The following is a 138408-nucleotide window of genomic DNA, read 5'->3' on the forward strand; positions in this document are numbered from 1 at the left end:
AGTCGCTAAGCTGCCCTCCATGCAGGCTGGCTTGGTGTTAGTGCTGCCACATAACCCGGGGGGAAACTGAGGCATAATGAGCTGACGTGACTTGCCCACGGTCACCCAGGGCATTGGAAAGAAGTCAGGAGTTCTTCCTCAAAATTCCGTCACTAGGCCCGACTCCCATGCCAGAGGTGGGAATAGAACCCAGGAGTCCTGACTCCCGGCCCCTCCTTCTCTATCCACTAGACCCCACTTCCATCCCAGAGCTGGGAATAAAACCCAGGAGTCCTGACTCTCAGTGTCCCTGCTGTAAGTACTGGACTAACACTTCCACGCCACCAAGCTGAAACTAGCCCCCACCCCAGGAAACATAAGCCCCCAGATCGTGCCCATTAGACCACAAGTCTCTGATCTCTGGGCTCCGTTCCCACTAGGGACCCCAGATTTCTCCCACTAACCAGTGGGATGTGGGAATTCCCAGATTCCCCTCCCCTCCGTCAAGCACTGGGATTCGGCTTCCCGGCTGCCCACTCCTTGTTGCTGAGTTATCCAGGGGCAGAGCCCAGGGGGCCAGCAATGGGAGGTTGCGCGATTCCCATATGGGGTAACATTTCTGGCTCCTGATGGGCCATGAAGAATGTAATTTGTCCAGCCTCAAAGACCTCCTTGGGAATCGCAGTGTTTGTACTTCGGAGTCAGTGGTAATGGCCAATTACCGTAACTGAAATACTTGTCACCCGGCCAGCTGTAGGCCGCCACAGTTGCCTCCAGCATTCTGGGTGCAAATTCAAGAGACCTCAGAGGCTTTCTCTGAGCCCGTCTGGACAAACCCCATGGGCTCTGCAGGGAGCAGGGGCTGACTCCCTGGATTGACTCCAAAACCGTCCCCTACCCCAGGATCACCCTCATACCAAACGAGCATCGTTAGATTCAAGGCAGCTATTTCTCTGGGCCCATCCATCCCAGAGAAGAATGAACTCCTCTCTGGTTCTCACTCTCAGTGCTGCTGCTGGCCCCTCTGCTCCAAACCCTTCATAACTCATGCCCCTCACACACATCTTGCAACAGGAGGTGGTGCCAAGTCTCTGGGCTTCTATCTCTTCTAGCACTGGAAGGACGGCTCATCCCAACCGCCCCTACATGCTGCTCTAGGCAAAGACAGGGATTGGCACCCCTTGACCCAGCTGGCTTGCTGCTTCCATCTCCCACCCAATCCTGGGGGGAGGGATAGCTCAGTGGTTTGAGCATTGGCCTGCTAAACCCAGGGTTGTGAGTTCAATCCTTGAGGGGGCCATTTAGGGATCTGGGGCAAAAATTAGGGATTGGTCCTGCTATAGGCAGGTGGTTGGACTAGATACCTCCTGAGGTCCCTTCCAACCCTGATATTCTATGAATCCTGCCTTGTCTGTGTCATTCCCCCAGCTTGGAGGGGATACCTGGTTTCTGCTCATATGTCTGTGGCTGGTGCTTCGAGATTTCAAAACGAGCCCCCAGAATTCTTTACACCTCCTGCAGAGTTAGCAGTTCAGAAGTACTGAGGCAGCTGCCACAAAGGACTCTGGGACACTGAAGTGCCCACTACTGCAAAGGATTCTGGGGTACTGAGGCATCTCTGCAGCAAAAGTCTTACACCGAATCAATGCTGTCATGTTTCTGAACACCCTCTAGTGGTTGTTCTCATTACAGTACTTCTTAGTACAGGAAATGTCTGTTGTGCTACCCTACCTGGAGCCCCCCCCAATCTGAGGTAACATGCACAGCTCCCCAGCACACATGCAATATTGCCAACCCCAACCGTTCAAGCTCCAGGAGACATTTGAGTTCTTCTCCTTTGCCTTTTTGAGCTGTACAAGGGTCATGTTTCCAGACTTTCCTCTGCTGTGCCGGGCTAGAATAGGACGGCTTTTAAAAAAGAAAAGCCGAGAGTCTCACGTAATAACATGACTCCAAGAACTGGAGCTTTAAGAAAACCACCAAATATCACAAGACTAGGCAAGGCTGCACATGGGGGGCACCAGACAGGCCACTTCACCTTTCTGTACCTCTGTTTCCCCATCTGTGATGTGAGGAGGATGATACCTCGTTTAAAGCTGCTTTGATGAAATGCGCTACCTGAGAGCGAAGTATCAGACTTGTACCATTTCGACCCAACCCCTCGCATGTTTCAGCCTCAATTCTTTCATTCCTTGCAAACTGAAATCCAAGGAGGATGCTAGAATGTGCTCCAGCCACTGCCAAAATCAAATTAAGAAGCCTTAGCTGTGTTTTAAGAAACCCCAAGCTCTCCTTTCGAAGTCACACACTTCCTATAATTACAGACACCCCAGACCAGGCCAGGTCACTGGAAAGCACTGAAGCTGTTAAAGCCATGGGGCCAGATTTCCAATACCACCATGAAGTACAACAGAGAACCCCACCATCCTTAAAGCAAAACTGAGGAGTACCCAAATTCCTTATAAGGTCAGAGTCATCCTTGGCTCCTAATTGGCAAAGCCCAATTTCTTTAAATCTAATTTACTTTCCTGCCATTCATATAACTTTGCAATTTGCTCCTCAAGGGGCTTACGTCGTTTCTCTGTAGAGGACAGGAAGGAACTACGGATTTGCTATATCCAATCTGACCATCCGTCCCGCTAGGCTTCTGTCTGTCCAGTTTCTTAGAGTACCGGTTCAGAGCACTGCCCCATGTAATTTAGTACACCTGCTTCCCCAGTGCATTGGATCAACATCCACCTACTCTAATCTCTCAGCTCCTGCTTCACAGGTTTGGTTAAAAGGTTAAGTGACTTCACTGGCAAAAGTTCTGCTGCCGACAAAATTATTTTGGCAGAGCACACTCCCGCATGGGTGCTGGCACCTTGAGGCCACACACAGCATGAGGGTGTATGGGCAAAAAGGCGTTGCATTATGGGTAAGCATCCCAGCATCCTATGTGTCCCACCTGCAAGTGTGCTGCCTTGTGGGGAATTTTTAGGATGCGTGGTGGGATATCCGTACTTCTCTCAGGGAACAGTGGGAATTTGGGGTCAAAGGCCCACAACTCCCTCTGTCCTTTCCCATAATCTACTGCCCTGGCGCATCATCTTCGAACGCGCTGTTGCAAACCCAGATAGACTTTTGAAAATGGAATTTAGCTTCCTTAGGCACTATAAAAATTTGACCCCTGAACCAAAACATGATTTAGTCCCATATCCCTGACTCCTGCTGCACTGGATCAGACCAGTCGCACTGGTCCACTAGCCTCCTCTCACCACTGGGACTTTACAGATGTCACTGTTACATATAATGAACGAGGAGAGATCTCAGACTCTCTGCTCCAAAATCACCATCGCCAACTTGAACTATAGGAGACTCTCCATTAGCCAGGAACAATATAGAGCCTATGACCCACAACTGAGCAGTTTCACATTGATATCCCATGGCCACTTCTTTGTAGGAATACAGGTGGTGGTGTTTTTTTTTTAAAATAAAACCTTCCTGAGCCCTGCAGCAATCAGATGATGCCTTGAAGCATGACAGTGGATTAACACTTATCTTGCCTTACATCACTAACAATGCTATGATAGTAGCAAGATTCCCAAGCCCCTGTTTTAAAAGTATTCCTGGTATTTGACTGGCCGACCCTTGGAAGCTAGTTTTAAAGGCCTATTTATAGGCCCAGGCTCCAGCCTGGCTTGGCTGGCTCAAGGCCAGGATAGAACTGTAAACATATTTTTCTGGCTTTTCTTTTCCAAATCCCACATTCTGACCATTTGCCAGTGTATTAAGAGTCCTGCCAGCTTCTGAGTCAGACAGAGAATAGAGCCATGACTCTGTCTCTGTCCTGCAGAGAGCCTGTGATCAGGCCCCAACTGTTTCAACATGAGAATCATAGAATCATAGAATATCAGGGTTGGAAGGGATCTCAGGAGGTCATCTAGTCCAACCCCCTGCTCAAAGCAGGACCAATCCCCAATTAAATCATCCCAGCCAGGGCTTTGTCAAGCCTGACCTTAAAAACTTCTAAGGAAGGAGATTCCACCACCTCCCTAGGTAACACATTCCAGTGTTTCACCACCCTCCTAGTGAAAAAGGTTTTCCTAATATCCAACCTAAATCTCCCCCACTGCAACTTGAGACCATTACTCCTTGTTCTGTCATCTGCTACCCCTGACAACAGTCTACAGCCATCCTCTTTGGAACCCCCTTTCAGGGAGTTGAAAGCAGCTATCAAATCCCCCCTCATTCTTCTCTTCCGTAGACTAAACATCCCCAGTTCCCTCAGCCTCTCCTCATAACTCATGTGTTCCAGTCCCCTAATCATTTTTGTTGCCCTCTGCTGGACTCTTTCCAATTTTTCCACATCCTTCTTGTAGTGTGGGGCCCAAAACTGGACACAGTACTCCAGATGAGGCCTCACCAGTGTTGAATAGAGGGGAACGATCACGTCCCTCGATCTGCTGGCAATGCCCCTACTTATACATCCCAAAATGCCATTGGCCTTCTTGGCAACAAGGGCACACTGTTGACTCATATCCAGCTTCTCGTCCACTGTAACCCCTAGGTCCTTTTCTGCAGAACTGCTGCTGAGCCATTTGGTCCCTAGTCTGTAGCGGTGCATTGGATTCTTCCGTCCTAAGTGCAGGACTCTGCACTTGTCCTTGTTGAATCTCATCAGATTTCTTTTGGCCCCATCCTCCAATTTGTCTAGGTCCCTCTGTATCCTATCTCTACCCTCCAGCGTATCTACCACTCCTCCCAGTTTAGTGTCATCTGCAATTTTGCTGAGGGTGCAATCCACACCATCTTCCAGATCATTTATGAAGATATTGAACAAAACCGGCCCCAGGACCGACCCTTGGGCACTCCACTTGATACCGGCTACCAACTAGACATGGAGCCATTGATCACTACCTGTTGAGCCCGACAATCTAGCCAGCTTTCTATCCATCTTATAGTCCATTCATCCAGCCCATACTTCTTTAACTTGCTGGCAAGAATACTGTGGGAGAGAGGTCAAAAGCTTTGCTAAAGTCAAGGAACAACACGTCCACTGCTTCCCTTCATCCACAGAACCAATTATCTCGTCATAGAAGGCAATTAGATTAGTCAGGCATGACTTGCCCTTGGTTAATCCATGCTGACTGTTCCTGATCACTTTCCTCTCCTCTAAGTGCTTCAAAATTGATTCCTTGAGGACCTGCTCCATGATTTTTCCAGGGACTGAGGTGAGGCTGACTGGCCTGTAGTTCCCAGGATCCTCCTTCTTCCCTTTTTTAAAGATGGGCACTACATTAGCCTTTTTCCAGTTGTCTGGGACTTCCCCCGATCGCCATGAGTTTTCAAAGATAATGGCCAATGGCTCTGCAATCACATCCGCCAACTCCTTTAGCACTCTCGGATGCAACGCATCCGGCCCCATGGACTTGTGCACGTCCAGCTTTTCTAAATAGTCCCGAACCACTTCTTTCTCCACAGAGGGCTGGTCACCTCCTCCCCTGCTGTGCTGCCCAGTGCAGTAGTCTGGGAGCTGATCTTGTTTGTGAAGACAGAGGCAAAAAAAGCATTGAGTACATTAGCTTTTTCCACATCCTCTGTCATTAGGTTGCCTCCCTCATTCAGTAAGGGGCCCACACTTTCCTTGACTTTCTTCTTGTTGCTAACATACCTGAAGAAACCCTTCTTGTTACTCTTAACATCTCTTGCTAGCTGCAACTCCAGGTGTGATTTGGCCTTCCTGATTTCACTCCTGCATGCCCGAGCAATATTTTTATACTCATCCCTGGTCATTTGTCCAATCTTCCACTTCTTGTAAGCTTCTTTTTTGTATTTAAGATCAGCAAGGATTTCACTGTTAAGCCAAGCTGGTCGCCTGCCATATTTACTATTCTTTCTACACATTGGGATGGTTTGTCCCTGTAACCTCAATAAGGATTCTTAAAAATACAGCCAGCTCTCCTGGACTCCCTTCCCCCTCATGTTATTCTCCCAGGGGATCCTGCCCATCAGTTCCCTGAGGGAGTCAAAGTCTGCTTTTCTGAAGTCCAGGGTCCGTATTCTGCTGCTTTCCTTTCTTCCTTGTGTCAGGATCCTGAACTCGACCATCTCATGGTCACTGCCTCCCAGGTTCCCATCCACTTTAGCTTCCCCTACTAGTTCTTCCCGGTTTGTGAGCAGCAGGTCAAGAACAGCTCTGCCCCTAGCTGGTTCCTCCAGCACTTGCACCAGGAAATTGTCCCCTACATTTTCCAAAACTTCCTGGATTGTCTGTGCACCGCTGTATTGCTCTCCCAGCAGATATCAGGGTGATTGAATTCTCTCATGAGAACCAGGGCGTGCGATCTAATAACTTCTGCGAGTTGCCGGAAGAAAGCCTCGTCCACCTCATCCCCCTGGTCCGGTGGTCTATATTAGACTCCCACCCCGACATCACCCTTGTTGCTCACACTTCTAAACTTAATCCAGAGACTCTCAGGTTTTTCTGCAGTTTCATACTTGAGCTCTGAGCAGTCATACTGAAAGCTTCTGGGCTAGCCGCGGATCTGGGGAACAGGGTATTTCCCCCCTCACTGATCCTCTGCTCTCCTGGCAGGTGAATTTCAATGCCAAGGCTGAGCCAAGATACGGCGTACGCAGGTGAAATGCCTCCTTATGCCAAGTGAGATTAATTTGGTCCTAAGGATCTATAGTGATAAAGATGTCTCGTGGCAAAAGGCCAGAACTTGGAGTCAGGACTCCTGGGTTCTATTCCTGGCTCTGAGAGGAGAGTGTGCTAGTGGTAAGATCAAGGGTCTGGAAGCCAAGACATCTGGGTAGAAGGCAGGAGTAAGCATCAGGACTCTTTGGTGCTACTTCTGGCTATGGGAGAAGCCTAATGGTGAGAGCACCGGGAGTTCGTCTCTATCGCCGGCGCTGGAAGGCAGTGTGGCCTAGCGGTTAGTCCGAATCACTGCGCTACATCTCAGGCCCTGTGACCCTGGCCAATTCACTTTCCTTCTTTGTGTCGCAGTTTCCCCTCCCTGAGATAAAAGGGGTTAATCATACTGATCTACCTCCCAGGAGTATTGCGAAGCTCAAGCCATTCATGTTGGCAAAGTGCTTGAACGCGTTGGATGGAAGACGCAGGATATGGTCAGAGTATTATTAAAACCCCAACACTGATGAGAAGGAGGAAGCTCTCAGCTTGTTTTCTGACTGATTCCTTCAATGTGCCTCATAAATAAGTCACTGATCATTTACTTAAGTCATGCATAAATGAGGATGGTGGATGCTGCGTACCACAAGCCTTCTAGGATTCTACAAGGGATGGGTGACCCATCCTTTATGTCCATGGCTTCAGACCTCATTTTCATGCCACATGCAGATGATTTCACATGACGTTCAGCTGTGACAAGATGACACTGGGCTGCATCAGTGACATTTCCAGGCAGTTAGATGATGTTTCCTCATGATCTTTCTGGTGGTGCTCACCACCCGACTGAGCACATCACAGAGCTGAAGGGATTTATCGTCAGAACTCCCCTGGGACATAAATCAAGTCTGGATGTCTTTCTAAAGGAGATGCTCAAACTCAGAAGTTTGGGGCTTGCTTCAGGAATCACTGGGTAGGAGTCTCTGGTCTGTTTTCTGCCAGAAGACAGATCAGCTGATCAAAATGGTCTCTTTTGGCCACAACGTCCGCGAATCTCCCTCCTTTACAGAGGGGGGAATGTTTTAGCGCAGTCTGATGACGTTTCAGTGCAGGGCGATGACACAATTTGGTTGGGATGTAATGACAGTTTAAAGCATCTTGCCATTGGGCACAGTGTTGTTTGGTTGGCATTGAGCTGCACCATGGCTGGGCATGATGCCATTTAGCTGTTCCTACCACTGGGCAGCACCACCATAGATCACGACATGGTTTGGTTGTCAGCCCAATTGAGCAAGGTGGTACCATTTGGCTGCCCATCATTGTGGACCATGCCACTGGGTTGCTGCCCCATTGGGTCCTAGGCCGTTTGGCTGTCATTGTCTTTGGGCTACACCGTCATTGGGCACAATGCCATTGAGTTGTCATCCTGTTGCGCGCCTTGCCTTTTCCCTGTGTCATGTCTGGGCTTTGGTTGTTGGGACACACCACGCCCTGTTGGGGGCCACGCTGTCGGCTGTCGCCCCGTTGGGCGCCGTGCTGTCGGCTCTCGGCTGTCGCCCCATTGGGCGCCGTGCTGTCGGCTGTCGTGCTGTCGGCTGTCGCCCCGTTGGGCGCCGTGCTGTCGGCTCTCGGCTGTCGCCCCGTTGGGCACCTTGCTGTTGGCTGTCGTGCTGTCGGCTTTCGGCTGTCGCCCCGTTGGGCGCCTTGCTGTCGGCTGTCGTGCTGTCGGCTGTTGCCCCGTTGGGCGCCGTGCTGTCGGCTCTCGGCTGTCGCCCCATTGGGCGCCGTGCTGCCGGCTCTCGGCTGTCGCCCCGTTGGGCGCCGTGCTGTCGGCTGTCGTGCTGTTGGCTGTCGGCTGTCGCCCCGTTGGGCGCCTTGCTGTTGGCTGTCGTGCTGTCGGCTCTCGGCTGTCGCCCCGTTGGGCGCCGTGCTGTCGGCTCTCGGCTGTCGCCCCATTGGGCGCCGTGCTGTCGGCTGTCGTGCTGTCGGCTGTCGCTCCGTTGGGCGCTGTTCTGTGCTGTTGGCTGTCGCCCCATTGGGTGCTGTGCTGTCGGCTCTCGGCTGTCGCCCCATTGGGCTCCATGCTGTCAGCTGTCGCCCCGTTGGGCGCCGTGCTGTCGGCTGTCGCCCCGTTGGGCGCCGTGCTGTCGGCTGTCGCCCCGTTGGGCGCCGTGCTGTCGGCTCTTGGCTGTCGCCCCATTGGGCGCCGTGCTGTTGGCTGTCATGCTGTCGGCTGTCACCCCGTTGGGCGCCGTGCTGTCGGCTCTTGGCTGTCGCCCCGTTGGGCTCCATGCTGTTGGCTGTCGGCTGTCGCCCTGTTGGGCGCCGTGCTGTCGGCTTTTGGCTGTCGCCCCGTTGGGCGCCGTGCTGTCAGCTCTCGGCTGTCGCCCCGTTGGGCTCCATGCTGTCGGCTCTCGGCTGTCGCCCCGTTGGGCGCCGTGCTGTCGGCTCTCGGCTGTCGCCCCGTTGGGCGCCGTGCTGTCGGCTCTCGGCTGTCGCCCTGTTGGGCGCCGTGCTGTCGGCTGTCGTGCTGTCGGCTGTCGCCCCATTGGGCGCTGTTCTGTGCTGTTGGCTGTCGCCCCATTGGGTGCTGTGCTGTCGGCTCTCGGCTGTCGCCCCGTTGGGCTCCATGCTGTCAGCTGTCGCCCCGTTGGGCACCGTGCTGTTGGCTGTTGCCCCGTTGGGCGCCGTGCTCTCGGCTCTTGGCTGTCGCCCCATTGGGCGCCGTGCTGTCGGCTGTCATGCTGTCGGCTGTCACCCCGTTGGGCGCCGTGCTGTCAGCTCTTGGCTGTCGCCCCGTTGGGCTCCATGCTGTCGGCTGTCGCCCTGTTGGGCGCCGTGCTGTCGGCTCTTGGCTGTCGCCCCGTTGGGCGCCATGCTCTCGGCTGTCGTGCTGTCGCCCCGTTGGGCTCCATGCTGTCGGCTGTCGCCCTGTTGGGCGCCGTGCTGTCGGCTCTTGGCTGTCGCCCCGTTGGGCGCCATGCTCTCGGCTGTCGTGCTGTCGCCCCGTTGGGCTCCATGCTGTCGGCTGTCGGCTGTCGCCCCGTTGGGCGCCATGCTCTCGGCTGTCGTGCTGTCGCCCCATTGGGCGCCGTGCTGTCGGCTGTTGGCTGTCGCCCCGTTGGGCTCCATGCTGTCGGCTGTCGCCCCGTTGGGCGCCATGCTCTCGGCTGTCGTGCTGTCGCCCCGTTGGGCTCCATGCTGTTGGCTGTCGGCTTCGCCCCGTTGGGCTCTACACCATCTCTAGTGCCAGGGCTGGGCTGTCACCGGGGGATGCCTGGGCCTCTTGCCTCTGAGGACACAGGGCCCCTGTCTCCATGACGACGGCCCAGCACCCTGTATTTCTCAGGCACCGCTTAGACGCCCCGAAATCCCGCTCTGGAGGCCCCCCCCGCGCCCAAGGGCCCTTAGTCTCGCCCCCAGTCAGCCCGGGAGGCGGGGCCTAGCCGATAGCTCTTCTCCATAGCAACCAAACGAGATAGAGACTGACAGGAGTTAGCCACCAATCGGACAAGGCGCGCTGACGGGGCGGGGCGAGGAGACGCTTTCTGGTTGGCGCGCGTGCCCTGCAGGGGCGGGATGTTTAAGATTGACAGTCCATCTGGCGAATGGGAATCGCGAAGAGATCTTAAATCCCGGCGGGCGCCGGGGCTGGCCCATGGAAAAGCAGCGTGGGCGGGCCGGGCCGCTCCGGAAGCTGAGGGGGCCGGGGGGAAAATGGCGCCCAGCTCGAAATCGGAGCGGGGCGGCCCGGGGGGGAAGCGGGGCCCGGCTGGGGCGGGGGGCGGATCCTCCTCCGGGGGGGTCCGGGGCCGCCGGGAGCACGTGGTGCGGCAGCTCGACCGGGTCAAGGTGAGGGAGGGGCCTCTGGGGGGGGGGCAAGCGGGGCGGGGCGCCTCATTGGCGGGGGGCTCTGTGGGGAGGAACCTGGGGGGCAGGGCGGAGTGCTCTGTGGGCGGGCGGCTCGTTGGCGGGGGGCTCTGTGGGGAGGAATCTGGGGGCAGGGCGGAGTGCTCTGTGGGGGGGCGGCTCATTGGCGGGGGGCTCTGTGGGGAGGAATCTGGGGGGCAGGGCAGAGTGCTCTGTGGCAGGGCGGCTCATTGGCGGGGCCTCTGTGGGGGGCAGGGCGGGGGGTCATTGGGGGCGGGGCGGCTCATTGGCGGGGGGCTCTGTGGGGAGGAACCTGGGGGGCAGGGCGGAGTGCTCTGTGGGCGGGCGGCTCGTTGGCGGGGGGCTCTGTGGGGAGGAACCTGGGGGCAGGGCAGAGTGCTCTGTGGCGGGGCGGCTCATTGGCGGGGGGGCTCTGTGGGGGGCAGGGCGGAGGGGTTGGGGGTGGGGGTCATTGGGGCAGGGCGGCTCATTGGCAGGGGGCTCTGTGAGCTGGACGTGGGGGTTAGGGGCGGGGTGGCTCATTGGTGGGGGGCTCTGTGGGGAGGAATCTGGGGGGCAGGGCGGAGTGCTCTGTGGGCGGGCGGCTCGTTGGCGGGGGGGCTCTGTGGGGGGCAGGGCGGAGGGGTTGGGGGTGGGGGTCATTGGGGCAGGGCGGCTCATTGGCAGGGGGCTCTGTGAGCTGGACGTGGGGGTTAGGGGCGGGGTGGCTCATTGGTGGGGGGCTCTGTGGGGAGGAATCTGGGGGGCAGGGCGGAGTGCTCTGTGGGCGGGCGGCTCGTTGGCAGGGGGGCTCTGTGGGGGGCAGGGCGGAGGGGTCGGGGGTGGGCGTCATTGGGGCGGCTCATTGGCGGGGGGCTCTGTGAGCTGGACGTGGGGGTTAGGGGCGGGGTGGCTCATTGGCGGGGGGCTCTGTGGGGAGGAACCTGGGGGGCAGGGCGGAGTGCTCTGTGGGGGGGGCGGCTCGTTGGCGGGGGGGCTCTGTGGGGGGCAGGGCGGAGGGGTTGGGGGTGGGGGTCATTGGGGCGGGGCGGCTCATTGGCAGGGGGCTCTGTGAGCTGGACGTGGGGGTTAGGGGCGGGGTGGCTCATTGGCGGGGGTTCTGTGGGGAGGAACCTGGGGGGCAGGGCGGAGTGCTCTGTGGGCGGGCGGCTCGTTGGCGGGGGGGCTCTGTGGGGGGCAGGGCGGAGGGGTTGGGGGTGGGGGTCATTGGGGCGGGGCGGCTCATTGGCAGGGGGCTCTGTGAGCTGGACGTGGGGGTTAGGGGCAGGGTGGCTCATTGGCGGGGGTTCTGTGGGGAGGAACCTGGGGGGCAGGGCGGAGTGCTCTGTGGGCGGGCGGCTTGTTGGCGGGGGCTCTGTGGGGGGCAGGGCGGAGGGGTCGGGGTGGGCGTCATTGGGGCGGCTCATTGGCGGGGGGCTCTGTGAGCTGGACATGGGGGTTAGGGGCGGGGCGGCTCATTGGCGGGGGGCACTGAGGGGCGGGGAGCTCTGGGGGGGGATGTGGGGGCAGGGTGGGGATGAGGGACTAATTGAGGCCTGTGGGCGGTCCTGTGAGGAAAGGTTGGGGGGGCTTATTGACCGGGGAGCGCTGAAAGGGACACTGAGGGAGGCTCCTGAGAGGCTGGATGGGTGGAGGGGGGTGAGGAGCTCACGGGGAGGGGGCGGGGGGCTCTGTGAGGGGCAGTTGCACGGGGAAGGGGGGCTGACTGATTGGGACTGTGGTGTGATTGTGGGAGAGGGGAAGGTCTCTCGGGGGAGGACAGTAAGAGGCTCTGTGCAGGAAGAGGGGGCGGTTTCTACAGAAGTGGGTGAAATTACTTGAGCAGAGAGCTGGGGATAGAACCCCAGACTACTGATTCCCAACATTTCCCCACCCAGCCCAGTTCATTAGATCCCTCTGACCCAGGAGTCTTGGCACCTAGTTTTCTATGTCAGCCTCTGTTCTGCTGCCCTGACCCTGCGGTGAGGTTGCTCCATGCAGCCATTGCCCCAAAAGTCCCAGCCCTGGGGGCTGCAATGGTGAGTTGTCAGGAGAGCCCAAGGGCAGCAACTAATGTGGTCACCGTTACCAGAAATAAACGCCCATGACTCTGATATCTGCTCATATAGCCCTTGCTCACACTGGAGTTACAAGCAGAAGGCATCCACAGGCAGCAATTCAGGACATATTTTGGGTACCCCCACATTAGTAGATATCTTGAGCCTGCTTCTTGTTGGATGTACCCCCGAGCCTCTGACACTTCCCTTCTTTCCAGATCAGCGGGCAGCTTTCTCCACGCCTCTTCCGCAAGCTGCCCCCAAGGGTGTGTGTTTCCCTGAAGAATATTGTTGACGAAGATTTCTTGTGTGCAGGGTAAGATCTGGCATTTCTCCCTTAAGCAGGATGGCAGGGCCAGCCATCATTGTCAGCTTGACTTCCATGAGGGCGGGGGCAGACAAACTCATGGGGAGCTTCCATGCCCAGCAAGTTTGGTGAGATGGGGATGTGAATGCATGTGAGTGCTCTGGGCTGAGCTACACTCCTGTGCTCATCTTCCAGACACATCTTTCTCGGCTTCTCCAAGTGCGGGAGGTACGTCTTGTCATATACCAGCAACAGCGGTGATGACGACTTCTCCTTCTACATATACCACCTCTATTGGTGGGAATTCAATGTTCACAGCAAGCTGAAGCTGGTATGTATGATGGCCCCCCATCTGGCGCTGGGGGAGGGAAGGCTCCTGAAGGAACTGTGTGTGGTGAATGAGTTCACAAGGAGTAAAGACCCACTTCCTGCAGATATTCCCCCTCTGGGCTGTGATCCAGAGGTATCTACTGTTAATCAGGGTTAGGTGTGGCCAGTGCTTGGAAGGGAGACTTCAAAGGAAAACCCAGAAAGGGCACTGGGGATTCAATAGGGGACACTCTTTCCTTTGGGTCATTGCCCCTGTATGAGACTAGAGGGTGCTGTGCGGAGCACTGTTGCCCAGTCCAGTTGTAGGAGGTACTATGGTGCAAGAAGCATCACCTTTTAAACAAGGCATAAAACTGACGCCTCAATTGCATGCGTTTTGCTAGAGCTGAGGAGCTGCTATCCTCAGATCCCCAATCAGCTCATCACAATTTGCCTCCCGAAATTTCCCCCCTGGTTTCAGTTCTTCCTATGCTAAATGCTAGTGCAGTGTTGCTGTGCACTGTCAAACTACTGTTGCGCTCCACCCCAGAGGCAGCTGTATGCAGTGATTCTTGTCTGTAATCTGTTTGTAACACTAAAGCATTTTGAGACCCTCCTGAGAGAAAGGGGCATCTGAAATGTAAAATCACGTATCTTCTCTTTGCTAAACCAAACATCTTTCAGAGAATGCCTGATCTCAGCTAAGCCTCTTAAAAGACATTCCCAAGTAACTTTGGCTCTACAGTTGTCTGGTGGGGGGTTGAATTCCAGATCCCACTCCTTGGATTCAATCTGATTTGCTCTGTTGTTCCCACAGGTACGACAGGTTCGCTTGTTTCAGGATGAAGAAATCTACAGTGACCTTTACCTGACTGTGTGTGAATGGCCCAGTGACTCCTCCAAGGTCATCGTCTTTGGCTTCAAGTGAGTTCCATTGAATGAATGGGGGGTGAGGGAGTGATTTGGACAGAGTTTGTGTTCCCTCCTGCACTCCCAACTTCACATCCCGCTTAAAGGAGGCTGAGAGACCCACAGCAAATTCTTCACTGCTGCCATCCGCCTCCTCCCTGAGGGTTTTCTGGGTGATAGTCCTGCCTCTTTAAAATAGTTACAAATACTTTACTTAACACACAAGTGCAGGACTGACAGCCTTGGAAACTGACGTCTTCGTCCTATCCACAGATTGAGTGCAGCCTGGTGAGCACAGGCCAAGCCTTCCCTTCAGCCTCTCCCTGCGCACGTACACACTGTCACCTCACCCCAGCCCTAGAAGATGGAGTGCCTAAGGCTGTCAGGAGGGGGGAAGCGGTGCTTTGGGATATTAAGGGGAGAACCGTGGCTTGGTTACTCTCCCACCTCCTCCTGAGCTGAATCTGAGGTTGGAAGAGCCCGATGCCCTGACCTGGCAAATAAGAGAGACAAGTGGGGTGCATCTGCTGTGGTTGGCTAGCAGAATACAAACTCCAGTCAAGAGGGGCTGCAGTAGGGTTCCAGTTTAGGGAAAGGCCCCTTATCAGTTGAAATGGTTTGACTTCCCTTGTTTCTTCACTTTTTGAAAAAACCTGCTTTGTTCTCCATCTGTTTTTAATAACTGTAAATACTTAGTTTTGTGTTGTTAGACTGGCAAAGATATGTGTGTTTTTGCTTTTTCCTCTACATTGTATTTATTTGTGATACAATAGCACCTTGAACCCCTAGTTGTGGGCCAGGGCCCCATTGTGCTGGGCGCTGCACAAACTCAACCAAAAGACTGTCCCTGCCCCAGAAAGCTTGCAATCAAAGTAAATGTTGATGTTTTAATCACCCAAACTGGGAATGGGGGTGGGAGCTCTGTGTAACTTCACTGCATGTGAAACGTGTTCCTAAAGATCTGAGAGCATTTCAGTCCTGCCTCTTAGCCCCAAGGCTCCTATAAAAGAGAAATAATAGTTTAATTTAGTAGCGACTCCAGTTTTGATTAAATCCTTTGAAGAGAGAACCCATTTGCCTCCTCTCCCATGTATTGACTGGCTAATAGGCCTGATTTGGAAGCTAGGACAGAGATCAGGGATGGAATATGTGGGTTTAAATGTGGGAGACGAGGGTTTGAATCCCTGAACTTCTCTGAAAGTGACCAGAGGTGTCTCCTGTCTCCCTGGCAGCACACGCTCCGCAAACGGCCTGCTGATGAACATGATGATGATGAGTGATGAAAACCATCGGGATATTTACATCAGCACGGTGGCCATGCCCCCACTCATGTACTGTCCCGGCTGCAGGGATATGGCCCTTGCGCATCCAGGTGAGCCAGGAGGATGGTTCCGTAGCTGCAGAGAATATGCTCAGCAGGAAAGCTGATGTACATCTTCCTAAGGCAGTCAGATGAGGCAATCTGTGACACTTGAAGCTTTGGTGAAGGTGGGGTGATAGACTTGGTGATGGGACAGAGAGAGGTCTCCTGATTGGTTTAGGGGACTGTTGGGACTCCTGGGTCCTCTTGCCAGCTCTTCCACTGACTTGCTGCATGATCTTTGGGCAAGCGTTCATCCTCTGCCTCAGTTTTCCCATAGGTCCACACCATGAGGATAATGTAATCTGATTCCCAGTGGGGTTCATTTAGTGTTAGTAATGGAAATGTTCTTAACCTGCCAGGCGCTAGGCACGTTCGATGTGGGTGGCTCTGGGACTGACTGCTTGTCTCCCACGTGCTGTCTGACCCCCCCAGCTGTTCTTGTCTTGTGGGCAGGGATGGTCTCACTTGTCCCTCTCCTTGTGTGTTCTCAGGGGACCCAAATGCCCACTGTCTGCAGCACGGCTTCATGCTGCACACCAAGTACCAGGTGGTTTATCCTTTCCCCACATTCCAGCCAGCCTTCCAGCTCAAGAAGGACCAGGTGGTGCTGCTGAACACCAGCTACTCCCTCGTAGCATGTGCTGTTTCTGTACACACCGCAGGTAAGAGCCTTGCCTCTCTGGGGGCAGCTGGGATTGGAGAGCGTTAACGTGCGTGGACTTCTTCCTTGGAAGATACTGTGTTCGGAATTCCAGGCCTCGCTGGGTGTTTCAGCAAGGTCAGCTGCGAGGTTATGGATGTGTTGGAACAGCTGCTTAGTCTAGTCTGTCTAGCCAGGGTATCTTCTCTCCCTCATCTTAGATTTGGAGGGACCATTAGCTCATCGAGTCTGACCTCCCGTATACCGCAGGCCAGAGAACTTCACCACCATCCTTCTCTTCCAACCGGCTCGAGCATCGCAAGTGCTAAGTGTGGCGCTTTCAGCAACCCACGGGCCTGTGGCTTGGCCAGGGGTTGGAAACCCCGTGGATTCAGAATGAGTGCAGCCTACCGTCAGTGCTGTGAAAGCGCTGCTCAGAGAGGGGAACCCAGGGGTCAGTGGAAGGTCTGGTATCTTGCAGGTCTCTGGGCCTGGAGATGAGTAAGTGATGCATGGGAGAGCTGGCAGTCCCAGCTTCCCAGGGTAATGTAGGGCATTCTTTGTAGCCTTAGGTGTTGCAAGATGCATCAGACCCTCAGGTTCTCGTTCCCCACTTAACAGCTGCTGAACCACCTGAGAACAAAGCAACCGCCTCGGCCTTGTGAGGGTTTGGATTTCCAGCTTCCAACGGTCTCAAGCACTAACCACAAGGGAGGGAAGGATGGTCTTGTGGTAGGGCCCAGTGGCCTGTTGCGCCAGGTGCTGTACAATCAGATGTTCCTGCCCCAAAGAGCTTGCAATGTAAGAAAACCAGCAGAGGAAGTGTGGGGGCAGGGGGAGTGAGCCTCTCAGTTTATATATAGTAGACAGTGTGGTCTAGTGGATAGAGTATTGAACTGGGACCCAGGAGACCTGGGTTCTATTCCTGGATCTACCATTGACCTGCTGGTTGACCTTGGGCAAGTCACTTCCTTGTCCCGTGCCACAATTTCCCCATCTGTAAAATGGGAAGAATGATACCAACCTCCTTTGTAAGGAACGTACATCTGAGAAATATGTACCTAATATGAAAATAATACATACCCCTAGTGCAGAACAGGAAATTGACATATTTAGAAAGCTTGAGTTGACCTCAAAAGATAGTTGGTTTTCCCCTGATTCTGTATATCAAAGGTTTTCAACCTGTGGTCCACGGACCCCTGAGGGTTCACAGACTGTCTAAGATTTCCAAAGGGATCTGCACCTCCATTTGAAATTTTTTAGCAGTCCACAAATGTGAAAGGTTGAAAACCACTGCTGTATATAATCCAGCTCATTAAAATCTGAGGAGAGCTCACAGTATATTTTAATTTATTTAAATGATTTGAGTAGAGTATAGTGAGATTAGGTTTTAACATGGGTTGTTGTCATTTCACATTTAATCTTAGGTGTATCTTTTAAAAGAAAATGTATTTAATTTAAATAAGCTGTTTTCAATAAATGCAATTTTAAAAAAGAATCACTTTTTATCACTGATTTAAAGGATTGAGAAGTGCTTTGAGATCTGCTGATGAAAAATTAGAGCTAGTGATTATCCACTCTGTCCACCCCCTGGGGGCTGCATGGGTTAATATGTGATTGTAAAGTGCTTTGAGATCCTTGATTGCAAGTTGCTGTAGCAATGTACAGGTATGTTGTCCAGATCTTGCAGCCGGGCACAATGGGAGCGTGTATTGTTCCTGGGTGCCATAAGGTTGCTCCAGTTCCTGAGGCCTGAACGACTTGGTCCAGGGTGGGTGTCCCATACCTAAGGGCAGAGTGGAAGGATGTTCTGAGGTGTGGAATCTCCATCATTGGAGGTTTTTAAGAGCAGGTTAGCCAAACACCTGTCAGGGATGGTCTAATACTTAGTCCAGCCATGAGTGTAGCGGACTGGACTAGATGCCCTCTTGAGGTCCCTTCCAGTCCTACAAGTCTAGGATTCTATGTTTGCGTGAGAGAAGTTGATAATGGAGCAGAGATTTGGTGGGTGAGGTGGGAAGCATGTAAGGGACACATAGGGGAAGGGCCTCAAAGGTGAGAATCTGATGCAGTGATATTGAGTCTCTTTCTAACTCTCCTACGAGAAGTTGGAAGCACATGGCGTGCTGGTTTCCCAGTGTTTTAGACATTGGGAGAGGTAAACTTGACCCATGTTAGCTAGCACTGTAAAGCTGTGGTGGCTTCCTCCAGGAGACCAGCCCAATGTGTGTAATCTCTCATTTTAGAGAGAAACTTGCTGCTAAAATGATGACACAGGGAAATGTACAAGGGGTGAAACCCACAGCCCACTGGCGCGATGGGGAGTTGTGTCTGGGGTATGTTAGAGATGGTTATGTTGTATTCCAGGGAAATCCTGGTGTATCTACAAGCAGGTTTGAGAGTCCAGAGCAGGAGGCTGGGAGTTGAGACTCCTGGATTCTGTTCCCAACTGTGCTCCTGCCTCTGCCACTGGCTCACTGTGTGACCTGGGGCAAGTCACTCCACCTTTGTGCGCGCATATTTGCGGCCGGGACCTGCCTCCTTTGCACAGGAGCTTTGGAGACTCAATCCTTTAACGTCTGCAAAGCACCTTCAGATCCCAGAGAGCCAGCCTCAGGGAGGGGGTGGCTGTTCTGTGAATTAAGGCTTTGCATTCATTTCTCCTTAAAACCCGTGGGAAATGGGCATCCAATCCCCTTCGATAGCTCTCCGAAGCTCAGCCGAACTCTGAAATGATGTGCCCAGCCACTGCATTCCGTTATGGAGCCCTGATGAGAGGAAGCATGGTCCAGTCAGGACCGGCACCAGCAAAGCAAGCACATGCTTGGGGTGGCACAAATTCCAGGGGGGCATTCCAGCCCCCCCCCCTTTTTTTTCTTTTTTTTCACTTGGGCAGTTGAGCTCTTGGGGCGGCAAAAAACCTAGAGCCGGCCCTGGGAGACCTGAGTTCAGACTCCGTGTGTGACCCCTTTGCCTTGGTTCCCCCCAGCCCTACCTCCCAGGGAGTTATTAGGGGAAATGCATTAAAGCTTGTGAAGCCCTTTCAGGTGCACAGATGGGAAAGCATTGCACAGGAGCCAGGCGGTACTGCTGACCCCAGAATCCTGCCCGTCTAAACGGAGGCAGAGTTCTAGCACGCTCCCAGCGTCTGACAGAAGAGGGCACGTGTCATGTGCCCCCATGTTACAGGTGAGGATCTGGGACCTGAGGCGCAGAGAGGCTGAGTTGCAGAGCCCGGGGAATGGTTTGTATGCCGAGCCCATCACCCTGGTATCAGGGCACTCGGTGCTCTATCCACTAGACCTTTCTGCTCCCACTTGTGCAGTGGAAAATGCTGAGGGATGTCTCCATGGAAACTGTTCTCTGTGTAGCTGTGGCCTCTTTAACCCCTTCCTCACCTCTCTCTGGTTTAGAGGACAGCAACTTCTGCCAAATCCTCTATGACAGAAGGAACCAGCCCCAGTCGCCCCACGCGGGGGCTTGTGATGCTGCAGGTGCCATGCAGTGCCCAGTGGGTGCGGAGGATCGGATGGAAAGAGATGGCTGCCCTTGCCGAATGGCTGCCGCACCATCGTCCGCCAGCAGAGCTTCCCAGGGCCTGGAAAGCCCCATCAAACCTATGGAGCTGTCGCCAGCCGTGGCCAAGGCGAAAGAGTTTGTGGCCGATATCTTCCGACGGGCCAAAGAGGCTAAAGGCCCAGCCCCAGCGGAAGAGGAGGAGGTGGGTGGCGGCCGGTTTGAGTGCCGTCCTGCCCAGGAAGCCAGCCCACACAGATCCCTGTCCCAGGGCACCCCTGCTGATGCACCATGGGAGGCAAGGCTGTGCTCAGGGCCCTCCGGGAGTTACTGCCGCCTGCATCATGGCCTCTCGTCTCCCAGGGGAGACCGAACTCCAGAAGGGGATCAACCCCCAAAAGATTCTCCCCTTGCCGGACCGGAGATGGAGAGCCAGCCGGCTGAGCCCGGCTACGTGAACTACACCAAGCTACGCTATGTCTTGGAGCCCAGCGACCTGTCAGAGCCGGAGGACGGTAAGCAGAGCTTAGGGAGGCCAGTCCACTTCTCGGTGCAGGGACTGACTCGCTTAGGGGCTGGGATTATGTGTACGGCTGAGCTGACTGGTAACTCGAGGGGTTTTCAGCTGGACCCCGGGTCCTTTCATCCCCAGTCTGCTTGGAATTGGACTTATGTGCGTTGTAACCGAGAGCTGTTAACGGTCTAGTGCCGGCTTGTGCAGTGAGTTTGGGTCTCCCTCTGGTTCCCAGCAGTCAGGCCTCCATGCTGCTAACCCCCCATCCACCCTAGTGCTACGAGGCCCCCCCTGCTAGTTACTGGTTCTGTAGTTCTCAGAAGGGGCCTCTGGCCAATGGGGCCCTGTCCCCTCCCTTGGGGAGATCTCTCCATAGCAGCCCTGCTGCCCAAGCCCTTGGGGCACGTCTCAGGCTCTGAAGCCTGGGCTGGAGCGGGAGAGCCAGAGCTCCAGCTTCAGCCATAACATCTGCACAGCTGTTTTCGGAGCATCAGCGCGAGCCCCACTACCCTAAATCTGGGGACCTGGGCTGGGAGGCTCCCTGCCAGCTGCAGCGTAGGTGTGCCCTGAGCGGCCAGTCTCTGCACAGGTGCTGAAAGGTACCCGCCTCCTCCCCCTCCTTGGCACAGCACACGCCTGGCCCCAGGCTGCCCAAGCAGTTCTGATCCTGTCATGGTCGTCACTGCTGTCCCTCCCTTACCAGATGGCACAGGTGTGCTCTTGCGCTTTCTCTCTTCCTTGCCGCAGTGAGCAGAAAGCTGGTTAATGAGGCTCTGAGAGACACCAGAGCACTTGCCTGCCCCAGAGTCCCGCCCGAGCCTCCCAAACAAGGACTCAGCACATCTGAATTGCCAGAATCTTCCCTGACTTTCCTAAATGTTCCTGTCCCAACTAATGTTGACTGGGGGATGGACCCCTTAGTTAATTGTCCTTATCCCTCTTGGGAAGGTGCCAGTTCACTTCAGCAGGTCCAGCTTTTTGTAATTAGGTTCTTTCACTGCCCCGTCTCTGTCCCCACCAACCACTGGCCCAGTCTGGTGCCTTCGGTTGTATTGCCCAGGTGTAACTGAAGGCATGGTTTTATTTGTACCACGGTAGCACCTAGGAGCCCTAGGCATGGACCAGAACCCCAAACCAAAAGCCAGTCCCGGCCCCACAGAGCCTACAATCTAAGTATTGGAGCTTGGGGAACGATTCTACTTGCAGTACAGGAGTCCTAGCATCTGGCTCGTTCTCCCAGAGCTGTATTTACTCGGTAGGGCTGATGGCAGTAAGAGCTCTGGTCACCGAAGCTGGCTCGGAAATACACATGGAGCAGGTCTGAGCAGGAAGAGCCATTTGTAGCTAGCCACTCTTTGGAATATATTGCACTAAACCAGGGGGACTGAAACCAGTGTTTAATTCCTGCTCAAGACTCTTCCACGGGGGTGGGGGGGCGACTTTGCAGACCGCTTTCCGGTTCCTTGGATTGCAGGCCCAGCCACTTCGCCAGCCATGTGGCCTCTGCCTCATGCTGCCTTCCCTTTCAGAGTACGAGGATGACAAGATCTCACTGCCGTTTGTCGTAACTGACCTGAGAGGGCGAAACCTCAAGCCGCTGAAGGAGAGAGCCATATTCCAGGTCAGGTGTGGCCTCTGGCCCTGGTCCTGTCATGTGGGGGCGGGGGTGGACTTAAAGGGACACTGTCCGCTTGAAATCTAGTCTGTTTCAAATAGTGAGCTAACACTCCCCCAGCTGCCGGTTTCTGGGGTTTGACAGCCATGTTCTCTTACCACTGAATGCATTTGATCTTGCCTCATCGCTGGAAATGGAGGGTTTGACCATATGCAAAGGCCCGTGTGATGTACGAGGCAAAGGGAGAAGTGTCTGACCCAGTGCTGTCCACTTAGGTGTCTGCCGTAACAGTGGTGTGTGAGAGACTTGCAGATAGATGTGGGGGTCCTTTTCAACGCTTTCATCAGCCGCTGCTGCTCCATAGAGATGTAGTCTCCATGGAGACTACAAGTCCCAATGTGCAGTGCTTTGTCCAGAGCCGAGTGTTGCGTTTTAAGGGGTCCATTCCGAGCCTGGCAGCTGAGAGTAACGCCCTGGGGCGAAGACTGACCATGCTGCCATGTCTCCAGTCCACCTTCTCCAGAGGGGCAGCCGAACTGCACGGATTTCACAAACGCTTTCTACGTTCACAAAAATTCTGATTTTTCACCTTATAAGTGGGAGGCCGATTCCTCCCTAACAGAGGGGAGGTTAGCTGTGATCCGCAAGAGGCATGAGGGCTGGGGGCGGGAAGTGTGAATGAGGCAGTGTGCTCTAGTGCAGGGGTTCGCAACCTTGTTCTTTCCGAGGCCCCTCTACAGCCCACCCGTGCTACGACAGCTGCTTTTCTGCCTATAAAAGCCAGGGCCAGTGTTGGGGGGTAGCAAACAGGGCAGCTGCCTGGAGCCCCATGCCACAGGGAGCCCCAGGAAGCGAAGCTGCTCAGGCTCTGGCTTCAGCCCCAGGTGGTGGGGCTCAGGGCCTTGGGCTTCGGCTTTCTGCCCTGGGCCCCAGTGAATCTGATGCTGGCCCTTCTTCACAGGCCCCTGAAACTGCTCGCGGCTCCCCGGAGGGCCCCGGCCCCCTGGTTGAGAACCACTGCTGTAGTGGGCAGAGCACTGGACTGAGACTCAGGAGACCTAGCTTCCATTCTTGACTCTGCTGCTGGGCGAGCCACATCCCCCCATGCCTAAGTTTCCCATCTGTAGCATGGGAGTAATGATACCGATCACCTCTGTACAGCGATGAACAGCACTCGGTGGGGGGGATTACTAATGAGCAGGTCTGTTCTGAGGGGGGCTTCGTGTCCGAGCCGTACCGTGTTTTTTGTCCACTGTTGGTCATAAAAGAATCTGCCAGCCAGAGAGGTGCCCCCGTCCTATCCGTCTCGGCGCTGATGGAATTGGTATGGGGTCTACAGGCTTCAGCTGAGATGGGGCCCTAGAGCACCAAGCACTGCACAAACACCCAGTGAGAACTCCTGCCTCACAAGCTTACAGCCAAGATAAAGGGCAGAAGAGGTGAAGCCTCTTACAGATGGACACGCGTACTGCCCAGTGCCCAAGGTCACACAGCGAGTCTGGCAATCAAACCCAGCTCTCTGGAGTCCCAGCGAGCATCACAAGCGGCTCCTCCCTCTAACCTGACTGCCAGCCCAGTAGGAGGTAATGGGCTTGTTCATGAGGGCAGAGCTGGAGCCCGCAGTTCAAACTTTGGTCATAGTTCTGGTGATGGGTGAGCTGAGTCGACTCTAGCTTGTGCCCTCGGAGCAGGGCTGGACGTACGTAGCTAGAAGCTTGGAGCAGCCTGTGTCTGTCTGTCTCAGCACAGAGCTGTGGGGTGGGAAAAGGAGCCCTTTCTGCGGAGTCCCATCACGGGGTGGAACTGTACTTTGAGGAGTAAGTTCCCTGGATCAGACATCTTGTGCCTCAAACACAAAGCTTTCTACCTAGCCAGGGCCCACCTAGCATGGCTGGGCTGAGGGCGGGAACTCAAGTGACAAGCCCTTAGGACTACGGAGAAACAGCTGCTGAGGGTTCTGGGTTCTCTCCCCCCATTGCAGGGCCAGTACCTGACTGTGGAGCAGCTGACTCTGGATTTTGAGTACGTCATTAATGAGGTGATCCGGAACGACGCCTCCTGGTCCAGGCAGTTCTGCTCTTTCAGCGACTACGACATCGTCATCCTAGAGGTGAGTGTGCGTGAGCATCCCTTCCCCCACGGAGCCAGGCGAGCCTCATGCTGCCTCACGAAGCCATCAGGCAGCGTTGGAACAGGACCACCTCCGGCTGGGTGACTTGAGAGCCGCAGCGCCCTGTCTGGGCTGGGAGCCAGCACAGAGGTGTAACCCCCAGCGGCTCTGCCGGCTGCTCCTCCAGCAGGATCAACGAACGTTTGTTGGCTGCCACATACTGGAGCAAGGAACCGGCCAGACGCGTTAGTGCTGCCTCTGAAATGAAACCGATTGGAGTAGCCCTCCTCTGTAACAGGGTGTGGCCAGGGGGTTCCAGATCCCGGCGCGCAATGTGGGGCGGCCAGCATTGCATGCCTGGGAGCTGTATCCTTCTTGGGTCCTATCTGTAGGTGGCAGAGTTGAAGGGGTCCTTGGGGAACCTGGTGGGGAGGGAGAGACGGTCTGGCCAAGAACCTAGAGAAGGGGCAGGTGTCAGCCTCTGCATTTCCCCCTGGCTGCTGTGCTGGGATCAGGGGGGTGTCAGAGGGGAGTTGATTGGCACCTGCTCCCTCTTTGGGGGTGGGGATCTCACTTTCTGCTGCAGCACCTGGCTGCTGATCTCTCTGGGGGACAGCTGTTGGAGCTTCTGACTAACCTAATCTGAGGGGGGAGGAGGGGTCAGGCCCCCTCCCTTTGGTGTTGCTGTTTCAAATCTCGCTCACATTTCTACTGTCTTGACTCTGCAGTGCCCGGTGCGTGGTGGGGAATCCCAGTGGACAGGTGTCTCTTGTGCAGATCAGCTGCCCAGGGAAGGGGGAAGGTGGGCTGAAGAGGTGGCTTGTGGGGCTGCTGTACTCTGTGTGTGGCTTAACGGAGAGCCCTGGTCTCTGGAGGTACCGTCCAGGGCTAAACACAACCAGGCCACCCTTCCTTCTGCCTGATCTGCCCTGCCCAGCGTGATCCATGTCCAGCACTGCTCTGCAGTGATCTCTGCCAGGCTCTGTTACCCCCTTGCCAGCTCTGAGTAACCTCCCCGAGTCAACTGTCCAATCTCCTCCCCCTAGGTGTGTCCAGAAACCAACCAAGTCATCATCAATATCGGATTATTGCTCTTGGCCTTTCCATCTCCTGACGAAGAGGGCCAGCTTAGGTGAGTACAGCCGCTGCCAAACTCCCCCTGTGACGTCTCTCCATCCCCTCAGCGTGTGCTTTTAGGGGACCCAGTCCCCACAGAAGGGGCAAGAACTGGGGTGAGGGGAGGTCACAGGGAGCAGATGCCTGGGGGGGGGCGGGGGGGGGGGAACTTGGAGGAATTCCAGTAGCAGCAGGGCAACTCCCTTGCTAGAACCCCTTCACCCAGCCTCAGTCCCTAGCAGGCTCCAGGGGTCCTGGTAACTGCCCAGATTGTACGTGGGGCTTGTGTGCCGTGGGGTTTGGGGAGGAAATGGTTAATTTCTAGCCCACTCCCTATTCTAACCTGACCAGGCCGGTGTGTGTCCTGTGCCTCCCCTCCAGACCAAAGACCTATCACACCAGCTTGAAAGTGGCCTGGAATCTGAACACTGGCACCTTCATCACCGTCAGCGTGGGAGACCTCACAGAAGTCAAGGGGCAGACCAGGTGCGTGGCAGTGGCCGGTGCCTGCTCAGGTGTCCCTCCCCAGATGGCTGCGCTGAGCTGGGAAAAGAGACCCATTCCAGAGAGCTGGGCTTGGGTGTGGAGTCCCAGGTCCTGGCTCCCTCAGACCTTTGCTGGTTAGAATCAAGAGCCCTTCACTGAGCCGGTTGCCACCCCAGTTCAAACCTCCCTTTTCCGAATCAAAATGGCCCTGCCTTCCAGCGTTCTCCTCTGGGAACACAACTCCCTTCCACCGCATCTAAGCTGGGCCTGGGGTGTCCGGAGGGCCTGCCGCTGCTTGCCTCCAAGGCTGCGGCTGTGGGGATCTGATCAGCCGGGTACCAGCTGCGTAAGCTCAGCCCCAGAACTGCCTGGCGCTTGCGTTTGACAGCGCTAATACAAACCGCTCCGGGCGTTGCCTCAGGGAAAACCACAGGCTGGGGGCCTCGCCCAGCGGCCCCTGCCCTGCTTGCTCGCTCACAGTGCTGTTCCCCTGTCCGCAGCGGCAGCGTTTGGAGCTCCTACCGGAAGAGCTGCGTGGACATGGTGATGAAGTGGCTGGTGCCAGAGAGCAGCGGGCGATACGTCAACAGAATGACAAACGAGGCACTTCATAAAGGTAAACGCCCCTTCCCTAGCCGGGCGCTGAGCCCTGGAGGAAGGGGCTGCCCGGCTTCCCCTCTGGCGTGCAGCCAAGCCCTGCTGAAGGCTAAGGATCTCCTAGCAAGGCCTGAGTGAGTGGGACGGGCCCCGGGCAGTGTGACGCAGCATGGCTGGCTGCCTGCTTCAGCTGGAAGATCACCTTCAGCACGCAGCTTCCCTGCTGCGTTCTGCTGCTCAGTGTGCTGACACGCAATGCCCTGCTACGCCCCCAGCCTTGTGAGCCTGCCTGGGAGGGCCATAGAGCCCTGGATCCACTCGCTTGGCTCCAGACCTGTGCTCTGCGCCCCTGCCAGCAGGAACGTGGCACTGCAGCCGGCTGGGGCCTGTGCAAGCCATGTGCTGTGCGGCTGGATCTCGGGGAAGCTACTCTCAGCTCCAGCTTAAAGGTGGTGAAGTGTCTGGGCTGTGCTGCCAAGGGCACGGTTCCCTCCAGAGCCCAGCACGGGGGGGCCGCTAAGCTCCCTGGCGTGTTGCGGGACAGTTACTTTCTGCGCTGTTGCATCCTGCCCCAGACTCCATGTGTGGGGGTGACCCTCTCTGCCCTCTAATCTCAGCCTCCCCTGTTCAGACCTCCTGGGGTAGATCATCTGCCCAGTCATGGCTCTTCGCTGCATGGCCCCCGGTTAAACCCCCCACCTGCCTCTTTTCTGCACCGGAAATAATTGCGCACTCCTAGATCCCTGTGTATCGGTGAAGGCCAGAAGGGGCTGCTGGGATCACGCAGCCGAGACCCTTGCCCCAGGGATTCCTGCAGGCGGCCCATGGCTAAGTTTGGGTAGATGGGTTAGACACAGAAGCCAACCCCCCAGCAGTCCTGGTGCAGATGGTGTCTGACCAAACCCCTCCCAGCCTGGACCCAGCTGATCCCTTAGCTGGAGCGCTGGGTCATGCCTGGAAGCCCTAATGGGAACGGGGGGAAACAGGTGCAGCTGCCTGGGCTGTTCCAGGGGCAGCTGGTCCCCGCTCTCTGGGTGCAGGATTCTGTCCCATCTCTTCCCCACGGCTGCCATCTCTCCAGGGCCTGCTGTTCCCTCTCCCTCCACCCCGTGTGTCTCCTGACTCCGCATCTGAGCACAGGAAGGCCAGAAGGCTCCAGACCCACTGACGGAATTCTGCGCTTGGCTGGCAGCTGAGCCAGGCAGAGCTGTCCCCGTGTCAGTAGGCAGGGGAGGGCAGAGCCGTGCCTGGGGATGTGGGGTGGGTGTGGCAGGCATGCCGTGCTGGGCTTTAATCACGTCCCCCAGCAGGACCACCTCCTGCACTGCTGTGAGGGAAGACCCACACACTGCACTGCACGCGCCCCTGGCTTGACCCCTTGCTGCACGGTGGCTTAGCCACGCTGACTCCTGGCCTAGGACCCGCCTTCCTCAGCGGATCCTGCCACGTTCTTTGCCATCAGTGAAGTGGAGAGACTTGGATCTCCCCCCCAGCCCCAGCCCAGCTAGCCGTGGAGCCGAAGGAGCGACCCCCTGCCCTCATCCGCCCAGCCTGGGGAGTGGGGAAATGGCCACCACGTCCGCTCCTTAAACCCATCTGCTCTTTGATCTCTCTAGGCTGCTCCTTGAAGGTCCTAGCAGACAATGATCGCTACACGTGGATCGTCTTGTGACGCGGAGGCGAGACTGGTTTGGTTCCTGCCGTACTGTACGTCGGATTTAACTACCTCCTCCTGTTTGAGTTTCGTTGGGTTTTAATTTCTCTTCATCCTTTTTTTTAATTAGAGTAACTCGTGCTTTTGCTGAAAGTGGATGTAAGTAGGAGTATCCCTAGGGGAGGGGGAATGCCTGTCGTCCGAGGGCCCAGCCCAGGGTCTGCTCTGGGCTTGGACCTTGAGTCTCTTGCCTCTGCCAGCGCCTACGGGCGGCTCTGCCGGCCGGCGGCGTTGCCTGCGGTGCACGTGCTCAGCTGGGGCTAGAGCCGGTGCAGTCAGGCTAGCGGGATGCTGTGGCAGGGGACCTGACCCTCGTCACCGTCATCTGCGGTGACTTAGCAGTAACATGCCCTCGCTCAGCATGAGCAGCAGGGCTCGTCCGTGGCACTTGCTGCTAGGGCCGGGGTCCACCCTCTCTGGCGACGGAGCAGCGTCTTCCTCCGGCTCAGGACACCACTTGAACCATCTCCCTTCTCTTTGGAGACGGTGAATTCTTCTTTTAATACTGCTCGGGCCACGTGCTGCCAAAGCCGCCAGCAGCACGCCTGGCCCCTGAGGAGAACGACCCGCGCGGCCCCTCTCCTGGTACCGCTCCGTTGTCATTGAGTCGTTAGCTGCTGAGGGGGCGAGAGGGCAGCATTCCAGCTTCCCCCAGGTGTAGTGCGATCCTGTGGCAGAACAAATCTCCCGCCCTCCTGGGGGCCAGACTTCCCGGTTCTGTTCAATGTATATTTAAGTGTCATTCTCTGTTTGGTGTTTAAGGCACTTTTTCCAGTGGAGGAGGTTTTTCCTTTGAGTCCAGATAACACACCTCTCCCCCGCCTGCACACTTTGTGGATCATTCCACAGTCCCCAGCCCCACTGTTAATCATTTAGTTTCTCCTCAAATGGGCTTTTGTTTCCCTGTAATAAACGTTTTAATTTCCAAGCCACCGGCTCGCGTCGCTTTCTGCTGCGGGCGCAGGGGAGGGTGCCTGGCCCTGGAGTGCACCTGTCGCGCAGCTCTGGGGTCACTTCCCAGCTCCACCACAGACCTGAGTGGAGCCATGTCAGCTGAGCTTTTCAGAGTAGTCCAAGGATTTAAACCCCCTGCCACTAATTCCAGTGGTCAGGTGGTTTGGGTGCTAGCCTGGGACTTAATACCTTGTGTGGCCGTGGGCCAGTCACTTGGTCTCCGTGCCTCAGTTTCCCTCTGTACAATGGAGAGAATAGCCCTGCCCTGCATGCAGAGGTGCTGAGAGGATAAATACCTTAGAGATACTGCAGTGATGGGGGCTATACGAGTACCTCAGATGTGTATTGAAAAGTACCACACTCATCTAGCAGGTGTGTCTGTACATGGAGGACGGTGTGGAGCGACCTTCCAGGTGTGCTGAGCACCATGGGACTAGGCCGTGCTCTCCCGGATGAGCGAGATGCATTCACCCGCAGCACAGCTGGAAGCTTCCTGAGCGCGGTCCAGGCAAACGGCTCCTGCTGCCAATAACCAAGTGGCACCGGAGGCAAAGAACACGGCTGAATTTATTTCTCTTAAGAAAGAACTACAAAAGGTAGAAAACAGCGTTTGCACTCTAGACTACACACGTCTACATCATCCGATCACAGGCACTGCCCATCTCCTGGGCCGGGACACCTACAAAAGCTCTTCACACTCCACGTGAAGGCTGCAGCGCAGTCCACGGCTGCGGCTGCTGCACAGAAGATTGACACAAAATATATATTTTATACAATATGTAGATTTTTGCAATAAACATCTATCTCACAGGTTTAAACCACTGGAAAAAGTGAACAAATAAGGCCATGATGGTTGGAAAAAACCCAAAAATATCAAGTAATTTATAGCTTCACCAATCTCACAATATTTAAGTGGTTTATAGAGTAAGGATTAGTCATTACATACAAAAGCACAGATTTCTTTTCCTCTTTAAAACTAGAATATCTAATATTCAATTACAACCCGGTAGAGTAGAGCTTGGTTTCTGGAGAGGAGCCGAGACTGACTGACTGACTGATGGGCTCTTGGTTACTAGCGTAGAGGAGGGACGCCAAGGAGAATTTTGATCTGTTCTCTCAGAGCAAAGCCAGGGGATAAGCAAGATCACAGACCTGCCCACTGACTGACCTTGGGCTCAATTGTCTCCCAGCCAGCCCGGAAGCTACCTGTGGGAGAGGGTATTTTTATAAGGCAGCAACTCAAAAGAAAGGCAAGATCGTATCTCTGGCCGTCCTGCTCTGTGGGGGTGCAGCGCAGGAGGGGGAGGGCAGGTAGCTTTTAGCAGAGGGCTCATGCCACAAGTCTGAATTGCAACATGACTGGACAGGACTCGAGTGTTCCTAAAGCCAAAGCCAGGTGGGAACTAAACTGCGAAGGGGGTGGGGCACAGCTGCCCTCGTATTGTCCTACGCTTTGGCTGGAAGCAAACAAAAGTCAAACTACCTATTTCTTGACGTTTTTGCAGCTGCTGGACCAGGGCCGCCAGCGCTGGTGGATGTTTCTCCCGCGGTGGCTATGATGCTCTAGCCCCTGCGGGGGTGTGAAATATGTCTTCGCTTGCCCCGGGCTGCTCTAAAGCTCGCAGTGGCTCTGAGCTCTGGCAGGTGGCAGTCAGCGTCCCAGGTGGGCATGAGAACTCTGTGTTGACGTTAGCCGTTTTCTCAGCGGGAGGGGCGAGTCCCCTCTTGCAGGGTTTGCATTGGGAAACGTGAGGACATTTTGCTAGCTGAGGGGGAAGCTGTAGAAGACCCAGACAAGCGGCAAGGACCCTTTGCTGTGAGACGCGCCGGCGGTGGCCTGGCATCATGGAAAGTGGTTGGGATCTAAGTGAGGCTGGGCTGGTGGCCAGAAGAAGGGGTGTTGAGCTCAGTTATCCTCATTCTCTCCACGTCCCCTGCCCTAGCCCTGCAGGACTGGGAGCTACAGCCTGGGTCAGTTCTCAGCAAATCACCTGCGGGGGTTTCAACACTATTCTGTGAAGGGGGGGGATTTGGCATCTGGGTAGGGCCCCGCCTTGGAGACACTGAGCATGCTCAGTAACCAGCAACTCCTGCAGGCGGGGAAGGTGCTGGGCACTGTGTCTGCTTGGGCCCCGGTGCAGGTCCTTTCGAGGTGGAGACTCTCCTATGGAAGAGCCCTTGTCGAAAGCAGTGCAGCACCCAGCTGGAATTGCACTTGGACAACGAGTGGGTTCCTGTTACCCAGGCAAAAGGAGCCATCCTGCCTTGCCATGCCAATTAAAACAGCAACACAGGGGAACACAAAGCCAGGTACCTGGAAAAGGGCAGAGAACCGGCTGCAATCGGAGTCCAGGGAAATTCAAAGCCGGCTGCATTCAGCTAGCTAACTAGGCAAGATGGGACAGCAGGGGGCACTCTGCTCTGTGCACTCACAGGAGACGGCTTGGAGGGTTGGACTCCTGACGAGCCATGAGGGAGCAGGGTGAGAAGAGCGGAGGGTGGTGGTGGTGGAGGGAAACTTCCCTTATTCCAATCCCCAAAACCCCAGCACGAACACGACCCCTCGCTCTGACTGGCTGGGGGAAAGCAAGGGACATAGTGTAGCCTCCCCAGGCTGCTGAAGCCCCCCACCCCCGGGAGAACTGCCAAGGGGAAAATGCTGCTTCCCCACCCACCATCCCGGGCCAGCCGATTGCTAGGGCGCTGCCCCCTGCCATAGCCTCGCTCCACCCTAACCGGCTGAGACCTTGCTGATGCCTTGTCTGGATTCACTCCCCCTCTTTGCCCTGTCTGCCCTGGCATTGCTGGGGTGGTGGCTGGCGGGGAGGGTCCCTGCCAGGGGCTGTGGGTCACTGCGGGAGGCCCCAGCCTTCCACAGCTCTCCTGGACCTCCAAGTAGAAATGCCCTGCCCTTGAGGGAGGTTAGCGGAGACCCAATTTCTTACCCCATGTGGGAATGAACAAGGGGAGCACCAGGGGCTCACTGGTGCACCTGCTGCTTGAGACGCTCGCTCTCCCTGCGGCTCCTGCGAACCTGACACGTTGCCAGGATGAGCCCTGCCCACGGGGGCTGGCTCTGCGGGAATCCATGGCCCCAGCTGATTCAGAAATGCCAGAGAGCAGCAGAGCTGGCCAGCTGTCTGCCTGATGAGCTCTGAACCCACAGTATGTCTCAAGGGCAGGGACCAGTCTCTTATTCAGACCCTCCAGCCACCTGAGTCTTTTCTATGGAGACGAGGTCAGAGGTCACCTTACGATCTTGGGGGGAGATTTCAGGGGGTAGGTCAAGATCTGGGGATGAATACGATTGCCAGGAAGCCCCCAGTGTGGGGATTCAGGCATTTTAAACTGCCCCCGGGTCCTGCAATGCTGCTGCTCAGAACCCCTCCCTTTACAGCCCGGCTCATGCCTAAGCCCCTTATCCTACATCCAGAGCAGAGATCGATGCTCCAGCTGCCCCTGTGGCTTGCTGTCAGCAGGGTAGGCTGCCCCAGTGGGAGCAGTTTGCTTGGCCTGGTATCCTAGGTCTGTCCCTGGGACTTCGCGGGCCGCAGCAGAAAGGGGAATAGGAAAGGCCGGGTCGGCTGCCTGACCGAAGATCAGAGCGTCCGTCCAGGACGGTGCGCAAGGGGGTGCTGTGGAGGAGGCTAAGAGGCCCCCAGTATGTAAGAGGCTCCCAGTATAACCAAGTACACTGGCCAAGTGTACGGAGCTGCGATGCTGCCAGCCCAGCAGCGCCAAGCAGGGGTGCAGCTGGTAAGGCAGTGCCAGGTGCAAAGAACACTAGCAGTAGGGGCAACATGGCCCACAACACAGACTGGCATACAGGGCAGAGCCGGGAGGCTGCGTGCCATGTGGCCGAGCAGCCACTCCCTGGAGCCAGCCATCGCGCGGCCCTGCCTGTCACATGCAGGCCCGGAGGGAGAGCTGGAGCTTTGGCAGCAGCTGGACTTGCCAGGGGATTCCTGGGGGAGAAGGTCTCCAGGTCTCGTGACCACTGGCCACTTCGTGGGGTGAAGAGCTAGGACTGTGGGCAGAGAGCAGGCAGGGCACAAGCTCTAGGGCTACACTGCAGACGAAGCTGCAGTGTAACCATCGCAAGTAGCCAGAGGTGCTGTGAGTGAAGAACTGCCCGTGAAACAGCTCTGCTCTCGGGAGACTCATATTCCTCCAGGTCCTGCCTACCGGCTGGGAAGACAAAGAGCAGGAGCCCCAGACGGGGCTGCTGGTTGCAAAGACACTGGATCTTGGACACCCCTTAGCACGAGCAGCCAGAGCTCACTGGGTCGACCAGGGAGGATTTAAGCAGGGACGCTGGGAAAACAGCTTCTGTGTAAGGATGGGAATGTTGAGGGCTGAGATCCCAAGAGGGGAGAAAATACACGAGAGAGAGAAGAGATCCAAGACCAGAAATGAATTAAATAGGCCGGGGGAAAGGACGTTGTCCCCCCTCCCACCCACCCGGTTCCTGGAACCTGCAGGACCAACCGGCAGCGTGATGTGCGGGAGGGGGAAGGAGATTCCAAGCGACTGTACCAAACTGTTTAGCGGAGAGGAAAACGAAGCTGGGAGGGATTGTGCAGATGGGGGGCGGGGGTATGTAACCCCCCAGAGCCAACTCCCCAGGAGGCAGTGACAGACTCAGTGACCCCGACATGATCGCTGCCAGGGCAGCTTTGCCATGGCTCATGCTCTCGCCCAGCTCAGCCAGGTTGGGGCCCACTAAGGGGCCCGCTGGTCTTCTGGCCATGGCTTTGCCAGTTCCGCTGGTTCTGTGATGTAATCCCCCACTGCGGCCAAGAGGAGAAATATCCACTTAGCCCCCGTCCATCTCCCCTGCCCCAGCCTGTTCTCTAAGGAGCCTCCTGGCCGGGGCTTCTCCGGCAGCCTGAGGATGCTCCGGCAGCTGATGCGAATGGCACAAATGCATGTTCCCTAAGGCACGTGGGTTCTGCTGCGTGTCCCCTGCATGGCGAGCGACCCCTGAGGCCACACAGAGCAGGCTGGAGCTGACCCGGACTCCTGATTTCAGCCCTGTGCAGGCAGGCCGACAGGTGAGAGAGGGCAGCGCTGAGCAGTGCAGGTAGCAAAGGGGCTGGGCCCTGGAGCTGGAGCTGAGCACTCTGATGACACAGAGCTGGCCATGCTGCCTTTGCCAATGGGAGTCATTTATAAATGACCTCTGCTGTCAGCCAGGGGCTAGCGTGGCCAGCCCCACAAGCCCTGCTGGGGGCTCCCCTGCACTAGTCCCTTAGCCACTAAAAAACGAGGGGACACGTCCTTTTGATTGTGCAGCTCTCGTCCCTGCTGGGCCCAGGAAAAGCCTTTAAAGGACACTACCCCTGCTCTCGCTGAGCCATACCTAGCCGCACCCAGTCCACTGACACTGGCTTTCCCTATTTTCCCTGGCCGGGGGAAGCCGTGACTGGACCGGTTGGGAGCCAGACTGGCTATGCAAGGGGTTTGCTGGTGGGAGGACTCTGTGCTTGGCTTGGTGCCTTCCCACGGGGATGGTTCAAAAGGGACTGGCCCACGCGGACAGCCTGGACCCATGCAGACAGGGGGGCTGGTCCAATCACTGCCTGGGTGAGAATCCAAGTGAACTGGCCCGCTGGAACACGGCTCTGACAGCTAATAGGGGCTGGCAGGTGAGGGGCGCCTGCGGCTGGATGGGTTAAGAAGTTCCAGGATGCTCTCTGCCAGATCTGGGAAAGTAAAAAGCAGCGAAGCTGGAGCCTAGCAGCCGTGTGCCTGGCTGGGGAGGGAGCTGCTGCCCCACATGGCAGGAGAGCAGCCCTGCAGGAGCCAACCGGCCTGTGGGGTCAGAGCAGGGGCGAGGGGCGGAAGTGGTGTTAAATGGCATCTTACTTCGCCTCCCTCCTAATGGGTGCCCTCACTGCACAAGCCTTCTGCAGCCCACAAAGCACCCGTGACAGGGAGCGGGGCCTAGCCCGGAGCTCGGCTGGGGGCAGGGGTTGGAAATGAAAGCGCTTTGCATACCACTTGGAGACAAGAAATAGCTCATCTTTATCGCTAGGCAGCAGCCAGGAGGAACTGGGACACAGGACTCGGCTCTGGCTGGGTGGTTCTGACTCCAGGCCCACGCAGGCGTCTCTCTGGCCTCTAGCTGGAAGGCAGGGCTTGCACAAAGATCCCCCTGGAGTCCGTCCGTGAGAGCTTGGAGGGAGGTTCCAGGGGCTCGGCTGTCAGGCTGGTGGAGTCATTGGAGTTGAGGGAAATCTCCTGCTGCATCTCGTCGTCGCTCTCCTCCTCTTCCTCCTCCTCCTCGTCTGAGTCAAAGAGATCAGGAACGAGAGAGGGTGCTGAGTATCTGGGCACTGGACCGTCTGTGCCCTAAACCCTGGATTTCTGTGGTCCTGGCCTTACCCCTCATGGCCACACCCCCTCTCCCGGTCCTGACCAATCAGGACAGTTCCTCCTAACTATTCCATCGTCCCATGGCTGTGGCAGCTCTCCACATGGACCATGCATTAGTGTGATGGGGAGCTGGGCTCCTGGCTCCAAGAAGGAGCCCGCGTCTCCTCTGAAGCCCCTCTGCGGCAGGGCTGGAGGGGACTTGATATGGGGGGGTTGAATTTTTTGGTTCAGGGCCCTGGTGGCGTCTGCTGCTGGACCGAGCGAGCTGGACCGCCGGGAACTGTGGCTCTTGGCAGCTTAAAGGCAATGGCCCCATTCACAGAGAGACGGGGCAGGTGGGCAGTTACCTTTGTCTGGGTCCAGCGAATTCAAGGAGCTCGTCAGGTTAGCAAACTGGAAAAGACAAACAAGGATGAGCACTCAGAGCCCCCCGCCCCACACCTCCCCACCACAGAGCAAGACAATAGCACATGGGTTGGGGGGACCAGCATCCCCTCCCTCTCCCCTCCATTGCAATGGACACCTCCACCTTCCCCTCTGACAAGGGGGCACCAGGACTTCAGAGAAACACATTTCCTGTACAAGATAGTCTAGTCCAGGGCATCAGCCCTACCCGCTGCACTGGATCAGAGCTAGGGCCCCTCTCGCCTGGTAACCCCGCCTCCCCGCTGCACTGGATCGGAGCAACGACCCATCTCGCCTGGTAACCCCGCCTCCCCGCTGCACTGGATCGGAGCAACGACCCATCTCGCCTGGTAACCCCGCCTCCCCGCTGCACTGGATCGGAGCAACGACCCATCTCGCCTGGTAACCCCGCCTCCCCGCTGCACTGGATCAGAGCTAGGGCCTCTCTCGCCTGGTAACCCCACCTCCCCGCTGCACTGGATCGGAGCAACGACCCATCTCGCCTGGTAACCCCGTCTCCCCGCTGCACTGGATCGGAGCAACGACCCATCTCGCCTGGTAACCCCGCCTCCCCGCTGCACTGGATCGGAGCAACGACCCATCTCGCCTGGTAACCCCGCCTCCCCGCTGCACTGGATCGGAGCAACGAGCCATCTCGCCTGGTAACCCCACCTCCCCGCTGCACTGCATCAGAGCCATCTCGCCTGGTAACCCCGCCTCCCCGCTGCACTGGATCGGAGCCATCTCGCCTGGTAACCCCGCCTCCCCGCTGCACTGGATCGGAGCAACGACCCATCTCGCCTGGTAACCCCACCTCCCCGCTGCACTGGATCGGAGCAACGACCCATCTCGCCTGGTAACCCCGCCTCCCCACTGCACTGCATCAGAGCCATCTCGCCTGGTAACCCCGCCTCCCCGCTGCACTGCATCAGAGCCATCTCGCCTGGTAACCCCGCCTCCCCGCTGCACTGGATCAGAGCCATCTCGCCTGGTAACCCCGCCTCCCCGCTGCACTGGATCGGAGCCATCTCGCCTGGTAACCCCGCCTCCCCGCTGCACTGGATCAGAGCCATCTCGCCTGGTAACCCCGCCTCCCCGCTGCACTGGATCGGAGCCATCTCGCCTGGTAACCCCGCCTCCCCGCTGCACTGGATCGGAGCAACGACCCATCTCGCCTGGTAACCCCGCCTCCCCGCTGCACTGGATCGGAGCAACGACCCATCTCGCCTGGTAACCCCGCCTCCCCGCTGCACTGCATCAGAGCCATCTCGCCTGGTAACCCCGCCTCCCCGCTGCACTGCATCAGAGCCATCTCGCCTGGTAACCCCGCCTCCCCGCTGCACTGGATCAGAGCCATCTCGCCTGGTAACCCCGCCTCCCCGCTGCACTGCATCAGAGCCATCTCGCCTGGTAACCCCGCCTCCCCGCTGCACTGGATCAGAGCCATCTCGCCTGGTAACCCCGCCTCCCCGCTGCACTGGATCGGAGCCATCTCGCCTGGTAACCCCGCCTCCCCGCTGCACTGGATCGGAGCAACGACCCATCTCGCCTGGTAACCCCGCCTCCCCGCTGCACTGGATCAGAGCCATCTCGCCTGGTAACCCCGCCTCCCCGCTGCACTGGATCAGAGCCATCTCGCCTGGTAACCCCGCCTCCCCGCTGCACTGGATCAGAGCCATCTCGCCTGGTAACCCCGCCTCCCCGCTGCACTGGATCGGAGCCATCTCGCCTGGTAACCCCGCCTCCCCGCTGCACTGCATCAGAGCCATCTCGCCTGGTAACCCCGCCTCCCCGCTGCACTGGATCGAAGCAACGACCCATCTCACCTGGTAACCCCGCCTCCCCGCTGCACTGGATCGGAGCCATCTCGCCTGGTAACCCCACCTCCCCGCTGCACTGGATCGGAGCCACGACCCAACTCGCCTGGTAACCCCGCCTCCCCGCTGCACTGGATCGGAGCAACGACCCATCTCGCCTGGTGTCCCCATCTCAGCTTCACTTGATTTGGCCCATCTAGTTCTTAGCGTGGAAAGGCAGGGTATACTAGTGCCTCAGAGGAAGGCCCCCGCCACCCCACAGAGCAGCTGACCTAATGCTCTACGGGGTGGAATTCCTTCCTGAACCCAGATGTTTCCAGTCGCCTTAGCCCTCTCTGCACCTGCACTGCCAGCAGCATTCCCAGCCAGGATGAAGTTCTCCAGCCCTTTCTCATGTCAAGTTTGACCTGATCCGGCCCCATAAATCCTGGCGCAGGAACCCAGCACTGAGACATGGCAGTTTCCCTTTATTAAGCGGGTGCTGCCCAGCGCCCTTGGGTTCTGGGGGGATGGGATGAATAGATCTGACAGCCAGAAAGGACCATTCTGACCTCCGGTACCACAGCCCTGCCCTGGGATCCTGCTGAGCTAAGCTACAGTGATGTTTCCAAAAGACAGCCCGTGCCGACTGAAAGAGGGCAAGTGATGGACACTCCACCGGGTGCCAGGGCAGCTGGTCCAATGGTTAATTCCCCTCCCGGTTAAAAATTTGCCCCTTCTTTCCAGTCTGAATTTGTCCATCTTTGGCTCCCAGCCATGGGGGTCTGGTTCTGCCTTGTCTGCTGGATTACAGAGCCCCCTGCTCGGAGATCTCCCCGTGAAGCATTGACGGAGCAGCACCCACCTCTCCCATGACAGCGATGGGGGTCTCTCCCTTGGCCTGGGCCACTCGGTGCTCTATCAGGTAGTACATGTACTCGTCATAGAGGAGCCGGATGAGATGGAAGGAGCCGAAGCTGGCAGCGCTCCTCAGGGTCAGATCCCGGATTACCATGGAGCTGTGGAAAGAGAGCCCGGCTCTGGGGTTACCCCTCCCTCTCGATCAATCATCCAGTCCCAGACTGGGAGCGGGAGAGGGCAGGAACGTACCTGTAGAAGGACCACTTGAGGAGGAAAAGCTTGGCAGCCTTGGGGAAGCTGGAGCTGCCCTGGTGGGGCTTGAGGACCTGGGTGACCACCCCGTCCAGCCACACCGCCCACTGCTCCAGGGAATTCTGCTGCTGCAGGGTCAGCTTGAAATCCTGCTCCAGGCGCTGCACCACGCGGTCCTCACAGCGGCACACCCACGAGGCCTGCTCCTGTGGGCGGGGGGGAACGACAGGGACATCAGCACCTTCAGAGAGGGGAGCAACGCGGCCGAGGGATAGGGCCAGGGCTGGGCACTGGAGAAGTCACATCCCAAATGTGGCTCCAGCCCCGTGAGCTCAGCCCCGTCCACACTGTGACCTCCAGGAAGTTATCGCTGCTTGCGAGGCCCTGAGGGGCCAGGTCCATTTGCCTGGAACGCCGGGAGTTCGGAGTCCCCAGGAATGTTCCACTGCCAATGGGCAGAACCCTTGGGAGCTGGGGGGAACTGGAAGAGGGACACAGGGAGTCCCTGGCCTCAGCTTAGCAGACCCAATGGGAGGATGGTGCACAGGGAGGAATGGAAGGAGCCCCTGGGGCGTGCGATAAGCCAGCCTCTGTCAGGGGTGCCCTGGGCACCTGCGGCCCCCCCACACCAATGAGAATGGCTGGCGTGTGGCACCTCTAACCAGCAGACCAGAGGTGACTCAAATTTGGCATCCAGCAGCAGAGGCAGCTTCAGAGAATTTGGGTCTAGATCATTAGGATTCACAACCTGTTGCTTAGGCAGCAAAGTGTCCTTATCCGCATTTTCCAGAGGGCGCAGAGAGGTGACAGGCCCAGGGCCCCGGGATGGAGCTGGGCCTAGAATTCAGAGGACCTAAACCCCCGTCCCCCGCTCTAACCACTAGACCATGCTGCCCCGTTACCATGGCATTGGGATAAGAGGCTGGTGCCAAAGGGTTCTGGAGACAGTGTGTTCTGGGTCGGCTGCTGTGTTACTGGTCAGTCCCCCAGGGCACTCAGCATGACTCCAGGCTTCATGGGCACAGAGAGTCTGGGCCAGTCTCCTGGGGATCACCTACCAGCTGTACCCTCTGCAGGGGATGAGAGAAGCCGAAGGCCCAGCTCACCTCACTCAGCTCCCTCTGTGCTATGCTGGCAGGTGGGTCGGCAGCTCTTCCCAGCCCAGGGGGTTCCTGCCTGCACAGTGCTGGGGGCAGACAGGCAAGCACCAAAAAATGGCTCCTAGTGCAACTGGCCAGGGGAGGAGGGATTCTGTTACCTGGACGTTTGCAAAGTCCACCCGATTGAGGTCGCTCAGCATCTGGTTGATCTGGGCCGTATTCTGTAATACGGCCCGGGCGGCCTGGGCGAGGTGGTTCAGGGAGGTGTATCGACGCAGAGTCTGGGCAAAGGCACTTGCTGCTGCCACCTGGGGGACAGACAGGGTTCAAACCCCCAGAGCATGGGCAGGTTCCACACACACGGCCTAGCTACAGAACAGACAGCATGCCCACGGTTGGGCACTGCCTTAGGGTAGCTGGGGCTGAGAGCTGGATCTGATACCGACCAAGAGCCAGAAATCACTGCCCAGCATTGTCCAAGGGGCACAGAGCCACAGACCACGCTACAATGCAGTCCAAGGATCACAGAGACTAGAGACCAGAGCCTGGCGCTGCCAGAGATCAGAGCCTGGCATGGCTCAGGAGTCACACTGCTGAGGTCTGGGTCCCAGCCAACTCCCCCACACGCCCCTCCCACATCTCACCTTCACTCGGACCATCTCTTCAGGAATATTCATCATTGCGTTGGTTAACCAGCTTTCCAAACTCTTTGCGAAATTTCGGATCGCTTGCGTCAAGGCACCTGGGATAGAGAGGGGCAGTGAGACGCTCACACAGCCGCTGACTGGTCAGCTGCTCAGAGCTAAGAGGAGGAGCCCTTTCCCTGGCGTGGCACTGGGAAGATCCCAGCATCCACCCGGCCCACTGTGGCTTCGAAATCTAACCCTAGGGGACAGCAGCTGGGCCTGGAGCACGAAACCTGACCAGGTGAGGCAGTGTGCCTTAGAAGATAGAGTACAGGCCTAGGCCTAGGCCTCGGCCTCAGGAGACCTGGGTTCAATTCCTGGCTCTGTTACTGGCCTACGGGTGACCCTGGGCAAGTGGCCACCCCACTCGGTGCCTCAGTTTCCCCATCTGTTAAATGAAGATGATGACACTAACTTCCTTTGTACAGTGCTTTGAGATCTACGGATGGGAAGACGTCCTACATAGGAGGGGGCAGGATCAGCTGTGTTGTGCAGGTGCCATCACAACTCTAGTGTGGTGACCCTGGGACCAGTGTCCAAGCCCACAGCCCTGCGGGCTCAGCGCAAGGAGCCAGGCCAGGCCGCTCTGACGCAGCCCTGCGGGCTCAGCGCAAGGAGCCAGGCCAGGCCGCTCTGACGCAGCCCTGCGGGCTCAGCGCAAGGAACCAGGCCAGGCCGCTCTGACGCAGCCCTGCGGGCTCAGCGCAAGGAGCCAGGCCAGGCCGCTCTGACGCAGCCCTGCGGGCTCAGCGCAAGGAGCCAGGCCAGGCCGCTCTGACGCAGCCCTGTGGTGCTGCTGCACTTACTGGGAATGGGCCGGAGAACGTCGGGGATGAGGATCTCCACCAGCCCCTGGTACAGCATGTTGTCACAGTCCTTTGTCCATTTCAGGACAGGTTCGTATTTGGACAGTATCACCAGGCAGTTCTTTGGGAGACGCTTCTCTGCTTCATCGTGACTAGACAAACACGTTTGCCCCAGTTAGTGCATATAAGAGCCACGTACCAGTTCACCCCAGAAACATGACAGCCGAGGCCCCGTGTGCTTTGTACCACGCTAGAACTAGGTCCTACAGTCAGGCCTTCTAGGTTGGGCAGCAGTCTAGAAACTCTACGGAGCAGCTCTGTCGGCCTAGTGGTTAGTGCACTGGACTGGGGTTCAGGGTTCTATTCCTAGCTCTACCATTGGCCTGCTAAATGCTCTTGGGCAAGTCACTGCCCCCCTTGCGCCTCAGCTTCCCCATCTGTAACATGGGGCGAATGATACCGCCCTCCCTTGAAAAGAGCTTTGAGGTCTACCAATTAAAGGTTCTGCGCACAAGCTAGGAATTATTCTGGACAACGCTCAGCTGCACTCAGGGAAGCAGGAGTATTTAGCGGTTGGAAGTAGAGAGATTGGGGAGGGGGTTTTGGGTGATGGAGAGGGTCTGACTGGCCTCTTTCTTCTTTCCCACCCCAGCATCTCTTGACTGCAAAGAGCTGCCCCTAATTCCACAGCACCGGCTCAACCGCATTAGCTAGCTGGTTTTGCCGAAATGCTCAGCAGGGAAGGAGTTAACGCGATGATGATAAGCAGTCATCCAGGGGTTCAGCTATCTCCAGGGGTGCTGAATGGAGTGGTTCACACCTCTCCCAGGTGCTAGCTGCAGACTCATGCAGTCTCCCTCCCCCCAGCCCCTGCCACATACACCATTAAAGGGGTAGAAACCAACTTTTTCCTGAACTGAATCTTTAATTCCGCAAAGACCAAGGGCCAACCACTGCAGAGGGGCTGGGACAGTGCCCCAGCGAGGGCCAGCTCACCCCAGCCCCTGCTGCCATGGCAGGGAAGAGAGGCACGGTTCGCGGGTACTCACACTGCTATGGGGGTGGCTTCACTGGGCTGATTCAAGTTGTACCTCCAGAAGGTCTTCCATAAGGTCTCCACCAGAGTGAACTGCAGGTTTATCATCACGTCCACGATGGCCTGAGGAGAAGGAGCTGGAGGGTCAGCGCTGGTGTAGGCCATGGGTCAGTAGCTATGAGGTGAGTGATCCCTTGTCCCCAGTCTTCTGCCCTGGTCCTCCTAAGATGTTCCCTTCAGGGCGCACCCCAGGAGGAGCAGCTGCATGTCAGGGCCTGAGATGAAGAAGACCAGCGGGAACCTCACACAATGGGGCCAATCATCCATCTGTATTAACACTGCCCTGGCCCTTTAAAATCCCCCGTGCTACTGGACAGGAGCAGCTAGACTTGTATAGGAGCTCAGTGGAAGTCACCCCGCAGGGCTGGAGGAATTTTAAAGGGGCAGAACGGTACCACTATCTCCCTGAAGGAGGATGGTCATGGGGTGGCTCGCCCGTTAAGGGGAAATGGAGCCTCAGCCCCACTTGTGACAGATCAGCTCACGGGTTCCCAGGTGGGAGAATGATTTTGGTCATGTGACTGGAAGATCATGTGACTAACTCAGGCCAGGCCTAGGGATGTAAGGTCTGAGGGAGATCTTAGAACTCCAGCTAGGCAGAAGAATCAATGGATTTCAAGACCTAAAGGGACCACTGGGATCATCTGGTCTGACCACCGGTGTAACTCAGGCCAGAGAACTTCCCTGAAGAAAATTCCCAGAGCAGATCTGTTAGATAAACACCCCTGCTTGGTTTAAAACTTGTCAGCAACAGAGAATCCACCACAGCCCTGGGTAAGTCGTTCCAACTGTTAAGTGTGCACCTTATTCCCACTCTGCATTTGTCTAGCTTCAACCTCCAGCCATTGGATTGTAATCGACCTTGGGCTGACGAGCCCTCTATTATCCAACCTCTGCTCCCCAGGGAGGTACTTACAGACTGTGATCAGGTCACCCCTTCCCCGTCTCTTTGTTAAGCTATACAGTCTAAGCTTCTTGAGAAGCTGGGGAAACTGCAGCTTGTCTGAGGAAACAGTTGCAGGTGAGTGTGACAGGGATCGAGACTGGTTCCTGCAGGGAATTAAGGGACTGTTTGACCAGAACACAGCTCTGGGAAGGAGGGCGGGGGACTCCTGATTCAAGGAGAGAAACTCTGATCTGGGGTTGGGCCTGGAAGACCAATGTCTGTATGGCCTAAATAAACTGGATCCTGCTCCAGAAGGGGAATGTTTCTAAAGGACGTGGACTGGGTGAGCTATTCAGGGATCCAGGAGGGGAAACTGAGGCAAGAAGCACTGATGAAAGCAAAAAAAAAAAGTCTACATTTTTAGTGGAAAATTTTGATTTTTTTTTTCCTCACCCGAAAATTAAAATATTTTGACCAAAAACCTGGAAGTTTTGATATGGAAATACTGCTGAAGGGCCTTGTGGGAGCTGTAGTTCAGCACCTTCACGTTCCCGTTGTCCTCTATAGGCCGGGCTCTCGTGTCGGGCTACATCTCCCACGGTGTATTACAGACTCACCTTTTGGAGGAGGTGGTGCATCATGGAAAATACTGGTGAGTCCAGCCCATAGAGGAGAACAGTTGCCTTATGTCCCGTATGAGCCAGGCTCCCCAACGTAGACAACATGTCCCATGATGCACCATGGCCAGGGAAACTCAATATGCACAATCATCTCTCTGGAAAGGAGAGACAAAGGTGCATCATGGGAAATGTAGTACAACATGGAAGCACAGCCCACAGAGGAGAAAGGGAACATGAGGGACTGCAGTGGCAAAGGGATGTGTAGCAGGGTGGCCACCCGCTGCTGCCCTGAAGGGCTTGAAATCAGCCCTGGGAGAGGGCTGAGGCAGTGAGAGGGCTGCTGCTAGGAAAAGCAGCAAGCCGCAGCTGATTGGGGAACCAGCCACAGATACAGCCACGCACCAATCAGGGCCCAGCTGGCCCTTATAAGAGGGCAGTGGGCCAGGAGCAAACATACTCTCCCTCTCATGCTGTGGAGGGAGATGGGCCTGGCTGCTAGGAGCTAAGCAGGGTACTAAGACTGGAGTAGGGCTGGGAGAAGGCCAGAGGAGCTGGGGAGCTTTGGCCTGGAAACCCCCGAGGCTGCAGGCCTTGTTAAAGGCAAAAGAAAGGTATTGGGGTTGCAGAGGGCAACCCAAGGGTAGGCAGAAGCAGCAGGTCCAAATCCCCCTTGCTGGTCATGAGTGGCACTTACACTGCAGTCTGCCCTAGGGAACGGGGGCTAGTTGATGACTGGCAGTGACTAAAGACTGAGGTGAGGTGGGGATAGAGGGTGGGGGCTCCCTGGGAAGGGAAGACCCAGATCTGTGGGGGTACTGCCAGGGGGCAGCACCCCGGCCTGACAGGGGTACTGGGGTCCAGGAGGGACTCTGGCCCAGCGGCAAGCAGGACACCAGCCTGTAGCGGGTGCTCTGGAGGCTGGAAATGCTAATTCCCTGGATGACCAGCAGGAGGTGCCGCAGGGGTGTGTCCTGCCCTGCTACAGGATGTAAGGTTGGTTTTTTGGGTGCTTAGTTTCCTACACAAAGTAGACACTCCCCCTCCAATTTTCCATTGAAAAACAAGTTTGATGGAAAAATTTCATGCAGGCCACCCAATGGGAACAAGGTCTGTCCCTACCAGCCTGTGCTGGATTTAAACCAGTCGCCATGAGGCGAGAAGGTCCATGCCCTGTTGCCAGTGCTTCCCAGGGGAGATTGCCCCATTCTGCAGGTGGCCCCATACCTCACAATGCTCTCGATAGAGCTGCTGGAAGGCCTTCACATCCTCTGCCCCAATGCCATCGGGCAGAGGTTTCCCTTGTAGGTCTATCTCAGAGAACTCGGAGAGGGTCCGTGACGCATCTATGGGGAGGAAGATGACATCAAGCCAATGTGAGGACAGAACAATAACGTGACTGCCTTTGAGGGCCTTATTAAGCTTAACGTCCGTTGGTTTCAATGGGTCTTTGCCTAGGTACGGCCACCAGGGTTTAGCTCAGTATCTCCAGCTTTCCTGGTCTGAGAGAGGAGTTTGGACTCTGGGGCCCATTCAGTCCCTGGCCTCTTTGCTGATGCTGCCAACCACACGTCATCCGTGAAAGCGGCGGTGGTGATCTCTGTGATGGAGACGCACATGAATGGGCCATTTCATGCCCTCACGGGATAGCAATGATTTGACCATTACTGGCCGGTCCCAGATGTGATTTCGCGAGCTAGAGGCAAACGGCCCCTTTGCTGATCCTCATGCCCTGGAACTCCGTGTTCCCCTCAGTCCCCTGGGTTGAAATTTAGGATGTGAACAGAACTGATCTCTAATTCATCAGGGTGCGCTGATAAGTGCCCTGCTGGCAATGCAGCCGCTCCATTGTGAGGACCCCACCGAGTCTGATACAACTGTCTCATGAGCATCAGCCTCTAAGCGCTGACCGGTCCCAGCTCCCTCCCCGGCAGAGAGAGCAGGATAGGAAACTACGCTCTCTTGCCTTCCATCAACCGAATGAATTTCTGTCCCAGCCCCCTCCCCGTACTCTACCGCCAGTTCTCACCCAGGAACTGCTGATACTGCTGCACTTGAGCACTGATGTCAGACAGCCCAGAGCCCGGCTGCTGGCCCACCGCTGCCCCGTTGGTCATCCCCTCCATCTTCTGAATGGGCTTGAGTCTGAAAAGCGGAGGAGCCAAAGGTCAGGTGCTGACAGAGCTGCGGGCCTGCGGATGAGGCCGGGAAACGTGGCACCTGGGAAGGGGGTTGTATGAGTGCTTGTGCCATGAGATCCCATGGGCACGGAAAGGTGTCACAGGGGATTTCCCATCCAGGCACTTCAGACAGAGCAGCCGCCCTCTGTGTCTGTAGTCACCAGTGACTGATGGTGGATCCAGACAGGACTGCTCCAGCTGGGTGCACAGGAGCATACATGGGTACCTGAGGGGCTCTACACCATATTGCCTCCTACCTTTGCTTCTGGGAGAAGGGCTGCTGCCTCATGGCCAGGTGCTGCTGATCCTCCATCAGGCGTAGCAGTGGCGAGTTGGCTTTGATGCGGAGGCCGTAGTAGTGGTACTTGGAGTTCCCTCTGAAAGGAAATCAGGATATATAAGAGCTCCGGGGAAACACAAACCCACCATCGAGTGTCTGGTATCGAGGAGGAAACACTATTCTGCATCAAATCCTTGGGCCAGATTCTGCTTTCCCTTACCCCAGCCCAATCCCATCAACTCCAGTGGAGTTTACTCAGGATTCATGCCAGCATTGCAGAGATCAGAATCCGGCCCTTCCGCTCTGTGTGGGATGCTGGGAGAATGGGAATCGGGCGTCTGTGTTTCCAGTTCACAGGCAAAGCAGTTTTCTGCAGCTCTCTCAGGGAATGAGGAGGCCACCAGCACCTTGCAGGAACGGAGCCTGAAGTTCCCTTCTTGCTACCGGTGACTGTTAACCAGGGCATAGTGGGTTGTAAAGGGTTAATGCTCCCAGCAGCTGCCTTTACCGTGTGCCAAGCCTGCGGGTGCGGAGTCCCATGAAGACGGATCGGATCAGTTTGCCGAAAGACGCTGCGTTTACTGGCTCCAGTTTCTGCTCCTGGCAGTGCAGCAGGTAATGGCAGTAGAGGGTGCTGCGCGGCAGGCTCACGCCCTCAGCCGTCTCGTAGTTCTCCAGCAGCCACTGAACCTTCAAAGAAACAGCAGTGGTTACAGGGCTTCTTCGGGGCCAGCCACTGTGTCCACCAGATGCCCGCTGGCACAGACCTCGCCCCTCGGATCTCCCACACTGACCCCACCGTCTCCTGCACTGCTGCCATACAGGTGTCACCATCACCCTCATCAGCATTACCAGCACTGGCCTAGTTGTCAGCCACGGGGCACTGCCAGGCCAGCCCTTGTGGGCTTGAGCTGACCGTGGGAACATAAATGGCCATTTTAGGTGCCTACACATGGGTTTAAAGGGGCACAAGTCAAATGTACTATTAAAGCAACCAATCCCCCTGTCTGGGGGCCATGTCCTGCACACACTTGCTACCAGGAGACATTCCACTGTCTTAAAGCACAGTCCTAAGCATTATGGCCGGCAGTCAGTGTTTGTAGGACTGGGTCATATGGTACTAACAGGCCCCAACAAAGGCAATGTGGCCGAGGGGATAGAGTACTAGACTGGGACTCAGGAGACCAGGGTTCTCCCCTTTAGCTGGGCGTACACATTTGCCACTGGCCTGCTGGGTGATCTTGGGCAAGTCCCTGATGCTCCGTGCCTCAGTTTCCCCATCTGTAAAAAAAAAATTATACTGACTTTCTTTTATAAAGCGCCTTGAGCTCTATGGCACCAATTGCTAGGTAAGAACTGGGTGTTAGTTGTGAGAATTATTGTACGCTTCTCCAGCCCCTTCCATCCAGGAATTCCAAAGTACTTTGCAGGCCCAAAGTTTAACAATCCAGCCCTCTGCTCCCCGACCTGTGTCACAGGTTGCTGTTGTGTCCAAAGTCACACACAGCATGTCAGGGCACAGCTGGGACTAGAACCTCAGAGTCTTGACTCCCAACGAGGCATCTTAATGACAGACTGTCCTCCAGTTCTAGAAGGGTTAAAACTCACCCTTTTTTGACCCCCCTTTGAAAGGATTAAACCTGACGAAGTATTTTAAAAATCTAATTCACTTTTCCCTGTCTGCACTAGTTCAGGGTTCTGAACTGATGTGGGCTTGGATAGTGAAAACAGACTGGTCAGTTTCATGGTTGTTTCTAGTCCCTTTCACTTTCTGGCTCTCCTATGCTAGCACAAGGCTGCAATATTTGAGTGGTAAATGCTGTGGTTTATTTGTTTTGTTGCTTTAAATGTTTCCATTGGATTTCTGCTGGTCCTGGGTTCGGTCAGAATTGATTTATACAAAGTATTTGTTGCCAAATTTAACATGACAGTGTCCAAACTAAAAGCCCAAATGTGGATGTCCTGTTACTATGCGCAGCTGACTGCAAATATTTGGAATAATGGAAGTATAGTAACAAAACAAGCCGAGTTCTGCTATAAGCTATACCACAGCAATTCCATTGGAGTCAGGAGTGCAGGTTTGACCCATAACTATGTAAAGAAGACACTGTGGTTTGGATTCTCTGTTAAACCAGTGTGACCTCATTCTTATACCAAAGGACCTACTCTGGTTTTACACTAGTACCCAAGATCCGCCTCTGTCCCAGTGGCGTTATTCTGGTTTACACTTGTGTGACTGCATCAAAGTCTGTCTCTGTTGCTTTAAACATGCAAACAGGATTTTAAAAAAATCGAAGTGCTTTGATTCAATATGTCAGCTGCTCCAAATAACTGAGGTAAGGAGCATGTACAACCTGTCCTTCCCAGAGCTCTTAGACTGGAAAATCTTTGGGTAGGGGTCATCTTTTTGTTCTGCTTATATAGTGCCCGACACAATGGGATCCTGGAGCCTGACTGGGGCCCCTATATGCTACCATAATATACCTAATAAATATTAATGATAGATCTCAAACTCCAGAGCTGTCACGGATAAACAATTCCCAGCCAGCAATAACCCTACCTACACTTTGCCCAGCAACAGCATGTCTCATTCGAAGACCTCAAAGCTACTTACAGACAACAGTTCATTAAACTTCCCGATCCCTTGCCAGGCAGGTCAGCACCATTACACCTACCTTAAACATGTATTGTTACTTGTTACCATAGTAACGCCAAAAGGGCTCCACTCAGCTTGGATCCTGGTTTACAGTGTCTCGGGTAAGGCTAAACTCTTCAGCGCAGGGAATCTCTTACCATCTAAACAGACTGTGGGGGGGGGGGGGAGGAGGAGGGAGGGGAAACTGAGGCAGAACAGAGGTCCCCTGGTTCCCTTATCCATTGGATTTCCTTCCACAGGGGCAACAGACTCCCAGTCCCAATTCTAACCAGTGGCCCTGCCCTCCCTCTGTCACAGCCCTCTAGGCGTATAGGTAAGTCCTGGTTTAGTTTTATGCTTTTACAAAGTTTTATTTATAAAATGCAAATATTTTTTTTAAAAAATCTTTGCAAAACTGTGCCATGATGGAACTAAACAGCCCCGTCGCCCGCCCCACCTGTGGGGCAGGGCTGTGCGGTGGAGGCGCAGCCCCTAGCAGAAGTGCATTCTGGGACATAGCACAGAGCTAGTGAGTTGGGATGGATCTGAGCTAAGCCCAGCAGAAAGAAAGGCCAGGGCCGTTCTCTAGCCCATGCATGTTGACCCCCCCCACTCCCATGCAGCCAGGCCCTGCCTCCCGATTCTTCAGGCCTGGTTCCGCATTTGCAAACAGCAGAGAAGGATAAACGTATCCCAAAGGGGGGTTTCCAGTTACGTGGCCTGAAAAGGAGAAGCAGCCCCACGGGTGCCTTGGCGACTTACAGTTGCTGGAGAGGCACGTGTGGTGTGGGAGTAAGACTGACTAGAGCTTCCTAACATGTATCCTCCCTGAATCACGTAGGTTCCTGTTCCGCCGCCGCCGCCGCCTCCTCCTCCTCCTCCTCCACCGCCTCCGCCGCTCGGATTGGCTATGATCTGCCCTCCAGAGACGTACATAGGGACGGCTCCAGTGCTGGCCACGGTCTGGGAGGTTGCAGGAGTGGTGACCTGCGCCGGGGTGGCTTGCGATTCGTAATAACTAGCTCCCGTGTTCTGCGTATAGAGAGGGGTCTCTGTGTATGGGTAAGTGCTGGAACGTCTGAAACGAGAGGGAGGGTTAGCAGAGCTGTAGAGCTGATGCCGGGGCCGCTGTGCAAATGGACATTTCACGTTTATAGAGCACCTTTCACCCGCCACTGAAATGCAGCCACCGCTGGGGTGGAACCCAGCACCTGATTAATACCACAACAGTCTACGGCAGGAAATCTTGTATCCAACAAAGTGCAGGGTGAATTTAGCGAGGCAGAACAGAGTTATCCAGGCTGGACTTTGGCTGGGGTGATAGGGTTAATGTGCACAGGGCCTCAGTTCTTCATTTCACCAGAAAGATGACGATGATAATAATATAGTGGTTTCCATACACGGATCTCAAAGTGCTTTACAAAGGAGGGCAGTATAGTTAACCCCATTTCTCAGACGGGGAAACTGAGACACAGAGCTCACTCAGCAAAGCAGTGGAGAAGCGCCTGTTAGTGCCACACTGACACCACTTCCTGCAGCACTATAGCTGCCAAGTTCGAGTCTCTGATTCATTCTCTCTCCACCCCACAGCCCTTTAAGGAGCGGAAAAAGATGGGGAGGTACAAGCTGATCCCTCCTCCCCTTAGATCAGTGGGAGTAAGAGTGAGTGGAAAGAGGAGCGGGGAGTCTGTTGCCCAGAAGCAGGTAGCGGGAGAGCCCACTTGGCAGGTAGGTGGTGACAGAGGTTCCTGGATAGCTCTGGGGAAGAGGAGGTGTATGTGTTGGGGGAAGTGAGTGATGGAGAGAGTGAGGGTTGCCTGGGCCGTTGGAGTGGCTGGTGAAAGGATTGTTTGGTGAACGCCTGGCAGCTGGGGGGCAGAGGAATGCCAGTGGCAGTTGGCTGGATGTGGAGGGAGAACCACAGCCAGTCGGCTGCAGGGAGGGAGGTAGCCTGGAGCCAAGAATGGGCCCCTCAATTGTGTGCCCCCAACTGCCGCCTCTTCCACAGTTCCTGGCTCAGATTCAGCAGGGGGATCAGCGTGAGCAGGAGCAGAGCGGCTGCTTTCAGTGCATGTGCCCCAGGGGGCAGGACAAGTCATGGCAGGGCAATGCCTGCTGCCTGCCTACCGCCCCGCTGGGTGCAGGAGAGCCAAGGTGGGCAGGCACAGCAATTGCAGGGCCTAGCTGTTCCTTGGAGGTCTCCCATCCAAGTCTGGCTCTGAGAGAGCCGGAGCTTTGCCTGGAAAGAACAAAGCGGGGAGGCCATCACCCTTTAACTGCCCCTGCTGACATTGTGGGAGGCCAGCTGAACAGCACCGAAAATCCCCGGGAAAAGGGGGCAGTGAACAGAGGGCTCGCCTCTCTCGAGCCATGAGCCAGGCGTAAGGGCAGCAGTGGCTTGGCGTGGGTCACTTACATGGTGCTCGCTGTGTAACTGGCGTCGCCCCCTTCCACATACTGCACCTGGTTGGGATAGACATGCTGGACGGGCACCTGCTGCAGCTGCTGCACCTGAACGAAGCAGGGGAGAGAAATTCATAACAGCCCGAGTCCTTCGGCATGGCTGTCCCCCTTCCCGGCTCTCCATGCTTCCTCTGAGGGTCTCAACGCCATCTGGACCCACTGAGCATCACAACCCCATCAAAAGTGGGTCACTATTACCTCCCCACCTTGCCCCCTAGGGAAACTGAGGCACAGAGGGGTGATGGTGATTAAATACTGACTTGAGAGGGGAAAATGACACTTAGACTGGAAACTCTTTAGGGCAGGGACTGTCTCTCTTTTTTTTTTTTTTTGGTCTGTGTTTGTACAGTGCCCAGCACACTGGGGGGCCTGGTCCATGACTGAGGCTTCAGGGCATTACCGTAATACACCTAATAAATACTGCACAGTGCTCCGAAGAGTGGGGACCTGACCCTCGGTGCTATGGTAATATGAACAATAAATACAAATTATTACACTGCAAGTCAGTGATCGAACCCAGGAATCCTGTCACCCAGGTCCCTGATCTAACCAGTAGCCCTCACAGTCTCTCTAAAGGGCAATGAACTTTTCCTCCAGGAACCTGGGGCTCCTGCTAAATAACGAGCTGAGTCAACTGTTCGAAGCTAGCTCCTATTTTTGGAAGCTACAGCTTGTATCTTGACACTGTTCTCCCCCCGCCCCCACTTGCAGGTTTCCAGCAACTCTGAACAACGCAATCTCCTTCCTTTATAAACCCTGTGAGGTTCCTATCCAAGCTATTACAATATCTGAAACTGGTCCAACCCCGTCCATCACAAAGGGATCTCCAGGCATTACACCACTAAAGGGCCCCACCCCCTGGGGCGGGGTGCAGCAGCTGTTTGACAGCTGCCTAGCCGCACTGCACGAGAGTTTACGGTAGGAAGTGAAAAGGAATGCTGCATCCAACTGAAATTACAAGTCAGATTTCAGGGAAGCAGAATGTAAATGGCCCGTCTGGACACTTAGCCAGGACATTGGGGTGAATGAAATGGAAGCTGCAATGGCCAGAAGTAGCCCTGCCCGTGGGTTTCTGAAGGAAGAGCTCAGTATTCTAACTCGCGTGTATCTTACAGTGAAATCTGCTGCATTGAATCAGAATTGTTTGTTCTCCCATGTTCCAGCCTTGTCTCCCAGGCATCTCCCTCCCCCAAAACTCGGCTCCTGGGCTCCTATTTCACTCAAATCCAAGACACAAACCAAATATCTGCTTTCAAGAGGTCCAAGAATTTCGGTGCCCGTGGCAGGGACTGGCCTAGGTGGGTAAGGAATGAAGGCAAAACGGGGATCCCTGGTGTAATGTTACTTGCTTCAGCAGAAGGAAGTGGTCCGTGGTGTCCTAATGCAACGGGATGGGGATGCTGGGTGGTTCCAGCTCTGCTCTCTGGAAGGAGCAGGGAGGGCAGAGGCAACCATTCTTGGATCTCCCTGGGGAACCTCTCCATGACCTACTTTAAGAGCTGTGGCTGCTGTCCCAAACACTAGCACCTGAGGGACTCTCTGAATCTTGACTCTCTGGTCGGGACTGGCGTGATGAGAGGAGAGGAACGGCAGCTGCTCAATCACCACCTTTTGCTGCGGGAGGAGGAGGTGCTGAGGAAGCATTCGGACCAGTTCCACCCACTGCTCCGAAGTGGATTCTAGCGAGTGGAGGTAGTGGAGCCTGTGCTCTTGGCTGGCTAGACAGCAGCTGGCCAGCGGATGCGTCCCGCTACTACGCTCTAAGGAGAGAGGATGCTGCACTGCCTGCGGCTGCTGCTGCTCACCGTTCCTAGCCGGACCAGGGAACTCACTGCCTGCGCTCTAAACGATAAACAGAAACACTGAGGAAATCGGAGGTTGCGTTGCGACCACGAGCTGTTCGACTGCTTCCCTGCTCATGGGGGAAGCTCCTGCTCAGAGTTAAACCCAGTTGCTACTTAATGCAGCACCTTGTACCACAACAGTACTCTGCATTATGTGGCATCTTCCATCTGAGGACCTGACTGTGCTGAATAACGGCAGGTATGGAAAATTATTCCCATTATACAGATGGGAAAAGGGAGGCACTAGAGGTGAAGTGACTTGGGCCTGTATACTCAAAGGTATTTAGGCGCCTAATTCTCATAGATTTTGATGGAAGTTAGGAACCTCAATACCTGTGAGGATCAGGGTCTTGGTTAAATTTACCCAGTGGAGGATCTGGGAACAGAACCCAGGCGTCCTGACTCCCCAGCTCTAACCACTAGATCACATACTGGTTACTTGGCGGAGGGTGGGGTGAGGAGAGGAGGGAGACGCCCACAAGGTGACTGCTAGCCAGAGATGGGTTTGAGGAGCTTGCCACCTTATGACCCTGTAGTTTGAAGATTAGACTGTTCGCTTTTGCAGCACTGGTTCTGTGCAGCATTGCTAGCAGGTTCCCCCAGCGGGGGGGCTAATGAGATCAGTTAGACCATGCTGGCTATGCAGAGGCAGGAGCTGGATTTAGTCCTAGAGCATCTTAAAACCAAACATCTAGCACCAAAGCCTGGGTGGGGGATTTCAGCTTTTCCAGAGCTTCCTTTGTCCCAGCGCTAGGTGTATCCGGTGGGGACAAACAAGGGGGGGGCAGAGCAACTCTTTAGGGGATGTGAAAGGTAATGGGAACACAAGACTGGTAGAAACCACCTGGCTCATCATGTCCAGGCCACTCTGTCACCTCATGCCATTCACACGCTGAGCAAACACCACCTTCAGAGGAGTTAGGTTGTTGTCCCCACTGCTCCTATTGGAGGCTGTCCCAGACCCTGCCTCCTGTGAGGGGCAGAAACCTGCTTCTCATAGCCAGCCTCAATCTATTCCTGGTCAGTTTGTCCCCACTGGTTCTTATGCCAACTCTGTCCCTTACCACCCTCCCTGGGTCTACCCCCAATACAAGTAATGGGAAGAAAAGCACAGGCTGGAAGCTCCCTTGCTCAGAGAATGGAAAATGGCCTGGATGAACAGGGACCAATGGGGCATGGACCGCCAAGGGAATGGGTTGGACGGGACCTATCAGGTCTCTTCCCTCTCTGAAAGTGTGGCCAGCAAACCAGGAAGTGTGCTCAGTACAGGAGAAACTGGCTGAAATTCCATGGCCTGTGTTATTTCTATGACCTCATCCAATCGGATCTCCTGTACATCACAGGCCATTACATCATGCAGACACAGACACACCTCCCCCCGCCCCCCCCCATTCAGCCCAGTGACTTTTGTCAGACCAGGTGGTTCAGCCATCAGAAACTGGGTGCCAGAGGCAGAGAATAGGAGGGAGCGAGACACGCCTGCAGTGGCCAGGGATTGATTTGGTGAGAGATGCTCCTCCAGGGGAGGTCAGCCCAGATAACCTAATGGTCCCTTCTAACCTTGAACTCTCTGCCCATGCTGGGATCAGCTACTCTGCAAAGAGACGACTGTCGGTCTAGCTCAGGAGCACCACGGCTGAGGGCAGAGGATGTCTGCCTCAGAACTAGCCGAAGGGCACAGCCCCCAGGCAGCTCGCTATGTGACTGGAAAGCTCTACCTCTTGAGCGACGTGAACCTGCTGGAGTCCTTGCACTGTCAGCTGTTGTACTGTGCCCGCTTTCGGGGTCTGGGGGGTGGTCTGCACGACCGAGCGCTGTGGAGGCAAACACACAGGCCATCAACAACCTCCTGGAGTGAAATCCGTGCTGGTGAAAGGTGCCACCTGACAGCCCAAGAGAGTCCAAGGCTGTTTATCGGAGATCACAATCAGGCAGGGCATGTGCCCTGGTGCATACACACCGCCCTGCATCAGAGCAATCGCTGGGGTGAGAGGGGAGCTCCATTTCTCTGGCCTCAGTGCTAAGGCTGCCAACAAAGGGGTCTGTTAGTGCAAGGCAATGAACAGAGAGACCCAGAAAGGCCGTCTTTGCTTTGATGGCACTCGCTACCTGGGTCACTTATAGCCCAGCCCAAGCTTGTAGTAACCAACAGCTGCTCCTACCTGATGGCTCCTGGGTGGAATGAGTTAGGAATATAGGAATGGCCAGGCTGGAGCCGAGCAGCCCAGCATCCTGCCTCAGAGAGAGGCCAGCACCAGATGTGTCCGAGGGAGGCGTAAGAACCCTCCAGAAGCAGATGTTGGACAATCTGCTCCACGTTCTCTCTCAGTCTGGTCTCAAGAGTCTGTCTACACTGCAGTCGGGAGGTGTGGGTTGGAGCGTGTGTAGATGTGCCCAGGCTAGCTCAAGTGCCAACAACAGCAAAGTTGTGGCAGGATGGGCAGTGGCATGGGCTGGTTCTGCCTCCCCAGGACCCTGGCTACACGTTCAAATGGCCATTGCCAGCCGTGCTGTGGCTTCGCTGCTCCTGTTGTTTTGATCTCACTCGCTCGGGTTTGTCTATGCATGCTGCAATCACACCTCCCCTCTGCAGTGTAGACAGACCATAACAGGCAGAGATTGGCTTAAACCCTGAGGCAGGAAATGTAACATCTCTTCCAATCCTGGATATTCTTGTTATCCATAGGAGTGGCCAGTCCCTTTTTGAATCTTGCTAAGTTCTTAGCCTCAATGACTTCCTATGGCAGGGAGTTCCACAGTCTGATTCTGTGTTGTGGGAGAAAGTATTTGCTTTGATCAGTTTTCAAGTCACCACCATTTATACCCCCGAGTGTCCTCATCTAACTCAAACAGGCACTGCTGGAAATGCTAAGAGCCCTCCTGGAGGGCAGCTTCACCACCAAGGATGGAATAGACCCCGGAGACTGAATTCCCCCTCTCGCCCCACAGGGCAGGGCTGGGGCCAGTGAGTGGCCACATAACTCTGATGAAGTGAGCTGTAGCTCACGAAAGCTCATGCTCAAATAAATTGGTTAGTCTCTAAGGTGCCACAAGGACTCCTTTTCTTTTTACATAACTCTGATGTTGCCTGGACTGTATCTGCATGCCAATAACAAAACTTTGCAAGGTTCATGTTTGTTTCTAGGTAGCAGAGATGGTCTGAGCTGCCGCCTCTTTGAAACCTCAACAGCTGTGAGTTGCTACTGGGGGGAAAAGATGCTAAAATTGTATTGGGCAGCTGTTGCAATGGGGACACTGTTGCAATGGGGAATCTAGATCTCAGATCTGGGATCCACGCTCACACCAATGGAGCTCCAAAGCCAAGCTCTTGAGAGCATTTACTACCATCACCCCGCAGTGGCTTTTCTTTCCCCGCCAGACAGGGCTCGGGTGAACCCCCAGGAGGGGGTTACTTTGGGATCTGCAACCATACAGCACCTCTTGTGAGACGGGCACTTGCTGGACTCCATGCACCTGAAGCTGCTGCACTTGTCCTGGTTTGGCAGTGGAGTTGTTGCTCTGGACAGGGGAGTGCTGGAAAAACAAGGAGGTGGTGTTTTATCGGCTGCTTAGTGGGAAGGAGTAACACAGATTGTGTTCCCGTAACACATACCCCCTCCTTCCTGTTTCAGATCCCTCCTGGGAGCTCCTGGCTCTGCCAACCCCACCACCCACAGCCGTGTGCTGTTCTGAGGGTTGACTTTGCTAGCTGCCAGATCTGGATGGTGCTTTGTGGAACAGATGAAAATCATGCAGGTTAAGACAGGAACAACAGGAAGTGACATCAACCCAGGAAGTGGGTAGATAAGAGCACCGATACTGTGATGCCACCCTTCCCCCCTCCCCCTGGGGAGACAATGTGAAGAATATAGGAAGTGCTAGACTGGATCCACTACCCCATCTTCCATAGCAAGCAGTCACAGCTGCTTCAAAGGGGATGTTTCTTCCTACCACCTCTCAGGCAGGGTTTGCGCCTATTCGTTATTCAATCTAATGTAATTGTTCCTATTATTCATGTAAATGCCCCACCCTTTTGTGAATCCAGTTATGCTCTTGGTCCCAATAACATCCAGTGGCAGAGAGTTCCACAAGTTAATTCAGAATGTGTAACCAAAAGAGCGTTTCCTTTCTATATTGCTGTCATCCCCTGCATCACCAAGAGCATTCTTGCCTGATCTTTGCCTAGCTTTAAAATGTGATGATAATAATAATTCCTAGCTCTTATCCAGCGCTTTACATCAGTAGATCTCAAAGCACTTTATAAAGGAGGTCAGTAGCATAACCCTATTTTACTGGTGGGGGAAACTGAGGCACAGAGCAATGAACTGACTTGCTAAAGGTCACCCAGCAGGCCAGCAACAGAGCTGGGAACGGACCCCATGTCTCTTGAGTCCAGTCCAAAGCTCTAACCACTAGGCAACACTCCTTGGGGCTGGGGCTGCGTTAGCTATTCTAGTGTCCTGCAGTGGTGAGCACTCAGTTCACGCTTGATAATTTGCTCCCAACTGTGGTTTCTAAAGTATCTCTTTGCCTCCTTTAGCACAACTGTACTGCAGCCTCCCTGCTCCTGGCCTGAACTCCTGCTCCCTTCATATGTCCCAGGCCAACAGGACTGGGTCTGAGTCACGTGCTTCCATCATGTGACCCCATCCAATCACTCCCTTCATGGCGGGGAAGGGAAGGGAAGCTCACCCCTTGCCAGTTCTGCTAGCAAGCTCTTCCTTACAAATTTGCTGCACATCTATGGTGTGTAAAAACCAGGATGGACAAAAGAGACATTGCCACGCTAAGAGATCACACGCTGCCAAAGGTCCTTCTCTGAGTTGTTAATACTGGGAAGAATTTCGTAACATTTTGTCTCTTCCTACAAAGATTCCTTTCATTGGCTGGGCCCCTGAGAGTCCTTGGCACAGTGGGGACCTTCCAGAGAGCCCCAGGTTTGGTCCTGATGGAAGCTATGTCACTTTACTCACACACAAGGTCAGTAAATTGCAAAAAACACTTACCGGTCTCAGCTCCTGCAAGGTGCTCAGATGCCTAATGCCCACTGAAATCAATGGGAGTTAGGCACCTAAAGACCTGGGAGGATCTGGACCAAAGTCCCTGATTAATTAATCACTTTAGAACAGGAGCAGAAGCAGAACAAGAAACATCTTGGTCCGTCCCTACCCCCTCCCCAAAAAATTAAGGGCAAACCTCTGATTTCACTGGACTCTGCATTAGCGGGAGGGGAACAGTGCTAGTTAGAGCTGCTAGGAAGCAGGGCCAGATCCTCAAATGTCCTTCAGCTCCTAACCACCCTTGGGGACCAGCCCCTTAAGGGAGTGAATGGGGTGAAAGGGGCCGTCAGAGCTGCTGGGGAGCAGTCAATGAGAACGCAGAGGGCTGAGAGCTGTTAGGTTACAGCTGTTGTAGGAACTGCCCGCTCTGCTACACTCCCTTTCCCTCCAGGGCTGAGACCAGAACCCAGGAGTCCTGGCTCTCAGCCCCCTGCTCTGATCACTACACCCTGCTACGCTCCAGGGCTGATACCAGAAACCAGGAGTCTTGGCTCCCAGCCCCCTGCTCTGCTACACCCTACTCCCTTCCAGGGCTGAGAACAGAAACCAGGAGTCCTACTTTACTTTCATTATTTCGCTCAGCACAGCAAGTGAAAGCAGACTCTGTTTTGCCAGCTGCCCTTTCCGGCCACAAACCCCCACAAGGCTGGGGGTGCGAGGGAAGTTGTGCAAATATAGCGGGGGAAGTTACTTACATTTATTAACAAACAGCTTTACGGTGAATCATTTATACACATCATTAGGACATTCTGGCCTGCACTAAAATGTGCCAAAAGCAGATCCTGAGGGTCTGACCCTGCAGCCCTCACTCCCCACAAGGGTCCTGCTGAGTTCAACAGGACAGCCCCACAGAGCGCAGGGTCAGGTGCGGAGCATGACAAAGGCCCAGACCCTCAAAGGTGCGTAAGAGCCTCACTCTGACTGATTTCAATGGGGTGAAGTGCCTACATTGTATGGAGGATCTGGGCCAATGTCCCTTTAGGTCATGAGGATTGTGTATACCCCACGCTGGCAGTGACAGGGTTACAGGAAGACTGACAGCCCAATTAGCCCCTTCTGGGGCATCTGGAGGGCAATGAAGGATTAGCCCCAGCTGGGGAGAAACCGGCTGGGCGGGCCCTATAAAGGAAGGACTGCAGGGCCAATAGGAGAGACCCAGGAGACAGGAAGAAGGGATTTTCTGCTCTCTGAGAATGGAACTACAAAGGGATCTGCAGGGAGCGGCTTGTACTCTGGGACCATCCCTGAAGGGAGAGGGCAGCCAGAGATACATAAAGCAGGCCTGAGGGAAGAAGAAGTCTGAGGCTTAGTGGCTGGGCAGGAGACAGGCCTCCAGGGAGAAGGCCCAGGGGGCAGTACTCTGTCACAGAGCGCAGAAGAACTCTGCAGAGCGGCAAAGACTCTGAAGGGTGGGACCTGGGAAGGGGGGAAGTTTTCATTCTTTGAGCTGGGCCTTGGTTACCCCAGAAGGGCTGGGGCACTCAGTGTGAGCTGGCTGGAGGGCCAAGTCACTGCACAGACCCCTGAACTCCAGAGGAGCTGCAATGCCAGATCTTGCCACGAGGAGGTGCTCCAGAATGGTGAGTCTATGCCAAGGACACACAAAATATGGTGGCTTGATTCCCCACTCCGTGCCTCATGCATCCCCCACCAATCCCCTTCCTGTGTCAAAACCAAGATCAGCCTAGATCTCTAGTTGCCGTTAGCTCATCTAGCCAGACCTGTCGAACGCAGGCCGGTTCTCCCTGCACTGAGCCCCGTCACTTGTAAACGAACACTTCAGCCCGAATGCTCAATGCCGCGTGATTGTGAGTGACCAAGAGCAGCTTTCCAGACCTGCCAGTTACTCAAGACGTAATGGGGATCATTAAACCATCAAACAAATATCCCTTGAACATGCCCCTGCCCTGGCTTGAGGTCTGGACAGGATCTGGGGCCAAACTGTCAAACTCTGGGCCAGAGCTGGGGCCAAAACATAAACCCAGAGCTAAACACTTGCAAGTGGGGTGGCTGAATCATTCCCCAGGAAGAGGCTGATGTCTAGCTGTGAATGTGAAATGCTGCAGCGATGAGACAAGGATGCTGGTGGTGAACTGAAAGGGGGGTAAATAATGAGCGACAAAGAGCAATGCAAACAAATCTTCCCACTTTGTGGCTGTCTAGGCACCTGGTCATGCTTTTCCCCAGGTTAGGGAGGAACGAACATCCCGCCACCCACCTCAGGTGGAGAATGGACCTGCTGCTGAACACTGTGCACAGCCAACGAGACTTGGCTTCCTTTGCTAGCCTGGGAAGTACTCGGCACCACCAGCCGCTGCAAAGGGATGATACAAAAGAAGTCCTGGTTAATGACCACCTCGCAGTCAGAGCAATGCCAAGTTCTGCTGGCCGCTGGGGAGCAGGGCTGGTCCTGGCCGGCGCTGGTCCAGAGGACTGCCCGAGTCGGGCAGCCGGCGCTAGTCCAGAGCGTAAGTGAAGCTGCATTGGCTTTGGGTAACAATACTCACCAGCACAGCCCAAGCCAGAGTGTCATTAGGAACAGTACTCGCAGGTACAGTCAATTTCCATTCAGCATGTTCAGTATTTATCTGGATTTGCCAACAGAACCGAGCCTAAACCAAAATGACTTCTTTGGTTCCCTGGGGAGCAGAAACCTTCATCTGCTTGTGTCTGGCCAATATCAAACAGGCTGTCCACTTGTGTCCCAAGGATGGGGGGGTGCCATTACTTGGGGATTTTAAACACTAGACAAGCAAAGCGAGAAATACACTGGCTGGGAAACAGGGTAGACTAAGGATCTAAGGGCTCTTCCATCTCTACCTTCTTTGAGTCAGTGAAAATAAAATGCAATGGGGCAAATTCTGTTGCGTTTCCTTTTTGTAGCTCTGAGGAATGGCTGCCTTCCATCATGCACGCTGGCCAAGGATTTTTTTATTTCCCTTTCCAAATGCAACTGCAACCCGCCAAAACCTGGAGGCATGATGCAGCATTTGGGTCCCATTCTCTTCTCCTTGATCCACCTTCAGGAGATGCCAGCATGCAGAAAATCTTTGCAGCCAGTTGATAGGTGGTTTCTTCACCAGCCCGGCATGCAGACAACTGAGACGTGGTTTTAGGTTATCTGCAGTTCCTTTAGCACTGCACTGTCAAGGCAACTTCATTACCCAGGAAAAGGCTTTTCAGGTCATTCCTAAGTAGAATGTTAGCCGAAACAGACAAAGGTTAACCCAGGGTACTGTGAAGCAGGCGTGAAAGCTGGGCCAACTAGGAATAATGGGAAACTGTCTGGGACAGCATCTTGGCTTGGAGACCTGGCTGTGGAAGAGCCTCTCCAAAGGGAGGGGTGGGAGCCCCAACACTTGGGACTTTAAAATCTGACTGGATAAAACATTAGTGAATATACAAAGTTAAGCTCTAATAGAAGGGCTTGTGTCTCAGGCTCTCTTCCTGCTATAGTGTTCATCATGCTAGTCCAAACAGATGGACCTCAACTGGCATGTCTGAAGAGCCCATCACTGAGGTTTTAGGCACTACACACCGATTTCAAATTCCAGTAAGATCTGTCCAGATCAGACAGCCAAGACTCTGTCCAAATCTTTGCATGCGCGATTGGCTGTAGGGTTCTGATCTGTCTGGCGTCGTGGTGAGCGCTGACTCACCCTGACATCTCGCTATGGAGAAGGCTTTGTGATGGAGGAGGTCTGACCCATTAGGGTCACTGTAAATCAACATCAGAACCTTGTCATAGATCTAATAGGGAATAGAACCCAGCAGAAGCTGGGAAGCACAGATCTCCTCTGTAGCGTGTTCTGCTTAGGAGATGATTTCAGGCAGGCTTTTGACAGTCCCAAGTAACATTCTCATAAGAAAGCTAGGAAAATGTGGTCTAGATGAAATTACTGTAAAATGGGTACAAAACAGGTTTAAAGACCATCCTCAGTAGTTATCAACAGTTTGCTGTCAAACTGGGGGAACGTATCTACTAGGGTCTTGCAGGGGTCTGTCCTGAAACTGGTGCCATTCGGTGTTTTCATTAATGACTTGAATAATGGAATGGAGAGTATACTTATAAAATCTGAACATGACACCAAGTTGGGAGGGGTTGCAAACACTTTGGAGGACAGGGTTAGAATTCAAAACCACTTTGAAAAATTGGAGAACAGGTCTGAAATCAACAAAGTGAAATTCAGTAAAGACAAGACCAGGCTTAAGAAGGAAAAGTCAAATGCACAACTACAAAATGGGCAATAACTGGCCAGAGGGTAGCACTGCTGAAAAGGAGCTGAGAGTTGTAATGGATCACAAATGAAATATTTAATAGGAGCCAACAATGTGATGGAGTTGTGAAAAAGGGTAATATCATTCTGGGCTGTATTTGCAGGAGTGTGGCATTTAAGACATTGGAGGTAATTGTCCGGCTCTGCTCAGCATGGGTTAGGCCATAGCTGGAGTCCTGGCTACAGGGTGCCACACTTTAAGAAAGATGTGAACAAACTGGAGAGAGTCCACAGGAGAGCAACAAAAATGATGGAAGGTTTAGAAAACCTGACCTAAGAGGAAAGATTAAAAACCCTGGGCATGTTTAGTCTGGAGAAAAGCAGACTGGCGGGGAAACCTGAGGCAAGTCTTCAAATATGCTAAGGGCTGTTACAAAGAGGACAATGATAAGCTGTTCTCCACATCCACTGAAGTAGGACAAGAAGGCATCATCTTAATCTGCAGCAAGGATTTATGTTAGATATTAGGAAAAACTTTCTAGCAAGGATAGTCAAGCTCTGGAACAGGCTTCCAAAGGAGGCTGGGGAACCCCCTCATTGGAGGTTTTTAAGAACAGGTTGGACAAACCACTGTCAGGGATGGTCTGGGTTAATTTGGTCCTGCCTCAGTGCTGGGGGCTGGACTAGACGACCTCTCGAGGTCCCTTCCAGCTGCACATTTCCATGACTCTGAGTCTCCATGCGATGTGCTAGCTGCAACTTCCTTTTCCTCCTGTAAAGCACTGTAGCCATGCCCAGCAATGTCCACCATTGCTGCAAATGCTCCCACCATTAACCTGGCAGGTTCGGTATGAAGAATCATCACACAGGAGTCGCTCTCCTCGATATCAGCAGAGGCGACAGATTTGGGGTCTGAACATCAGACTAGAAATATCTCAGCAACCCAAATCCAGGGGTTATTTAAATGTTAATCCTTCAGGGGCTTTTAGACGACATCTTTTAAACAGAGGTGCTGGGATAAGAAAGATCTCATGATGTGCTTCTTTTCTAAGGGAGATCGTTTAACTCTGTCCTTGGCCAAAGTTTCCCACTGTACCATCTGGTTGTGAGCTATCTCCCAGAGGCAGCTGCATTTCAGTGCTGCTGCGTGTAGTCTGTGAACTGCTTTAGGATATATTTTATTCATTTCATAAGGAGGAAGGAAGCTGCCAAACCAACCACGGACTGGAAACATGGGAATGTTGCTTCCTCTCCCTAATCTTGCCTAGTTCAGTGTCTGCAACCCCACTGCTTGTGCGTAGCTGTCAAATCCACATGAGTTTCAATCACTGATAAATTCAAGGCAAGACAACTTCTTGCCTGGCATTTTTTTTTTTTTTTAAACGTGAAAAGGAAAAGCCAGAGGCAGAGGGGACCAGAGTTTGCACAGAACTGAGTCTCCCTTGTGCTGGGCATGCTCCAGTCTGTCCCAGACATGGATTAAATCATTGTTTAGATCATGATTAGTGCGTGATTAGTGCCCCGTCAGCTGTGCTAGATGATAGAAACTCACAAACCTTCTTGCAGTCTCCAGATGCCTGTCCATATGACTACAGCTGCATCTTCATTACAAATGTAATGCTTTATAAAGATAGCACCTTCTGTCAGAGGGCATCCCCCATACTATTCTGACTCATACTGCCTGCCCCAGGAGAAGTTGGTAAGAATTACCCCGGATTTGCAGATTGGGAAACTAAGTGGTAGAGAGAGTATGTGATTGGTTCAAAGTCACAGAGACAGTTTGGATGAGAATCCAGGAGTCCTGACTCCCAGCCCCCTGCTCTGACCACTCACCACTCCTTTCCCAGAGCTGGGAATAGAATTGAGGAGTCTTGCATGCCCTCAAAGTCCACCAGACAGACAGTCAGTGGGTGAACCGGGAATAGAACCCAGATCTTCTGACATCTGGGTGTTGATTCTGTGCTTTAATCACATGACCACCCTCCTTTCTTAAGAAATGGTCACTGTTTTTAGAAGGTCCCTTCCACAGGCCAAACAGCCCTGCTCCCCCTTTGCCGGCACTGCAGGAGGAGCCTCTGCGTCTTCTGATGCCTGAGCCATCTTTGCTGCTGTGCATTCCAGTGAGAACAATGCTGGGAGCAAGTAACCCAAGCACTCCATAAAGGGTCTGATTAAATTCCCATTAAAGTAGGTGAAAAGGCTCCTATTGATGTCAATGAGAGTTGGATCTGGCCCTATATGACCAGGGATTAATTGAGCCCAATGGGTCCAGTTACCACTTAAATCCTAGGGCTACATTCAGACCTGGAATAAGATAGGGCAGTAAGGCCTCTGATCCAGAATCAGAGAGGGCCATAAATAATGGCGTCAGTTACGTGGGGTGCAAAGTGAGTGGAGAATCCGCTATAGATGCTATAAACCCCTCTGGCATTCAGTGGGCATGCAAAACATATGTCAATTACACACATCAGTGGCTGAGTCAGATTAGTACAAAGGAGGCAGAACTCACCCAGCAGCTGTGAGGCCCTGTGACATGTAGGAACAACAGAGGGTGCTGTGCAAAACGCATGACAATTACACAGCAGGGAGTTGCAAAATGCATGACAATTACACATCAAGGGGGTGGAAGGCCTGGGGAAGTAGCCGGAAAAGCAAATAACAGACAGGGAAGATAAATGAGTTGGCAGAGCTTCTTTTATTGTCCATCCTCCTGTGATTTGCTTTTCCTGTTTCATGCCCCCTGACACCAGCTAAGTAAAATCCTGCTCCCATGTAAGACAATCCACCGTTTAGCCACTAACACAGAGATGCTGGTGCTGGGGGGGCTCCCTCCCCCCCAGCTTTCAGCCATTTCCATCATATACAGGGTTTACAGTTTGGTTCAATGGCTCTCAGCACCCCCACTATACAAATTGTTCCAGCTCCCCTGCACTGATGTCAATGAGGCCTGGATCCAACCCACTTCCATCCAGTCTTCTGACCAGCATTACACCCAACACGCAACCCCATTTAAGGCACCACTAAATCTGGACCCCAATCTCACTCAACAATAAGCTTCCCCTGCACAAGTTGGATTAATTGATCTGAATGATTCTTGCCCATCTCTAACTTCTAATCTCCTAGCCGCTAACATGGCGTGTCGCAGAAGCCCTGTTATTTCCCTGGGTCAGCACGATCAGGTGCCCCTCATGCAGCCAGATTTTCCTCGGGCTTTTACAGCGGCGGAACTCCATCGTTCCCGAGGAGTTACTCCTGCTCTGCGCTGGTTGAAGGGAAAGGAGGGTCAGACCCTCAGGCTGCTAATTCTCGGTGTGCGAATGAACTCAGCGAGCAGTGAGGGAGCTGGGCCTACAGCTATGTTTGGGGGGCAGTTTAACACTGGGACGCTGTGAGTTGCAAGAGTGCCAAGCACAGGGAGTTGCGGGGGGGAAGCGTGGAAAAGCACAGGGCCTGGGGCTTTCTGAAACATCACTTACCTGCTGGGGCACTTGCACACCTGTTAGCTGGAGGGGGGATACCGACGGTGGCTTAGCCTGCACGCTGGCTTGAACCAACAGCCTCTGTCAAACAAAACACCCAGAGTTCAAGGTGAATGGAGGAAGCAGGAGTGATTACAGCAACAGCACCCAGGCATTCGCCGGTTATCCTCAGGCCCCAGCATTTAACAAAGAACCTGGAAGGAGAGGGCATCAACACACTTCACAAAGGGGATGAAGTATCATCAGCCCTGTTTGGTCCTAGGGCACAGAGCGGGGAGCGACCTGCCCAAATTCATACAGTAACTTAGTGACAGAGCTGGGAACAGAACCCAGGAGTCCTGATTTCTGGTCCTCCCAACCCTGTAACTTCGAGACACACTCCCCTTCTAGAGCTGGGAATAGAAACTAGGAGTCCTGACTCCCAGCCCCCTGCTCTAACCACTAGCTCCCACTTCCCGTCCCCAAGCTCGGAACAGAATTCAGACATACAGCCCCCCAGCCTGCCCTAGACCACTAGAGCTGAAATGATTTCATGTTCACCAGGCCCAGAAGCAACAAACAAATCCAAGGAGCCCAATTCTAGCCTGACTTATTTCCCCTGCAACAAGTCTAACAGCACCCAGCTGCCCCCAGGAAGATCGCCTGCTTGTCCACCTACCTGCTGTGTGGCCTGGACTTGCTGCACCACCTGGGTTGGCACCCCAGACTGTGTGGCCGACGAGCCTGGACTGGACTCAGAGACGGAGTCACTGGGCCTCATGGCACCTTCTGGATTTCGGAAGAGGAGAAGAAAAGGTCACATGAAAAGTCTGAGGAAGGCAATTCGGAAAAGGTGTCCAAATCCCTCCTGTATATTTCAAGGGAGTTGCAAAGTGGACTGAGCACAGGACTGGTGTTGGGACCTATGGGGGGTTCTAGTCACAGTGCTGGGACGGGAATACAGCTCCCAGACTTGGGAATGGAACCCAGGAGTCCTGACTCCCAACCCCGTGGCTCAGTAGCTTCATGCCCACATGCAGAATGGAGCTCTCTGCCATCAGGCATAACTCCTCTGATTACTGTTCAGCACCCGGTGTGAATTTCAGTCTCTGCTTCTAACCGAAAGAAAAACCCAGCAACCGCCTCTACCAAAAACTAGTGAGAAAACAGGTGACTGAGGCCTCTGATACAGTCTGCTTGTTCGATGGATCCTTACCGCAAAGACATTCCCTGCAAAGCAAGCCAGGTACTTACGATCACAAGGAGTTGTACAGAGACAATCGTAAGACATGGTGCAGTGGGCACAGGGGTGTGCGTTTGTATTTGCTCCCCTTCCTTGCGAGACAGGTAATAAAAGACCCAAGGCTTTTATAACCAGGAACCTTGGCCACCTAATCCCTGCCAGTTCTCACCAAAGCTCTAGTGAGGCTGGTTTAGAATAAACATCCCCATACTATTAGGTGCAATCCCAACCCTCTGATCCTTCCAGGGAGGAGTAGGGGGAGCTCATCTGGGGCTGATTCTAATCGAGAAGCAGGAGATCACGTTTCATGGGCGTCTCGTTTGACATTATCAACAGAAGAGTAGGAAAAAAACAGCTCAGCGACCTTCCAGGATGGTGAATTAGTCTGTTTCCTTCAGGCGCTTGAACAAATCAAGGGTAACGATGGGTTTACCAGCTTGGGAACTCCGGGAGGCAGGAGTGGCTAAGCGGGAAGCCCTTTTCCCACGTTAACAGCTATGATTCCATGGACCAGTGGAGATGGATTTTGAGGAAGCTTTTGCACGATGGGTCATATGGTGTCTGGTGCTCTGGCATTTATTGAACAATTGAGCGGGGCCCTAGCATTGGTAATGTGCAGAGCATCTGGCACTTGATAGTAACCATATTTGTGCTGGTTACTTTGCACACCACAGAATCGGAGACATTAACGATGGAAAAAACGTCGTAGTGCAGCCAGGCCTGATTCCTGCAATCTACTTTTCACATAGGCAGCTGCACTGCTACCCCCAATGATTCTGATGCAGCTTCCAAAGCCGGAGGACCTCCTTCGACTGATCTGCCTGAACTCCCACGGACTTCAGTGAGCAGCCCTGGCCCCTTCTTTCCTAATCCAGACGTCGGGAGTTTGGACAGTGATCGGTTAGGTGAAACTTTGTCAAAAGCCTTCGGAAAATCCAATGCCACTGGCTCCCCCATGCCATCCAGCAGCACAGTGCCCCCTGTCATCACACTAGTTTGTTAAAAAGGAGGTGCCGTGGCCTACTGGACAGAGCACAGGACTGGGACATTTCCTAGCTCTGATACTGCTCTACAGAGCAACCTTGGGTGACTCACTTTGCCTCAGTCTCCCCATCTGTAAAATAGGGATGATGACAGTGAGCTACTTTGTAAAATGCTATGCGATCTACTGGTGAAAAGCGCTAGATAAAAACAAGGGACGGTTCTTTTTATTTTGTGGAAGATGCTCTGTAAAGCATTTTGACCAAAATTCCTGCCCTTGCCACTCATCAATAAGTGGCTGCAACCCTCTGCCCCAGAGGTAGGTGCATTTCAGTGAGTCTGTGTGTGTGCACGTAGGTCGTGATCAAAGACCTGAGAGAAACGTTACATTATTATCATATTCCTTCCCTTTAAATTCCAGCTCCTCCAATTGAGATGAGTATTTCTAATGTGCCTAAAACTGCAACAGCCATTGATCCGACCGCACTGTAAGTTTACAAAGCATGTTGGGACCTGAGTTAAGCCCCACAGCTACCCTGCAAGGTAGGCAACTATAAGTATTATTACCTCTGCTGTTCAGATGGGGAAATGAACGTCAAAGGTATTAAGACGCCTAACTCCCATTCAGATCCAGGTGCCTACATAACTTTTGCAAAGGAAAACCAGCTCTTTGCGCTGTCTGCAAACATATTGATGCCCATTTCAATTAGATTAAGTGGGAGATGAATGCAGAAAGAAATCAGCCCCTACACAAGTTTCTAGGTGGTGAGATCTTTGCTCAGCTGTGCATCAAGCCACCCCCACCCCTCCTCCTTCACCTAAAGGCCAGATGGTAGGTAAACCTTTCATTATTATTGCTTTCCTTCTCTCTCTCTCTCGCTCCCTTTTTAAAGGCAGCAGAGCGTGGGTTCCTGGGATTACAAGGCATTTTGTGTTATTAGAACTGTTTCCACTGCTACACTGGTGGGGAGAGAGAGACGCTTGTCTGATTGCACCAGGGTCAGTGTTATTGACTATGGACCAGATCTCGCCAGGTGCTAGAGGGCAGCAGTCAGTGGCCGCTGCAGAGGCTCAGCACCTCTTGGCAACTTCTCTCCCGATGGAGTTGAGCACCTCCCAGGTAGGGTCCCCCTCTGGGTACGGCGCTGTTCACTTTGCTTATAGGCGCTGGAGAAAGCTGCGCCTGGAGTGCCCTAATGGCGTCCCAGGAGAAAGAAGTGATGCCCGAGAGAGGCATGCTCACTTCCTTCACAGTGCAGCAAAGCAGGGAACTGGATGATTGCTCTCCCAAGACCAGCTTCAGGGGCTTTCATCGCCACAGCTCTGAGCTGGCCCAGTAGGAAATGATTTCTGGAAGAGTGAAGGAGACTGATGTCTTCTAACTAACTACACCTCTACCCCGATATAACGCTGTCCTGGGGAGCCAAAAAATTTTACCGCGTTATAGGTGAAACCGCGTTATATTGAACATGCTTTGATCCACTGGAGCGTGCAGCCCCGCCCCCCCGGAGTGCTGCTTTACCGTGTTGTACCCGAATTCGTGTTATATCGGGTCGTGTTATATCAGGGTAGAGGTGTAGGTGGCTATGCACCACCCCTCACACACCCCCTCTAGCCAGCCAGGTACTCGATATTGGGGCCTGATTTTCAGAGGTGCTGACACCCACAGTTCCAGCTGAAGTCAATGGAGCTGCATCAATCTACACTTGGTGAGGATCTTAGCCTTTATGCCAGGGAACTAGAAGGAATAAGACTTGTGGCAGATCTCTGGCCTGCATCACTCCAGGATGCAAACAGAAGGGTCAATCTATTATGACAGGGTCTGCACGGTGGAAAATCTGCCTTAGCTCACACTCCCCCTTGAGATTTACAACGAATTTTCTCTGAATAAAATCCGAGCCAGATTTAAAACCTAGCGTCTGCAGATAGCCCTTAATGGAACTGAACTGGAGGGGAGGGAAGTGTTGGGGGAAGTCTGCCAAAAAGATAAACTCCAGCTTTGGTTGTAGATGGATGTCTTAAGACCTTACAGGGAGTGGCTTGGTAGCTAGAAACCCAGCACCTTCTCCAATTAAACTTTCCACTGCTAGGAAAACACAATCTTGTTAAAACTCCCAACCGGAACATGAATCAAAAGGCTCAAGAGATTTCTCAACAGCTTAGGTGGAGCCTGATTATTATCTCAGGATGTCCAGTTTCTTTGGATGATATTTCATGCAACTCTGCAACACACGATTGAAGTCAGCGAGAATATTATCCGGCTGTTTTCCTTGCCTGCCCTCAGCTATTTAGTAACAATCTTCCTTTCTATAGGAAACTGACTGCTCCTGATCTGGGGATGTTTAGATCTAGAAGGGATGGTTGGTTGGTTCTGATTCAGAGTTAACTGGAAATGTTCCGCCTATTAACCCATCTCTTTCTACTGCTTATGCAGACCCTGGCCTGAATCACAAGAACGTGCTACTGTAAGGGTTTCTTAGCATGATCTCACGGGACAAAGGGCCTTCACACACCTGCCTTCTGAGACAGAAACTAGAATATAGCCCAGTACAAATTGTGGTATTTATGGATGGAGTTCAGTTCTTAATGAATCTTAACAAACTTGCAAGCACTCAAGCGGCTCTACTTACTCACCATTCATCTACTCCAGTGATGACTTAAAGGATTGGGAAACCTGCCTTACAGTGATAGACTCAAGGAGCTCAATCTAACCAAGAAAAGGCTAAGGGGTGACTTGATCACAGCCTGCAAGTACCTGCATGGGAAACAAAACTTTGATAATGGGCTCTTCAATCTGGCAGCCATAGGTCTAAGAAGCTCGGATGGCTGGAAGCTAGACAGATTCAGCCTAGACGTAAGGCGTACATTTTTAACAGTTAGGGTAATTAACCACTGGAAAAATTTAACAAGAGCTGTGCTGGATTCTCCATCACTAGCAATTTTTAAATCAAGACTAGATGTTTTTCTAAAAGATCTGCTCTCGTACACACAGGAATTAATTCAGGGAAGTCCTATGGCCTGTGTTATACAGGAGGTCAAACTAGAGGATCACAACAGTCTCTACTGGCTTTATAATCTATGAAACCTGGATAGATTGGCTCTAGACCAATAAATAATGTGGCTACAACAGTAAACAGCCATCGTAATAGATAGGTTCTACAGTGACTAACCTACGTTTTTATGACTTCTTGTTTCTGTTAGACCTGCAGAGGAAACCCTGTCCTGGGAGAATGAGCTGGATTCTATTCTAACTTGTGCATCACCAACAGAATACACTAAATTCCAAATTCAAATCTGAATTGATGATGCGTAAGCTGGAAAGAACCTGGCTTGACTCCCTGACCTCAGGGGGAGTTTGCAGTCTGGTAGCATTACATTATTATCTTTTCACTTGAAAAGCGAGTACATCTGTATCCGGAGTTGTCGAGAGATGATAAAGGAGGAGCCTCGCGTAGACATTCTCAATAGGAGCAGTACATTGGAATAAGTCCATCTCTTGCTGAAAGTCTCTTGATGTATGGTTAGTTCTCAGTGGAGAGTCAGCTCTCCAGATCACTGTATAAAGGTGCCTCTGTTTACCTGAGCCTGTTCCACAGCTTGGATTTATTTTAAAGCGCGTGTTCTATTCTGAAGAGTGATCATTGCTCCTTCTTACCTCTCAGACATTCGCCCTGGCAGGATCTACCGGTAGAGGCAACAGTCAGATTTGGCTGCTTCTCACTCTGATTAGCCCTGCGGAGCCAAGAGAGCTCTGGGAGAGCAAGGTAGAGTCTCTTGTGGCTCATGCCTCATCGAGAGAATTGCTGATTCAATTCTGAGGGGGTTACAAAGGCAATGGGGCTGCACAGCTGTTCCTGGGGACAGAGATTCCCTGCAGAGCCATATTACTGGTACTGACCCAGAGGATGGCAAGAGGCCAGTGTGACAGGGAAGATCAGGCAGAGAGGAAGGATGGTTCCAGTAGTTCAGGCACTGGCATGGGATTTGGGAGACGCAGTTCAATTCCCTGCTCTGCCCACAAACTCCCTGTGTGAACTTCACCAGCTCACTTAGTCTCTCTGGGCCTCAGTTATTCATCTGTAAAATGGGGATAAAAATATTTTCCTGTTGCCCACGGGGGGCCTGAGGGTAAATACAACAGAGACTGTGAGGCGCTCAGATACTGTGGTGATCCAGGTCATAGAAGGACCTAAAACAGATAAGAAGGAGTTCATGCCCATCTATTGCAGGCAGAGGTGATTGATATTTGTTTCAATTATATACATGTACCCAGAGGCTGTGTCCATAGACAGATGATATAAACATCTGGGCCTGATCCTGTTCTCACTGAAGTCAATGGTCTCCTGAGGGAGCAAGACTGGAATAAACATACAAAATGTTCTGCTGAAAGGGGCTAGCAGTTAATCTTGTATCTAAAGACAATCCCAGATCTCACTAAAACTTATGTTTGTGGCAAGCATAGTTTTAGGCCCAAAAGAAGAAACAATCAAGACCCTTTAGGTAGCAGAGACAGCTGCGAACATGGAAGCTACCACCCAAACCACTGGGTCACATGGTAGGTCAGAGCTAAGTTGTATGGGCCCAGTGGTTTTCCTGGTTGCAAACACAGGGACTAGGCTGTTGGTTGCTGCCTCTGTGTGTTGGAAGAAACAGCCAGGAGTGTGAGTGTGACCTTGAGGTGAGGCAGAGTGTCTAAGCTTCTTGGGCACAGAGCTCGCCGGAGGCTCAGGCATGGGAATTTCTGAGGGAGGAAATTGCCTGCTGCTGTTTGTTTCTATGGTCAGAGAAAACAGCACTCTGGACATTTTTTTGGAAATAATCAAGATAAACCAAGAATATACCTGGCTCCTATAATCAATCCCTCAGCCTAAACAATTCTGAAAGGCCCCTGACATTAACTAACCACTCTGGCTGAAGGAGCAACCATAACATGTGAGAAGCCATGAGGTTTTCCCCCACCACACTCCTCCCAGACTTACCGGACACTGTGACTATGATATACTGCTGCGGGGCTGGTGCTGGAGTTTGTTGGCCTGTGGCCTGAGCCTGTGGCTGTGGGGCCTGGATTTCCGAGACATACTGTTTCTGAGTGGCTGGTTGCTGCGGGCTTTGCAATTCCGCTACATACTGTTGCTGGGCTGCTGCTGGTGCCGTTGTTGTCGCCGTCGTCGCCGGCTGTTGCTGCGCCTGTTGCTGTTGTGACTGTTGCTGAGCTGCCTGTAATTCCGTAACGTACGCCTGTGTTGCCATACCAACAGTGGGGAAAATGATAATAAATAAGGCTTTTTTTTTTGCTTCCTTTTGTTGAGGAAAAAAAGAGGAAAAAACAAAATAAAAAAAGAAAGAAAAAAAAACCAATTAATCAATTGCAAAGCGATCTGGGGATAGAAACAGCTCCCTGCTGCTCTATTCGTTAAGCAATAACTTAATTACACCCCATGGTTAATAACTAATTACAGTCAATTACAGCAGGAAAAAGCAGTAGCAGAGTTCATCTTTCTCTGCGGAAACAGGCCTGGAAAAGTAAGGGTTCTGGAGAAACCTGTTCAGAACCAATCCCCACATTACGCTTGGATGCAATTTACGAAGCTGCGTCAATTATCTCCCAAATCCCCACCACTACAACATACCCTTTCTAACCATACTGAAATTAGAGATCAGCCTGCTTCTGCTCTCGCGTCCACTAAGGGAAATCTGCAGTAACTACGTCGAAGCCAATGGGCATGAGGGAGAGGAGAAGCAAGCCCTTAAGCTGGCGTTTTTGGTAGTGGCCTCGGATTGTGGGTGCCCAACTTGAGGCGCCTTGGGCCCCGTTTCCAGAGGCGCTGAGTGCCTGCATCTCTAAATGAAGCTGGGAGTTTGGAAATTGCATCATTTCCCCATAACAAACGATCAAGCTTCCCCTTGATGGATCAACTTCAACCCCAGGGGCTACTCTCCGCTTACGCCATGGCTGGATTTGGCCCAGCACATGGGAAAGGATAGCTTTGTGCTCAGACGCGAAACCCACTAGACCAGATTCTGCAAATCAGTGCCACTGATGTAAATACACAGATTCACATCAATAGAGCAGAATTTCGTCTCCAGGCCTGCTGGAGGTTCTGACAGCATCACCAGCTCACCCCTTGTGAGTCTGAGTCCTGTGCAGTTCACTGTGTCGGAGATTCATGGATAAAATTTAACTAAAACAAGGTCCCGTCAGCTCCTGGAAACATATGGAAACATCCCAGGACACTTTTCAAAAGAGTCTCTGATTCATGGCCAAAATTTCCCCTCTTTTTGCTGTTGTGCACCTGCTGATTGCCCCTCTAAGCCCCAGAAGTGGCTGCATTTCATTGGTGGTGTATGTTGAAGGGTTTACAAGAAGCTCTGCAGTGAAAAGTGCTATGCAAAAGTCAAATATTATTAGAAATCTGAAGGTCTGAAGCAGGCCCGATCATCAGAAGGGTGCCAGGCCTCAGATATATTAGAGAAGGAGAGCGCTCACTCTTACGCCTGACACACATCACACTTCCTGTTACTGAGCATGTTCATGTTACAAGCGAGCCCATGGTGGTAGACTCCAGTCTACAATAATCCCTTGACACTCCCAAGCACTCTTGGACTGAGGATCTTAAAGCAATTTACAAGCATTAGTTAATGAGGCATCTCAAAGCCTCTGGGAGATGCTAGTGACGTGGGCAAACTGAGGCATCGAGCGAAGAAGTGACTTTTCCCAAGCACACACAAATGAGTCAGTGGCAGAGTTAGGACCAGATCTAGATTTCTTTCCAACTGGTCCCTTACTCTACCCACCAGACCACAATGCCTTCTAGCCTCGTAGAACCTCACCATCCTGACTGTCAGCCTTAGTGTGATCTAAGGGTAAGAGCAGGAGCCTGGAAGTCAGATCTCCTGGGTCCCACTTTCCAATCCATCAATGGAGTCAACTGGAGGAGCTCAGCTGAGTCATTTTGCCCCTTGGTGCCTCAGTTTCCCCATCTGTAAAACAGGGATACCACTGAGGATTGATTAATATTTGTAAAGCAAGTTGAGCTCCTCGGAGGGGAAGTGTTCTGAGGAAGGGCATGAAGACACTCCACTCAGCTTTGCACACCCCAGTTCATTTCCCGCTCTGCTAAAGATAAGGACAGAAGCTCAGACAGCAGCATTTCTGACGTATGCGCTCCTACGCAAGGGTCTCTGAGGGAGAAGTCATAAGAATCACGCGCTGTAAGCAGCAGACAAGGCCATCAGTTGCTTCTCAGAGACAACAGCCCAGACTCCAGAGTTATGGCTGCCTGAAGCTTTTCGACAACAGTTTTCATTTGTCACTCTGATCTGCCAAAGCTCCCACCCCAGAGCCGTTCTAGGGCTGCCTGTTTGCCCTTAGTGTGCTTCCCAGCTCCATGCCTCCCAGCTGTCACTCGCATCACAGCTCTCCCTGTCCCTTCCACCTTGGTGGCTCTCAGAGCCCACAGAGCTACTTTAGCCTTTTATTTTACTCAGCAGTAACACAAGGAATCTACAGACCTGTACCCTGTAAGACACTGGCTAAAGCAGGTTAACATAAGTAAAGCAGGCCCATGACTCTTAGCACTGATAAAATGTCCTGACAGTTACCCTAGATTTTGGGAAACTGGGAACTGCTTGCTCAAGAGAGGGAGCTGGTTCATAACGATACCAGGCAACCTCAGGAACACTGAGCAGAGCCTGGGCTTGGGTATTTTCAGATAGAATAGTTGGCAGATGTTTAACCACAAACTTGCTTTAGCAATAGGTAATGTCTATGATAATGAGCTAAAAAACATTAATATCTTAACCTACAGGATAAGGGCACCCTGATATTCTGAGGGGGAGGAAGCTGGATATGGACATGGAAGGCTGGGCATCTGAATAAATATTCATGATAGTGCCAAGGCCCCATAATAGGCCAAGCCCCCATGTAGCAGGGGTTGGGTTTCCATCAGTGACCCTTCAGCTTTTCATTGTTATCTACCACCAACCTTTGGGTGTGGGGGTTCCGGACCATAGGACTCATTGGGCATGCCAGGGACAGGGCTGGTCCTTTGTCTCTCACCGCCAGGTCCCCAAGGAAGCGTGTGAGTAGATACAAGTATCTGAGCATACACACACACATCCCTACCTTTAAAGGTCTTTTCACCCAGCAGCACTGCACACTTCTGCCACAACTGCAGCTGGGAGAGATGGCTTAGAGTAGGGGTTCCACCCCCGGCCCATGCGATAAAAACTCCCCAGCCCACCTGGGCCACAATAACTAGTTTTCTGCATAGAAAATCCAGGGCCAGCGTTAGGGGGTAGCAAGCAGGTTAGGTGTCTGGGACCCCATACTGCAGGGGCCCCCGCAAAACTACATTGTTCAGGCTTCAGTTTCAGCCCCAGATGGCAGGGCTCAGGGCCCCAAGCCTCAGCCCCATGCGGTGGGGCTTTGGCTTTCTACCCTGGGCAACAGCGAGTTTAATACTGGCCCTGCTTGGTGGCCCCCCTGAAACCTGCTCACGGCCTTCCGGAAGTCCCGGATCCCGGGTTGAGAACCACTGGCTTAGAGATCTAAGCATCAGGTAGGAAAGAACTAATGCTTAGAGCCTCTGGGAAGGAGAAGTTCTAGTTCTTAAAGCAGACCTCTGAGCTAGTTCTATTCCCCGCTCTGAGAGGTATGTGTGATCTAAGAGTCAAGACCCTTGGATTCTATGCCCATCTCTGTGACCTTGAGTGAGCCATCCCCCATGCCTCAGTTTTCCAATATGTAAAATGGGGATAAGGACAATAACCTCCTGTGGAGACAGAGAGGATTACTTAGTTAATATCTGCAAATCTTACTGAAGATGTGAAGAGCTTCTGACCCAATGAAAAGATGTCTCTTTTCCTACATTACTAAGTGTCCCCTATGGATCATTTGCAGCCGTAGGCACATGCTGCTAAGCAGGCATTTCCCACATGCCAACGGCACTGCGATAGCCAGGATTGCTTTCTGGCAGGCAGGGAGGCCACAGCATGTGCAAAGCTGCAGTGCTCAGCTTAAGGCACAAGGCACAATCCACATTCCAAAGGTTCCTGTGCCCTTGATCACTCCTTTAGGAACATGCCAAGCTTGGAAATAACCTGTCTGTTTTTAGATCCATTCCCCACCCCCGGGATGAATCACAGCAAACAAATACGGGTCCTGATTCTCCAAGATGCTGAAGAGCCTGTGTGGGTGTGTGGCCCCTTCTGAGGCAAGTTCCTGGCTCCAGCCACTTGCTGATTCTTCTAACGCTGCAGAGCAAGAGGGCCAATCTCTCAAACCAGGCACATAAAACCTTCTAAAAGGGCCTCCGGATTGCATTAAACTGTCCTCCTCCCCCAGAACAAAGGAACACTCCGGGCTACTGAATGCCCCAATCAGAGAATACATCCCACAGGTCTTCACCAACAGAGGCTGCTACGATTTGTGGATGGTGCTTTTTTTAAAGCACACAGTAGTCTAACAATATGCTATGGAAGCTTCCTCTACACAAGATGAATGCAAATGGCAGACAGCTCGGAGACTCAGTGACCACTGCGAATGAGAGAGAGACATTCCAATCCAGCTGCAAGGTGCTGGGGGAACTGGCTGGTTCAGGGGTCACCTCTAGGCTGCTGGTCCCAGTCTACATTGGTAATTTGGTAGTGACCAAAAGTTGCAGCTTCTAGGGTTTCTTTAGTGACCCATGTGAAATGAGTTTGGAAGTGGTCACAGGCCAATTCCTAGTGACCACCTTAGGGGCTTGGCCATATTCTAGTTCCTACTGGGTTGGGATAACAGCACAGGACAGGTGGCTTTTTCAGGGTAGACAGGATTGGAGTGTGTTTAAACAATGATCCTGAATTATGCTGCACATAATGGTTTATTCTCATAGAATCACAAAAATGTCAGGCTGGCAGGAATCTCAAGAGGGTCATTAAATCCAGCCCCCGAGAGTATCCCTGACAGGTGTCTGTCTAACCTATTCCTAAAAACCTACAACGATGGGGATTCCACAACATGCCTTGGAAGCCTGTTCCTGTCCTTTGCTATCCTTCTAGTTAGAAAGCTTTTCCTAATATCTGTCCTAAACCTCCTGTCCTGCAAATTAAGCCAATTCTTTCTAGTCCTACCTTCAGCGGCCATGGAGAATAAGTGATCACCATCCTCCTTGTATCAGCCCTGAACATATTTGAAACTGCTCTCAGGTCCCCCCTCAGTTGACCTTTCCAAGACTAAACATGTCCAGTTTTTTATTTTGTCCTGATAGTTCAGATTTTCTAAACCTTCCATAATTTTTGTTGCTCTCCTGTGGACTCTCTCCAGTTTGTCCACATCTTTCTTAAAGTGTGACTCCCAGAACTGGACTCAGAACTCCGGCTGAGGCCTCACCAGTGCCGCGCAGAGTGGGACAACTACCTCTTGTGTCTTATATATGACACTTGTGTTAATACACCCCAAAATTATATTAACCTTTTTCGCAACTGCATCACATTATTGACTCATATTTCAACTTGTGGTCCACTATGACTCCCAGACCGTTTTCAGCTGTATTACCACCTAGCCATTTATTCCTCGTTTTATACTTGTGCATTTGATTTTTCCTTCCTAAGTGCAGTACTGTGCACTTGTCTTTACTGAATTTATCTTGTTGATTTCAGACCAATTCTCTAATTTGTCAAGGTCATTTTGAATTCTAATCCTATCCTCCCAAGTGCTTGCAATCTCTCCCAGTTTGGTGTCATCTGCATACACACCACTCCATTACCCAGGTCATTAGTGAAAATATTGAATAGTACTGGACTCCAGACAGACCTGTGCCGGGTCCCACTAGATACTTCATACCCATTTGACAACAAACCATTGATAGCTACTCTTTGAGTACAGTTTGTCAACCAGCTATGCACCCATTTTATGCTAATTTCATCTAGACCACTTTCTCCAGTTTGAGACTGTCATGTGAGACTGTGTCAGAAGCCGTACTAAAATCCAGATATATCATGTCTACTGCATCTGCTAGCCCAGTAACGCTGCCACAGAAGGAAATTAGATTGGTTTGGCATGATTTGTTCTTGACAAATACATGCTGACTATTACCTATAACCCTATTGTCCTCTAGGTGCTTACAAACTGATTATTAAATAATTTGTTCCACTATCTTCCCAAGTATCAAAGTTAGGCTGGCTCATCTATAATTCCCCAGGTCGTCTTTGTCCTTTTTAAAGACAAGTATTATGATTGCCGTTCTCCACTCCTCTGGGACCTCACCCATCCTCCAGGAGTTATCGAAGATAATTGCTAACGGTTCCAAGGATTGCTTCAGCTAGTTCCCTAAGCACCCTAGGATAAATTTAATCAGGCCCTGACAACTTGAATACTTCTAATTTATCTAAATATTCTCATCTACCCTGCAAGCCTGAACCAGGCTTCCATAGGATGTGGGGACAACGATGGTGTGAACAAGTTCCCTCAGCACGTTAGGATTTACAGTGGGACCTAGCTGACTGTCTTGGCTAATGGTTAAATGGGCCATACTTGCCTCTTACCCCAGAGTGGGTCCCTCCAAGGCTGAAGGTGGGAAGCTTGCACAGAGGAAGCTTGCCTTGTCATTGTTCTGCAGAGCGATCTCAATCCAACACCTTTCATCAGCAAGAAATTCACCAAGGTTTGAAGGTTAAAAACTCTTACAAAATGAGCTCAAATAACAATAACTATCTCATGTTCCTGTAGAGCCTTTTCCTTCTAAAGAATCCCAGGGAGCTTATGAAACTGGCATGCATGTTACACATTGGCATTATCACTAAAATGCAGCCATCTCTGGGGGGGAATGTGGCAGCTGTTTAACAGCACACAGCAAGCATATAGTTTAGGAGAGGGAGTGAAGAAGAAGCCCATATCCAGCTGAAACTGCAGAGGCAAAATGGAATCACCTGAACTAGAATTTGGCCAGGAACCTCAATTTAACAGCCCGAGTCTTGTGATTAAATCTCATATTTCATAATGTGCAGGACCCAGTCTAGAGGTGCTTTATGTGGGAGTGTAAGCACACAAAGATGCTTGAGAAGACCCATGTCTGCTGCACAAAGGGGGGGAACCACAGCAACAAAGACCCCAGTGTCTGCCAAGGTTGCAGTTCTGAGCTACTGCATGAGAACCTGAAGGTGAAATTGGTGAGGAAATAAAAGTGAAACTGACCAGTCTGTTTTCACTGACCAAATTCAGCCCTAGACCCAACATAAATAGTGAGAAGTAAATCAGATTTGTAAAATCTTTTCATTTTATAAATTGAAGGTGTCAGGAGTAACACAGCTAATGATAATTACTAATATTCTTTACTTCTCTAACACTGTCTATTGCAAAGAAATTAAATTTCTTAATGCTTTTGGGAGGTAGGTATCATTATGTTCATCTTTCAGAGAGAGAAACTGAGGCACAGAGCGGTTAATGTGGTTTACCTGAAGTCAAAGAGGAAGCCTCTCGTATAGCTAGAAATGGAATCCAGAACTTCTAACTCCCAGTCCTGTACTTTAATCACAAAACTACCCTTCCTTTCCAAGAAAGGCAGGAACACTTTTAAAAAACATATGCTCTTTAACCTGAGCATGTCCCTGTACTGTATTTGTGTTGATTTTAGTGTTTAATAACACAAAGTATCCACTCACACCAGCTCCACTGGCCCTTTAAAACGACAGATTTGTCTCGCCAAGGATCAAAGCAACAGACTATTCTGCCTATCTTGTCTCTTTTTCTTATCTGACACAGCAGCATGGTTTGTTCTCCAGTTAGATCCTGTGAACAGCATCCTCCCTTCCACATACATGAGACAAAGTGCTGGAATCTCTTCACAAAACATGTGATTTGCTTAAAACGGACCAGTTAACACTGGCTGGGGCAGACTGATACAAAAGGGCATGGATGACAGGAACGGATTAAAACTCTCTAGGCTTTTGGAATGACAAATTTACAGCCAAGATCCCTGATTAGAGGGTGTGATCCTGTAAGGTGATGGGCACCCTCAACTCCCTCTGGCTTCAAGAGATGTTGAGGGCACTCAGCACCTCGCAAGTTTATATCCTGTATCCTGACTTTTGCAACGTAAGAGCCTTCTCTTCCTTCTCACTCACCCTAAACTGATCAATGTCCATTCAACTCCTAGTAGCTATTCCCCCCAAGCCTCATCTCTATATATAACAACATCTCATTCCTCCCCATTTTACCTATCCCCTTGCAATTTATTTGTGAAATGCCCAGAAGGAGGTCAAGGGGAAAGTCACACAAAGGATCCACAGCCACAGACCAAGATAACGCAGCATCATAATAAAGTTATTTAATAGTAATGCGAACCACAGGAAAATATACAGAAGGAGCAAATCCACCCCCTACTGAACTTTTAAAGCCAGGGAATGGGTAATTTAGAGCCAGGGAGAAGGTAATTTCCCTGGTGAATGGTCCCCATCCCTAATTTTCCTAAATTGCTCCAATTCTGTTGACAGGATTCAATTTACTGAGGACTTTCATGGGTTTGGAAATTGTTTCCAGGGTCTGAGAAATGTGATCATGCTGTGTCTGCTCTGTGGTATTTTGATGCTATGTTGTCATCTCCCAGTGCCATAGTGTGACAACACAACAATGCTTTGACACACTGTCAAAATGACATTTTGCACAAGCATGAGCAGCGGCAGCTTTGATGCCATTTTGACACACTAGTGACATGTCACCCACAGCGTGAGGGTGTTTTGAGACGTCAGCGTGCTGCCTGGTGGAGTGATGACGGTTCAAAGGCACTGTCACCTCCCGTCACCTTTTGACTCCACACGACGGCCATCGGGTTAAGACATGAAGTTTTCAACATATCATCTTCGCATCTTGTGGCACAATGCTGCTCGGAGGCAAGGCCCCCGTTTGCCAGGACGAGTTTGACATCATACGATGATATTATAATGCACCATCTGTGCATGCAATGCTGATATTTTGACATCACCATCACTACATGGTGCAAAGGGGTTCTGATGCCACACTTGGTCATTTTGAAGCCTGTGGCAGTGGAATAACATCTTGACTTTTTAATGCAGCCTTGTGCGTGGCCGAGACGAGGCTGTACCCTAATGACAGGTGAATGCCCCATCACGGCGTGGGGGTGATGTCATTTTCACGCCTCGCTACGCTGACCTGGCAACGCTTCACAATGACGTCATCATAAAACATCAAGGGGGCCAGCAGCGGGATCTTGCAGGCTCCCCCACGGATTGGGAGAGCCTGGCGTGGCCAGGGCGCGTGGGCACGGGAACACACCGTGATGACCCCTGACAACCTCACCGCTGGGCCTTGTGATGTCACTGGATGACATCATGGGCCCTGACACTGCCACGTGCCTTATGACATCACGGTGGGGGGGGAACCCCGCCCCACTTTGGAAACCCGCCCTAGTGTTGGGGGCAGGGGGCTCCCCGTTTTAGCCCCTCCCCCTCCCCCCATTGGGTGCCCCCGGTGCCCCGCTTCTTTTCATTGGCCCGTCCGCCCACCAATCACCGGGGAGCGCTGTAAGCCCCGCCCACCGAGCCTGGGCCCTTCTTAATCCTGGGGCAACGGCCAGGCCCTCACTCGAGCGCGAGCAGCCTCCGAGCAATCGACTGTATCACCCCCTCGCGCGCCTTCCTCTCAGGGGCGCGGCCCCTCCGGCGCCCATCCCCCGCAGCCATTTTGTGTGGAGGGGGAATTAGAGTAGGACCCACCTGAACTGTCCCTCCCCGCGGCCCGGTCTCCGAGCCCCGCGGAGGCCGCTTCCCTTCAGGCTCCGACGCGCCGGGCTCGGGTGGAGCCGCCGGTCATCGGCCGCGGCGGTGCCGGATTTTTGGAGGGTATCGATTAGTCGGTGGGGGGAGGGGGGTCCGCTCGGGGCGGTTGTTGTTGTTGTTGCCGGGTTTCCTGGTCGCCACGACTACCGTGGCTATGGCGCCCTCCGTGTTCCCTCACCGGGGCAACTGTTGCTACCCACCTCGGCTGCGGGCGGGGCCGAAGGGGGAGAGAGGGAGGCCCCTGGGCTGATTGGACGGAGCTGACCGCTCCATTGGGTACCCTGGCTGTCAATCTTCGCCCTGCTCGCTCTGATTGGCTGGAGGCCCTGCTACTCCTTTGACGTCGCTTTTCCAATCCTGGTTGTAATTGGTCTGATTCGCTTGGAGCGTGCTGATTGGCTTCTCTCCACGTCCGTCTCCACGTTGATTGGGCAGTTCCTCCGTCGGTTTCGGGGTGGGGCTGGGGGGGGGGGTTGAGGAGGCGGGTTGGGATTGGCCAGTCAGGGCGTTGGCTGGTTGCGATTGGCTAGAACCGCCTTCAGTCAGTTGGAGGGGAAGCGGCAGTTGAGCCCTGTAGAGCCGCGCCCCAGCGTGGGAGAAACGCGCAAGCGGGCTCTGCCCTGGGGGATGATGGGAAATGTAGTTCTTGGCTAGCAGAGGCCAGGGGTTGCCCCCCTGTCTCTGCTGTGGCTGGAGGGGACAAGGAGCACCGCCTGTCTCAAACCTGTGACGTCACTGCGCGGGGTGTGACGTCACCCTGTGCCTCGAAACCCCAGCGATGCCATGCCTCATGATGCAGTGATGTCACGGGCGATGAGCCCTGGGTGCTCCGGGGCACGGCACAGGCGGGCACCCGCCATAGCGCATTGGTACAGACGCGCCTCGGAGCCACAGGGCCAGATCCCGACCTGCCTGGCCCTCGTGCTGGTGCCTGGGGGCTGCTCTGCGGCTGTATTGCCTGGGGACCGTCTCGCGCTTCCTTTGCACCCGCACAAAGGACTGAATAAACAAAGGCCGGACAGTGGACGCTCAGCTTCTCCGCAGCCATCGCTGCACCGTTTCCCTGTTAGGCTCTGTGCTGCCGCCCGTCGCCATCGCCCGAGTGCCTGACCACGGTCCAGTGGTGTTTTCTCTGCACTCATTTATTTTTTAAAAATCATGAGAACTGAGATCTTGGAGCATGAGATAGCAGCCTCCGGAAAGCATGACGGGGGGGATGATCCAGCCCAGTTCCTCCCCTGGGAATGGCAGGTCCTATGTGCCAATGTGCTTTAGCCAGGCCCAGAGGGACCCCTCTCTTGTCTTCACATAGATTTTTGTTTCTGAGCCTGTGTAATCCCCTGCCTGTTGGATGAAACTGACAAAGAAGGAAACCTGTTTCTTAGATTCCCAAGATCCCTGAATTGATACTTTAGGTCTAGCATTCAGATAAAAATCTATCATAGTTACCAAATTCATGCAGCTTGGGTTGTGCTTTCCAAGGGCTCAGAGCACTCAAGCAGCAGGTGTGAAACTTCCTGCTATCACAGGTTCAAATCCCCGTAGGGACAGCTCCAGCCTTCAATTTAAATTGAGTTGCTGGGTCAGACTTTCTCTGTTATGATGGTGTAAATCAGGAGTGACTCCTGTGAAGTTGATGCAGCTATGCTAGGATGAGGTCTGCACTTCTTGTGGAATACGCTTTTAAAAATAGACTCCTCGGTGGATGTCAGAGGCCTGAGGGCACTTGCGGTAGGGTTTGGGGAGGGGGAGCTTTTGCCCCAAAGCTGTTGCTGTGCGAAATGCATATGAACCTGAGGGAAGGGAAGTGGCACTCATAGCTTTGTCTCATTTATCTCCAGAGAAGAATAAGAAACGTCAAAAGAGACATGGTGGCAGTGTTCCTCCCCAGCACGGGGAGCGTCCCCCCCCAAGGAGAGCATGGACTGTGGCTGAGTTTGGAAATATGAGTTGTTATCTGGCAGGGCAGGAGGGGCTCCAGCTGGGGTTATCTCTGCACCGCAGGCTGGCATGCTGGCATTTTCCGCACAGCCCACGGCCTCTCACGTCGGAGGAGGAAGGATATAATTGAAAGGAGATAAGCAAAGGTCACTGTTGCTCCTGCTGTCTGGGGTGATGCAAGAGCGCTCTGCACTGGGTGATGAGCTTGTGGGGAAAGCTCTGAAGGAATGAGATTGCTGAGGAGAATCAGGGGAGAATCAGGAGAGCTGGGTGGTGCTCCAACAGCGACATGTGTTCCTGCCCCACTGCCTACGGTGCCCCCTGCTGGCGGAGGCTGGTATTGGAGTAGCTGTGAGCGCCTCACAACCAGCTTTCTTCCAGCTTTCCCTATAGGGAGTGTAGTGTCTGCCATCCACAAAGTCTAGAGGAAACGCTAGATCCCCATAACTCCAGGGATGGAGAGGGCAAAGCAGACAGACAAGACTCCTGGGTCTGTCCCCAGCTCTACTGCTGACTGCCTATGACAGCTCAGGAGAGTCCCTGACCCTCTCTGTGCCTCAGTTTCTCCCCATGGCAAAGTGGGGGTAATGGTCCTCACAAGGGGTGGGAAAAGCCAGTCCAAGGGAGCAGGGCCCTCAGGAGCTTCCAACCTTCCCAGCAGCGTCACATGGGCAGCTCTGACCCCTGGCCTTGTTGGCTGGGGGAACGACAGAGGGGTTTGAATGGATGCTCCGTGCATGGAGAGGGTTTGCATTTGTGTGTGTGTGTGAGAGAGAGAGAGAGCACACAGAGAGCCACTGGCTCACCGCCGACGTCTGTCCCTCCGCCTTGGGCACAGCGATAACCAGGAAAAGGTTATCAGCGTCTCGCTCCCTGGCACCCAGGCCTGATGTCCCCAGCTCCAACGGAAAGGTCTCTGTGTGCCACTCGAGTGACTCGGCCAGCTAATTGGAGAGATAGCACCAGAGCCGATGGCCAAAGGCCACCCTTTGTGTGGTGTCTCCGAGGGGCTCCTCAGCAGGGAGGGGGTGGGATGTATAAAGGGGGCCGCAGTGGGGCTCAGGAGGCAGCTGTGAGCTCTTCTGGCCTTGGCGTCCATCTCGCCACCCCAAGCAGCCATGCAGAAGCTCCTTCTGGCTCTGGCTTTTGGGTTGCTGTTCTCGGAGCTGAGGCTGGGGGCTGAGGGCCGGAACCCACCCTACGGCGTCAAGCTGTGTGGGAGGGAGTTCATCCGGGCTGTCATCTTCACCTGTGGGGGCTCCCGCTGGAGACGGACAGGTGAGAAGGGCGGTTGTGGGGGAGCGTGCATGGCTGCTGGGTACTCAATGGGAGCGGAGCGGGGTCTGCTGGTTGGAATGAGAGTGGGAGCTGAGGATCAGGACTCCTGGGTTCTATTCCTGGCTCTGGAAGAGAAGTGGTGTGCGTGAGGCAGGGGGGAATTGGGAGTCAGGACTCCTGGGTTCTATTCTTGGCTCTACCACTGACTTGCAGCGTGACTTTTTGTCAGCTCACTCCCCCACTCTGTGCCTCAGTTTCCCAATGTGTAAAACAAGGATCAGTGTCCCTACCTTGCCTCCCCAGAGGTGGGGATTGTGAGACTTAATTCAATGTTGGTGAAGTGTGCTGCGGCTTTGGAGGGGGGTTCCACGGGCACAATCCAGGAGTGACTGAGTGTCTGCTCCCCCTGGGTGGGGTGTGACTCGCTGCTCGGTTCTTAGGAGCAGCCCGGGGAGCCCGTGTCACCCAGAAGGGCAGATCTAGGGTCCCACATTTATCCCCCTCCAGCAGCTCTCAGAGCAGATTTGCTCCCATGACAAGTCAGAAGCCAATGGCAATTTCCCCCCTGGGAAATTTGCCGGCGCTTCCTGCCTCATCGCTCGCCAGCTGGGGGGATCTGTGATGGGGCGTACAAACCCCGTGCGGCCGGGAATAGGTTCCCACGCTGCATTGGCTCAGTCAGCCCTGCCCCGCTACACCCGCAGTGAGTGTCAGCCCTGGAGAGGAAGGGGCTAAAAGGGGGGAGCTTATCCCTACCGCTCGCTCCTTGAGAGAAGCTGGGCTCAGGCCAGAGGTTGCAGCCTGCCAGTGTCTAGTCCGGTTGTGGGGCTAGTGTTGGATTTGCTACCTAGGACTTGTCTGTTGTTCCCACTGCAGGTGCTAGACTGAGCCCTTGCTTCTGTTCCTGGCTCGGCCACCCGCCCTGCTGGGGGACCTTGGGCATGTCCCTTCCCCTCACTGTACCTTAGTTTCCCCATCTGTAGAATGAGGCTTTGATCTGTTCAGAGAGCAAGATCTTCAGGGCAGGGACTGTCTCTCCCCTTGTGTCTGTGCAGCACCTGGCACAATGGGGACCCTGCTCTTGGCTGGGGAGGAGCCAGGGTTTTGTGCAGCATTTAGTGTGATGGGGGCCCCTTATCTCAGGTGTGGGGGGTGGTCTGTGCAGCTCCTGGTGCAGAGGAGACACTGACCTTGTTTGGGGGGAGGGCGTATTGTCAGGGAGATGCCCACATGAAGGGTGGGAATCACTCAGGAAGGGGTGTCTGTCCAGTCACTGTGGTGGGGGGCCCCGATCTCACTAAGGAGGGGGGTGTCTGTGAAGTGACTGGTGTGATGGGAGGCCCCGATGTCTGTGTCTGTGCCGTGCTCAGGTGTCTGTGCCGTGCTTGGCGAGATAAGGCATCTAGGTTTTACTTTTGCGCACCATACTGCTTAGGGAGTGACCTATTGGCAGGGTCTCTTGGGTCTTTAGGAGAGAGGCTTGCATGTCAGAACGAGAAGGCAGAGAGACCAAGATAATGTCAGATGGGAGCACTGTGTGGCTACCTCTGCAGGCTGGAATCAGAACAGCTCATCTGTGTGTCATAGGCCCTATATTGCTAACAGCAAGAGGGAGATTTTCCCTTCAAGTCAAGCGGAGAGGTCAGTGCTCCTGGAGCAGGAGAAACTGAGTTCTAGCCTTGCTGTCGACAGGAAATTGTGACCTCTGTTCTCTATGCATTAACCCCTTCCCTCCCACTTCCCTGTCTCCTCCTCCGCTGCAGGTGACCTCGATATCCTGAGCAGCCCCCCTGCAGGGGAAGACTCCGCAGAAGCCGCCTCCAGCGAGTGGGATGCCAGCCACCTGCCTGGGACACTGCCCCACCAAGAGCTCTCCTCCGACTACCACGAGAGGTGGAGAGGCAAACCGGGCCGCGGCCTCGCCGAAGCAAGCTGGCCTCTGGAGCGCGTCGTCCGGGACGTCATGGCAGGGCTGAGCACCTCGTGCTGCAAGTGGGGATGCAGCAAGAGCGAGATCAGCTCCCTGTGCTAGAGGCGGGGGGCTGGGGCACAGGGGGAGGGGGCAGGGTTCAGCACACGGCACCGCATGTTGGCACTAGGTCTTCAGCTGGCATCAGGGCAGCTCTGATTAGCACCGGCGGAGGATCTGGCCCTGGGATCACAGCTGCAAGTAGAAACCCACAGTTAAGAGCCCTGCAGTTGCTCAGCTCCCTGGGAGCTCTATCCGAGTGAGGACTGCAGGGAACGGGCCGTGGAAATGTGACTTCAGATGGGGTAATATAATGCTGGGGGTGGCCCCTGGAAGGGGGCAGTGGTGGACTCCAGGGTTCTGGGGCAAATGGAGATGGGCGGCTGAGTTTTGATTTGGACATGAATAAGGAGCCAGATGACAAATCTCGCCCTGCCCTTCCCCTTCCAGTCGTGGTGTCCCCCCCCCCGCCATGTTGCCTCTTCTTGCGCTGGTATTCAGGGTTAAATAAAAGATCAAAAGAAATTAACTGTGTGAGAGGGACTCTGGGATCAGGGGCATGGGGCTGCACATTCCTACACCCTGGAAAATCGGAGCGATTTAGCAGGGGCTGGACCTTCCCCAGAGCGCCTCCTGCTGGTGCTGGAGTAGCCAGGAGCTCCACTCCAGTCGGCACATCTCCCCCGCTCCCTGTCCCGCCCCCTGTTGGGAGAAGCCAGGACTGCAATGGCTGTGAGCTACCCCCCACAGCTGGCACATCTGCCCTGTTCCCTGCAGCACCCCCTGCTGAGACTGGAGCTCCCCACACAGCCAGCTCTCCTCCTCCCATCCTGTAGGGCCTGCTGCTGGGAGAAGCCGGGCGTGGACTAGCTGGAGCCGCAGCTATGCCCCATAGCCCTTCCTGGGAAAGCCCCTGGGCTGAGAATTCCCGTCAGGTTCTGCCTTACTTCCCTGTGGCGTCATGTTTTATGGTGAATTCCAGGAATGATTCTCCTCTTACCCCCGCTTCCAGTCCGTCCCCAGCGATCGATGCATAACAGCAACGGTTGGGCAAGCCTGGTAAACACCACTAGCAAGGGACACTCTTAAAACCCTGCATGTGTTCTCTGTTTGTCCAGCTCCTAACAGAGCAGGGTCCTGGTCTATGACGGGGTGCCTAGGCCTGATACACCTCCTAAATCCCCCAGGAGCCAAGTGACCATGGACGGGCTCACAGAAAAGAGGTTTTCAAAGGGGTTCAAAAAACCCCTTTCAAAAGAGGTTTAGCAAAGGGCTTTTCAAGAGGAGTCGACACAGCTCCAGGGGCAGAGCCCCATGGCTCTGATTCTCTGGCTGGTGGGCTGCAGGCTGGATAGTCAGCCTTCAAATCTGTGGGGCTGGTCAACTGTCACTCTGCAGCTGGTGGAGTCAGTTAGCTTAGTGCTAACCACTAGACCCCAATCCCCTCCCCGTGCTGGGAATAGAACCTAGGAGGGCTGGGGCCTGGCCCCCCCTGCTCTAACCACTAGACCCCACTCTCCAACAGAGCTGGGAATAAAAACCATAAGTCATGACTCCCAGCCCTCCCCCTCCCCTGCTCTACCCACTTGACCCCACTCCCCTCCCAGAGCTGGGGATAAAACCCAGAAGTCCTGACTTTCTTCCTTTGCTTGCACGTCTCCTTGCACTGGAATCTCCTTAATGAGGGATATTATTAAATGCACGTTAGTACATTGTGTGGCACTGAACAAAGAATGTTACTTAGTGTTTGTGACGAAGTGGGACTGTTCTTAATGTTTCCTTTGAATAGTGTGGGGGTGCCTCAGTTTCCCCTATACAGTCCTTGAGTGTCTGGGTGGTGGGGTAAGGGTGTATGATCATTGCAGAGCCCTAGAGGGCAGGTGTGTGCAGGGGTCTGGACACAGAGAATGGCCGACACCCTGTTTCCTGGCCACTGATGGCCTGAGCCCTCCCCCCCTGCAAGGTGAGAGCTAAAGGGTTGGAGAACAAAGGAATCCGGTGACCTCCTGGCCCGGGAAAGGGACAAAGCCCAGAGGAGGGGCTGGAGGGAGTTTCAGTTTGGGGGCTGGCTGGGCACATGGAGTGAAGGGCAGACGTGGTTGTCTGGCTCACTGCCCCCCAGAATGGACCCAGCTGAGGGATCCTGTTCCCTGCACCTACAAGCTCTGTGTTAGACCATGTCCCTGTCGTTTAATAAACCTCTGTTTTACTGGCTGGCTGAGAGTCCCGTCTGACTGCGGAGTTGGGGGGCAGGACCCTCTGGCTTCCCCAGGACCCTGCCTGGGCAGACTCGCTGTGGGAAGCACAGGGAGGGGCAGAGGATGCTGAATGCTCCGAGGTCAGACCCAGGAAGGTGAAAACTGTGTGAGCTGTGTGTCCTGCAGACAGGAAGGCGACTGCCCCAGAGTCCTGCCTGGCTTCATGGGGAGCAGTTCCAGAGCATCGCCCAGGGACCCCGTGACAGTGTTTGGTACAGGAAACGAGTTCTGGAGTGAACAGTTCTCCATGTTGCTGTGGGAGAGAGTATGGGCTTGTGGTTAGAGCAAGGGACGTGTGGGTCCGGACCCCTGGGCGCTGGGAGAGGAGTATGCTGTAGATTAAGAGGGGACAGGAAGCAGGACTGGTGGACTCTGTTCCTGGCTGTGAGAGGGGAATGTGAGCTAGTGGTTAGAGCAGCGGCAGAGAACTGAAAACCAGGACTCCCGGGCGTTATGCCTATTGCTGGGTGGGGAGCGAGGTCTGGTGGTTAGAGCAGGGCTGACTCGATGGTCTAGTGGCAAAGAAAAGAAGTGGGTAAACTAAACTCCGTCAGCCCCAGACAGGCAGGGGGTCAGCTCTGTCTACCCCCGTTTACTCTCCACGAGGCTCCTGGGGCGCCCGGAAGCCGGGAGTTCTGGCTTCTCGCCCTGGCTCTGACCGGCACATGGTTAAAGCAACAGCCTGGGGGATCCCCCGCTCCGCGGCGCGCTGGGCGGCGCTTGGCTTCTCCCCCCTGCCTGCGCCCCCCGCGCCGCAGAGACACCAACCGAGCAGCGCCCCCGCCTTCCGGCGCTAGCTCGGGGGGACGTGCGCCCCGAAGAGCCACCCGGGCGAGGCTGCAAACTTTCGGAAACTCTGACGGGGGGCTTGTTCCGGTGTCTCGGCAGCTGGCTGCGTGTGTGTGTGTGTCCGTCCCCTGTACAGCTTGCTCAGCGAGTGTGCAACCCAGCGCTTCCTGCTTCAGGCTCTTTCCTCTTCACTCGCCGCCGGCCGCTTTGTCCCAGGGCGAGCGCTGGGCGGCCCCCGAGGCAGGCGGCGGGGACCGTGGGAGCCCCTGGCGTGTGGCCTGATTTTGCAACCGCTTCCTTTCCCAGCTGTTTCTCTGTTCCTTTGTCCTCTTACCAGGGGCGCTCGGCCACAGCCTCCAACTTTAAGCCAAGTATGTGACTGGGGTTGCCAAGTACCTTGTGGAGGGGATTGTGGGACAGTGTTGGCTGACGGGTAAGGATGGAAGGGGGGGGTGTTACTGGGCTAAGGTGATGGGGCCCAGCTGTTCCAGATGTGGGGGGGGCTCTGCATTTCCTCCCCCCCCGCGGGGGCAGGGAGGGCTGCAGTGAAAGGGGAGTCTCAAAGGGTGGTCCGCGGAAGATCTCTGGATGTTCATTTGTTCAGGTCGTGCTATGGAGTGGGTGGAGAGGAGGTGAGCAGGGGAGAAGCACAAAGAAGCGCTTGACACAAGCTCTACTGAGTCCAAGAGTCAGGACTCCTGGGTTGAATTCCCAGCTCTGGGAGGGGAGTTTGGGCTCATGGTTAGAGGAGCAGTGGCTGGGAGCCAAGATGCTAGGGTTTTACCCCTGGCATGAGAAGGGGAGTCATGTTTACTGGTTTGGGGCGGGGCTGCTGGGAATCAGGTCTCCTGGGTTCTATTCCCAGCTCTGTGAGTCAGAATTACTGGGTTCTATCCATGGAACAAGGGGGGGGAGTGGGATCTAGTGGTTAGAGCAAGCAGGGAGGGCTGGAAGTCAGCTGTCCGGTCCTATTCCCAGATCTCGGAGGGGAGATGGAATTAGTGGTTCGAGGCGCAGCAGACTGAGAGTCAGAATTTCTGCATTTTACCCCTGGCTCAAGGAGGGGAGTGGGATCTAGTGGCTAGATCGGGGCGGGGGGGCAGGCTGGAAATCGGGGTAATAAAGACAATGACAATTGAAGTCAAGGTTAGTTTTTGCTACGAGACCAGACTGATCCAAAAGCTTAGCAGGATTCCAAACCATCAGCTTGGACATTTGTATGGGTAAGGAGAGCATCCGAGAGGGAAATCCTGGCCCTAGAGGAGCCAATAGGCATTTTGCCCAAGAAATTTACAACCTTCTAGCTTTGGGGCTGGAGCCGATTAGGGGTCAGGAAGGACCTTTCCTATGGGCTGGTGATCCCCGCCCTGTGGGGTTCTGGGACAGCAGGTGCCAGGCACTGCTGGGTGGGCTAGATGGACCTTGGTGCTGATCCAGTCCGGCCTTTCCTATGTGCTGTCTGCGCATGAGAGCGAACTGAGGCCATGAAGAGGTGCAAGTCGGAGCTCCAGTGCATCACCACATCGCTGGTTTCCCATCAGTCTCCCCGCTTTCTCTAGATCTAGATCTAGACATTTAGATCTCACCTCAGTGTTAGAGCTTTCTCCTGCCACCCGTCACTGTGGACTCTGGGCACCTCCTGTGTTAAACCCACGGCAATAGCATGGCCTGAGCGGATTTCATGGTGTCTTTCCGGCCCTTCCCCTTTTTGGGGGTCAAATTAATGCCTGGGGTGTAGTTTGTGGGCTCGATTTTTATTCATTTCCTTTAGTTGTTGGTGGCAGTTTTAGGATGCTTTGTCTCCTCTGGTATTTCCTTCCCCACCTTCCTGTGAGAAGACTCTATGGATAACAGGGAAGCTTTTGCCCCCTGAGATGCTTATGAACTGAGTGGGGAAAACACTGATTTGTTTATTTCATTGGTGCCTATTTAACTCAAATGCCCGAGGAGCGGTTAGGAGCAAAACTATCTGGGTTAAACCCTGCAATTAAACAATAACAATGACTAATAATTCCCAGCTTTTATCTAGTGCTCTTCATCCCAATTAACATGGCACACATTAATGGATGAAAATCGGGTTACGTGATAGTTCTCAAAGTGTAAGTGGAGACTCAGCATCAAGCAGGTCTGTTTCTAGTGGAGTCCAGCCGGGATCTGCTCTTGGCCCTGCTATGCTACTTAACATTGTTATTAACGATATGGAAGAAAAGAAAACAAAACCATCCGTGATAAAGTTTGACCGCCGCACAGAAATTGGGGGAATGGTAAATAACAGAGAGGATGGGGTCACTGGTTCAGGGCAGTCTGGATTGGTTGGTAAACTGAGGAAGCAAGCAATCTGCATTTTGAAATGGCCCAATGTAGCTGTTACATTTCAAAACAGAGAATGTCGGCCGTGCTTACAGGATGGGGACTCTCTCCTGAGAAGCTGGGACTCTGGAAAGATTTGGGGGTCATGGCAGAAAACCAGCTGGACAGAAGCTCCCAGCGCAAAGCTGGGGCCAAAAGGGCTAGTGGGATCCAGGGATGTATAAACAGGAATCTGGATTCAAGAAGGATGTTGATAAATCAGAGAGGGGTCAGAGAAGAGCCACGAGAATGATTGAAGGGTTAGAAAACTTGCCTGGTAGTGAGAGACTCAGGGAGCTCAATCTATTCAGCTCAACAAAGAGAAGGTTAAGGGGTGACTTGATCCCAATCTGTAAACACCTATAAATTTTTGATAACAGGCTCTTCTATCTAGCAGCCCAAGGTCTAACAAGAGCCAATGATGTTGAAGCTAGACCAATTCAGGCTGGCAGTAAGGCGTTGTTTTTTTTTAACAGCGAGGGGGATTGATCACTGGAACAACTTACCCAGAGTCGTGGTGGCTTCTCCATCGTGGACAAGTTTACAGTCAGGACTGGATGTGTTTCTAAAGGCTCTGCTCTAGGAATTATTGTGGGGCACATTCTCTGGCCTGTGTTAGCCAGGAGGCCAGACCAGATGACCACAACAGTCCCTTCTGGCCTTGTGATCTATGACTCAGGAGCTCTCCAAGCACTTCACATAGGATCACCAGCCCTCTTTTACAGATGGGGACATTGTAAATTAGAGGCGGAGGGAGCTCCCAGTCTGCATTTCTGAGACCTCCCAGTGACTCCCGGCAAAACCAGAGGGGCCCAGATCTGCTGCACTATGGTGGTTACCAGCATACACACCCTTGCTCCTTGCTTGCCAGGTTGCTGACCAGCTATCTCTGCTTCCCATGCGGGGCTGGCACCATGAGGAAGAGATGGAGGGGAGCGTGGCTCCTGCTGCTGGCACTGAAGACCTTTGGGTTTCAGGAAGGTGAGAGCTCAATTTCAATTTCCCAGGACACCCAAGTCCTGGTTCCGATTTCATTTACACTGGGGTAAATCAGGAGTGACTCCTAAAGAGTCTATTGCCACGCATGGATGGAAAGCCAGTCGGGGTGCCGTCAGAATCAGACCCCTGCTCTGTCTGAGGCTCAGTCCCCGGCCCCGTACCCACCAGGCTGCAACTGCCCCCCAGTGGACCACAACAGCCCCACCCCGGCTCCCTGCAGCACAGACCCCCCTCCTTGTCCCATGTTGGGCTCAGCACTGACTGAAGGGAGTGAGCCCCCCCTGCTCTCTACAGCACAGGACCCCAGGCACCACACCCAGGTCATCACCGTTGGAGGGGAGAGAGCCCCCTGGCGAGCCCCCCCTCCCACTCCCTGCGGCACCCTGACTTTCCCATCCAGCAGGCCTGGCTCTGCCCAGCATGAGCGGATGGAAACCCAGTGAAAGAGGATCTAGGTTACCCCCACGGGCAGACACCCTCTCCCCTCCCCCCCCCGGCCACCGACACTCGGATTGCTAGCGCCCTGCGGTTTATAACTGTTTGACATGGTGGCACGTGTGCTGGGGGAGATGTTGACAGAGGCTTCGGGCACGGAGATGCGGCTGCTGCAGACAGACAGACAGAGGAAGGCTCCGTCAGCCCCTCCCCCCGGGCCCCTCACCCCGCGAGCCCTAGACCTGCTGCACTCAACAGGAAGCACTGAGCTAGGTTAAGGCAGGGGATGGGGCATCTTAATGGAGACCGAGTGACAGCACAGCCCTCTGCAAGTCCGTGCTCAGGAGAGGGGCTCAGGACTCCTGGGTTCTATTCCCAGCTCTGGGGGGAAAGCGGGAGTTAGTGGATTACAGCAGGGGGGCACTGGGAGTCAGGACTCCTGGGTTCTATTCCCAGCTCTGGGGGGAGAGCGGGAGTTAGTGGAGTAGAGCAGGGGGGCACTGGGAGTCAGGACTCCTGGGTTCTATTCCCAGCTCAGGGGGGAAAGCGGGAGTTAGTGGATTACAGCAGGGGGGCACTGGGAGTCAGGACTCCTGGGTTCTATTCCCAGCTCTGGGGGGAGAGCAGGAGTTAGTGGATTAGAGAAGGGGGGCACTGGGAGTCAGGACTCCTGGGTTCTATTCCCAGCTCTGGGGGGAGAGCAGGAGTTAGTGGAGTAGAGCAGGGGGCGCACTGGGAGTCAGGACTCCTGGGTTCTATTCCCAGCTCTGGGGGGAGAGCAGGAGTTAGTGGGAGTCAGGACTCCTGGGTTCTATTCCTGACTCTGGGTGTGGGAGGAGAAGGGTCTAGGTGGCAAGCTGCTGGGTGTGATCCAGCACTTAGGCCCAGGACCCCTGGGGCCAGTCACGCTCAGGCTGGGTAGAAGCGTCCAAGCCCCCGGCCTCCCCAGACAGCTGCAGGTTGATATGTGCTTGGGTGCAGGTGACCCAGAGGAACCCACAGGGCTGGAGTGTTACCAGATGGGCCCCAGAGGGGGCATGAATTGCACATGGCCCAGCAGGTCCGGCTCTGAGGCTATCACCACCTACACCCTCCACTACCAGAGCCTGAAGTTGTGAGTATAACCCCCTGCCTGGGGGAGGGAGCCCAGGATCCCACCCACTGCTCAGGTGCCCAGAACAGCTCCCCAGCTCTGGGAGGGGAGGGGAGTGCAGTGGCTAGAGCAGGGGTCGGCAGCCTTTCAGAAGTGGTGTGCCGAGTCTTCGTTCATTCACTCTAATTTAAGGTTTCGCGTGCCACTCATACATTTTAACGTTTTTAGAAGGTCTCTTTCTATAAGTCTATAATCTATAACTACACTATTGTTGTGTGTAAAGTAAATAAGGTTTTTAAAATGTTTAAGAAGATTCTTTTAAAATTACACTAAAATGCAGAGCCCCCCAGAGCGGTGGCCAGGACCCGGGCAGTGTGAGTGCCATTGAACATCAGCTTGCAGGCCTCCTTTGGCACCCGTGCCTGGGCTAGAGCATGAGCTGGGAGCCGGGACTCCTGGGTTCTATTCCCGGCTTTGGGAGGGGTATGGGGTCTAGAGGTGAGAGCAGTGGGAGGTCTGGGAACCAGGATTCCTGGGTTGTATTCCTAGCTCTGCCCTGTCGTATGCTCCGACTCATCAGTTTCTTCCCTGGGTTCATCCGCCAGCAAACGCAACCAGACGCAGAGTTCCCAGGCCCCCGCCGGACAGAGCTGGGTGGTGATTGGAAGAAGCAACCTGACACGCAATGAGAACTATGCCGTCTGGGTGGAGGCTGGTGACGGGACCCAGATCACACCAAGGCTAACTCTGACCCTGCACGAAATAGGTGACCCAGCGCCAGGCAGCAGCCCAGCTCCTCACCTGCCCTAGGAGTGAATGGTGGGGGTGGGGGATTGGGAGATGGGGGCTACGCTATTGGGCCCCATTGGGAATTTGTGTGGATTTCATCTCGAGGCTTTCCACTTAAAATCCTCTAGAACTGGGCCAGCTGTTTCATAGAAAGCCTGGGTACAGTGATTAGATTGGGTGTGGGTGAGGCTGGGAGCCAGGACTCCTGGGTTCTATCCCAGTTGTGGGAGGGGAGTGGGGTTCAGTGGTTAGGCCTGGGAGCCAGGACTTTTGGCTCCTACTTTCCCTTCATCCACTGTGTTGGTTCCAGTGAAGCCGGATCCCCCTGTACTGAGCCTAGAGGACGTGACCCCTGTGGTCACCATGAGCTGGACAAACCCCCAGTGGCCTGAGCATTTCTCCCGGGATCTGGCCTGCCACCTTCGCTACCGGGTATCTGGGACCGCCAACTGGACCAGGGTGAGTCTGCATGACAGGATTGCAAAATGTGCTTGGGGCGGGGAGGGGGGGGTTGAAAGACAGGGCTTCCTCTGGGATAGCAGCCTACTACTGCTGCTAGATAATAGAGCTCCTCCTTCAGCTCAAGTAATGGAGGACTGCATTCTGGTGCTACAGAGTCCTGGGTTCAAATCCTGCTCATAACAAATAGCAGGGCCTGTTACACCTTCTGCTGACTGGGGGCAGTTGTAGAATGAAAGATGCTGATTCCTAGTTACGCTCAGGCCCATCTACTCCTTAAATTGGGATGACCTGGCCACCACAGAATTCCTCCTACACCGGGGCCTTGCTGGCTAGGGTGGAGCCGGCATACAGGCCAAAGGTCACCGTGTCTTAATCATCTGGGCTGAACGGCTCAGGGGTCTACCAATGGAGCATTAGACCCTGCTCCGCTTCCAGAGCTGGGGACAGAACCCAGCAGTCCTGACTCCCATCCCCTCTGCTCTAACCACTGGACCCCGCTCCCCTCCCAGCCCTCCCTCCTGCGAGATGGGTCCCCAGAGCCCTGCGGCTCCATCTCTCTCTGTGCCGTTCTCCCTGGCAGGTTCATGAGGGGGATGTTGAGCCCAACCACTACGAGTTCTCCAGCCTGGAGCCTTTCACGGCCTACGAGGTGCAGGCCCGCTGCATCCCTGAGGACGGGAAGGGCTTCTGGAGCGACTGGAGCCCGTCCCAGACCTTCCAGACTCCCGAGGCTGGTACGCATGGGCCTGAGCTAGCCAGAGCAAAACACCTGCCTTGCCGGGGAGGGTCACATGTGGTGTAGTCAGTTAAGGCGGCAACAGTCAGGACTCCTGGGTTCTATTCCCAGCTCTGGGGTGGAAGGGGGGGGTCAGGGGGCTGGAAGTCAGGACTCTGGGGTTCGGTTCCCAACTCTGGGAGGGGAGTGGGGTCTAGTAATAGGGGAGAAGATGAAAAAACTGGGTGCCAGGATTCCTGGGTTCTATTCCCAGCCCTGGAAAAGGTCTCCCTGCAATGCTAAATGCAGAGGCCTGTCCTGCCCCGGGCAGTCAGGGGAACACCCCTCTTGGGAAAGGGGCCCAGTGCTTTCCTGGCTCCGGAGAGCTGCTGTGTGCCCTGTACACCCTCCCTGCCCTGGAGCGACCCCAGTTTCTTCTCTGATGCCACGGCCCCTCTCTGTTGCCCTTAGCCCCGCTGGGCCTGGTGGACGTGTGGCAAGTGGCCAGCCCTGCTGAGTCCGGAGAGCCCAGCCTGCTGCTGCTGTGGAAGGTGAGACCCACCTGGGCCCATCATTGCAGGGTTGAGGTTCCCCGGCGCTACCCCCCTGAGAGGCCCCCGTGCTTAGATCACTGCAAACCAGGAAACAAAGGGGTACAGTACAGCAGGAGTCTTCCCATCGGTGCTGGAGGTCCCAGCCGATTGGATAAGCTCCGCTGTCACATGACTAGGGGTGTGCCCCCCGGTGCCCTGGCCAAATTCTGATTGGCTTTCCCTCCTGGACACGCCCGTAGCCTCCACTTCCTGTCCTAAACTGATGAGCAGTGTGTCCACGCAGCTGCTAAGCAGCGGCCACGTTCCACCCCAGAGGTGGTTGCATTGCAGGGGTGGCCCAGGTTATTCCCAGGCAACGGGGGCCCTAGCGATGTCAAGCACAAGGGGTGGCCCCATCTGGAGGGCGGGGTGGGGCAGGGGGAGGGGATGGGATACTCATCCATTTGCGTTAACCCTTCGCTGGATTCCCTACCAGCCGCTCAATTCCGAAGCAGCCAGGGGAGTCATTCGCAGCTACAGCCTGGCCTTTCGGACGGGCAGCGACGGTGCCGAGAGCCCCCTGGAGTCCCCCTGCTGCAACGCGAGCCTCCCCGCCAGAACCACCCACGTCTGGATCTCGGCAAACAACCACGTCGGGCGGACGCAGCCTGCCAACCTCAGCTTGGAGCGGCAGGGTACGACCCCGTGGGGGGCTGACCGCACTGGGCCCGTGTCCCATTCCCTAACCACCGAGCCAGACTCTCCCCTGCCGCAGAATCAGATGGGAGCTGGAATCCCCTAGAGGGGAAAGGCCCCGTGCCCCATTCCCTGCTCCCCTTGCACCGAGCCAGCCAGTCCCACACCCTGGGGCCAGATGGGAGCCGGCGCTCCCTAGAGGGGAAAGCCCCCATTCCTTGCCCCCCCCCCCAAGCCAGCCAGTCCCCCCACGCTGGGCTGGATCCGGGATGGCGCCCCCTAGAGGGGAAAGGCCCCAAGTTCCATTCCCTGCCCTCCCTGAGCTGGCCCCTTCCCTGCCATGGGGTAAGATGGGAGCTTTCCCTAGAGGGGAAAGACCCTGTGCCCGATTCCCTGCCCCCCCCGCCCCCCCAAGCCAGCCAGTCCCCCCACGCTGGGCTGGATCCGGGATGGCGCCCCCTAGAGGGGAAAGGCCCCAAGTTCCATTCCCTGCCCTCCCTGAGCTGGCCCCTTCCCTGCCATGGAGTAAGATGGGAGCTGGCGCCCCCTAGAGGGGAAAGGCCCGGAGCCCCATTCCCTGCCCCCGCCCCCCCCCCCGAGCCAGCCAGTCCCCCCACCCTGGGTTGAATCAGGGCCAGTGCTCCCTAGAGGGGAAAGACCCAGAGCCCCATTCCCTGCCCCCCCCCCCCGAGCCAGCCAGTCCCCCCACCCTGGGTTGAATCAGGGCCAGTGCCCCCTAGAAGGGAAAGGCCCCGAGTCCCATTCCTGCAGCATCCCTAAGCTGGTGCAGGGGGGACCCAGAGAACGACTACCCTAGGGGGAGCTGCGCCCAGTGATGGATCCTGTGGATTCTCCCAGATCTACCTGCCCCGGCAGGGGTCCAGGCTGTGGCCATGCATGGGCAGGATCTCCGCGTTACCTGGGAGCCCAGCAAGGACCCACTGGAAGGGGAGCCCACGGAGTACCTGGTGGAGTGGGCCAAGGAGTGCAGCAGCTCAAAGGCGGCATCCCTGGGCTGGGTGCGCAGGGCAGCGGGCGTTCACAGTGCCCTGCTGACAGGTATGGGGGGAGCCTGGCCACGGAGGCCCCTGCATGCCACAGCATGGGGCCAGGGGGCTGCTTCACCCTGTCCCACGCCTGACACTCTGCTGGGAAAACTCAGAGCCTGAGCAACGGTCAGGCCCTTTGCACGTGTGAGTGAGGACTAGTGGTTAGAGTGGGGGGGCTGGGAGTCAGGACTCCTGGGTTCTATCTTTGGCTGTGGGTGGGGAGTGGGGTCTAGTGGGTTAAAGGAGGGATAGGACAGGAGTCAAGGCTCCTGGGGTCTAGTCCCAGCTCTGGAAATGGGGAGTGGGGTCTAGTGGTTAGAGCGGGGGGGGGGCTGAGAGTCATAACGCCTGGGCTCTATCCTGGGCCCTTACACAAAATAGCTGGGTGCCTCAGTTTCCCCATTTGTAAGATGCGCCTCGGAGTCCAGCTGCACCGAGGACGGGGAGGGGAGGCTGGGGCTGTGGGGCTTGGTTGTGAGGTGCCCGAGAAGGGCTGGGAATTTCTACTTTGTGCTTCTAAGCCAGGACTCGGCAGCGACCGCTCAGATTGGCAGCTCCCCCTGGGAACTGACCCTGTCTCCCTTCGCTCCCCTGCCCCAGGTGACTTCAGGCCACGGGTGCCGTATCAGATCCGCGTGTACGGGCTGTACCCCGGGGGCTTTGGTGCATCGGCCCCTGTCCGAGCCTACACCCAGGAAGGAGGTAGGTGCGCAGCCCCCGTCCCACCCCGATGGGTCCACGCTGGGAGCTAAGGAAGGTGGGATGGGTACTGCTGGCTTCACTCACAGCCCATCCCCTCTTCGCTCTCCCCAGTGCCGTCGGCAGGGCCCCAGGGCCTGCAGGATCGTAGCATCTCCAAGGAGGCGTCTGTCATCTCCTGGGAGGCGATCCCCCTGGCACAGCGCAACGGACACATCACCCACTACACCCTCTACCTCGCCGCGCCCACGGGGAGCCCACAGACCTACCAGCCCAGTAAGTGCCGCCCCGTGGGGCATGGGGCCCTCCCCAGGGATCCGGGGTGCTGTGGGAACAGGCATCACCCCAGCAGCATGGGCCTCTGGTGGGAGCTGAGCTGATATCTCAGGTGGGGCAGCAGCTGGAGTTGGACCTGGGGGTCTCCGAGCTAAAGGAGTCGCTCCCTCTGCTAGCAGCGGTAGTGAGACTTTTATCCTCTATGTAGGCTGGCCACTAGAGGGGGTGCTAGTGGAGACAGGAGCCGAGGCTTGGGAGTGGAGGAGGGGCACTAGCCTTGGACAGGAAGGGAAGCTGTCCCTTCTCCTGCTGTCTGACCCGGGAGGGGCGGGGCTGGGAGCAATGGGAATACGGAGACCTCAGGCCTCCCAGCTCACGCATCTCTCGTCCCTTGTGCAGTCGCTGCTACAGAGACAAGCTACAACCTCTCAGGCCTGGAGCCTGGCACCTCCTACCAGCTCTGGATGACGGGCTCCACCTCGGCTGGGGAAGGAAACGCCAGCTCCATCCACCTCTTCCACACCCCAGGTGGGGGCTGCCAGCCGCTGGGGGCTTGTGGGCTCAGCAGGGTCCGGTGGGGCGGAGCTGGGATGGGAGCCCCTAGAACTGCAAGGAGCGGGGTGCTTTCCCCCCACCGTGGGACGAGGGGGTGCTGTGCTGCAGGATGTGGGCTCAGCAGGGGGCGCTTTCCCCCCAAGACTCAGGGGATCAGCTATGGTGTCCCAGTTTCAGTTCAGCCTCCCATGCAGTTGCAACCAGATGCGGGATTCTCCTTCACCTCCCGTGTACAGCAAGCTGTGTAGCTGTTCCTCACCTGCCACGCCTCACCCCAAAGGCAGGTGCATCTCAGCACCGGGCGAGGGATCCCTGTGTAAACAGCTGCCATGCCCCACCCCAGAGATGGCTGCATCTCAGTGCTGGCAGAGCAATCCCCATGCACTGGTGCTGTGTTCCACCCCAGAGGTGGCTGCCTTTCAGTGCAACCGCCCCCCTCCATACCTAGCTATTTGCTTAACGCTTTGGGATTGTCAGAGGAAGGGATCCAGGAGGTTACAGAAGCCTTGTCCTGCCCTGCTGGGCCTTCCTCTCACTCTATGCCCCTGTAACGTGGCCGGGGGAGGGTGCGGGTGTGCGTGGCATAGATCCTGTTGCAGAGTGGTGCCGCGTTAGGTCTGGGTGGGCCCTGCCCTCTCTGGGCCGCGTGGGGCTCTCCCCTCCAGCTGGGGGGGCATGTTGGGATTCAGGGACAGAGGCACTCAGGCTTTCTCCCAACCCTGCTCCCTCTCCCTGCAGATTCCCGCTGGGAGGCTGTCCTGGCTTCCCTCCTGGCGGTGGGATTCCTCCTCTTCCTGGCCTGTGTCCTGGGAGCTGTCCTGCATGTGCAGTAAGAATGCCAGGCAGTCGGTGGGGGTGGGGAGCGGGCCCCCATGCAGGGTCCTAGGTCATCCTGGACGGGGCTTTTAAGCCGTAGGGAGCCCTCGCCGTGTCGTGCTCAGTGGTGGCTGGGACACACAGACAGAGCCAGGCAACATCTTTCAGCGGAAACATTTTTGGTGAAAAACGGAGAGTCAGCAAGTTGGGCAAATCCGGGTCTGGTTGCCAAGTTGCGCATCGGAAAAGCAACCCCCACCCCCCAAATTCCTTGTCGAAATAGTTCCATATTGTCCCGGCTCCAAGCAACTTTGGGTTTGGAAACGTCCTGCCGCGTTGGTTTTCGCAAACAGAGAAACGTTCCCAGGACGCGTGAAAGGCGAGCGCAAGGTGTCGATTCGCCCCGAATGAGGCTTTCCCACCCACAGTGGTGGGGTCTGGCCTTTGCCATTCGCTGACACTGTTGAAAAAACCTCAGGTCTGGTTTTCGGGGGGTTTTTTGGAATTGCCAGAGAGCCGAACACCCCAGGATTGGCTCAGCCCTGCACCCAGAGAGGTGGATACTCCTGCTCTAGCATTAGCTAGCAGAGCCGGTTCAGCTATAGGCGCCCTCCAGCTTTTAGATCTAGTGGCTCTGGGTTCAATCCCGAGTACCCACAACCCACTCCCGTCCCCCAGCGGTGGAAGGACACACTCCCAGCACCAGGGGGGGCTGGGGTCTTCCTTAACCCTCTCTGTTCTGTAGTATCTGAGTCCCTGGGATCGGACGAGTCAGAGCCACGGAACCGTGGGCTGAGAGCCACCAAACTCGTTTCACCCAACGGCCGTTGGGCGACACTGGCTCCAAACTAGTGTCCTAGAGGCCAAAGCTCCCAGTCTGGTGGTGGTGGTGGGGGGATGAGGGAGCTAGTTAGAGGGTGAGACAGCGGAGGGAATAAATTTAAACGGGGTGCCTGAGAGAGTGATGGGGGAAGGCATCTCTGGTGGGTCTAATTTATGCAAACAAGGTAACGCATTGATCTAATTTATGCAAATGAGGCACAATGTGGATCTCATTTATGCAAATGAGGTGTTGCATATTTATCAAGTCTGCAGCTCAAGGCGTGCCATGATTTGCATAACACCTCAAGGGGGCTGGCCCTCCACAGCCAGGCAGTCTCCCTACCCCTCACCCCAGGTGTTAAAAAAACCCTTCCTCTCTCTCACTCACAGGCTGCTGGACCTGTGTCACAAGGTGCTGCCCAGCTGGTGCTGGGAGAAGGTCCCGGATGCCACCCACAGCAGGATTATGCTGCATGAGGTGAACAGGGTGAGATGGGGGGCCCAGGCTAGGATGCGTGACCCACCCTTGTCCTCTGCAGTAGGGCCAAGGGAGGCAGATCAGATGAGCCAGGCCTGGACAATCAGGGGTTTGGGAGTGGGGTCTAGTGGTTAGAGTGGGGGGGCCAGGCTGGGAGTCAGGACTCCTGGGTTCTAGCCACAGCTATGGGAGGGGAGTGGGGTCTAGTGGTTAGAGCGGGGGGGGGGGTCAGGGAATCAGGACTCCTGGGTTCCATGCCCAGCTCTGGCAGGGAGCTCCTTGTCGCTAGGGAGTGAGATGGCTGCTCTCATGATCTGTTTCCTCCAGGATCCCCACAGCTACAGGGGGCCTTTGGTGCGGAACCTGGACGCGGAGGAGACCCCCATCACCGAGCTTGATATCGGGGAACCAGCGGAGAACGTGAACCAGGGCTACTCAACTCTGCCCCAGCTGGAGTCTCCTCTGCCTGCCCTGCCCCACAGCGGGGGGGCTGACGACTGGACCGGGAGCAAGCCCAGGACAGAGGAGCTGGTGCCAAGCAGCCCCACCCTGGAGGAGACGTGGGGAGACAAAGCCCCGGTCATTTCTGGCTACGAGAAACATTTCATGCCCACCCCGGAGGAGGTGCTGGGACTGGCCTGAGGGATGCGGCTGGGCGAGAACCACCAGCACCGCACAGCACTGCCCTAGGCACTGGGGGGACCCAGCCAGGAGTGCCTGGCTCGAGGGGCCAAAGACTGGGACATGGGCTCTTTCCCCTGTAGGGGGCGCCGGCTGCAAGCTCAGGTTGGGGCGCTCTTTGGGGCAGGGAATGGGACACAGAGATTTTCCCCTGTTAGTGGTGCAGGCTCTGATCCAGCCTTAATTCTGCAGCGACCGAATTGCCCCTGCCTGGTGGACTGAGTTTGCTGGTATACTGCGTCCCTCCTAGACAACCTTCCCGACAGGCTGCCTTAGCAGACACGCCAAAGACCGAATGGCCCATGGAGACAGAGTTCCTCTCCGGACTCCCAGCCCCCTCTGCTCTAACCACTACGCACGCTACTCCTCTCCTGGAGCTGGGGATAGAACTCAGGAGTCCTGACTCCCAGCCAGGGGCGGCTCTAGCAAGTTCCCCCTGGCCCCCCAAGCAGTCGCCGTGGGACACGGACTGCCGCCCCATTCTAATTGCCGCCCCGAGCACCAGCTTTGAGAGCTGGTGCCTGGAGCCAGCTCCTGCTCCCAGCCCCCTCCTCCCAGAGCCTGTGACAGACCCAGACTCTGCCCCTCTAATTGTCAGCAGCCCGTCACCCTGGTATCAGGCCCCCCGCAGGTTCCCTCCTCCACAGGCCAGCTTTCTCCCCACTCTCGAGCCCCGCTCGAGCTCGGAGCTGCACACCATGCAGTTGTATGGCATTTTTTTTTACTTGTACACATTTTTTTTAACCTTCGCTCCCTGTCTCTCATTGCCACAAACAAAGCAGCGACTTTCCTGTCGGGACCTCAAAGGGGCTGTCACATGGTGACTGGGCCCTTCATGGCAGGGCAGGGTCAGGAGCCCCTGTGACCCGCTGCCTCCCGCCTGGTGGTCAGAGGCTACCAGGGAAGCTGCAGAAAGCGGCAAGCTCACCGCAGGAGTAGGGGTGGCTGGCAGCCGGCCTGGAGAGCCAGTGCCGGGGGGCTGTCGGTGGGCTGCATTGTGAGTAGAAGACTCAGCCGGTGGGGCGAGCGACAGCCTGGAACCCGAGTGCTCAGGGGTAAGTCACTGTAGGGCAGACTGGGAAATGATGGGTCACTGTGACACTGGGCAGCCTGGTTACCAGCTGGGTGCTCCTGACCATTGAATGGGCCAGCAAGAGAGACTGGGTTTGCTTTATAGTGGACTGAGGGAAATTCGTCATGCCCCAGGTGGGGCTGCCTTATTACAGCTCCTTACGGAGGCTAAGGAATTGTGCCTCACGTCAACAGCCTGGGAGGAAGGGAGCCTGAGTCCCATTTTACAGATGGGGAAACTGAGGCACAGAGCGACTGGGCTACGGTCACACAGCACGGCAGTCAGACTTGGATGTAGGACCCAGGAGTCCTGCCGCCCAATTCCCCATGCTTGCTCCTGGAACCCAGGCCCGCTGCCCAAGGCCCTGTGAGCACGGCTGCAGCTTGCCCAGACTCAGACAGTGGCAGAGCGAGGAGCAGGGCTCCAGCCCTTCTGGCTGCTACGCCACGACCACAAGAACATCCTTCCTCTCGGGCGAGGTGCAGAGTAAAGTGAAATGCTGCAGCCTTCCAGTGCAGCGCACAGGGGCGGGGCAGGGCTCTGCTTCCGCAGCCCAGGGGCCCCAGCCCAGAGCTGCCTCTGCACCGCACTGCGCCCAGCCTCCCCCTAGCAATGCCTGCCGTGCCCTCGGAGCACCGGGGGCTGCGCAGCTGGGCAGGTCTCTGTGAGCAGCATGTAGCCTCTGGCTGCTCCTGTGCATGCCAGACACGTCAGCTCTGTGCCCTGCTCCAGCCCTGCGCCTGACTTGGTCGGTTCGATGGAGTGGGCAGCACAGACTAGGGCGTGTGTGTGGGGCGGGAATTGGCCCTGCAGCCCCCCACGCTGGGGGGGTGGGAGTTGCGCTCAGTCTTGGCAGGGGTAGGAAAGGCCCATCGGGTGCAGCCCAGCCCTCGGGATTCAACGCCCTGGGTGCGAACCTGACAGATGAAGGGAGGGGTTGGGACCTGAACTGAGCAATTGCTTGGACTATGCAGGGCTATGGGCCTTGAGAGGAACCCCCCCCCCGGCCCCCTCCAATGTGGGACCAATGAGGTGAACCCCTCTGGCTTGAAGACTTAATACTGTAACAAGCTGGCTAACACAGGTAACGCCACTGCCCTCTGCTGGCTCGGCTTAGCCGTGTGTCATAGGCCCTGCATCGCTCCCAGCAATTCCCCTTCAGCGGCGGCAGCTTGGCCGTAGCAGCACGAGAAGCTGAATTCCAGGCTGATTGATAACAATCCTCCGTGCTTTCCAGCTGCAATTATGTGCATTTACAGGGCCCCGTTCAGCTGGGTGCTGCCCAGACACAATGAAACAAGCCCTACCCCTTAGAGCACACAGTCTAAACAAGGGAAACTGAGGCACACAGCGATGAAGTCACTTGTCCAAGGTCACATGGTGAGGCAATAGAGTCAGGAATTGAACCCAGGTGTCCAGAGTCCCTACTAAGGACCTTAAGCATGAGGCCAATGCTTGGCAGACATCAAACCAAGGTGAGGGGGGTTGAATTTCATGCCCAGTCTATTGAGCAGAGAGAAGAGGGCGATATTCCTACCCCCCAGATGAGAAAGACCCCCCACACACACATCAGATCTCAATTCACTTGACTTTAACCCCCTCAGCCTCACTGGGATGTGCTGAATTCACAACTGCGGGGAGATCTGGAGCCAGTCACAACCCACCTCCTCAGCCCCTGGGAAGCTCCAAGGGCTGAACTCCCACTGATTTCATTTAGCAGCAAGGGCCAGAGCCTCAGCCGGTGTCAAACAGCCCCACCCACACAATGACGCTACCTTGATCTACACCAGCTGGGGATCCGGCCTCATCCACTCCAGTGGCTCTGTCAGCTTTTAAAAGGGACAATCCAGGCTCAGACGAGACGCTGAGCACCACACGGTGATGTCTGCCCAGCAGCCCTCGCTGTGACCTGTGCTCAGAGCTGGCAGCTCAGCGTGGGGGAGATTTGGCCCTGGGGGAAGGTTTCATCAGGGTCAGGGCAGCAGCAGAGCCCCGTGTGATGGGACAGTCTGTGCAGGCAGAGACAGAGGTGCCGGGGGCGTGATTCTGGTCTCCCGCTGTCTCAGCCTGGACTGCAGCACTGGGGGTAAATGGTGGCTCGGAGCTGCTGCCCCCATACGCAGTCGGGGGCTGCTCTGAGGGCTGAAATCTGGGCAGCCCCACTTGAGGGGACAAGCCCAGAGGCGGGACCAGTGCTGCAAAGCTGGAGTAACAGCACCCAGGTCCCAGGATGCTCTGCGGTGTAAATCTGGAGTCGCTGACTCCCAGTCCAGGCCTGCTCTAATCACTACACCACATTCTCCTCCCACAGCTGGGGCTAGAACCCAGAAGTCCAGCCTCCCAGCCCCCTGCTCCAACTCACTAGCTCTCACTGCCCTCCCAGAGCTGGGACCAGAACCCAGGAGTCCTATTCTCAGCACTGGGAGGGAGGGGAACTTAAAGGTTGGAGCAGGGATTCCCTAGCTCCGCATTCCCCTCTCTGAAATGGGGACAATCCCCAAGCTTGGTGCCTATCAGCTCAGGGCAGAGACCGCGACCGAGATCAGAGTCCCCCTCCGGCTGGGCGCTGCCCAGACCCCAACTGAGATCAGGGATCTCGCTGTTCTGGGCACCACACAGACACACAGCGAGAGACCGTCCCTGCCCGGCAACGCTCACTGAGACAAAGAGGGTGGGAGGGGAAACTGAGGCCAGAGAGGGCACGGGACTTGCCCCAGGTCACCCAGTGCTAAAATGGCAGAGGTGGGCACAGAACCCAGCAGGCCGACACCTGGAAAACCACTCGCTGACCCTCCCCCACACAGTCACAAGGAGCGGGCTTCCCATTGAAAGTGACTTTAATTGAGCATCGCTCCCACCCCTGCTGGACGGTTCAAGGCTACCCTGCGTGACTGGCTCACACTCACTCCAAACAAGGGCGGTTTAAGGCGGGGGAAAGGCCCAGAGACAAAACCAGCTTTGGGGGCTGTTCTAGGGTGTTCTACGGTTGCCCATCACCGTGGCATCTGAGGCCCTGACCCTCAGAGACACCGACATAGCTCCGAGGCTCGGGGCCAGGCTGCCTAGGGATGCGCCGGAAGGGGTCGGGGCTACAGCTCCAGCCTGTCCCATTACTGAGCTCCAGGGCTGCCTGAGCCAGAGCTGGGAAAGGGGTTTCGGTCCCGCAAGGGGCAGGATGCAGGGGCTGGAAAGCTGAGCTGAGGACCGTGGGAGGAGGTGGTTTCCGATGCCTCCCTCACTGACCTGCGGGGGGCGCCCCCTCCTGGCGCAGCGACGGCTCTAGGAAAGGTCTCTCGGGCAAGACGTGTTTGGGAGCAGGCAGCTGGGCAATGCCCAGCCCAGCTGGAGGTGAGGCAGGAAGCCTGTCGCTGGGGCCATGCCGGCTGAGCCATCCCACGGGGGCAGTAAGCACGTGAACGCACGTGTAAGTCTGGGTGCGTGCAGGTGTCTGGCGAGGCACCTGCTACTGTGCACCTGCGATTGTGTCGGGCCTGTGGGTGTGAGCGTGAGCACACCTGTCTGGGCAGTGATGCGGGTGCAGTGTCTGTGTGCAGAGGGGTAAGCATTGTGTCGGGGGGGGAGGGGCCAGACTACAGCTGTATTTGTACCTGGGGGCTGGTCTGTATATTCGGGCGTGTGCGTGAGACTGGGTGCGTGTCCACGTGTTTGTCCGCAGAGGTTTGTATTCGGGCAGGGGCGTGTGTACATGCGTGTGCATTCATGCGGGGGGGGGGCGAGCGTGTATACAGGCGTGTGCAGAAGTGTGAGCTGGGGCCCTGAACTCCCAGGAACAGGAGACCCCCTTCCCTCCCCGCTTTGCCCAATACCCTTAGAGCTCCGGAAGGGGGCAGACGTGGCAGGGACAGAAGGGAAAGGACCCCTCCATGCAGGGGCTTGGAACAGAAGCCACCAGACGTGAAATTAGCGCTGCAGCCATGTCCTGCCAGCAGGAGACAGGCGCCCCCCAAACTGACTGCCTACCCCGGGCACCCCTCCATAGGAAAACATCAGGCAGTACAAATGAACAGCCCCCCCCGGGGGAATTAAAACACCCAGGGGCTGAGCCACGGCTGCCTGGGCCCCCAGTCATTGGAGCAAGGTCCCTCTGATCGGCCCGTCTCCGGCGGGGGCTCTCGACACCCATCCCAGCGCTGAGGGCGGCCAGCGGCTGGCGGGGCCGGGATCACATGACAGAGCAACACTGGCAGGTCTTCTGCTTGCGTCTGCCCGCCTCCTGCCCCTCTGCCAGCTGGGGGGGGGCAGCGCTCCTGCCCTGGCACGGAGAGCCGGGGTTGGCTGAGGCGGTCGTGTACGTCGGGGCCTCTGGGCTCACAGCTGCCAGCGACTTCAAGGTGCCAGCTCCCGGCTGCGGGCTTCTGGCCATGGGATCTAGTGGCGCCTTCTGGCCTGTCCAGAGCCTGGAGGCTTCCTTGAGCAGAGGCTGCTGCTCCGGGTGGAGCTTCCCCAGGTTTTCAGTGGTTTCTTCTGCAGCCGATGAAACCGGGCCAGCATCGTTGCCTCCTTTCAGGGCCACGCTTTCCCCGAGTCGGGCAGGCACCTGCTCCAGGGCGGGTGCTCTGCCAGGTGGCAACTCCCCTGGGGTAAGCGGTACCTCCCCGTGAAGTGCAGGGATTGGCTCTTGGCTGGAGGGGATCTGGCTGTGGAATGAATGTTTAGCCTCCTGGGGTGAAGGGATCTGGTCCTGGAGAGCTGCTTTAGCTTCTTGGGGTGAAGGGATCTGGTCCTGGAAAGATGTGTTAGCGTCCTGCAGAGAGGAAGGGATCTGGTCCTGGAGAGCTGCTTTAGCTTCTTGGGGTGATGGGATCTGGTCCTGGAGAGATGCATTCGCTTCCTGCAGAGAGGAAGGGATCTGGTCCTGGAGAGAGGAAGGGATCTGGTCCTGGAGAGCTGCCTTAGCCTTTTGTGGTGAGGGGATCTGGCCCTGAGGGGATGTTTTAACTTCCAGCAGAGACAATGGGATCTGGTCCTGCACAGTTGGGATCTGGTTTTGCATAGATACTTCAGCCTCCTGCAGAGAGGAAGGGATCTGGTCCTGCATAAATTGGATCTGGTCCTGCAGAGAGGAAGGGATCTGGTCCTGCAGAGCTGCCTTATCTTCTTGGGGTGATGGGATCTGGTTTTGGAGAGCTGATGGGATCTGGTCCTGGAGAGATGCATTCGCTTCCTGCAGAGAGGAAGGGATCTGGTCCTGGAGAGATGCATTCGCTTCCTGCAGAGAGGAAGGGATCTGGTCCTGGAGAGCTGCCTTAGCCTCTTGTGGTGAGGGGATCTGGCCCTGAAGGGATGTTTTAACTTCCAGCAGAGACAATGGGAACTGGCCCTGCACAGTTGGGATCTGGTTTTGCATAGATACTTCAGCCTCCTGCAGAGAGGAAGGGGTCTGGTCCTGGACAGCTGATGGGATCTGGTCCTGGACAGCTGCTTTAGCTTCTTGGTGGGAGGGGGTCTGTCCCTGAAGAGCTGGGATCTGGTCTTGCAGAGAGGTTTTAGCCTCCTGAAGAGAGGAAGGGATCTGGTCCTGCAGAGCTGGGATCTGGTCCTGCAAAGAGGCCTTCGTCTCTGTTCCTTCTCCCACCCCTGCAGCCTGGGGATGCTCTGCCCCAGGGGACACCTGACGCTCCTGTTCCCTAGCAGGCTCCTGCCACATAGGGCCTGTCCCCTGGGTGGGTCCCAGCTCCTCTGGCCTCTCTGGTTCTGCTGCCCTGCCCTGAGCCCTCTGGACAGCCTCTGCCTCCTCCATTCCCGTGGCTCCTCTGGCAGGCTCGGCCGAGATCTCCCCCTCTTCCACGACCCCTATCGGCTCCTCCAGCTCCCCGTCCGGCTCGGGCCTTGGGGAATCGAGGCAGCAGTTCTCATCCTTCAGGACCTGCGTCTCCCCCTCCTGCACCCCGGATTCCCCCTCCGGCCCCTCTCTGCTCCCTTGCCTTGCCAAGCTCTCCTCTAGCCCCGCCGTCCGGGGCATCCTCTCCTCCATCCCGCCGTCCCGGGCGTCGCTCGCAAGGGCGGGCGGGCTCTGCGGCTCCTGCTCCATCCTTCCGTCCCAAGCCTCCTCCAACCCATTCTCTCCCCGGGGAGCTTCCCCCTCCGTCTCCGGGGACGTCCGCCCGATGGCGTCCATGCTGCCCACTTCCTGGCCCAGGTGGTTTCTAATGATCATCTCCACCTTCCCCACGCCCAGCTTCTCCGGCTGCTTGGCAGAGGCTCCTGCCCCGTCATCCTGAGTTCCCAGAGAAGCAGAGCTGGCTTCAGTCTTGCCTTCCCCAGGGCCGATCCCCTCCACGTCAAAGGGACCTTGAAGGCAAAAGAGAATGTGGGTCAGCCCCTTGGATCTCTCCCCATGGCCCGGGGGAGGGGGATCTGTCCCAAGGCGGCTGAGGGGATACTGGTCTCTAGGCAACAGCATCACCTGGGGGATCCTTCAGACTGGTCCCCAAGTGGGAGGCCCCCTGCTAGAGGTGGTCATTACTTCAGGGGTCCGTGGGCTTTGCCCCTTCTCCTCCCCCCATTACAAAGCACTTCACAGACCTCTCTGGACCAAGACGCCCCATGGTGGGCACTGTGGGAGATCAGTCCCATTTGACTGGTGGGGAAACCGAGGCACAGACGGGGAGGTGACTTGTCAGCAGAGGGGAGCTGGAGGGCTCAGCCACCCTGTGACATAGGATGCAGTGTACCCAACTGGGCCAATCAAGAGGGCGGGAGCAGCAACTGGGGCTATAAGGGATCCAGGAGAATCAGAGAGGGAAGAGATCCTGGCAGGAGGATGTAAAGGGCCCTGGGGAGAGGCTGAAGGTAGCAGAGGAGTTGGCCAGGCTGGGGAAGGCTGAAGGCAGGAGTTGCCTACTGAGCTGGAGCCGAGGGCCAGGGGGTGGGTCTCTGAGAGGGAGTGACGGAGGCTCCCCAGCTGAGCAGGCACTCCCAGTGGGGGGAAAGGGGTCCCCTGGGAAGAGTGGGGCTGGTGTGCCAGGCCTGGCAGAAGGCCAGGAGAGGACTGAAGGCGAACCAAGGAGCGGTGAAAGCCGCCAGAGCGTGGTGTGTGCTACACTGATGGACCAGATGTTGTGGGATTTTAAGGGCTCCATGCTCTAGATCTGGGGGTGATAAACTGTCTCTGGTAAGGGGTTTTATTTTTATAACACCCTGGGCCCCAGGAGGGGTAGCATAGAGGCAGGAGAGGCAGCCGTGGTGTCCTTGGGGCCCCACAGGGAATGGTACACTAGTCCAAGGCCACCTGGGGAAGTTGTGGCAGTCAGGAAAGGAACCCAAGGGTTCTGGTTCCCCATACCCTCATCTCCCCATTGCGCCAACCTTCCATCCCCGAGCTGAGATCAGAATCCAGGAGTCCCGGCTCCCAGCCCCCCTGCTCTAACCACTCGACAAGACTTCCCACACAGAGCCCAGAGATCCTGGCTCCCAGTCTCCCTGCTCTAACCACTAGACACTACTGCCTTCCCAGAGCTGTGGACAGAACCCAGGAGCCCTGGCTCCCAGCCCCCCTGCGCTAACCTTCCCTTGCAGGAATCCCCAGGGTGAGATTTGGCCCCCGGCTGCCCTCTAGTGCTGGCCTAGCTCCCGGGCTGGGGCTCTGGGAACGATGGAGCACCGCCCCATGCACCGCCCCGTCCGAACGCTCACCTGCTCCCGACACGTTCCCATTCTCCAGGCTCTCCCGGGCTGCCGCTCGCATGGCCCTCTTGGGGGGGACTGGAGCCAGGCGGAGGGCAGGTTCGGTCTCACAGCCACATCCCCCCCCACCTGGGGTTGGTTGGAAGGCAAAGGAGGCTGGGTTGATCACCGAGACAGGCTCTCCTGCGCCCTCCCTTCTCTGCCCTGCCCCAGAGGGACCCCCTATGGGTAGCAGAGCCCCCAGGACACATTCAGTCCCAGCCCCATCAATATTACACTGGAACGCCCTCTCCCCCGTCACCAGCCTCGATGCTCCATGGGCAGCCCTGGGACAAGCCCCCAGAGCAGGGGCCGGTCCCCTCTCTTGCCCACGAGGTCGGCTTCCAGGCATGCAGGCTTTCCCCAGGCCCCCCAAGCCTGCGTTGCAGGGTCCCGCTCCCTCCCTGCACGCTGCGGCACCATCCCAACACCGGCTCACGCCCTGTGGCTGCCACCAAACCGCCCCCATTCCCTGAGCCTCGACCCCCTTGTGCCTTGGCCCTGCCGAGCCCCCCCGAGCCTCAGGAAGGAGCCTATCCACGACCTTCTGGGGAAACCAGACCCGGCCGCTTTCCCCGCCAACAGGGAACAACTCACCTGCCGAAGCAGAACCAGCCCCACGGGCCTGAAAGAGAGAGACGGGAGCCTTAGGGGGTGGGGGTGACAGCTTGGGGAGGGAACTGGGGGGCATGGGTGGCCCAGAATGGCTCCTGCCTCCTGTTTTCCAGGGATCAGTTTTGCTTCATCTGGGGTTGCTTCTGCAGCCCAAGAAGGAAGCGATCGACGCCCAAAGGAAACATAAGGAGAACCCAGGAGTCCTGAAAAGAGGCCAGAGGCTCAGACACAGAACTTGGGGGGAGGAATTTAGGCCATAAACTGTAGAGAATAGGACAGCCCAGGCAGGGGAAGGGAGAGAACACGAGCCGCGCTGCGGGGGCAGACTGGGGAGGCTGAAAGCCCCCCCCCAGCTTAGCTGGCCAGTGGCCTGTCTGGGGGTAATTAGAAGGATCTGACCCCCCCCACCCCGAGGGATGGGTAGCAGGAATGGGCTGGGTGGGGGCTGGGAGTTCACAGCCGGGCTGTGCTATCTGCATAGCCACAGAGGGATGAAGCAATGGGGCCCATCCAGGCTGGTGTCCCACGGGCAGGCCCTCGCAATGGGCTAAACCCCCCCCATATCTTCAGGGGGACTGAACCCGTCCCATCCCCCGCTGCCCTCTTACCTGCCCCATGTGCCCACCCAGGAGCTAACTGTTGGGAGCACGCAGAGGGAGGCTCCCCCCAGCTTGGGAACGGCGTGCGCCCCCCCCCTTGCCCCACAGCTCCCCCTCTTCCTGGGCCACCTCCCACCTCCCACTGCATTACCTCCCAGGTGCCCCCTGCTGGCTGCTTAGCATCTTCCAAGGCCTCCTGCGGCCTGCCGTGATGCTCCGGGTTATTCAGCTGCTGCATCTGGGACTGGAGGCTGCAGAGAGGGGGAGAGAAAAGCTCCCAGGCTGGGTCCCTTTCCACAGGGACTGGGGCTGACCCTGCTCCCCGGCCACAACCAGGCTCCCAGGCAGGAAAGCAGAGAAGCCGAGCTCAAAATTCGGCCATGTAGAATTTTGCCCTGGCCCCTGCCTGTTGCGGGTACAACCCCACTGGCCTCTTACAATGTCCCAGGAGCAAAAACTAAAGCACAGGCCCCTGCAAGTCAGGACACCTGGGTTCTATCCCTGGCAAGATGTTTCCCTTCATTGTGCCTCAGTTTCCCCTCCCATCCTTTATGTATTTAGCCTGTGAGCTCTCTGGGGCAGGGACTCTCCCTCGCTATGTCTGGGCAGCACCTGATGCAAGGGAACCCTGATCTATCTACACATAATAATAGAGGTCTAAAGGGAAATCTCCTTTATATGGGAGCGGTATAGGGGCTAATCACATAGGTGAATAGTTCCGATTCCACGTGCCAGACTGAAGGGGTGTCTTCCTCCCTAGCATATACGTTCACACGCACTCACCCCTGCCAGTTTTTCCCATGTGCATGCCAGTTTCATTGGCTTTTCTAACCTGGCTGATTGAAGTGGTGGGTTCCGTATAAAAGGGCATTTTGAAATTATATCACGTTGCCAATAGCCTTCTTGTTCGTTACGTGTTCACGTGCACGGGCAGTATGGTCCAGGGGTTGGAGCAAGGGGGACTGGGAGTCAGGACTCCTGGGTGCCCTGTCTCTGGTTTTGAGAGTCAGCTAAATCTCTGGCTGTGCTTAGGTGTATTACGGTAACGCATAGGTGCCCCAGTCACAGACCACGACCGCACTGTGCTAGGGGCCTGTAGAAACAGGACAAAAAGACAGTCCCTGCCCTCAGAGCTTCCGATCTCAGTCTGGGACAAGAGACACCAGCTGGTTACCGGCAGGCCAAGGAAACAGTATGGCAAGCCGTGCTGTCCGCTCACCAGCATCCTGGCCTTTCTTGGGTTGGTTGCAGGCCTCCTGGCAAAGGGGAGGGATTTGCAGGTGGCTAACGAGGCGCTTGGTGGGGGTTTACGGGAAGCTGCTCCCAAGCAGGGAGAAAGCACCAAGGGGCTGGTTTGCAAAGGGTCCAGGCCGGTGCTAGAGGCTGGGATCAGGGGCTGGTCGGAGACGGGAATTGGCAGCTCAACGGTGAATGAGAGACGATTGGTCTGGTGGGGAGAGGCCGTGTAAAAGAAGACAAGCAGCTTATGTTCACACGATGGATAAGGGGGAGCTGGGGGAGGGATGCCCTGGTCTGAGCAACTGTAAACCTAGAGGCTAGAGCGGAGGGACTGGGAGTCAGGATTCCTGGGTTCCATTCCCAGCTCTGCTCCTGCCTCACTCTGTGGCCCTGGGCAAGTCACTCTGTGCCTCAGTTTCCCCCTGCCTTGGCAAAGCGCTGTGAGATTGCTGGGTGAAAGCAGCTCTGATTGGGCAGAGAGATCTCAAAGGCCCCTTTAGATGGATGGACCCGGGGGAGGGGGTCCCCCGTGGGCAGGGGTAAAAAGTTCAATGCGTGTGACTTGCTCGGCTGTGGCTTGTCTTGTCCCTCATTCTGAGCGGTGATTTAATCCTGCGGAGCACTGCTCACTCGGCGTTCAGTCACCTCCCCGCCCTGTGTCCTTTTGGTTGCCTCCGCACTTTGCCTTTGTGACAGCTTCTGTGTTTTAGACCGTTTGTCTGCTTTGGAAATGTCCGATTCCTTGGCTGCGTTTTACGTGCACGCGTCTTCCGGTCCAGACAGGAGAGGGGAGCTCTTGGGTACGGGGTAGGGGGTGAAGTACGGAGGGCTCATGTCCCCCACCAAAAGTTTGGGGGCCAATCCCGAATTCCAAATCTGGCTGCTTCCACCTTGCTTCCCTAAAATCCCCAACACATCTTCCTTCCTGTCCCGAACTGCTGTGTGGCTGTTAAACAGCTGCACGCCTCACCCCAGAGATGGCTGCGTTTCAGCATCGAGCGAGCAATCCCCAGGCAGCTTGCTGGGTGGGAGTTAATCAGCGGCCCTGCCCTGCCCTACCCTGAGAGGTGGCTGCAGCTCAAGGCTGAATGAGTAATCCTCAGTGCTGCATTGCTGTGTGGCTGTTAAAGAGCTGCCAAGCCCCGCCCCAGAGGTGGCTGCATTTCAGTGCTGGGTGAAGCATGTAAAATGCTTTGTGATCCCTCCCGGGGAAGAGGCCTGAGGGCTACAGCTGCAGATCTCCCCTGTGACGTACCCGCCGCCCTCCCCTTACCTGGACAGATCCTGCTCTAGCTCCTGGATGCGGGACTGTGCCTGCCAGAGCGGGGAGGCGGGGTCGTTCTCGGGGGGCAGGCACGACCCCTCCATCAGCCACCGGTCTCGCAGGGACTTCCTCTGGGGGAAGAGAGCAGAGCGTCCTCTATCAGCCTGCCCCTCCCGCCACGCCCTGGGTCGAGGCCATGCGTGCACAGTGACAGCCAGCCACGCACCCGTGCGGTCACGCAGCCACATGGCCGTGGACACGCCCACGTGTTCTACCACAGCTCCTCACCCCCCAGCACACGTGTCCTTGCCATTGCTCCTGCTCCATGCACACGTGTGTCCAAGTACACAGACCTGTCTCCGGGGACACACGGACGCGCACACACCGACTGGCCCCGCCGCTACGCAGGCTTCGTGCTCCATGCTAGACCATGGATGCGTAAATGTGCCCACGCAGGGACACAGAAACGCGCGTTCACACGCGCGGACAGCCCCAGCCCCACACACGGGACACACACCCGCCCGGGCCCCCACACTCACGCACTTCAGCACCTCCACCTGCCCGAGGAGCCGGGCAGCAGGTGGCCTCTGACGGAACCCCCCTGAGCGGGCGGACCCCAAGGCGGGAAAAGTGGGGTGGCGGGAGCGGATTCCCTGCCTTGAGCAAAATGCACATGGCCCCTCCCCCCAGCCCTGCGAGGGGGAACAGCAGCTCCCCGCAGCCCACATCAAGGCTAAGGGGTTTGCCGTGGGACAGCTGGAATGGGGCTCGGGTAGCCGCCACCCTGGGGGGGATGCTGGTGTGGGTCGGGGGCTGCTGTGTCCCTGGGCAGGGAAGCCTGGCTGGAACCTACCACCTCCCAAATCCCCCAGCAGCCAGCACCCCACGCTGGCAAGCCACAGGGACCCTGGCACCCCCTCTGCTGGGCCAACCCCCAGCAGACCCCCAGAAGACCGCACCCCCCAGCTCCCCTAACCCCCCCCCCACACGTCCCTTAACCCCCTCCACAAAGCCCACCCTCACGAGACCCCCCAGCTCCCCTAACAACACCCCCCCCCACATCCTCCAGCTCCCCCCAAGTCCCCCCGCTGTCCCCAGTCCCGATCCTGGTACCTTGAGCTGCTGGGCTCGGAGTTTCTCCTCCTCCAGCTCCCGGCGCGTCCGGAGGATCCGCTCCTGCACCTTGCGCCGCCCCTGCAGCCGCGGAGCGACAAGAGCGAGGCTGGAGCCGCCGCCCTGCGGGGCCAGGCGCGGCGAGCCGCGGACAAAGGGCCCTGGGCGGGGGAGCCCACGTGCGCGGCCGGGGCTTTAACCCTCCCGCGGCCAGTGGGGACCCTGCGGAGCTGGCACGGGATGGACCCGGCCCAGGGCACCCGCGTGTCCCTGACACTGTTCAGCCCGTGTGCACACAGGTGTTGTCCCTGACCCGGTTCCCCACCCGTGCACACGTGTCCCTGACCCTAGTCACCCATCTGCGCACACGTGTTGTCCCTGACCCTGTTCCCCACCCGTGCACACGTGTCCCTGACACTATTCACCCATCTGCACACACGTGTTGGCCCTGACCCTGTTCCCCACCCGTGCACACGTGTCCCTGACACTATTCACCCATCTGCACACACGTGTTGGCCCTGACACTATTCACCCATGCACACGTGTGTCCCTGACACTATTCACCCATCTGCACACAAGTGTTGGCCCTGACCCGGTTCCCCACCCATGCACACGTGTGTCCCTGACCCTAGTCACCCATCTGCGCACACGTGTTGGCCCTGACCCTGTTCCCCACCCGTGCACACGTGTGTCCCTGACGCTAGTCACCCATCTGCACATACGTGTTGTCCCTGACCCTGTTCCCCACCCGTGCACACGTGTCCCTGACACTAATCACCCACCTGCGCACACGTGTTGTCCCTGACCCTGTTCCCCACCCGTGCACACGTGTCCCTGACACTATTCACCCATCTGCACACACGTGTTGGCCCTGACACTATTCACCCATGCACACGTGTGTCCCTGCTGCTGGTCACCCCACATGCACACGCGTGTCCCTGACCCTGTTCCCCACCCGGCACCTGCGTGTCCTTGCTTCTGTGCATTCCGAGTGCACACACGTGTCCCTGACACTAGTCACCCATGGACATGCACGTTTTCCCTGACCCTGTTTGCCACCCGTGCACACGCGCCCTTGCCTCTGTTCATTCTCTGAGTGCGCGTGTGGCCCCCCCCGCTTTCCATGCCCCTATGCCCATGTGTGTTCCAGTTGCTGTTTGCCCTCGTGCACACGCATGTCTCTGTTGCTGGTCACTTCCGTGTGCACATGCCTCTGCCTGCTGCATCACAACCTCTGTGCACACGTGTGTCCCTGACACTATTCACCCCATGTGCACGAGCCTGTGACAAATGCTGCTCACACCCACGTCCATGTCGTGTGGCCCCATGCATATCGCTACCCCCACATGCCTGCTGCTCGCCGGGTCACCTTGCTGCCCCGGCCCGGCCCCTGGCCCGATCCCCCTTCTCCCCCATCCCCCTGTCCCGGGGTGCTGCGCCGGGGCTGGGCAGGCCTCCAGGTCCCTCTCTCAGCCTGAAAGGCCTGGACCGGAGAAAAGCTGCTTCTGGAGCCACTGCCTGCTGAATAATTCATTTGTTAATGCCAGGCGGGGGCGGGGGGCAAGACGAGGGGAGCCAGGGCTCAGGTTACTCCCCTGGCTGCTAAGAGCTTCCTGCCTCCAGGATTCAGCCCAGCCCATGGGCCTGCAGAGAGAGGAGGTCACTGCTGTGACGAACAGGCCAGTTCTCAGCTCCAGCAGGCCCAGAAACTGGGCTCAGTCCCCCTCCGCCCACCACCTGTTGCCTGGACCTGGACGGCTGTACGGCTGCCTGTGGGGGGAGCTTGGGGCTAGTCCAGTGCCAGTCTCCCCCAGCAGGGGGCGCTGTGGAGAGCGGGGCAGGAGCTCCTGGCTACTCCACTCCACTCTCTGGCTCTTGGAGGCATATTTGCCCTTTGTCGAATTGGATTCCTCTGCCCCTGCATGACCTCTGCCACTGCCCCCGGGGGCACCAGCTTGGGCCTCTCGTGTGCCCTGGGTTGCTGACTCACTGGGATTCTCCCAGAGCGGGGCAAGTGGCTCCACTAGGGGAAGCCAAAGGACGGACGGCAGGGGGGCGGTGCCGGCCAGGGGCCCGAGGCCTGTCTCAGCTGGGGTCCCTGGGGGTGGGGAGGGGTCCACTCACCACGATGGCCTCCAGGCGCTGCGTGTACAGCGAGCTCTCGGTCATCTTCCCTCTGAAAGACAAACCAAGCCTGGGGATGGCCAAAGGTCGAGCGGCACCAGCTTTCTCCTCTGTTCCTGCTCCCTCTATCGCTCCTTCACGTGCTCCTTTTCCTTCCCTTCTTTCCCTCCCTCTCCCATTCCCCCTCTCTGGGTCCCTTCCCCTCCTCCCGCCTGGCCGAGAAGCTGCGGCATTTGTGGGATTCAGCAGCAAGTCTGGACAGGACGGAAGGGGGCTTCAAACTTGCTCTCGGCCTCAGGTTCCCCTGCCAGAGAGCAAGAGCTGGGACCACGCCACATTTGCGGGCTGGGGGGAGCTCCACTCCCCTCTGCACCCCCACAAGGCTTCACACCTGTTTCAAAAATCAGCTGGCACTTTTTCCCCCCAGCGCAACCCAAGTTACTATGTTTGCAATCCCAGTCCCGGGCTTTCCCAGCAGGAGGTGCTGGCTTTGGGGGCGGGGAGGGGGGCGAGCTCCTGGCTACTTCGGTCCTGGCCTTTCCCAGCAGGGGGCACTGCAGCCAGCCTGCCATGCCGCACCCAGCCACTTCCCCTGCCCCTGTCCCAGAGGCCCCCATGGCCCCTGTGGTGCAGAGGAGCCCAGGGGAGTACCGGTGCTGGCAGAGCAGAGTGGGGAGCGGAGCCGGCATCTGGCTCATATGGGGGGGCACTGGGAGGGGCTGGAGGGGACATCGCCAGGGGCAGATGGACCCCAGGCATTTGGGATGCTGGCAGGATCCTTGTCTTGGTACCCTGCTGGGCAAAAATTCCAGGGAAGGGGCTGGTGTGTGTAAGGGGAGGGGTGGGGGGGATCTCTGCTCTGGGGGGGGGCCAGGTTTGGAAGAGGGTGTGGCAGAGGGGCCTTGCCCCATGCAGCTTGCCCTGTGGTGTGGGGGCACAGAGAGCAGGGGCCGAGCAGGGGAGGGGGCACATCAGCTATGGGCATCGGCTCTGGAGCTGCCCAAACCTCCCCCCATCTCTGTGCAGGAGGCAGGGGCTTGGGAGGGGATGAAGTGGGGACCCCGTCCTGCCCCCCTGCCCTGGGAGGTTTGGAGGAACAGGGTTTGGCAACAGGGGCTCTGGTTACTGAAGCTGGGGGGTCCCCTTCAGGTCCTAGCACGTTCAGCAATAGACTGGGCCCCCTTTTGGCTCCTCTCTGGGGGCCGAGTCACCTGGGGGGGCGTCACCTCCCCACCACCCGGCCCAGGTGCCTGGGTCTGCGGGGGGTGATAGACACGCAAACAAACACGGTGCGAAGGGCTGACAGTGTGAGGCCGGCGGGGCCGGCGGGGGAAGGGAGTGGAGCCGCCAGCTCCTCTGGGCGTCCCCCCCAACACTCGCTGAGGCGCAGCTGCGCCAGGATATGGACAGACAGACGCTGAGACCCAGCGGACAGCGGGATCCGCGCTGGGGGACTGGCTGGCTCCGTGCCCGTGTCTGGGCGTCCGGCGACGCTGCAGAATTACACTTGCCAGACCCGGGTCTCACGGCCTCGCTAACGGGTCCACACTGTGCTCCGCCGACCTTCCGGCTCAGGTCTGCGGTTCGACCTGCATCCACACTGCACAGTGACAGGGCTCTGCCCCGAGTCTCACCCTCCTGGCAGGGGCCACGGGCCCAAGTCCCAAGGGGTTCCTGGCCCAAGTCAGACTGATTTGAGTGTGGACGGAAGGGGGATTGGGCTCAAACCTGAGTCGGAACTCGGGTTCATGGTGCAGTGTAGACATACCCACAGCCTGAGAGACACACACGCACTGCGAGACACATAGACACACTGGGACCCCCCCACACACAGGGGCCCAGATGCTGGCTGAGCGCTGCTCTAGGAACTCCTGTCTACACTAGAAAGGGTTTGCCAGCAGAGCTAGACCAGAGCAGCCGTACGGGCAAACTCCCCCAGTGAAGGCAGAACAGCTGTATTCCAAAGCACAGCCACACGGTACAGGGATCGCTCCCCCAGCTCCGAAATACGGCTGCCTCTGGGGTGGGTTACAGCAGCTTCTATCAGCAAAAGAGCTGGTAGATTACACCAGTTCCCTGAGGGAAATAAGCTAGCCTGGCAGGACTTTGATACTCGCCCCCTCCCTCCACCCCCACAGAAGGATGGCTCAGGGCAGGCATTGGCAGGGAGAGCTGTGGGGAAATGGTCATAGGGAAGGGGGGGGAGGGACAGTATCCGATCAAAGCTGGGTCCCTTTGCCCCTGAGGTTACTTGAGGCCATCTTGTCCAGCCCCCGCCCTCCCACGCCGATCAGCAGCCAGGTTAATAATGGACGCTGGCAAACTGCAGGATCAGGGAAAGCGGATGCCAGGGAGCTGGGCTGGAGCGGGCCCAGGGCGGGAGGGGGCTGTGGACACGTCCCAGGAGGCAGGCATGGGGTCAGCATACAGCAGGGAGAAAGGGAGTGGAATGGGGCCATATCCCTCCTTCCACCTAACTCATCTCTTCCCCACACATGCTACGTTCCCCCCATGCATACACACTCCAATGCATACAGGGTCCATTTCTACATACAGGCTCCCCAGAGACGGCTGCATGACAGTGCTGGGTGAGCCAGCCCTGTGTGGCATTGCTGTGTGCTTTTATGTAGCTGCCAGGTCCCACCCCAGAAGCAGCTGCATTTCAGTGCTGGGTGAGTGATCCCTGTACAAAATTCCTGAGTACCGTTTTACAGCTGGCATGCCGCACCCCAGAAGTGGCTGCATTGCACTGTTGCACAAAGTGATCTGTATCTATATAGAGAGATTCTTCAAGATGAGAATCCACAGAGACATTTAAGATCTGGGCCCTGGTTTATCCTTCCCTCTCCTTGTCTTTTTCTTTCTGGCTCCCTTTGTTTCTCCTCCATCCTGCCGTTTTATTTTAGTCCTCTCCACAGCTGCTAATCGAATTCAAACCCATTTGCTTTACTGACAGCCCCCAGCCACAGACCGGCTGCCAGAGCTGAGGTGGGAGCAAGGGAAGGGCCAGAGGGAGTGAAGTCCCTGTGTATTCAAGCAAATAGACCTAGCCACAGAGGCAGCGAGCCAGAGGCCCCCACACTCCAGCCAACAGGCTACCCTGGCTCCTGTCCTTGTTCCTATCCTAAGTGAATTCTCTGCTCGGTCAGCAGCCTCAGAAGAGGCAAATCTCCTTCTGTTTCTACTCACTGTCCCCCTCTGCCAATGCTCTGCACTGTTACACAGCTGCCACGTCCCACCCCAGAGGTGGCTGCATGTTGGTGCTCGGTGAGCCATGCCTGCGTGGGGTTGCTGTGTGCTGTTACACAGCTGCTACGTCCCACCCCTCGAGGGACTTTCTCTTGGGGCTGAGGGCAGTCTGGGCTCCGAGGCCCATTTGCTGAACTGGACTGAGACCTGTCAAACTCACTACAGGCAGGGCCACCCAATTCCATCGTCCAGGTGACCGTCAGTGAGTGCAGCGGAGAGCCCAGGTGGGCTCTCTCCCAAGGGACATCAGTGGGAGCCCTCTGTCCAAACAGCTCCACATGGCACTGCCTGGCACCCGTCCCCTTTGGAATTAAAGGTACAAAAGGTGCCGGGAGGCCACCCAGCCTGGAGCCCTGAGCAAAGACCTGGGAGCCAGGACTCCTGGGTTCTATTCCCAGCTCACTAACAGTGATGCTCGGCAAGCCCCTTGGCCTTTCTGTGCCTCAGTTCCTCAGTCAGATAAATGGGGATCCCAATCCCTTCCACACCACAGGCTTAACAAGCGAGAGCGGAATCTTTGTGGTTATTTGCAGAGCCCTAAGGGCCGACGGCACTTTACCCCGGCCAGCTGTCAGCAGAGAGCCCAACCCAAGGGCTAGCCCTGACTAGCAGGGTGTCATTAGCCATCCCCAGCCCTGGCAGGGCTCCCGGGCACCCCAGACATCAAGGAGGGAGTGTCCCCCAAAACCTGTTCCACTCAACGGCCTGGTATGATGCTCTGGCAGTCAACCACTCCTCCCAGACGTTCCCCCGCAGGGCACATAGCCAGGGCTCCAAGGCCTTCAGACTAATTACTTCTGATTTGCTCCTTCCTAGGGACAGCAGCTGAAGGGGGAAGATCCTGGAGTGGCTGTAACTTCTAATGGGTGTGTGTTGTAGGAGCCCTGGGCAGGGGATTGAACGAGAGATCGCCAACGCCAGGAGCATGCCCTACTCCTTAGCTGGGGGTCCAGCAGCCGGGGACCCAGCCCAGGACCTGCAATGCACTCATCAGGGGCCCCAGGCGCAATGTCATAAAGGGCTCCGCTGAGGCAGGGTCTGGAATTGCCCAGGTTTCGAGATCGTCTGCGTCCCTTTCTGAGCACAGCATCCTTCCCCTGCGCCGCCCAGCAACCTCCCCGGGGGGCGCCGAGTGGGGGAGCTGTCCCTGCAGCAAAGCAGGGCTGAGCGGAGAGAGGGGAAGGAGTTTGCCAGCCGGACCCCCTCGACGGGCAGCTCAGCCCTGTGCACCTTGTCTTTGAGGTGCACACGGCTGCCCCCCAGGCATGCGCTCAGGTTCCATGGCCCGCCTGGCACTTTGGCCTCTCTGCCTGGTTAACTCCTACTCGTTGTTCTGTCAACACGGGGACCTGGCCTGAGACCCGACCAGCCAATTTCCCCCAACGAGGGGCCGGGCGCTTCGGTCTGGCCCTGGGCTGCATTTGAACTGGCGGCCTTGAGGTCAAAGCCCAGGAGGGAGCCTGGGGAGGGATCGGTCCCTATCCCCTGAGGCCACGCACCCTTCTCTCTCCCTCTGCGGCTCCCTCGCCCCCTAGTCCCCAGCTCACAGGCACCCGCGATAGTCGGTCCCTTCCATCCTCCACTTACCGCTGCTACCGTTGCTGCTGAGCTACCGGGGGCGTGGGGGGGAGGGACAGACGGGGGGGCGGGGGCTGGGTGAGGCTTGCAGACCCCTGGCGGGGTCCCCTCCCCCGTCCAGCTGGGGGGCACTGCTCGGCAGGACTGCCGCCACTCCGGCTCGCCAAGTCAACGGCGCGGCATCATCAAATCTCTCCCTCCGCCTCACGCTGGCTCTGAGCTCCCTGCCTGCGAGCTGCCTTCCCCGGCGCGGCTTTGGGGGGTGGCTCGGGAGAGCTGGTTAGGCCGGTTTGGGCTCAGGAGAAAGGTGCAGCCAGGGAGCGCTGGGCAAGGGAGGTGGATTTCCCAGAGGTACTGGAGCGGTTCCGGGTCTGGACGCCCTTGAGAGAGCTCTGCCGCTCCCCCCCATCCCGGCCCCTGCCCGCGTTCCTGGGTATGATCTGGAGACGCTATCAGCTGTCTGGCTGAATTATTTACCAGCATTCCTGGGCTGCCTTGTTCAGCCACCTGTCTGCTCTCTCACACGTGCGTGTCCGGTGGGAGTGCAGATCCCAGGCCCGGCTGGAAGGAGGCACTGGGCTCTCCATCTCCCTCTGAGCAGGACCCTGCAGCCAACCTGCTGGGGGACCCTGCTGTCACCCCCAGCAGCCAGGAACAGCTGGCACAAGGGGCCGGCTTATAATCCCTGTCCCTCGAGGGCCCTGCGGCAGGCGCCATAGCTGGGCACCACTGCACTGGAGGGCATTCCGCCCGCTGTGCCCGGGCGCAACAGACAGCACCTGGCGTGGGATGATGGGAAAGGAGCCCGGAGCGGGTGAAGCACAGGGGGCAATGAAGCAAGCTACACATAGACACATGCTGGTCCCCGGCGGTGCTAAGCCAGGCAGCGAGGTGGCGGGCGCAGTGCGTGTGCGGAGACATGGTCTCTTGAATGGGGCTTGGGCGGGGCGGGTCCGTAAAGCTGTAACAAATAAACACTGGGGGCTTTCAATGGTCGGCAAAGGGAGGCCAGCTGGGCCTGGCCGTCGCACTGCGGGGCTCGCGGCGGCTGCTTGCAGGCCATGGTTTCCGCAGCTGCTGTGTGGCGGGGCGTCGGCAGCCAGTGGAGAACGCCCCTGGCGGGCGTGGGGGTTGCGCGGCCAGGATCGGCTTTCTCCAGCCCCAGCAGGCGGGGGTCCTGCATGCACCATAGCTCAGAGGTCCTGTCGCATGCACCCCAGTGCAGCCCCCTCCAAATTGGGGCTAACCCCCCAGACTCCATCGCTTTGCCCAGCTAGGCCAGCCTCCCCCCGTGTCCCGCACCTTTGGGGTGCATGGTGCCACTGGCTTTGTGAACGCCTTGATGCCTGGCTGCCTGCCTCTGCTGGACAGTGTGGAAGGCGTCCCCCGGCCGCGGCTCTGGCCCCCAGCATCGTGGGGTCCGTGTGGCAGGAGGGACGTTTCCCCGAGTTTGGGTCAAGTGATTTTCCATTGAACCGAGGAACGTCTGGGCTTGGTCAGACCAATGGGCCTGTCACAGGGTGGCCTGGCCCTGTAATGGGAAATGGGGCTCGTCAACTGGAAAGGGAACGTGGGATTAAGCCAGGCCACTGGGGTCAGCAGGGGAGAAGCCTGGGGAAAAGGAACCTCAGCAAAGAGCTGGGAGGGGAAAGTGCTGAGACCCCCAAGGCCCTTGCGGCAGACCGTGGGGTTCAAGGGGGCGGCGGGGGCTGCAGAGGGGGGTTTTTTGCTGAGCTGTCTGAGGCAGAAAGGAGACAAACCAGGGGCGGGGAAGGAGCGACAGCTGGACGAAGGGCTCCAGGCCCGGGCAGAAGATGCGGTTTGTGGGGTGGGGGAGGAGGCATAGGCACCAACTCTGCACCCACCGGCGTCTCCCCGCCCCAGCTCACCTTCGCCTCCTCCCCGGAGCGTGCCTTCCCGGCTTCTCCCTCTAGCTCCCAGCCCTTGCCACCGCGAAACAGCTGTTTCGCGGCGGCAAGCGCTGGGAGGGAGGGGGGAACATGGTGCTCTCTGGGAAGAGGCGGGGCCGGGGCGGGGATTTGGGGAAGGGGTCCAATAGAGGTAGGGAGGGGGTAGAGTTGGGGCGGGGACTTTGGGGAAAGGGTTGGAATGGGGGTGGGAGAGGGCGGGGCAGGGGTGGAATGGGGGCAGGGCCGGGGGTGGGGTGGGGGGGGTTGAGCACGCACCGGCGCTGGCAAAAGTTGGCGCCTATGGGAGGAGGGTGGTTTCGAACCCCTCCCTGTGCTGGAGTGCTAGCCGCGGGAGAAAGCCCTGGTGGGCTAGTTCTGGGAGTCTCCCAGGGAAACTGAGGCTGGAGCTGCTGTGGCGCCTTCCCTGGCTATGAGAGGGTAGTGACTCTGTTACAGGGCCCATCTAGGCTTGGACCCCTCAGGTCACACCACTGGAGAATACAGGGGCAGGAAATACATTTGTCTGCTGCCCAGGAAGGCTGAGCTGCTCATGACACTGTGTCCCGAACACTGAGCTAGGAACCGTCTTGCAGGTCGGCTGCCATGTGGGGCTGGGAGGGGGTGGAGGGAACACTGTAGCATCACAGCTGCCCCCTCCCACCCCCTGAGCATCACAGCTCCTCTGCCAAACATGGGGCTTGGGGAGCGGGACACATCTGGCTTCAGGGCCCCTTGCCACACGCTGCGTCCTAGCCGCCAGCCAGCCAATGTCAGGGGGCGCTGGATGGGTCTCTCAGAGCAATGCTTAGAGATACAGAGAGACACCTATGTACCTGTTGTGACGAAGTGGGACTGTTCTTAATGTTTCCTTTGAATAGTGTGGGGTGCCTCAGTTTCCCCTATACAGTCCTTGAGTGTCTGGGTGGTGGGGTAAGGGTGTATGATCATTGCAGAGCCCTAGAGGGCAGGTGTGTGCAGGGGTCTGGACACAAACAATGGCCGACACCCTGTTTCCTGGCAACTGATGGCCTGGGCTCTTCCCCCCTGCAAGGTGAGAGCTAAAGGGTTGGAGAACAAAGGAATCCGGTGACCTCCTGGCCCGGGAAAGGGTCAAAGCCCAGAGGAGGTGGGGCTGGAGGGAGTTTCAGTTTGGGGCTAGCTGGGACATGGAGTGAAGTACAGACCTGGTTGTCTGGCTCACTGCCCCCCAAAATGGACCCAGCTGATGGGTCCTGTTCTCTGCACCTGCAAGCTCTGTGTTAGACCATGTTCCTGTCGTCTAATAAACCTCTGTTTTACTGGCTGGCTGAGAGTCACGTCTGACTGCGAAGTTGGGGGGCAGGACCCTCTGGCTTCCCCAGGAGCCCCACCTGAGTGGACTCGCTGTGGGAAGCGCATGGAAGGGAGAGGATGCTGAATGCCCCGAGATCAGACCCAGGGAGGTGGAAGCTGAGTGAGCTGTGTGTCCTGAACACAGGCTGCTCACAGAAAGGCGACTGCCCCAGAGTCCAGACTGGCTTCATGGGGAGCAGTTCCAGAGCATCGCCCAGGGACTCCGTGTCCACTGGTGGCAGAGGTGGGATCTACTGCACCCCATGGACTTCCTGCAGTAAGTGACTGGGGAGCAGTAAAACGAAGGGGGATTGACGGGGACCAGGCGTGCTGAAGATTCAGAGAGAGATGGTTTCAGGGGGCAGTTAACCCCTGGGAGTGTGTGACCAGAGAGAAGGACTTTTGCAGTAACAGGGTCCCCCGGGCGATTGCAGCGAGCGGTCCCGGGGCGGAGGAGTCTGCAGCTTGACCCTGGCAAAGAGGTGGTGACCTCGAGAAGGGCTGGCACACTAGGGGTTCTCCCTGGAAAGCGTGGGGAGCTGAGAGCACACAGGCCTGTGAGTCCACAACAACTTGGGAAGAGCGGAGTGATGGCCTGTCACCGTCTCCTTAAGAAGGACTTTGTAACCCTGTGCAGGAAGAGAGGGTTGAGCGTTGGAAAGTTCACCAAAGCAGAGTTAATCGTGCAGCTGGAGGAGGATGACCGCTCTAAGGAACAGATTCCTGACCCCAAATGGGGCTATAGCAGGATCTGGGAGCAGCTGGAGCGGGAGCCAGGCATCCCCAAGACTCCTGTCCCCGACCAGACGAGGGTCTTCACAATCGGGTTCCCCGTCGGGGGATCGGAGACGGACCGGATTGGAGCTGAGTCCGAGAGAGCAAGAGGACTGTGGGAGACAGCGAGAGCCCGAGAAAGAGCTGCAGAAGCAGCAGCAGCATGAACTGGCGGTGGTGGGGCGGAGAGGCCTAGGGGACCTCCCAGGGGTGAGTGGGGATAGACCCCGGGGGGCCAGTTCCGCAGGGAACCTCAAGAGTAAATTGCTGCCCCTGGTTAAGGAGGGGGGGCTGTGGATGCCACCTCACTGCCTTTGAGCAGGCTGGAGATTTGAACCAGGGGGACCCTGCGAAAAAGCCCCGGCGTCTAGCTCCCTTGCTGGGTCCCAAGCCATAGACTCCATCAGCCACATGGGTGGGGAGGTGGACAGGCTCATACTCCTGACCCCAACTGATATGTCTGTGTGGAGTTTCCTGGGGCCAGGCCCCTCGGACTTCCAGTGGGAGCGGAAGGTGATGGTCAATGGGGAGACATTCCTGGGGTGGCGAGATCCTGGGACAGGGAGAACTGTTGCCAGGCCCCAGGTGGTGCAGCCTCAGATGCTGAGGGGCTGTGTGAGGGTCCCAGGGACGAAGCCCCTCACCCTGCCTATGGCCCAGATCCCTGTGCAGACCCAGGAGGGGTCGGGCTGTCTGGTTGTTGGGGTTTTCCAGGACACCAGCTGCGAGACCCTGTTGTGGGGTGATTGTGTCTCTTTGGGACAGGATCCAGGCCCTGCTCCTGTAACTCCCAAGGGTTTGAATTTGAATCCAGAGAACCAACCAGCAGACAGGGAAATGGTCAGTGAAAATGCAGATGACCTGGCTGGCAGCAGGGAGGAGCTGCTAGGCTCAGGCTACCTGCCTGCCTGTAACCAGACCCCTGGGGCTCCCCGCCCCCCTGCACACTGGAGAGGGGGCTCACTCTGGCTCTGATGCAGTGAGGAAAGCAGCGAGCTCGCTGCCTACCCCCACTGGGACAGCCAGGGCAGCGCTGAGCACTGGGGGAGCTGAGACCCCAGCTGAGTGGGGGAGACACAGGCAGGTCAGGGGATCTGTGGGGAGTGCCAAGGTGCTTGGTAAGGAAAGTCTGGATGAGCCTAGGCAGCCTTGTGAGCTGATGGCTGTGTCTAGTCAGCAGTGGGGGAAGGCGAGGAGAGCGGAAGAGAGTGTCCCTGGACCTTACCTGTTAGCTGGGTGGAGAATTGGGACAGTGAAGGAAACGTGCTCGTGTCTGTCAGGGGTATTGACTTGCCTATGGAGGGAGCTACCCTGGTCTCCAAGCAGTTGTCTGTGTCTCCAAGCCTTGTGTGCTGGGACCAGGGGAATGAGATCCCAAGCTGTAGGTCTGGGAAAGGAGAAAGTGTGTCCGGCTCTTCTTTGTCTGTGGGGCGAAAGAAGGGGCCTTTTAGCCTGTGATGGTTGAGGGTCGTGCAGTTGTCTCAGAGCTGGTTCTGGATTCAGCTAAAGCCCAGGAGGGGAAGGGTCCTAAGTTTGTGTCTGCTCGGGAGAATGGCCCTGTAACTAGGTCGCATCCAGTTAGTGTCTATGTAAAATCCCCGAGACCAGACAATTCTGGTGCTTGTATTTTGCCTGTTGCTAGTGTGTTGTTGGAAAGGGTGGAGCAACTCTGACTAATCAGGGTGAGATCCTAGCCAGGACACAAGGAGAGCAGGAAGGTGTGTGATTGTGTTACCTACTGAGGGTGTGGAAACCTGTAGCAAGAAGGAAAAGATTCCTGAACTTGTGTGTGGCAAAAGGAAGGAGAATGCTTCTGACTTTTTATCTAGGAAGTCTGTGAGTTTGCCTGAAAGGGGATTGTGTAGGAAACCGCTGGATGGGCCAGAGGTAATTCTGGATGTAAGGGAGACCCAGAAAGAGTCTGTTGTTGCTCAGGAAAGTGTTTCTCTAGAGCAAACCCTCGTTAAAGAGGGTAAGAGCAGAATTTCTGTGAGGGGTGAATTGTTGCATAGAAAAACCCTAGGGAAAGGAATCCTCATGGAGTCTTTGCAAGCAGTTTACTGCAACTGAAGGGTGTGAAAGTGATTTAATCAAGAAAGTTTCAGTTCCTAACAGCCAGAAATTTTCTGTTGTGAATGGATCCATTGACTTTCCTGTTGAAAGATCCAGTGTGAAGAGCTTTGAGAAGGTCTCAGATGAAGTGAAAGCTGTTAAGAAAGTTAAACAGTCTGATAACCAAGTGGCTGTGTTTGGCCAGCTTGTTGGGGAGAAGACCCAATCCCAGTTTGACCCCCTGGGGTTTTGGGGGTGGCCAAAGGGCACGGGCTGCATAAACCTTCCCACATGCGGCCTGCGAGTGCTATTGACCACCCCCGACCTAAGGGAGGGCATGAAACTGGAAGGGCTTGGTGTAACTCCTACCAAGGAATGGGAGAGATGCTGGGGCATCCATGGGAACGCTGGTGGCTTCGAACTTCCCCAGGTCACAGGCTAAAGTGACCCCGCTCAGTTCGATCTCGAAGTGGGGAGAGATGTGACGAAGTGGGACTGTTCTTAATGTTTCCTCTGAATAGTGTGGGGTGCCTCAGTTTCCCCTATACAGTTCTTGAGTGTCTGGGTGGTGGGATAAGGGTGTATGATCACTGCAGAGCCCATAGAGGGCAGGTATGTGCAGGAGTCTGGACACAGAGAATGGCCGACACCCTGTTTCCTGGCCACTGATGGCCTGGCCTTTCCCCCCTGCAAGGTGAGAGCTAAAGGGTTGGAGAACAAAGGGATCCGGTGACGGGGGAAAGGGACAAAGCCCAGAGGAGGTGGGGCTGGAGGGAGTTTCAGTTTGGGGCTAGCTGGGGCATGGAGTGAAGTACAGACGTGATTGTCTGGCTCACTGCCCCCCAGAATGGACCCAGCTGAGGGGTCCTGTTCTCTGCACCTACAAGCTCTGTGTTAGACCATGTCCCTGTCGTCTAATAAACCTTCTGTTTTACTGGCTGGCTGAGAGTCCCGTCTGACTGCGGAGTTGGGGGGCAGGACCCTCTGGCTTCCCCAGGACCCCGCCTGGGCAGACTCGCTGTGGGAAGCACACGGAGGGGCAGAGGATGCTGAATGCTCCAAGGTCCGACCCAGGAAGGTGGAAGCTGGGTGAGCTGTGTGTCCTGCAGACAGGAAGGCGACTGCCCCAGAGTCCTGCCTGGCTTCATGGGGAGCAGTTCCAGAGCATCGCCCAGGGACCCCGTGACACCTGTACACACACACACGTCTCTCACAACGTGTGCCGGTCCTCATCCAGGGCACTCACTGCCCCGCTAGCAACTCTTGGGTGGCTGGGGGGGAGACGGGACGATCGCTGAATGAACTCGCACAGAAAAACAACACCCTATCACCCGTGGGCGGACACGTCCCACAGCGCGATCACTCCATTGCTCCCCTCTCAGTCCTCATCCTGCCACGAAACCTGCCCCACCCCAGCAAAAGACACGCCTGGGAGCTTAAATTCAGAACTTTGCTGGACGCTAAAAATCAGGGACTGAGCAGAGACCCTGGATTTACAGCTTAGTGCAACAATCTGCAACCCACTAAACCAGCAGCTCTCAACCTTCCCAGATGCCCGTGCCCCTTGCAGGAATCATAGAATCACAGAATATCAGGGTTGGAAGGGACCTCAGGAGGTCATCTAGTCCAACCCCCTGCTCAAAAGCAGGACAAAAGGAGTCGGATTGGTCTCACGTACCCCAAGTTTCACCTCACTCAAAACCTACTTGCTCATACAATCAGACATAAAAATACCAGAGTGCCGCAGCCCACGATTACTGAACAAATGCTGACTTCCTCATTCTTACCGTATCATTATAAAATAAATCGATCGGAATGGAAATATTGCATTTACATTTCTGCGTTTGGTCTATAGAGTGGTAGAAACAAGTCATTGTCGGGGATTTTAGTGTGTGCTGGCTGGGCTAGTGATTGTTATGTCACCGGTTGTAAAATGAGGCAAATCTCTAGATCAGCTGATGGACCCCTGGCAGGCCCGTGGGTTCCCCTGGTTGAGAACCGCTGCACTAAACCCCATAAGCTGGGCCTGGACGACAGGGGATGGATCACTCACTAATTGCCCTGTTCTGTTCATTCCCTCTGGGGCACCTGGCATTGGCCACTGTCTGAAGACAGGTCACTGGGCTCGACGGACTGTTGCTCTGCCCCAGTTTGGCCCTTCTTATCTTCACAAAACTCCCCGCCCCCGCCCCCCCCCCCCCCCCCGCGCTCCCTTTCCCCCCTAGGACTGGAGAGCTGTTAATGGCCAATCACCTTGAATGATCCCTTGGAATGGTTTGTTCCAGAGGAGTCTGTATCCACAGAAAGAACAGGAGGACTTGTGGCATCTTAGAGACTAACTAGTTTATTTGAGCAGAAGCTTTTGTGAGCTACAGCATCCGATGCATCCGATGAAGTGAGCTGGAGCTCCCGAAAGCTTCTGCTCAAATACATTGGTTAGTCTCTAAGGTGCCACAAGTCCTCCTGTTCTTTCTTGGAATGTGTGGGACCCACTTCTGCTAAACAAGCTGTTCCACTTTCTCTGAGCTGCCATGCTCTGAGCTGGAGAAGAGCTCGGTGACAGCTTGTGTCCCTCCCCGAAGGTATTTATCTCACCCACCTTGTGTGTCTAATAGCCTGGAACCAACTACTCCCCACCTACGCACTCTTTCACCCTGCTGCCACTAGGTGGTGCCCAATTAGACTTTTGCTCCCCACCTTCAGGAAAACCTCCCAGTGTGTTTTCATTCAGCAAGGCGGACGCTGGACGCCTGGGTCCTTTTCTGCCCGTCTGCACTGGGAAGTGGTGGGGCCCAAGCGCACAGGGGCCATGGTGCTAATGAACCGGGCACTGGACTCAGCTTCCCTCTAAGACAAGGAAGCTTTTGTCCAGGCCCAGGATCAGTCCCGGAGCCCACTTCCCCAATGCTTGTGACAATGCCACTCCCCCACACCTCTTTCCTTGGCAGGGCAGGGAGCAAATGCAAAGCGCTCAAAGGAAATGCTCCTTCATGCCCCCTGCAAGGAGCCTGTGGAACTCCCTCCCACGGGACGGTGTGGGTCTGGAGAATCCAACAGGGGTTGGAAGTTTACACTGCTAAGGAGAAGGCCCAGAAGTAGAGCAGTTTGTGCTAACAAAGAGGTTTGAAAGAGTTAAAAATACCATGTGCTTCAGGGGTTTAAGGCAGGGGTGTGAGGAGGAGACCTTGATGGGGACAGATTATCCCATGCCTGCCTGCTTCCGGGGGACACACCCCTATCCCTGAAGAACCTGGCTTTGGCTAAGCCGGGGAGGATGCTAAGCTTGGCTCTGTGTGTGGGCATTCCCGTGTGCCCGGAGACTGAGCCACTCAGAGCTGAAAGCTCAGAGACCCCTAAAACCCGCCTGGATGCTTTCACCTTCAGCCCTACAGTGCCTGGGTTCTGGTCCCAGCTCCGGGAGGGGGCTGGGGGCTGTTTGTTAGAGACAGGGGGAGGCCTAGGAGCCAGGCCACCTGGGTTCTATTCCCCGCTTTGACTCTCCCGTGCTCCAGCTGACCTTGGGCTGCCTTCCCATCCTGTTGTTGCTCCCCTTCCCCACGGTGATTGCGATCCCTCGTGGCTGGCAAGAGCAGGCTGGCAAGTCCCATGCCCCCCGTGGCCCTGCGTGCCGATCCTGTTTGCTCCAGCCCCGGGGATTTCGACACCCACAAAATGAGAGGCGACCGTATAGATCCCAAACCCTGGGGCTATGCCAGTGACTGTGCCAGGCCCTGCCCGTCCCCCTTCCCTCCTTCGGCTCAGCAGCTGGATCCGGTCCCTGCCAGGCAGCTGAGAGGTTGTGCAAAGCCTTTGAGCCTGATCTGAATTAGCTGAGTCCTTGAGTGTCCTCTAATCCTGTGTAAACAGCTGGGGGGGAGTACTTAGCACTGATAACCCCACCACCACCACTCCATCCTGGCCTGGCTGCTGTGCCAGGCTAGACTCCAGCTCCAATCCCTCCCCCCACACCTGGATCACATGCCCGGCTGGGTACGCACCTGCCCAAAGTCAGCAGCAAGGTGACTGGAGCCAGGAGGTGCCTTCCCTGGGGCCGGGAGGTGGGAGCGTAGCTGGGGAAACAGGGGTGTTAAAAGGGAGGGGATACGTCAGCAATCTGCCTTAGAGGGCTCCCAGTATTCCAAAGGGCACACCCCATATTCCCTGGGGGACCCCAAAGTTAGCCACTCCCCTTTTATGCTCTCCCCCCCACTTAGTGGGATCCCTGACAAACCTCTCCCCGGCCCCCACCATTTCCATTCCCAGCAGCGACCTTTCCATTTTTCTCTTAGGGGGCAATGGGGGAACCCATCAACCTGGGTGGGTTTGGGGTCTCTACCTGCCCCGCTGGCTGAGATGCAGCATCCTTGTTTGACTGGCATGGGTGACCCAGTCCCCTCCCGTAACAGTAATGGCCAGAGGTCCCTAACCAAGAGCAAGACCTCCATTGTGATGCCAGAGCGCTGCCCAGACCCCACCCGAAATCAGGGCCCTGTTGTGCCGGGCGCTGCCCAGACCCCAACTGAGATCAAGGCCCCGTTGCGCCGAGTGCTGCCCAGACCCTGACCGAGATCAAGGCCCCGTCGCGCCGGACACTGCCCAGACTCCACCCAAGATCAGGGCCCCGTCACGCTGGGCCCTGCCCAGACCCCAGCCAAGATCAGGGCCCCATCGCACCGGGCGCTGCCCAGACCCCAACCGAGATCAGGGCCCCGTCGCGCCAGGTGCTGCCCAGGCATTCAGTGAGAACTGGTGCTGCAGAGCTAACAATCCAGACTGACGTGGCAGATGAAGGCAGGATTGTTCTCCCCACAGTAAAGATGGGGAAACTGAGGCCCAGAGCTGAGATGTGACATACACCATGTCACGCAGAACTGGAAATAGAACCCAGGTATCCTGCATCCCAGCTGAGCTCCATAACCATAGAATGAACCATCCGCCTTCACCAGGCAGTCCCCCTCCCAGAGCAGCCTTTGCCTCTGTGTGCCATCCATGGGTCAAGAACCCCATACTGCAGTCATCTCCCAACCGCCGAGGCGTCTCCCTGTGCCTGGGTGACGGGGAGGGTGATTGGAAAGCTGCCCCAGGAGTGAGAGCTTGTGACTCCCCTGCCCCCCAGGCTGAGACCAGACAACTTGGTACATGTAACCCACACTCAGAACTACACAGCCAGGTGAGCCAAGGGGTGACACCCGCCCCCCGGGGACCAGAAGTGGCATTTGCAGAGGGGGGCAGCTACTCAGAGGTCCTCCCAGAAGCGTTGAGAATGAAGGGAGCTCCTGGCGACTCCAGCCCCGAGCTCTGCCAGCAGGGGGCGCTGCCGGGCGCGGGGCAGGTGCGCTGGCTGGGGGTGGCTCCCGGCTGCTCCCAGCAGGGGGCGCTGCGGGGCGCGGGGCAGGAGCGCTGGCTGGGGGTGGCTCCCGGCTGCTCCCAGCAGGGGGCGCTGCGGGGCGCGGGGCAGGAGCCCTGGCTGGGGGTGGCTCCCGGCTGCTCCCAGCAGGGGGCGCTGCGGGGCGCGGGGCAGGTGCGCTGGCTGGGGGTGGCTCCCGGCTGCTCCCAGCAGGGGGCGCTGCGGGGCGCGGGGCAGGAGCGCTGGCTGGGGGTGGCTCCCGGCTGCTCCCAGCAGGGGGCGCTGCGGGGCGCGGGGCAGGAGCGCTCCCACCTTTCCAGGCTGCCGGTCCCTGCGCATCCCGGCGCGGCGCTGGCCCGGGGTTAATGTTTAATAGCCCCGTGTGTGCTCTGGGCCGGGGAGGGGCGCCGGGGGCCGCGCTCGCCACGGGCAGCTCCCGGCCCTTGGCCGTCCCGGGCTGCGCCGGCTGGAGATTAGCGCAGCGCGTGTCATTGGCTCAGCGGCCGGGGATAAATCGCAGGGACCGCGGGGCACCGCGACCTTCCTGGTGCAGCCGCCCAGGGGTGCGCGGCTCGGGCCAGGTGGGCAGCGAGGGGCTGGCACCGGGAAACGGGGACCCCCCCCAACGCCCGCAGAAACGTGAGTGAGGGTCGCGGCTCCAGCTGGGGGGTCAGCCAAGGAGGGAGGGGCCAGCAGTTAATCTTCTGTGCCGGGGGGCTGGGCAGGGGGACACGTATGTGGGGGGGCCCCTGTGCCAGCCGTAAAGGGGGAGGACGCTGCTGGTGCCCCGGGGCTGCCCTGGTCTGGGAAGCATTTAAGCTCCCTGCACATCTGTCACGTGTTTGGGGGCCAGACCCCTTTTTTCCCCTGGCCCCCCCGCCACCCTGTAGCCCCCCAGGAGCGGGTGCCCAGGTGGGTGCGGGGGGGGGGGGAAGTCTGTTGCCTCTCATTGCCCAGAAGCGATTGCCTGCAGGGGGCAATCGGGGCAGGAGGTGGCGATGGGGTGGGGGGAGTGTGAGCTGGCGGGGACCCTCCTGGGCTGGGCCTGCGGTGATCAGAGCTCGCCAGCCACCCCGACACCACTGTAGATGGGCGCAGGGATCCTGTTCTGCCCCCGTGACGAGGAGCTGGGGTCTGTGCCCTGTCCCCCCAGGTCCTCTTGCCCTTCCGGGTGCCTGGTAATTAAAGCTAGAAGGAGCCCCCCTCCACCCCCCGGATGATGCCTGGGGGAGCCCTTCACATTGGTGCCAGGCAGGCACCAGCAGCGGGCGCCCTCACGTCATGAGCCTCCGTCCTCAGGGTGACCCTGGCAAGGTGGAAAATCACCCAGGAGAAGGAGTAGTTTGAGAGCCTCAGGTTTCTCACGGCACCCACCGGGTTTATGCGCCTCCCAGGCTCCGCTCCCCTCTGACCCCAAACCCCTGAGGCTACCCCTGAAATCTAATCCCCCCTCTCCCTCCCTGGTGTGCACTGGCGAGGGGCAGCCCCAGGCACTCACCCTGGCATCTCTTCCTGCCCTAGGTTTCGCTGGAGAGCCCTGGCCTGGCCCTGATGGCAACGGAGGCTGCGTCCCTGCCACCCTCTTCCCCAGAGGGGTGCCAGGGGGATGCCCCCGCTGGCCTGTGCCCAGCTGGGGAGGGCATGGATGTCCCCGGGAAGGGGCACAGGCCAGGGGAAGGCGTCATTGCACAAGAGAGGGAGCCTGGGGCGCCCAAGCCCCCTGGCACCACTGGCCAGGACGAGGCCCCAACACACGGACAGTCCCCTGCTGCCTCAGGGGAGGGGGGCAACCAGGCCGATCACCGCGGCACCTGCCCCGCTCCCCCGGCGCAGCCAGACCCTGCTGATGCCTCAGGCCGGCCAGCCTGTGGAGGGGAGGGCAGCAAGGATGTCTTTGGTGACCCCCCCGATGCCACCCCCTCCTCGGAGCCACCTCAAGCTGCCAACGCCCATGGCCAAGCGAGCCCTGGGGAGCCAAAGCTGAGTGCCAGCTCCGAGCAGGGCTGCCAGGAGAGCACCGAGGCAGCGGGCACAGAGACGGGCGAGGAGAAGGCCCCCGGCCCGCATGGGGACGAGTC

General features: G+C 56.1%; 4 protein-coding genes across 17 annotated transcripts; 3 read left to right on the forward strand and 1 right to left on the reverse strand.

Moving 5' to 3' along the window:
* Nucleotides 1-10312: 10312 nt before the first annotated feature.
* DCAF15 (DDB1 and CUL4 associated factor 15) lies at nucleotides 10313-28647 on the forward strand. 6 transcript variants are annotated; one of them, XM_077838557.1, is made up of 13 exons: nucleotides 10313-10447; nucleotides 12741-12838; nucleotides 13025-13160; nucleotides 13956-14062; nucleotides 15280-15419; nucleotides 15902-16072; nucleotides 19464-20081; nucleotides 21610-21701; nucleotides 23677-23805; nucleotides 24852-24937; nucleotides 25273-25407; nucleotides 25908-26138; nucleotides 27621-28647. In XM_077838557.1, the coding sequence occupies exons 1-13, from the start codon at nucleotides 10313-10315 to the stop codon at nucleotides 27649-27651; spliced, it is 2109 nt and encodes a 702-aa protein (XP_077694683.1). In that variant the 3' UTR covers nucleotides 27652-28647. The 6 variants fall into 6 exon arrangements, with proteins under 6 accessions (XP_077694683.1, XP_077694686.1, XP_077694685.1 ...); XM_077838560.1 differs by having other exon boundaries at nucleotides 25908-26023; XM_077838559.1 differs by having other exon boundaries at nucleotides 25303-25407.
* Nucleotides 28648-29221: 574 nt separating this feature from the next.
* On the reverse strand, nucleotides 29222-82867 carry RFX1 (regulatory factor X1). 4 transcript variants are annotated; one of them, XM_077838563.1, is made up of 21 exons: nucleotides 82632-82867; nucleotides 72896-73214; nucleotides 66372-66481; nucleotides 65711-65794; nucleotides 60236-60331; nucleotides 56396-56491; nucleotides 54676-54771; nucleotides 51067-51161; nucleotides 49413-49728; nucleotides 46524-46705; nucleotides 45993-46112; nucleotides 45585-45700; nucleotides 44783-44901; nucleotides 42006-42115; nucleotides 40957-41108; nucleotides 40109-40206; nucleotides 39623-39772; nucleotides 38362-38570; nucleotides 38117-38270; nucleotides 35398-35443; nucleotides 29222-34962 (listed from the first exon to the last, which is right to left on the reverse strand). In XM_077838563.1, the coding sequence occupies exons 2-21, from the start codon at nucleotides 73164-73166 to the stop codon at nucleotides 34796-34798; spliced, it is 2787 nt and encodes a 928-aa protein (XP_077694689.1). In that variant the 5' UTR covers nucleotides 73167-73214; nucleotides 82632-82867; the 3' UTR covers nucleotides 29222-34795. The 4 variants fall into 4 exon arrangements, with proteins under 4 accessions (XP_077694689.1, XP_077694690.1, XP_077694691.1 ...); XM_077838564.1 differs by lacking the exon at nucleotides 60236-60331; XM_077838565.1 differs by lacking the exon at nucleotides 54676-54771.
* A 2846-nt stretch (nucleotides 82868-85713) lies between these two features.
* RLN3 (relaxin 3) lies at nucleotides 85714-87945 on the forward strand. Its single transcript, XM_077838626.1, has 2 exons — nucleotides 85714-85913; nucleotides 87677-87945. The coding sequence occupies exons 1-2, from the start codon at nucleotides 85754-85756 to the stop codon at nucleotides 87943-87945; spliced, it is 429 nt and encodes a 142-aa protein (XP_077694752.1). The 5' UTR covers nucleotides 85714-85753.
* Nucleotides 87946-90961: 3016 nt separating this feature from the next.
* Nucleotides 90962-105120, forward strand: IL27RA (interleukin 27 receptor subunit alpha). Of its 6 annotated transcripts, none has more exons than XM_077838761.1 (15): nucleotides 90962-91362; nucleotides 93755-94259; nucleotides 95694-95826; nucleotides 96411-96571; nucleotides 96905-97053; nucleotides 97637-97790; nucleotides 98243-98322; nucleotides 98801-98999; nucleotides 99859-100059; nucleotides 100650-100751; nucleotides 100863-101024; nucleotides 101424-101552; nucleotides 102318-102408; nucleotides 103608-103704; nucleotides 104023-105120. In XM_077838761.1, the coding sequence occupies exons 2-15, from the start codon at nucleotides 94193-94195 to the stop codon at nucleotides 104335-104337; spliced, it is 2040 nt and encodes a 679-aa protein (XP_077694887.1). In that variant the 5' UTR covers nucleotides 90962-91362; nucleotides 93755-94192; the 3' UTR covers nucleotides 104338-105120. The 6 variants fall into 6 exon arrangements, with proteins under 6 accessions (XP_077694887.1, XP_077694890.1, XP_077694891.1 ...); XM_077838764.1 differs by having other exon boundaries at nucleotides 94150-94259; XM_077838765.1 differs by having other exon boundaries at nucleotides 90962-91300; nucleotides 94150-94259.
* Nucleotides 105121-138408: the final 33288 nt, after the last annotated feature.

The sequence above is a fragment of the Eretmochelys imbricata genome, chromosome 20, assembly GCF_965152235.1.
Source record: "Eretmochelys imbricata isolate rEreImb1 chromosome 20, rEreImb1.hap1, whole genome shotgun sequence".
NCBI classification, from domain to species: Eukaryota; Metazoa; Chordata; order Testudines; family Cheloniidae; genus Eretmochelys; species Eretmochelys imbricata.

Bases quoted from the DNA above. Each gene is read 5' to 3' on its own strand.
- RLN3 (XM_077838626.1), top strand. From the start codon at position 85,754: ATGCAGAAGCTCCTTCTGGCTCTGGCTTTTGGGTTGCTGTTCTCGGAG. The intron at 85,914-87,676 runs GTGAGAAGGGCG...CCTCCGCTGCAG, and splicing joins CTCCCGCTGGAGACGGACAG to GTGACCTCGATATCCTGAGC.
- IL27RA (XM_077838761.1), top strand. From the start codon at position 94,193: ATGAGGAAGAGATGGAGGGGAGCGTGGCTCCTGCTGCTGGCACTGAAG. The intron at 95,827-96,410 runs GTGAGTATAACC...TTCATCCGCCAG, and splicing joins CACTACCAGAGCCTGAAGTT to CAAACGCAACCAGACGCAGA. The intron at 100,752-100,862 runs GTAGGTGCGCAG...CGCTCTCCCCAG, and splicing joins AGCCTACACCCAGGAAGGAG to TGCCGTCGGCAGGGCCCCAG.
- RFX1 (XM_077838563.1), bottom strand. From the start codon at position 73,166: ATGGCAACACAGGCGTACGTTACGGAATTACAGGCAGCTCAGCAACAG. The intron at 51,162-54,675 runs GTAGAGCTTTCC...TGCTTCGTTCAG, and splicing joins AGGTTCACGTCGCTCAAGAG to GTGCAGCAGCTGCAGCAGGT. The intron at 35,444-38,116 runs GTGGGTGCTGCT...TGTCTTTTCCAG, and splicing joins CCATCGCTGTCATGGGAGAG to TTTGCTAACCTGACGAGCTC.
- DCAF15 (XM_077838557.1), top strand. From the start codon at position 10,313: ATGGCGCCCAGCTCGAAATCGGAGCGGGGCGGCCCGGGGGGGAAGCGG. The intron at 14,063-15,279 runs GTGAGTTCCATT...TCTCCCTGGCAG, and splicing joins GTCATCGTCTTTGGCTTCAA to CACACGCTCCGCAAACGGCC. The intron at 20,082-21,609 runs GTAAGCAGAGCT...CTTCCCTTTCAG, and splicing joins CCTGTCAGAGCCGGAGGACG to AGTACGAGGATGACAAGATC.